Consider the following 144179-nt stretch of genomic DNA (forward strand, 5'->3'; position numbering starts at 1 on the left):
CATTTTGTGGCTAAATGGGCAATGGGCGTTATACGTCATTTCAGTGTAAAATGGACCTTAAGTGGGCGTTAAGCATGCAAAAATCGAGGAAAGTCTATCCCTAGAAAATTTGTTAAACATGATTTCCCTTTCATAAAACCATGCTGACTCTGCTTGACTGTAGTATGATTTTCTAAATGTCCTATTACTTCCTTAATAATGGACTCCAGCATTTTTCCAAAGACAGATGTTAAGCTAACTGGTTTATACTTTCCTGCTTTCTGTCTCCCTCCTTTCTTGAATAGGGGTGTTACCTTTGCGGTTTTCCAATCCACTGGGACCCCTCCAGAATCCAGGGAATTTTGGTAGATTACAACCAATCCAGTCACTATCTCTGAAGCCACTTCTTCTAAGTCCCTAGGATGCAGGCCATCGGGTCCAGGGAACTAGTCCCCCTTAAGTCCCATTATTTTGCCATTACTTTTTCTCTAGTGATAGTGATTGTTTTAAGTTCCCCTGTCCCTATAGGCCCTTGATTATCTATCATTGTGATGTTTTTAGTCTTCTATTCTGATACAAAATATTTGTTCAAAGTCTCTGCCATTTCCCTGTTTCCCATTATTAATTCCCCAGTCTCATCCTCTAAGGGACCAATGTTTACTGTAGCTACTCTCTTCCTTTTTATATACCTGTAGAAGCTCTTACTGTCTGGTTTTATATTTCTTGATAGTTTACTCTCATAATCTATCTTCATTCTCTTTATTTTTTTAGTCGTCCTTTGCTGGTTTCTAAAAATTTCCGAATTCTCTGGCCTACCACTAATCTTCGCACCATTGTATGTTTTTGTTTTCAATTTGATACCATCCTTAACTTCCTTAGCCGTGGATGGTTCATCCTTCTCTTAGACTCTTTCTTTCTCACTGGACTATGTCTTTGCTGAGAGTTATGAAATATCTCCTTAAATGTCTGCCACTGCTTTTCTACCATCTTAACTTTTAATCTATTCTCCCAGTCCACTTTAGCCAACTTTGTCTTCATACCTGTGTAATTGCCTTTATTTTAGTTCAGGACACTAGTTTGAGGCCCAAGTTTCTTACCCTGAAACTGAATTTGAAATTCTAACATGCTATGATCACTCTTCCCTAGAAGATCCTTTACTATAAGATCATTAATTAATCCTATCTCATTACACATTACCAGATCTAAAATAGCCTGCTCCCTGATTGGTTCCACTATGTATTGTTCGAAGAAACCATCCCGAATACACTCTATGATCTCGCCCTCAAGGCTACCTTTACTAATTTGATTTGTCCAATCTATATGAAGATTATAATTGCCCATGATTATTGGAGTACCTTTCTTACAATGCTCCATTATTTCTTGATTTATACGCCGTCCTACAGTGTAGCTACTGTTAGATGGGCTATAGACTACTCCCACCAGTGACTTCTTTCCCTTATTATTTCTTATCTCCACCCAAACTGATTCTACATCTTGATCTTCTGAGCCAATATCATTTCTCACTACTGCACTGATCTCATCCTTTATTAACAGAGCTACCCCACTTCCTTTTCCTTTCTGCCTATCCTTCCAAAATGTCAAATACCCCTGAATATTCAGTTCCCAGCCTTGGTCACCTTGCAACCACGTCTCTGTAATCGCTAACAGATCATACCCATTTATTTCTGTTTGTGCCGTCAACTCATCTATCTTGTTACAAATGCTGTGTGCATTCAGATAAAGAGTTTTGTCTTTTTACTATTTTTGTCTTTTTAATATTTTTCCCGTCTTTCTGGTTGATAAGCATGGTGTAATTTGCTTCATCGACAATAAATTAAAGTTATTTTAAAGAGTACGGTATGCTATGTCTGTATTTACCACATCCAGCTACATTAGCATTCCCCAAATTAATTGCTATTTTGGCATTTTATTCTTCCCTCCCTGTAGTGGTGGATACTTTAGAATACATTATAGATGGTCCTTTGAAATTTCTATTCACTAATCCTAATAACAATAGGGCTAAAATACTGGTACTATGGCTAGTGGAACAGGTATGTGCTGGGCACAGAGGGGACAAAAAACAGGATTTTTCACCTAGTTCCCAATTGTGCTCATCTGAATTAGCCTCTGGTTTTACAATGGGGCTAAGCACAAGCACAAGCCTCATTGGTGTATTAATTTTGGGGTGGGGGTGGTGGTGATAGAGCGTTTCCTTGTTACCCTGGGAATTCCAATGTCTTGCCCCATTGGCAGGAGTTGGAGCAAATCACAGTCCAGCAGGCACATAATCACCAGAAGTAGTTTTAAGACAGTTTATCTTAACCTTTTGGATAGATTAGTCCTAATTTTCGGGCGATTTTTGGTTTCTTTACATCTCACTGTTGCTTGTTCCTTTGGATTGGATCAATTCCTTCCCTTTTGTTTCATTTCAACTTTACTGCTGCTCTACTCCCCTTTAAAACACTTCTCCACACATAGAGGCTAGATTTTTCTCAAAGGCAGATTTACCACCACAAGTGCATTAGAGCTGTTCGTAAACCCACCAACGTTATAATTTTCCTCAGTGGACCTTCATTACATATTCATTAGAAAAACACTCTCTGCTTCTGGGAGGGGAGGAGAACAATCCAGTTCCACTGCAGCAACTGAAAAGATCAACACAGCCATTGTATGTTTGTAATTATGTGGCTCGGTGCAATGTCTTAAGTTGGTACTTCTACAGGAGACTGAGCCCATAATTTTAAAGACTCTTTGTTTGAGGAAGTACTGTGTGTGTAATGTATGCACCTGTGAGTATGCTCACAGGTTTGTACAGTTGTTGCATTGTGAGTGGCTTAGCCAGCCATATGATGTCCACAAGATTCAATAAAACCCCAGTCAGTTGTGTCTAGGTCATCCATAATGAGGTATGCAGTTGTGAGCCTAGTGGATGAACTGATAACGTGTAGTTTGATTGTTAACCCTTTGTGAATAAACCAACTAGTTCTTAATAGCAATGTGTTGCTATGAATTCTTAAGCAAGAACCCATGAAGCAGATACATTACAGTAAGTAAAACAGCAAAGCAGGACCCAGCTTTTAGAATCTCAAGGAAGGCATGATCCACTGCCTTGGAAGTAAGTATCACCTCACCCCCATTAATGAAACCTGTGCTGCATTCTAGAAAAAGGAAGTATCACCTCAATCCTTCAAGGCTTCAGTTGCAACCATCAAGCAACCACCTCAACCTCCTATCACTGGAGGAGAAGCAGGTGGCCCAAGATTGAAAGTGTGCACAACTGTAGGCACCAAAGGGAGCCATGGTGGTCTTAAACAGTAAGAAGATGGTCTTAAACAGGAAAAAGGTTGTCAAATTTGTTGTCAGTGAGATGTTATTGTAAGATGTTATTGCCGCTAATGGGATACATTTAGAATGATTTGGGGTATGGTGGCAGAATGTCTGCATGAAGGAGTAGCATAATGATCTCCAAATGGGAGCTTTGGTAATTGTCCAGGAGAGCTATATGTCAGTCAGCGACTGAGTTGAATATATTGCCAAAAGGGGATTGTGATGACAGGACTCATTTGGCAGGGGCCTCGGATCTTAGTCAGCTAAAGGTCTCCCTTATGAGCTGTGCCCACAGGTGTCTGGCAGCTGGAACAATTCAGTTATTGCTTTGTGATGGAGGCCATGCCTTCTAAAGGCTCTCTGGGGATTATGGTGAAGTAGTCCTCGTGTATCTGCTGACAGGGAGGTGCGAGTACCAGCGAGCGGAGACTTCAGGCCATCTACAGTGCCTGTTTAGCTTGGCATCCCTGCAGTTAGTCCCCTGATCCTCTGCCTCTTTCTCCTCAAAGCCAAGGAATGGGATAGGTCCAAGGGAGACCCCACTGGTTTCCAAAGCCCAGTCCACATATAAAAGTCTGGCAAAAAAAAATCTTCATGGATACATTAAAAATGTTTAAAAAATATATATGTCTGCTATTTCCATGGTGGTTCATCCAGTGCAACTTTGGCAAAAGATTGGTGGGATCTTTGGAGAAGTGGTGTAAACAAGGTTTCCGGTAATCTTTCACCAAAGTTGTGGTGGGAGATCGAGAGAACCCCCATGGAAAATCTATTCCATTAAATTTTAAAAACTTAAGAAAACTTCTAAAAATGTAACAAAAAATTACAAAAACTTTAAAAAAAGAAAGACTTGGATTTATATAGCGCCTTTCACGACCACTGGACGTCTCAAAGTGCTTTACAGCCAATTAAATACTTTTGGAGTGTAGTCACAGTTGTAATGTAGGAAACGCGGCAGCCAATTTGCGCACAGCAAGCTCCCATAAACAGAAGTGTGATAATGATCAGATAATCTGTTTTTGTTATGTTGATTGAGGATAATTAAAATATTCTTTAAGTAACACAAGTAAAAGCTTACTTACCTGGTCCCTATGGCCTTCAGTGATACAGCACCTCTAACTTGCTTCAAGCATGCCTATCACCTCCTCCCTTCAGGCAATCTCTGGCAGGTTCAGAACAGAAAATCAGGAAAATGTGGCTCTACAGCAAACCTCACCTACCTGCCCCCTTTTACATGCAGATGGGGTGGGAGTGCCACAGTCAAAGAGATATGCCCCTTATGGGAGCAGAGAAAAATCCGTCAGCATGTTTTTGTGGCAGTAGCCCTTAAATTCCCAATTTTCCTCCGTTGGCTGCACAAGGTGCACCCAAAAACAGGTGGCCAAACTCCAGCCCAGGCCTCCCTGTCCTCAGGCAATAACAGACTCTTGCCTCATCACAGCACAATATATAGCAGAAAATGGCCATTTTTGAACAATACAGCCAATAACAAGTACAGGTGCCACTTTAAGGAGCTGTGCCTGAACATTTATGCTGCTGCCCAGGGAATCCCATTCATTCCCCTCCCTCTGCACTTCCAGCGCAAAACACAAATTGCATTGGGTGCACCCTAGCACTGTGTAAATGAGGGAGCAGTCAAACACTCAGGGAAATCCCTTCACTCTACCAACAGCACAAAATGTTCTGGCATAAATGCATTAGAACCGCCAACACATCCATAGTGGAATTTCAGTCCCGATATTGATTAGGCTGCAGATTGAATATTGTTGCATTGCTGGTTACCCCATTATATGAAGCATATTAAAGCCATTGAAAAGGCACAGCAGATTCACTAGAATTATATCAGGAATAAGAGTTGTCTTTAATAAAGTATATATGCAGAAATGTGTGAAAAGGCATATTTGTGTACAAAGATTGAGATGTACCATAATCAAAATGCATATCATCAAGTGAATAAGCGATATACATTTACTGTATGCACATTTTACACTGCTTTGCTCTTCTGGGGCAAGTGCTCCTTCTCTAACCTATGACTTCTAATCTATCTCAATGTTTTTTTTAATTCTCTGGCAAGACCACATTCATTGCCCATCCTTAGTTGCTCTGAGAAGGTGATGGTGTGTTATCTCCTTGAACCACTGCAGTTCATGTTCTGATGGTTCCTTCACAATGATCTCAGATTTTATATTACAAGTTTTGACCCACTGATGACAAAGCCACAGCGATATGTATCCAAGTCAGGATGGTGTGTAACTTAGAGGGCAACTTGGAGGTGAAAATTTTCGTATGAAGGGCTGGTGGCTGTGAAGTACCTTTATCTACATTTTTGGAGAAGCAGAAAGGCCTATGCATCTGCATCAATGCCAGAAGCTTCCCGAGATGTTATCACAGTTGCATTCAAGGGAACAGAGGTAGGTTCCACTGACATGTTATTGTGGCACCACTACTACATATAGCTGATGTAGATGGAGAGCAACAACTGTAATTTTACATTTAGATGGTTAAGCCAGATAATTGTGTCAGGAGTAGCAGAATGTATCGCTGGGATACCTCTTTCATATTTGTGAATTGGGCATCGAGTTTTATATGTTCTGGGTAACCACAGTCGCACACTGGAAAGTTTTAAATTTTCCATTTGTGCATCCAGTATCCACATCTGGCATTGTTTGTGCAGATGCAGATTAGCCCAAAAGCTACACGGAAGATTGAAGCCAGGGAGCTTCCGAGTTGCGTCTTTCATGAGGTGTTTGTTTGTGACTTAATGTGAGCTCCATTCGGCTTTCCAAGCATCATCAGGGTTGAAGTCGCACTGCTGAAGGTTAAGCACGTGGGTCCAAAAAGGCTTATGCAACTTCAAGCGGTGGTGAGGGACGTTGTTGAGATCCTGGTGTAGAGGTGCTGTTTTCCACATTTCACTGGACTTCCCAGAGAGTTCCAGCATTGTAACAAATGGATAAGAGAGTGATGTGCAACAGCACAAGCAGCCAGGGTATTGGGGTCGACTTGAGGGTTCCAGTGATGCACTGCATTGCAGTGTTCAGTTGGATATCAACAAGTTAAGTGTGGCTACCTCTGGTCTATACACAGTACTCGGCTACAGAGTAGACAAGGGCCATCGCTGATGTCCGTGGCACTGGTGCTGATGTTCCCCAGGTTGTACTTGCCAATTTCTGGACCAGGTTGACCCTTGTCTTCGTCTTGGCGCTACCTTCTTCAGGTGGTCGTGGAAGGTTAGCGTGCGGTCCAGTTTCACCCTGAGATAGGTGGGAGTGAGGTCATATCACAGAGTGTTGCCGCAGAAGGCCACTTTCAGGCTATGCTTAGAGTTCCCGTTATCAAGATGGAATGTAGTGACTGTTGTTTTGTGGGGGTTTGACTGGAGCCTTCATTTCCAGAATTATTTCCTCCATGGTGTTTAGATCCCCGTTCAAGGTGAACTAGGTGTTATTGAAGTTGGCTGCTTCCGTTGCCAGGACAAGGTCATCCGCATATGCAAATTTGTGTGACTTCGTTGGCGGCTTGTCGTTCGTGCAGACTTTGAAGAACAGTCTGTGCTGCTGTGTTATTGAAGAATGTCGGCACGAGTCCTGAGCCTTGTGGCAATCAGTTTCTGAGGAACCAGGGCGAGCTGACGTTGTCGTCCAAATGGACACGTAGCCACCTATTGCCCCACACCGGCCATGGCAGGCATAGTGTTTTGAGGCAGGGAATGATCCTTGTAAGCTTCTGTGTCATGTCTTTAATCAAGACCAGTTTGGAGGTCAATGACAGATCTACAAATGGCTGTGCCAGTCTTAGATTTCTTCTGGAATCCGGCCTCGATGTGCGTTGCAAGGGCCAAAACTTGGTTGCAGCAATTGCGTTTAGGCCGGAATCCCACTTGTTCTTTGGGGATCACTGACTCGGCAAGAGGGCTGATTCTCCGGAGGATTATATGTTCCAGGAGTTTGTAGGTCACGCACAGGAGTGATATCGGCTTATAACTACTCAGGTCGTTGGTGGGTTTGCCCGATTTGAGTATGGCAACAACTATGCTTTTGAGATGCATCCGGTATCCATGGTTTTGGTGTACAGTTTCACCAGCCAATGAAGTTATTTTGATGTTCATACAGCACTATGCCACCCTAAAAGCCAGCCAGAGAACACGGTATGTCATCTCGCTTTGCACCACAGGGGGCATGTTCTTCTGAGTGACATGATGTGATGGAGCAGAGAATGATGCACCTGCAGGAGCTGCTGCAATCCCTCCTGCTGTCTTGCTCCTAATTAGCTGAAGTTGGCGTTCACATTTTGTCATCCAATGTTGCCATAGCTACAGTCTGAGCATTTGAGATTTGCATACCATGTTTATAGTCTCACTTACTGAGGCTGTTCTCGCACGTACCACAGTGTCTGTCAATTGCTGTACTCCAGACCATTTGGACCATCTCTTTCAGGTTGCTCAAGACGTTGGACATAGACTTTTCAGAGCACCTAGACCTTTTGATGCAAATCTCCCCATGGAGCCAAGTGAAGCAGATGTTCCATTCTCCAAAGAAGTCTGCTAAGGAGCTTATGTTCTCAGTCATATTTAGAGTGGGTTTGGAGTGGCTCAATTTTGGAGCCTCTCTCAAGGCACCTCTGGTACCTTACCAATAGTGCAACTATCTTCACTGAGGGGATTGTGCTATATCTCCCTGTCCTGTGAATTAAGTGATTTTATGTTGGTAAAATGTATGAAATGCTCCTCCTGTTGTTACTTTTGCAGACTGCTTCCAGCATAAAATATCGAATTTCACACAAAAGAACATTAGAGCTGATAAACTTAAAAAGCAAGAATACTAAAGCTCTGACAACCAAAAATGAAATACATACTGTACGGGGTGGATTTTAACTCCGAGCTTGTTTCTGGCAGGAATTCGCTCCAGCTCGTTAATTTCCTGCTTGCTAGAGGCAGCAGGAGGGCACAGCGATTTTAATGACGAACCTTGCTTAAATGCCTTCGGTGCACTTCCCATCTGTTCCAGGTGGGAAGAAGGTGCAGAACAGCTGACGGCGGGGGAAGATCGGGTAGCACATAGCTGCCCACCAGCATCCAAATAATATAGTGGGTAGGGGGAGGGGGCAGTGTTTTGGGAGGGTTTTGCTGGGGAAGGGCTGAATCCGGGGTAGGGGAGGCTTCGGCTTTCCATGTGGTGCCTAGAGGAGCACTCCTGCTTCTCCGAGCTCCGTAAAGGAAACTTCTTGACTTACCTGGAGGGCCCCTTCCTCCTTCTGACCAAATGCCGACCTGCTAAGGCCCGGCGACTTCCCCGCTCACGTCCTGACTAAGATGATATTGGGGTCCTAGTGACCTAATGGGGCCCCATAAATTCATGAGGCTCATGTCTGCTTTAGTCGGGTTCCTCATCCGCCTGCAGAACCCTACATATTATTATCGGAAATGGTCAGGTTCTGAGGGGGTAGGTAGCCCGCTCCTTTTAACTGCCCACCTGCCTGATTTTCACCAGCTGGGTAGCGTTAAAATTGACCTCAATGTGTTTGTATCATAACAATTTTGAAAACCAAGTTTCAATTTTTTTTAAGTGGCTCTCCTCTTTCAGTGACCTATTTAGCAAGAATCTATTCTCAATCTCCTTTCAGACGCCCCTGGCGGGAGTGTCAGGTATTTATGTTTTTCGCTGATTTGACCAAACAGATTATACTAAACATAAATCTTTTAATGGACAGAATTGAGGTGCTTTCACCAGTCAGAGATGCCTTGAATAAACTCCTTGGCTAAACTCTGGTCAACAGATCTCCAAAGTGGAAAAATCTGGGATAGATGATTTCCTCAGGTCTCTCCGGAGATACAATTCCATGTGGATTCTGCATTTTGTGTTCTAGTGACCCAACATTTTAAGATATAAAAATAATTTAATGCTAGGGAACTTTCAAGTGGAAAGTGTGTGTTATGGATTTAGAAGGACACCAATAAACCTCAATTATTAAAATGGTTGAGCGAAATCATTAGACCCAGCAAAATACAATTCTAAGCGAATTGGGGAATTGATTTGTAAGAGATACACTCCTTATATCCAGATTCGGGTTGTGTGCTTAATTTTTTGAAATGTCAGTATTCTTTTTTGCAGGGCTTTTCATTTTTTTTAAGTAAGAGCTAGGATTGCTAGGCTCAGGTTGGTAATTCAATTTGGTAGGTGTGATGTTACAAACTCGATTCCATACACCCAATGAGAACCTCTAAAAGATTTCTAATATTAATTAGGTTTTACTTCAATCAAGATAAACACTTCTTACATTACAGATTTGTGAAAACCCCAAGGAAATAAATTATCCTTTTGTGTAATTGAATGATTAATGATATCAAGGAAAGAAACTCTGGAGAACTTTGAGTTTATCCGCAGGGATGTTATTGCTGAGAATGCTGGCCTTGCCAGTGAGGCTCACATCCGTGAATGAAATAATAAAATCCTGCCATAAGTCCCGTCTGCCTCCAACTCATTGGCTGACGCAACAGTGTCGATAGACATTCCGCACAATACATACACTTTCCACCTTATCCAAAACCATCTCATGAGAGAGGTAAAAAAATAACATATAAAAACCCAAGCACGTTTGGAGGGAAAAAGTCTGGGAAATTCCACCTTAGGTGATCGAAACTAGTCCAGGAGATCATTCTGGCCCTAATAATTCTATGCAGTGTCTACCTTTTGTATGAGCTGATTTTCGCCCCAGCCAGAAACAGATCCAGCTCTCGCTTGAAGGAATTCAGCGAATTGGCGTCCACTGCACGAGCCAAGAGCCTGTTCCAGTTGTCCACTGTTCTCTGGAAAATGCTCTCCCTGCGTGCGAATGGAGTAATCTTTCAGTACAGCTCTCTCATCCAATCCTTCCCAGCGAAAAGGTCACATTATTCTGCAAATAGCCGTCAGCATACAATTCTTGGCCAGGTGGTAAAGTTATGGCAGAGGAAGAAATACTGATGAGGAATTTACTGTAGTACTAACAACAAGGAAGACTGATACGCCAGGTATTCCAAACATTTTTCAAGGAGTGCCATTTCGTAAAAAGCATATCAGCATAGTAGCTATGCGTAAAATATTTTCTCCTCCAATGCCATTCTCAATTCTTCAAATAATATCCATTGCTAGTTTATGCTGAGCTGCTATATACCAACAAATGGTAAATAAATGCTCACCACGATGTTCAAATCAATTGCAAAGAAAGAAAGATTTAGATTTATATCGCGGCTTCACGACCACTGGACCTCTTTAAGCACTTTATAGCCAGTGAAATACTTTTGGAATGTAGTCATTGTTGTAATGTGGGAAATGCGGCAGCCAATTTGCACAAAGCAAGCTCCCACAAACAGCAATGTGATAGTGTAGTGCATTTGTTTCCTCTATTATGTAGTGTGTGACTTTTGGCAGCTTTAATTGGTATGGTGTTGCTCTGTGGTGCTTGTGCTTTCTTTCACTGAAAGCCTATCTGTCACCTTGAGTGGCTTTAGGCTGTACATTCCAAGGACCCTGCATGTGAGTCTGCGATAGCCAGTACTGTAAAGGCTGACTCATTCTGCCTGTTTCCAGCCACCTCTCCCATGCCTGGCGCACCTGGTAACCTTCAGATCCCTAAATTGTATCTCCCCTCTCCCTAACTCCTTAAAGTAGGACTGGAACTGCCTTACCTGTAAAACTGGCTTTTCTTTTATCTGTATTGCCTAATTCTATGGCAATTTTTGCTCAGAAAATATCTCCCTTTGCAAAGCTAATAAAATTGCTTAACTGTCTCCTAATTGTGGTTAACAGCTGATTAAGAGGAATAGTACATCTCCTTCTAAAATGTTCGGCCCCAACATTTCTGCCCTGACTGAAAACAGCAAAATTAATTGTGGTGAATGGCCGTTGTTGATCAGAGTAGACTTCAAGGGATGGAGATAGCCTCAAACTTCTGCTGGTAAGGTCAGGAGATGGAGCTCTGTTTAAAAGGGCGGGGACTGACAGCACTTACCCAGTAACCGACACTTCTTCATTCCTTTGAAGGGCAGGCTAGTTTGGCACGTGTGTGGTACTCTATGAGGAAGCTGTCCGATCTGTCTATTTCTCTTTTCATGCCTCGGATGCTGGGAACTCCAATAGGAGAATCTGCTTGAGAACAGATCATAGAATGTCACTGAGGAGTGTGAAACCCCCAATCATGGTTATCGAACGCTGATTCCCCCACCCTATCAAATCTGGCACCGACACTATTGTCGTTTGGAGTACAAGCTCTTGGTAGCCGCAGTCACAGCATTGGTGAGAGAAACTGTGTCTGGGTTTGGTTACTCTATCCTCAATTGCTCCCCTGCAGATCTCCAAGAAGTTGCCAGCTGCTCCAGTGTACACTGTAGTTGTGTAAATCCATGATGCATCGCAGCTGAGAAGTTGAAGTACTCTCCTGCACATTACCCAACAACATTTTCATCATAGTCTTAAAAGATATTATAAAGGCCTTTTGATCATTAATCAGCTCTCTTCTGAAGACAGACCCAGTAGGGCACCAGACCCAGTAGGGGCTTCTCAGCTTCCACATCTACTTCTGCTCTTCAGCTGTAATTGTGTCTCACTCAGAGTTCCTTTCCTTCTCAAACTCACCGTCTAATTGGCCCAGTACGCTGAGATATAAAATGGTGCCAGTACCAGGTATATTGTTTGATATGATTTGCTATAAAACATATGGGCTTGGGCTGACACCAGCTGATGTCTCTTCATTTATATAGCACCTGTAACATCGTAAAATATCCCAAGGCACTTCACAAGAGCGTTATCAAACAAAATTTGACACCGAGCCACATAAGGAAATATTAGGGTAAATACAAAAACCTTGGTCAAAAAAGTAGGTTGAAGGAGCATCTTAAAGGAAGAATGAGAGATGGAGAGGTTTGTGGAGAGAATTTCAAAGCTTATGACCTTGGCAGCTGAAGGCACGGCTGCCAGTGGTAGAGTGATTAAAATCAGGGATGCTCAAGAGGCCAGAATTGGAGGAGCGCAGATATCTCAGAGGGTTGTAGAGCTTGAGGAGATTAAAGACATTTCTAAGGGTAAGCCATTTAGGACCGAGATGAGGAGAAACTGCTTCACTCAGAGAGTTGTGAGCATGTGGAATTCTCGATCACAGAAAGTTGTTGAGGCTAGTTTGTTAGATATATTCAAAAGGGAGTTAGATGTGGCCCTTACGACTAAAGGGATCAAGGGGTATGGAGAGAAAGCAAGAATGGGGTACTGAAGTGCATGATTAGTCATGATCTTATTGAATGGTAGTGCAGGCTTGAAGGGCCGAATGGCCTATTCCTGCACCTATTTTCTATGTTTCTATGTTTCAATTTTTCAGACATAGGGCCATGATGGGATTTGAAAACAATGATGAGAATTTTAAAATCGAGGCTTTGCTTAAGCAGGAGCCAATGTAACCAGCGAGCACAGGGATGATGGGTTAATGGGACTCAGTGCGAGTTAGGACACGGACAGCAGAGTTTTAGATGACCTCAAGTTTACGGAGGGTAGAAGGTGAGTGGTTGATCAGGGGTGTGTTGGAATAGTCAAGTCTAGGGGTAACAAAGGCATGGATGAGGGTTTCAGCAGCAGATGAGCTGAGGCAGGGGTGGGGTCGGGCGATGTTACAGAGATGCAAATAGGCGGTCTTAGTGATGGCGCAGATATGTGGTCATATTGCGAAGCTCATATTGCGAAGACCCTATAGGGAGAGAAAAGTATGGTGCGTTACAAGATTTTCATGGTGGAATATTTTCCCTTAAAGACAAGATGCCAATATAAAAACAGCAGTAGGCCATTCAACCACTCGAGCCTGTTCCGCCATTCAATTAGATTGTAGCTGATCTGTCCCAAAGCCCTTCACAGCCAATGAAATACTTTGAAGTGCGCTCACTGTTGTAGTGTGGGAAATGCAGCAGCCAATTTGCGCATAACAAGCTCCCACAAAGAGCAATGTGATAATGATCCAGATCATCTGTTTTTGTTATGTTGATTGAGGGATCAATATTGGCCCCAGGACACCAGGAGAACCCCTCCCTGCTTTTCTTCAAAATAGTGGCCGTGGGATCTTTTACATCCACCTGAAAGAGGGCAGACTCAATCGCAGCTTTCAAAAGGGGATTCGATAAGTGCCTGAAGGAAAACATAATTTGCAGGCCTACGGGAAAAGGGTAGGGGAATGGGACTGGCTGAAGTGCTCTTGCAGAGAGCCGGCATGGATTTGAGGGGCTGAATGGCCTCCTTCTGTGCTGGAACGGTTCCGTGATGTTCCGGATGGCGGCCTGGTGACGATGAACCTCAAGGTGGGGCGGGGGGGGGGGGGGGGGGGAAGAAGGTGGCAGCTTCAGAAAAGAGATTAAAATTGCGGGGGGGAGGCAGGTTTTGCAAGTGTGGGAATCGGGGTGGGGGAGGGGGCAGCAGCACCTGTAGTTCCTCCTCCCCTCAGCTAGATGGGGGTGTGTGGGGTGTACCAACTGCAGTTTCTCCGCCCAGCCGCTAGATGGGCGTGTGCGTGAGGCACCAGCTACAGTCCTGAGGTGGTGAAAGTTGCTATAGAAATGCAAGTCTTTCTTTTTACTACACCCTTCTATTCCTTTCTTGCTCATGTACATATCTAGCTTCCCCTTAAATGCATGTTTACCACAGCATGGCGGCCCCAACCTGCGAGTGACCATCAGCGGCAGGTTGGGGCGATAAAAGGAGCGGCGAGTGGCGGCCCCTGGACAGCGTGGTGGGCACAGGGTACAGCGCAAGCTGGTACAGGAGGACAACGGCAGCAAAGAGGGACGTCATCAAGGTCCAGGTCGGTGATTGGAGCGTGGGCAGATACATCAGGAGCGGTGAGGTCGGGGCGAAGGAGCGGCGAGAGAATGTAGAGGGACGTGATCGGGACCCGGGAGAGGCGTGAGTTCGGGGCCCAGAAGAGGTGAGGTCCCAGGGGCAGCACGGGCCCAGCCCACACTGCGATATGTGCGCACACTGGGCCCATGCAGCAGAGCTGGTCTCCAGTCGTCTTGTGTAATCCTTGCCACTGGACCAAGATCCAGCTCTGTCAAGCCCGTGTGGTGGCTGGAGTGCAACGGTCACCCCACGTTAAAAAAATCCACGCACAGGCATCTTCCACCCTTCAAGATGTAGTTCAGGACCTGGAATATCGGATCCTTCATTGAAACACCTGTGAACTCATCCCTTTTTGGCCTGGAAGCAAGTCATCCTCGTTTCGAGGGACCACCTATGATGATGAGCTGATCTGTACCTCAACTCCAGTTATCCACCTTTGCTCCATATCTCTTGATCTCAGTCTTGAAAATTTCAATTGACCCAGCAGCCTTAGCATTTCGGGGGAGTGGCTGACTCCTGCTTCCGTGTTCCTATGTTTGCACTTTTGATGCTGAATACTACTATTCAGTAATTGCAGGTCAGCGACAGAATGAATTAAATGCAGAATAAAATACCCTCTACTCTGGCCCAACAATTCGCTTCAATTCTAACATCAGAAAAGATCTTTTACTACATCAGTACAGGCATGCCATTGGTGTGACTGGAGTGACTGATAAGGAAAATGGAAATGCCACATTAGCACAGTCGAAGCACTTGTGATGCTGGGATTAATGCATCTTATTAAGACACGGTAGAGGGAGCTTTATCTTGCACATAATCTATGCAATATCTAAGCTAGGAATAGTAGCTGATGTAGAATGATGATGCATTCAATCCATTATATATCTGATATGGAAATACTTGACATTTATACTCAATGGGAAAATGGTCCATTCCTTGAGCTGGACTTTCCTCTTCAGTGTTCGAATTGAAGTGCTTATCACAAGATCAGACAGAAGAAATAAAAGATGACTAAAGCTTGGATAAAGGTTTTTGGTGGTGGTGGGATGAGGTAGGATGATTTTGCAGAGGTAGAAGTACGTAGTCAAGGTGATGCTTAGGACATGGGGTTTTTAGCTCAGCTCTCAAGCAAAATAACAAGGATTTATCGGCAAAAGAAGTTCCTGAAGAACCAGTGGGCAAATGCATGGCAGATGCAGTATAATGCGGATAAATGTGAGATTATCCACTTTGGGGGCAAAAACGCGAAGACAGAATATTATCTGAATGGCGGCAGATTAGGAAAAGGGGAGGTGCAACGAGACCTGGGTGTCATGGTTCATCAGTCATTAAAAGTTGGTATACAGGTACAGCAGGTGGTGAAGAAGGCAAATGGTATGTTGGCCTTCATAGCTAGGTGGTTTGAGTATAAGAGCAGGGAGGTCTTACTGCAGTTGTACAAGGCCTTAGTGAGGCCTCACCTGGAATATTGTGTTCAGTTTTGGTCTACTAATCTGAGGAAGGACGTTCTTGCTATTGAGGGAGTGCAGCGAAGGTTCACCAGACTGATTCCTGGGATGGCAGGACTGACATATGAGGAGAGACTGGATCAACTGGGCCTTTATACATTGGAGTTTAGAAGGATGAGAGGGGATCTCATAGAAACATATAAGATTCTGACGGGACGGGACAGGTTAGATGCGGGTAGAATGTTCCCGATGTTGGGGAAGTCCAGAACCAGGGAACACAGCTATTAGGATAAGGGGTTGGCCATTTAGGACTGTGATGAGGAGAAACTTCTTCACTCAGAGAGTTGTTAACCTGTGGAATTCCCTGCCGCAGAGAGTTGTTGATGCCAGTTCATTTGATATATTCAAGGGGAAGTTAGATATGGCCCTTACGGCTAAAGGGATCAAGGGGTATGGAGAGAAAGCAGGAAAAGGGTACTGATGGAATGATCAGCCATGATCTTATAGAATGGTGGTACAGGCTCGAAGTGCCGAATGGCCTACTCCTGCAACTATTTTCTATGTTTCTATCTGCCGACCACATAATCAGATTTCCATGCATCTCAACTGTCAACAATGAAAAATTATAAATGAAAGAAAGAAAGACTTGCATTTATATTGCACCTTTCACGACCACTAGACATCTCAAAGCGCTTTACAGCCAATGAAGTACTTTTGGAATGTAGTCACTATTGTAAAGCGGGGGGAAATGGTAACAAAATGGTGAGCATCTCTCCAAAGCAGTTGACAGCTTCATTGGGTAAAGTGTAAAATCTTTTGATGTGGACTCATTGTTGTTATGTAGGCAAATGCTGCAACCAATGCTGCACACAGCAAGGTCCCACAGACAGCAATGAGATAAAAGACCACTTAACTTTTTTTTTGGGAGATGTCGATCGAGAAATATGTGTAGGCCAGCACATCAGAACTCCTCTAATCTTCTTCAAATAACGTTATGGGATCATTTACATCCTGAGCATGTAGATGGAGTCTTGGTTTAATGTCTCATCCGAAAAATGGCACCTCTGACAATGTCGTACCCCCTCAGTACTACAATAAAATATCAGCTTAGATTATGTGCTTAAGTCCCTGGAGTGAGACTTGAAGATTTTCATTCCAGTGGACGGAAAATTGTGAGCAGTTTTTGCCTGATTTTACAATAAGGGCTTTTGCCCGCCAAGCTCTTACAACCCTGACATTGAAGAGCAAAATCTGGATCCTTATCGTGAACATCTCCTTATCTTCTGATCATAAAGTGCACCAAAGAGTAGATGTTTATAAAAATTGCACAAAGATGAGAATTCCACATGTAAACCAGCATGACAGTACAATGTTTTGAAATTCCTACATACTGTGTCATAGTCCCCAGTTACCTGCATGAAGAGTCTCCAATCTTGGTTGTTTTGTCAAAGAAGGGTGGTAAGTGTAAGCTAGGCACTTTCTCACAGATGGGAGCGATATTGAGCGATATTGAGGCAGACACCTGTTCCTCCCCGCAGCCTGGATCACTCTTACTGCTGGCAGATGTATAGAGTGGTACTAACAAAAGCCTAATAGAATAATGAAATATTTTACAAGTAATGTTGCTGTTAGGCTGTGCGGCCGTGCAGCGGACTGGGGGTCTCGCATAGGCCACTCACAGGCTTTTAGATGGGGGAAACCGCGCATGCGCAAAAATTTGAATGAGCCACACAGCCAGTTAAAGGGGCCAAAAAAAATTATGGAACATTGCTTATAAAGTTAAGGACAATGCAGTGTGAATTAAAAATAGACAGCTATTTACAATATACATTCATGATTTAGATGAAGGAATTGAATGTAATATCTCCAAGTTTGCAGATGCCACTAAGCTGGGTGGCAGTGTGAGCTGTGAGACGAATGCTAAGAGGCTGCAGGATGACTTGGACAGGTTAGGTGAGTGGGCAAATGCATGGCAGATGCAGTATAATGTGGATAAATGTGAGGTTATCCACTTTGGGGGCAAAAACACGAAGGCAGAATATTATCTGAATGGTGACAGATTAGGAAAAGGGGGAGGTGCAACGAGACCTGGGTGTCATAGTACATCAGTCATTAAAAGTTGGCATGCAGGTGGTGAAGAAGGCAAATGGCATATTGGCCTTCGTAGCGAGAGGAATTGAGTATAGGACCAGGGAGGTCTTACTGCAGTTGTACAGGGCCTTGATGAGGCCACACTTGAATATTGTGTACAGTTTTGGTCTCCTAATCTGAGAAAGAACATTCTTGCTGTGGAGGGAGTGCAGTGAAGGTTCACCAGACTGATTCCCGGGATGGCAGGACTGACATATGAAGAAAGACTGGATCAACTAGGCTTATATTCACTGGAATTTAGAAGAATGAGAGGGGACCTCATAGAAACATATAAAATTCTGACGGGATTGAACAGGTTAGATGCAAGAAGAATGTTCCCGATGTTGGGGAAGTCCCAAACCAGGGGTCACAGTCTAAGGATAAGGGAACATTATGAGACTGAATAGGTCATGTGAGCTGCCTCTCAACCCTCACCAAAAATAAGTGGGACACCATGTTTAAAATATTTAGGACCGAGATGAGAAACTTCTTCATTCAGAGAATTGTGAACCTGTGGAATTGTCTACCACAGAAAGTTGTTGAGGCCAGTTCGTTAGATATATTCAAAAGGGAGTTAGATGTGGCCCTTGCGGCTAAAAGGATCAAGGGGTATGGAGAGAAAGCAGGAACGAGGTACTGAAGTTGCATGATCAGCCATGATCATATTGAATGGTGGTGCAGGCTCGAAGAGCTGAATGGCCTACTCCTGTACCTACTTTCTATGTTTCTATGAGAACATAAGAACATAAGAAATAGGAACAGGAGTAGGCCATACGGCCTCTCGAGCCTGCTCCGCCCTTCAATAAGATCATGGCTGATCTGATCATGGACTCAGCTCCACTTCCCCGCCCACTCCTCATAACCCCATATCCCCTTACCGTTTAAGAAACTGTCTATTTCGGTCTTAAATTTATTCAATGTCCCAACTTCCACAGCTCTCTAAGGCAGCTAATTCCACGGATTTACAACCCTCTGAGAGAAGAAATTTCTCCTCATCTCTGTTTTAAATGGGTGGCCTGTTATTCTAAGATTGTGTCTTCCAGTTCTAGTCTCCCCCATCAGTGGAAATATCCTCTCTGCATCCACCTTGTCAAGCCCCCTCATAATCTTATACGTTTCAATAAGATCACCTCTCATTCACCAATGAGTAGAGGCCCAACCTATTCAACCTTTCCTCATAATCAAACCCCCTCATCCCTGGAATCAACCTAGTGAACCTTTTGTGAACTGCCTCCAAGGCAAGTATATCCTTTCGTAAATATGGAAACCAAAACTGCACGCACTATTCCAGGTTTGGCCTCACCAATACCTTATATAGCTGTAGTAAGACTTCCCTGCTTTTATACTCATCCCCTTTGCAATAAAGGCCAAGATACCATTGGCCTTCCTGATCACTTGCTGTACCTGAATACTATCCTTTTGTTTCATGCACAAGTACCCCCAGGTCCCACTGTACTGTGGCACTTTGCAATCTTTCTCCATTTAAATAATAACTTGCTCTTTGATTTTTTTCTGCCGAAGTGCATGACCTCACACTTTCCAACATTATACTCCAAACTTGAGCAGGTTGGGCCTGTACTCTTTGGAGTTTAGAAGAATTATACTCCATCTGCCAAATTTTTGCCCACTCACTTAGCGTGTCAATGTCCTTTTGCAGATTTTTTTGTGTCCTCCTCACACATTGCTTTTCCTCCCATCTTTGTATCATCAGCAAACTTGGCTACGTTACACTCAGTCCCTTCTTCCAAGTCGTTAATATAGACTGTAAATAGTTGGGGTCCCAGCACTGACCCCTGCGGCACCCCAATAGTTACTGGTTGCCAACCAGAGAATGAACCATTTATCCCGACTCTCTGTTCTCTGTTAGTTAGCCAATCTTCTATCCATGCTAATATATTACCCCCAACCCCGTGAACTTTTATCTTGTGCAGTAACCTTTTATGTGGCACCTTGTCAAATGCCTTCTGGAAGTCCAAATATACCACATCCACTGGTTCCCCTTTATCCACCCTGTTCGTTACATTCTCAAAGAACTCTAGCAAATTTGTCAAACATGACTTCCCCTTCATAAATCCATGCTGACTCTGCCTGACCGAATTTTGCTTTTCCAAGTGTCCTGCTACTGCTGATGTGATGCATTAGGCTGATGTGCATTAGATACTCAGGGAGCTTTAATTGTGGACTGATGTGAGATGAGGAGGGGTGGAATTTTATTAATCAGCTTTCTTGTGCTGTTTTGACTTCTCTCGCTGCTTTTATGCTGTAACTTGAACTTTTTCTGAGTAGTGAACCTTTACTGGAACTCTATCATCTGCCAGCACCCCAACTTAAAACAATGGAACCCTGTGCTGTTTTTATTTCTGGTCACTGCTTTTTTATCAGAGTCGAAGCAGCACTGAGTAATATCTCACAAACTTGTGCAATTAAAGTAAAATACAACAGCAAGACACATAATTGTGTAAGAAGAAACAAACATAGAAACAAAGACTTACATTTATGTAGCACCTTTCATAACTTCAGAATGTCCCAAAGTGCTTGACAGCCAATGGAGTACTTAAGGAAGTGGCCCTAGAAATAGTGGATGCATTGGTGATCATTTTCCAACAGTCTATCAACTCTGGATCGGTTCCTAAAGACTGGAGGGTAGCTAATATAAAAAGTAGGGAGAGAGAAAATGGGGAATTATAGACCGGTTAGCCTGACATCAGTAGTGGGGAAAATGTTGGAATCAATTATTATGATGAAATAGCAGCGCATTTGGAAAGCAGTGACAGGATCGGTCCAAGTCAGCATGGATTTATGAAAGGGAAATCATGCTTGACAAATCTTCTGGAATTTTTTGAGGATGTAACTAGTAGAGTGGACAAGGGAGAACCAGTGGATGTGGTGTATTTGGACTTTCAAAAGGCTTCTGACAAGGTCCCACACAAGAGATTGGTGTGCAAAATCAAAGCACATGGTATTGGGGATAATGTACTGACATGGATAGCGAACTGGTTGACAGACAGGAAGCAGAGAGTCAGGATAAATGGGTCCTTTTCAGAATGGCAAGCAGTGACTAGTGGAGTGCCGCAGGGCTTAGTGCTGGGACCCCAGCTATTTACAATATACATTAATGATTTAGATGAAGGAATTGAGTGTAATATCTCCAAGTTTGCAGATGACACTAAGCTGGGTAGCAGTGGTGTGAGCTGTGAGGAGGACGTTAAGAGGCTGCAGGGTGACTTGGACAGGTTAGGTGAGTGGGCAAATGCATGGCAGATGCAGTTTAATGTGGATAAATGTGAGGTTATCCACTTTGGGGGCAAAAACATGAAGGTAGAATATTATCTGAATGGTAGCAGATTAGGAAAAGGGGAGGTGCAACGTGACCTGGGTGTCATGGTACATCAGTCATTGAAAGTTGGCATGCAGGTACAGTAGGCGGTGAAGAAGCCAAATGGTATAGAAACATAGAAAATAGGTGCAGGAGTAGGACATTCGGCCCTTCGAGCCTGCACCGCCATTCAATGAGTTCATGGCTGAACATGCAACCTCAGTACCCCATTCCTGCTTTTTTGCCATACCCCTTGATCCCCCTAGTAGTAAGGACTAAGTATGTTGGTCTTCATAGCTAGGGAATTTGAGTATAGGAGCAGGGAGGTCTTACTGCAATTGTACAGGGCCTTGGTGAGGCCTCACCTGGAATATTGTGTTCAGTTTTGGTCTCCTAATCTGAGGAAGGACGTTCTTGCTATTGAGGGAGTGCAGCGAAGGTTCACCAGACTGATTCCCGGAATAGCAGGACTGACACATGAGGAGAGACTGGATCGACTGGACCTGTATTCACTGGAGTTTAGAAGGTTGAGAGGGGATCTCATAGAAACATATAAAATTCTGATGGGACTGGACAGGTTAGATGCAAGAAGAATGATCCCGGTGTTGGGGAAGTCCAGAACCAAGGGACACAGTCTAAGGATAACGGGTAAGCCATTTAGGACTGAGCTGAGGAGAGATTTCTTCACTCAGAGAGTTGTTAACCTGTGGAATTCCCTGCCGCAGAGCGTTGTTGATGTCAGTTCATTGGATATATTCAAGAGGGAGTTAGATATGGCCCTTGCGGCTAAAGGGATCAAGGGGTATGGAGAGAAAGCAGGAAAGGGGTACTGAGGTGAATGATCAGCCATGATCTTATTGAATGGTGGTGTAGGCTCGAAGGGCTGAATGGCCTACTCCTGCACCTATTTTCTATGTTTCTATGTCACTGTTGCAACATAGGAAACGTAGCAGCCAATTTGCCCACAGCAATCTCCCACAGATAGCAATATGATACTGACCAGATCATCTGTTTTAATGATGTAGGTTGAGGGATAAATTTTGACCAGGACACCGGGGAGAACTCCTCTGCTCTTTTTCAAAAAAACTGCCATGAAATCTTTTACGTCTACATGAGCAGGCAGACAGGGCTTCGATTTAACGTCTCATCCGAAAGACGGTAGCAGATAGACACATTCTGTTTTATTCCCTCTCAAGCTGCTAGAAGCTGGAAGTCAACTCCCTGTACACATTGGTCATGTTAGTGCCTGTATATCACATATTTCCTCAAAAAGGAATGAATTGTTAATAAACTCAGAAGCAGTTTGTTGCCAAGACATGTCAACTTGTCCTACAAGAAAAAGAAATACTATCAAATGATGAACTGGTTCATATAGTTGTAATATACGATAGACAAAAACTATATGGGTAGGAATTTTAACCCTCCCATGCCTTGTAGAAACCCAGTTAAAATGGCCTATGCAGCCTATCCCTCCTATCCCTGTTGCTTTCCTGCGGGTCCCGATATTAACCCGCTCGTTTTTGCAGGCCAAAGGGACCCTGCTTGAAGGTAGTGGGGTCCTTCTTTAAGTATATGGATCAGACTCTAATGCCATCCGGGTGAGACTGAAATATTAACCCCAGCCTGCATAAAGAGGCTCTTGTGTCTTCCCCACCAGGCCAATCCTGCTGAGAACAGGAGCCAACGCCAAAGTTGTGGTTTCCCCACCAGGCCAATCCTGCTGAGAACAGGAGCCAACGCCAAAGTTGTGGCTTCCCCACCAGGCCAATCCTGCTGAGAACAGGAGCCAACGCCAAAGTTGTGGCTTCCCCACCAGGCCAATCCTGCTGAGAACAGGAGCCAACGCCAAAGAGCCCCAGGTAAATTTAAATTTTAGATTTTTATTTAAGGTTTCCTTGTTGTCCAGGAGGAACATTAGTTCTGCTCTGGATCCCACAAGGACACATTTGGTCTCTCCTGCAATGAGCTTCCCTCCTCCCAGACATTCCCAAAATGACTGCTGAGTGCTGAGGCCCCATCCGTTGGGTCCCCAGCGGCAGCCTCTCCTCGTCCACAATTCCACTTTCACCTGGCGGCCGGGTAATGATTCCTGACAGGATCGTGCGGAAGTCTGACCACTGATATAAAAATGAGAGCAGGAGCTAAACCCTTTCCGGGCTTCCAGGTGCCGGCATGCGAGCTTGCTATTGGCCCCATGCATTGCCCTTCCCCCCACACACCATTCCTGCTACCTGTTAAAATCAACCCCAGGCTGCAGTCCTTCAAGGAAGAAGTTGCAAAGCCCTAAGTAAGACCACATTATTTTTTTCTTGACATAGTAGAAGATTGTAATTGTTTTCTATCATAGTTAGATAATACTATGTTCATTAACTCCTTTCAGAAGGTATTGAACAAACATCCAGATATAATTGGGATTGAAGATTGAAGGGATAAATATAGGCATCGATGATCAAATATTATGTGCAGGCCTGTTCAGACCATAAGAACGCCTTATGTGAAATACTGTAGTTTGGGTTTAATAATATTAGATTGATATGGTGAAGATTTTTCCTTAATTATGGGAGGATTTCAGAATTTCCTCTTTTCTCAAGTGTTGCCCGTGGTTATTCAACCCCTTAAAATAGTTGAAAATAACTTATGAAGGTCTATTTTTTGCATGAACCTTCGTACGGCAAAGCTTGAGGGACTCACTATTCTTTTCTTATTTCATACTTACTTTCTAATGTATTTGACATAATTTTTATAGTGCTATTCTAACTATTCCCCTTCCAGCCTAAGATCATACCAAATGCAATATGTGGCATTTGTCTAAAGAGTAGAGAATCCAACAAGAAAGGCAAACCTGAGGCACACATACACTGCTCTCAATGTGGCAACAGTGATAAGTTGGTCTAAATCAACTGGTGAAGACCATTCAACCTTATGTGCAACATCTGCCCTGAAAATGACTGGGACACAGAACTGGATAGGATTATAGTAAGATAGCAATGCGACAACAGAAACGTGGCACTATTGTATGATGAATTATTCAGTTATGCGCAATGCAAATATGTACATGCTAAATATCTTCTTGCCTGTAGAATACAGGGTGAATTATGTGTTATGCTAAGGATTAAACTGCTTTCATTTTTTTTATATACATTAGAAAATTGTATTATGCTAAAAATGATTGTAATGTTCTAAAACAAAAATTCTTCAGCAATCTGATGCAAATTAGTTAGACCACACGGAGTACTGTGCATAGTTCTGGTCTCCATATTACAAAACCAATATAGAAGCACTGTAGAAGTTGCAAAAAAGATTTATAAGAATAATACCAGAACTAAAAGGGTACAACAACAACTTGTATTTATATAGCGCCTTTAACATAGTGAAACATCCCAAGGTGCTTCACAGGAGTATTATAAGAGAGAAAATTTGACACCGAGCCGCATAAGTAAAAATTAGCGCAGGTGACTAAAAGCTTGATCAAAGAGGTAGGTTTTAAGGAGCATCTTGAAGGAGGAAAGAGAGGTCGGGAGGCGGAGAGGTTTAGGCAGGGAGTTCCAAAGCTTGGGGCCTAGGCAACGGAAGGCACGGCCACCAATGGTTGAGCGATTATAATCAGGGATGCTCAAGAGGGCAGAATTAGAGGTGTGCAGACATCTCCGGGGGAGCGGGGAGAGGGGGGGGCGGGTGGAAGGGGGAGAGGGGCTGGAGGAGATTACAGAAATAGGGAGGGACTTGGAGGGATTTGAAAATAAGGATGAGAATTTTGAAATTGAGGCGTTGCTTACCGGAAGCCAATGTAGGTCAGCGAGCACAGGGGTGATGGGTGAGTGGGACTGGGTGCGAGTTAGGACACGGGCAGCTGAGTTTTGGATCACCTCTAGTTTACCTAGGGTAGAATATGGGAGGCCAGCCCAGAGTGCATTGGAATAGTCAGGTCTAGAGTTCACAAAGGCATAGATGAGGGCTTCAGCAGCGGATGAGCTGAGGCAAGGACAGAGAAGGGTGATGTTACAGAGGTGGAAAAAGGCGGTCTTAGTTATGCTGTGAATATGTGGTTAATTTCAGGGTCAAATATGACACCAAGATTGCAAACAGTCTGGTTCAGCCTCAGACAGATGTTGGGGTGAGGGATGGAGTCAGTGGCTAGGGAACAGAGTTTGTGGCGAGGACCGAAAACAATGGCTTCGGTCTTCCCGATATTCAATTGGAGAAAATTTCTGCTCCTCCAGAACTGGATGTCGGACAAGCAGTCTGAAAATTTAGAGACTGTGGAGGGGTCGAGAGAAGTGGGACTGAGGTAGAGCTGGGTGTCATCAGCGTACATGTGGAAACTGATGCTGTGTTTTTGGATGATGTCGCCAAGGGGCAACATGTAGATGAGAAATAGGAGGGGACCAAGGATAAATCCCTTGGGGATACCAGAGGTGTAGTAGTGAAAAACTTAATCAAGGGAAAGTAATTTAGTAAAGTTAAAATCTGAAAGCAAGAAAGGCTGAGAGAAAGACTTAATGTGTTCATGGAGGAATAGCTGAGTCCCACATTCCAGCAATTAGGCTGAAATAAAGAACAACGAGTCTCACAAGGGGCTAGGACTAAGGTCAGAGAAATTCTCTGAGGAGATAACACTCCTGAGAGCACACACAAGACAAATGTAGACAGCTCACAGAGATAATAAGCTGAGGCAGCCATTTTCGAGTCACATGAGATAGCAGAAAACAAAGCCCCTTTGAAATGAGGATAGCCAGATGTACTTGTCAAGGACACAGTCTAAGAGTTAGAGCCTTTGAACAAGTTCACAGAAATGTAACACGTAACCCATAGGAGGCCTCCTCAGCCACAGTGGCCATAACTGTAGTAACCAATGAAATTACTGTAACTGTAGTTACCAATGAAATTACTGTAACTGTATTAACCAATGTATTAGTAGCAGGTGGGTGGGGACTGGTGGCAAATAACCAATGGAACACTTCCCCACATAGTTTCATTATTTTGACTGTATTTTGAATGTATAAAATGTAACCGTACAGGCTGTTCCACGATACGGGTGATTATAGCATCCAATATCGGTACTGATGCAACCGGTTCTCCCTTGATATATCAGGTTTTAATAAACAACTCTTTTCTCTCTATACGGACCTTGTGCGAGTGTTATATTTTTAATATCCACAACAAGAGGTAACGATGTGGGGGCGGGAAAAGAAGCCGTTGATGCTCTGGCTATGATTAGATAGGTAAGAATGGAACCAGGCAAGTGCAGTCCCACCCAGCTGGACGATGGTGGAGAGGCATTGGAGAAGGATAGAGTGGTCAACCGTGTCAAAGGCTGCAGACAAATCATGAAGGACGAGGAGGGATAGTTTGCCTTTGTCACAGTCACAAAGGATGTCACCTTATGCATTTGATTATAATCTATAGTAGATTTTGAAATTGAACGCATTGGCAACAAAGCCCCCAAATGTCTCTCAGCAAACTTGGTGTGGATACTTAACAAATACTTCACACCAGTGCTCACAATGGGGGTAAGAAAAAAGAAAGACTGCATTTATATAGCGCCGTTCATGATCAACGGATGTCCTAAGCGCTTTACAGCCAATAAAGTACTTTATAAAGTGTAGTCACTGTTGTAATGTTTACAGCCAATGATGTACTTTATAAAGTGTAGTCACTGTTGTAATGTAGGAAACGCAGCAGCCAATTTGCCTACAGCAAGCTCCCACAAACAACAATGTGATAATGACCAGATAATCTGTTTTTTTTAAGTGATGTTGGTTGAGGTATAATATTTTGGAGAGAACACCGGGGATAATTCCCCAGCTCTTCTTTGAAATAATGTCATGGGATCTTTTATGTCCACATAAGAACATAAGAACATAAGAATTAGGAACAGGAGTAGGCCATCTAGCCCCTCGCGTCTGCTCCGCCATTCAACAAGATCATGGCTGATCTGGCCGTGGACTCAGCTCCACTTACCCGCCCGCTCCCCGTAACCCTTAATTCCCTTATTGGTTAAAAATCTATCTATCTGTGACTTGAATATATTCAATGAGCTAGCCTCAACTGCTTCCTTGGGCAGATAATTCCGCAGATTCACAACCCTCTGGGAGAAGAAATTCCTTCTCAACTCGGTTTTAAACTGGCTCCCCGTATTTTGAGGTTGTGCCCCCTAGTTCTAGTCTCCCCGACCAGTGGAAACAACCTCTCTGCCTCTATCTTGTCTATCCCTTTCATTATTTTAAATGTTTCTATAAGATCACCCCTCATCCTTCTGAACTCCAACGAGTAAAGACCCAGTCTACTCAATCTATCATCATAAGGTAACCCCCTCATCTCCAGAATCAGCCTCGTGAATCATCTCTGTACCCCCTCCAAAGCTAGTATATCCTTCCTTAAGTAAGGTGACCAAAACTGCACGCAGTACTCCAGGTGCGGCCTCACCAATACCCTATACAGTTGCAGCAGGACCTCCCTGCTTTTGTACTCCATCCCTCTCGCAATGAAGGCCAACATTCCATTCGCCTTCCTGATTATCTGCTGCACCTGTAAACTAACTTTTTGGATCCAGGGTGTCCTTGGAGATGGAGCACGCGGTGTCCACCGGTACGCTCGCGGCCTTCCGCGAGAGGTGGGCACCGGAGGGACTGGAGTGCATCATCACGCCCGGCAACCAAATTTTAATTTGATTTTACGTTTTAAAGTTTAATTTGTTTTAATTGCCGGTGCTTTTAGTGTCCCCCTCCCCTTTTATAGGGGGCACTTGGAAAAATGTGATTTTAGCGCCCAAAAAAAAACCAAAAAAAAAAGAAAAGAAAAAAAAACACAAAAAAAGGGGAAAAAAAGGGGCCTTGAAAATGTCTGCTGTGTCACCCAGGCGGGTGGCACGGTTTAATGTTTATGTTTTTTTTCAGGTAAACTCAAAAGAGTTTCATGCACAAGGACCCCCAGGTCCCTCTGCACCGCAGCATGTTGTAATTTCTCCCCATTCAAATAATATTCCCTTTTACTGTTTTTTTTCCCAAAGTGGATGACCTCACACTTTCCGACATTGTATTCCATCTGCCAAACCTTAGCCCATTCGCTTAACCTATCTAAATCTCTTTGCAGCCTTTCTGTGTTCTCTACACAACCCGCTTTCCCACTAATCTTTGTGTCATCTGCAAATTTTGTTACACTACACTCTGTCCCCTCTTCCAGGTCATCTATGTATATTGTAAACAGTTGTGGTCCCAGCACCGATCCCTGTGGCACACCACTAACCACCGATTTCCAATCCGAAAAGGACCCATTTATCCCGACGCTCTGCTTTCTGTTCTCCAGCCAATTCTTGATCCATGTTAATACATTTCCTCTGACTCCGCGTACCCTTATCTTCTGCAGTAACCTTTTGTGTGGCACCTTTTGAAAATCTAAATACACCACATTCATCGGTACACCTCTATCCACCATGCTCGTTATATCCTCAAAGAATTCCAGTAAATTAGTTAAACATGATTTCCCCTTCATGAATCCATGCTGCATCTGCTTGATTGCACTATTCCTATCTCGATGTCCCGCTATTTCTTCCTTAATGATAGTTTCAAGCATTTCCCCCACTACAGATGTTAAACTAACTGGCCTATAGTTACCTGCCTTTTGTCTGCCCCCTTTTTTTAAACAGAGGCATTACATTAGCTGCTTTCCAATCCGCTGGTACCTCCCCAGAGTCCAGAGAATTTTGGTAGATTATAACGAATGCACCTGCTATAACTTCCGCCATCTCTTTTAATACCCTGGGATGCATTTCATCAGGACCAGGGGACTATTCTACCTTGAGTCCCATTTGCCTGTCCAGCACTACCCCACTAGTGATAGTGATTGTCTCAAGGTCCTCCCTTCCCACATTCCTGTGACCAGCAATTTTTGGCATGGTTTTTGTGTCTTTCCCTGTGAAGACCGAAGCAAAATAATTGTTTAAGGTCTCAGCCATTTCCACATTTCCCATTATTAAATCCCCCTTCTCATCTTCTAAGGGACCAACATTTACTTTAGTCACTCTTTTCCGTTTTATATATCTGTAAAAGCTTTTACAATCTGTTTTTATGTTTTGCGCAAGTTTACCTTCGTAATCTATCTTTCCTTTCTTTATTGCTTTCTTAGTCATTCTTTGCTGTCGTTTAAAATTTTCCCAATCTTCTATTTTCCCACTAACCTTGGCCACCTTATACGCATTGGTTTTTAATTTGATACTCTCCTTTATTTCCTTGGTTATCCACGGCTGGTTATCCCTTCTCTTACCGCCCTTCTTTTTCACTGGAATATATTTTTGTTGAGCACTATGAAAGAGCTTCTTAAAAGTCCTCCACTGTTCCTCAATTGTGCCACCGTTTAGTCTGTGTTTCCAGTCTACTTTAGCCAACTCTGCCCTCATCCCACTGTAGTCCCCTTTGTTTAAGCATAGTACGCTCGTTTGAGACACTACTTCCTCATCCTCAATCTGTATTACAAATTCAACCACACTGTGATCACTCTAGGAGATCGTTTATTTTTCCTGTCTCATTACACAGGACCAGATCTAAGATGGCTTGCTCCCTTGTAGGTTCTGTAACATACTGTTCTAAGAAACAATCCCGGATGCATTCTATGAATTCCTCCTCTAGGCTACCCCGTGCGATTTAATTTGACCAATCGATATGTAGGTTAAAATCCCCCATGATTACTGCCGTTCCTTTTTCACATGCCTCCATTATTCCCTTGATTATTCCACCTGAGAGAGCAGACGAAATGTAATGGGCATGGTGTACATAGACTTTGAGAAAACCTTTGACAAGGTACCACATAAGAGACAGTTTGAGAAGATTAAGGGATATGCAATTAAGATAAAGTAGCAAATTGAGAGATTAATAACTAGACAATCTGTTTTTTAGTGATGTTGGTTGATGGATAAATATTTAGGTGACAAAAGTATGGATAAATATTGATCAGGACACTGGGGAGATCTCCCCCGCACTTTTTCAAATTGTGCCATGAGATCTTTTAGGTCCACCTGAAAGAGCAGGCGGGGCCTTGGTTTAATGTCTCATCTGAAAGATGGCACCTCCGACAGTGCAGCACCCCCTCAGTACTGCACCAAGGATAACCTATACACCTTGTTGGTTGTGTAATGTGTGTGGTACAATGACAACAAGTTGCATTCACATAGCACCTTTAACAAAGAAAAGCATCACCAAGTGCTTTATAATGGGGGGAAAAAAGTAAAGGAATGGATGCTCAACCTTGGTGGGAGAGTTAGGAGAGACACTTGAAAGCTTGATTGCAAGAATAAAGGGTGCTAGAGGGCACACAAGGCTGGAGGGGTTTGCAGAAGCAATGTGGAGCAAGACCATGGAGGAATTTGAAGATGATTTTAAATTCAATGCACTGGGGGTCTAGGAGTCAGTGCAGGTCAGTGGGAATGCAATAATGGGCTATGGTATTTGATGCAGGAAAGGATATGAGTGGATGAGTTTTAAATAAGTTGGAGTTTATTGGGTGTAAGAAGTGGCAAATTGCCTGTTAGAGAAATAAAATTGAGTGGTGATAAAAGTATGGATAAATGTTTTGATGGCAGTGGGAGGTGAGGTAAAGTAAAGGCACAGGTGGATGATATTGTGGAGGTGGAAGTAAGTAGTCTTGGTGATAAAAGGGAGATGGCGTTATAACACAGGCAGAATGCCAAGGTTTTGCTGGGACAAGATGTTCTTGAAGAACATGGGAGAAAATAATTTATAAAAGCTTTCCCTGCTACATAATCAGATATGTATTTCATCCATCAACAATGTAATACAATCAATGGTGGCAAAAAACTGCTGACAAAACCCCAAAGCAGTTGACAGCTTCTATCAGATAAGTGGAAAATATCTACTTTAAAGGCAGAGAAAGAACGAAAAGGAAGAGAGAGAGTAAGAAAGAAAACAAACAAACTTGAACTTATATAACACTTTCCATGTCCTTGAGATGTCCCAAAGCACGTCAAAGTCAATAGATTACGTTTTGGAATGCAGTTCCTGTTATTTAGGTAAACCTAGCAGCAAGATCTCACAAGTGGCAATGCGATAAATGACCAGTTAATCTGTTTTTGGTGGTGTTGGTTGAGGGATAAATATTGACCAGGGCATGAGGAGATTTATTTTTATGTCCATCTTAACAGACAGAGCCTTGGGTTAACATCTCATCTAACAATGCAGCACTCCTTCAGTTTTGCACTGAAGTGTCAGCCTAGATTACATACTCAAGTCTTGCAGTGAGACTTGAATCCACAAACTTCTGACTTAGAGGTGAGAGTGCTACAACTGAATCAATCTGAAACCTGTATTGCATTTAGAGTTATATAAAATATACAACATGGAAACAGGCCAGCCTGCTTTGGTCTTTCTCCTCCATATGAGAACTAGTTCTTGAAATGGCTTCCAGTCCTGCTATTATAGAAACCACCTCACTGATATTGCAGGATAGTTTTGACAATAACTGAATTGACTGCACCTATGCAGTTGTTCTAAAAGTCTGAAACAGTTCTAAGATCACAAACTATGACTATTTTATTCAATGTCACTACCTTCCCCAAAGCCTGGGAAGACCTGTGCAGGCCAGTAACAGAGAGACAACTTTTCTGGCCAGTTAGACATTGGGAGCATCTGCTTCAGCCACTCTGCCACCAATAGCAGTAGTTTGTCTGACTTGTATGACAAGTTGTTTGATGTTGGTCATTGGAGGCACTGCTGCCATCAGATGTCCAGTTCAAAAGCACCTATTTTGGTGCTATGCACTGCCTATGATGGTGGAAATGCTGCTTTGTTTACATTTGTAGTTTTGTACCAACTTCAGATAGGCCATTGGTAATAAACTGTACATGTAAATGAGCTATTATTTTTACTGCCTGAGCAGAATGATAACGAGCTGACTGCTGCCAACTGGTCTTATATCATAATGGTGAATGGTTTAGAGTAGCTAGTAGTAGCTGCTGGTAGAATTGTTTCACCTCTAGGCAATTATCTCTAATGGTACATTCCTATACACAGTGCACTTTATCAAAGGTAGACCCAGTGCAACATCTAGAAGAGCAATTACACTAGGAACTATTTCATATATCTTGTTGGACTGCATGATTTTTTTTGTTTTCATACTTTCTGTTTTTTGGCAATCTTTTGTTAGCGATCTAGTTGGTGAAATTGCTGTCAGTGTATATGTAACATTGCCATTATCATATTTGAATTGAAATTTCTCTGTGCATTATGTTGACATATTTGTTAATCAGTAAAAAGAAAAGCTTGCATTTATATAGCGCCTTTCATGACCTCAAGGCATCCCAATGCGCTTTACAGCCAATGAAGTACAGTGTAGTTTAAACAGATAAACAAATGCAATGAAATGAAGTGTCCATTAGCAATACTACTAAGAGCAATGACCGGCTATCTGGTTAATGAAAAATTGCTAAATGAAATTATGAAAAAAATGTCCATTCATCTCAACAAGACTGTTTCCTCCATTAATCGTGTATAATTTGCTCTGTAATATACTCTACCCAAGGCACTCAATCACCTATATGAGATAAACAACGATAGGTAAGCCTCAAAGAAAATGAGGCTTCTACTTAACCCCATGGATAATCAAGCAAAACTCCAGAACATAATCCAAATTTAGAACCCCCACTTTATAGCTCTGACCTTTTGCGTTGCTCAGGTGACTCATTCATGGTCACAGTAGCACATGACCATTGTGCTCCATATTTGATCCTTTGTGCTTATCCTAATCCTTATAAATTTCAATCTCATTCTGAAACCGATATTTGTCTGTCTTTTTTAAAGGAGCTAATCAGCAAAACATAAATTGCTTTTGCTGAAATTCTATTTTGTGTATCTATTACTCGTTAGGAAGTGTTCAGGCTTGGTTGGAATTCAAGGAGGAGGGTTCTTCAGAAAACCAGATTTAGAATTTTAAATCAAATTGACCTGACGTTAAAGTCGCTGCTTCTCAATTCCTTTTATAATCATAAATAAAAATGATAATTATTTGGAACTGGTTTTAAAATGAATTCTGTTGATGAGTTTTTATCTTTAAGATGACTTATGTGAAGCTGATAATGTGATATTAATTGGCTATCATTTGTCTCACAGTTTTGGTTCCCTTTTAGAAATCTCTATAATTCTGTGCAGCATGATTTCCAACAATGGTAGGAGTGACAACTACAAATGTATTCACGTTTTTATCCAAAAAAGATATTGTGCCGGTCATTCAGGTACAAATCCAGTGGAACTAGAGTTCAGAGCAGACCCGATATGGAGTGAAATTCAGCTAGAAAGTTATTTTTAAATTCATTCTCAGGATGCAGACATTTCTGGCAAGGTCCGGCATTTATTGCCCATCCCTAACTGCCCTGAGACATTGGTGGTGGTCCTTCTTCTTGAACCACTGCAGTCCGTGTGCTCAAGGTGCTCCCACAATGCTGCTAGATAGTGATTTGTGCATTTATATGTCGTGTAAACTCCAAATTATTTCCACATTCATTTCATCCTAACGAGCAGAACTCCAATCATTTTAGGAAACTGACAGAATAGGGCAATGGAGTTTTTTAAAAAATCTTTATGATTTAGGATATTTTAATCATAAAATTTGACATTTTGGAAATTGCTACTCAACATTCCAGCATTGAAGCATATATCTGTAATTTCTGTTGTTTCCTTCGGGGCTGGGTCTTTAATGGCTCTCAGTAGGTGGCAGTAGAGTGGTACAGGCATGGTAACATTATACCTCGCTCGCCAAGGACTGCATCACTTTAAAAGCAGCCAAATGGAAACTCGCTTATATTTTATTATTTTCTATTCATTGTTTGCTTGTTGAATCTGGATTCGGTCGTCTTTGGAATGATATGGGGAAGGGGGAGAACTATAACGCGGTGGTATTTTTTTTTTTTGGGGGGGGAAACCCTCTTAATTTAAAATATACAATTTGCATCATTATTTCAGAATGTTTAAATTATCAGTCATGCTTTTTCTGCGTTTCCAGCTTGCTGTAAACAACGTCCCCCTTTCGCTGGCCATCGAACAGAATAATCCAGGGTCTCCTGCCTGTCAGCACAGATGTTATTTACAACGATTCACGGATCGACTAAACATGCTGAGTCTGTGCTTCCTACATCGTTGAGTTTATATGTTTTTTCAATTACAAATCAGTTCTGAATAAATTATTTTATGCAATCCAAGTCCCCCCCCCCCCCCTCCTCCTCCTCCCCCAACCAAGGGAAGAGTGTTGTAATTTAATTACTTGTAAACATTGCCCGCTCGCCTTTTCCATGCGGCTCCGTCAGACAGCAGCTGCATTTACACCTGAGTGTGAAATATGGGATATTTACAGAATAGTTCAAAAATTACGGGGCAACGTGTTGTTTTTTTTCTCTTTGCAAACGGCAAGAACATCGTGATGACACCTGGGGTACGTGCAATGCAGAGAAAAATGCGGAGGCTGGGATTTGAATCCTAAACCCGCAGTTCTGCATCACCAAACTTGCAGCATTGCTTTTCTCAAGAGATTGCAATAGACACATTATTAGTAGTGATATCAATAACGAGCTGAAAGTGCATCGTGTGATTTTAAAAATTCTGCTCTCAGCATTCCCAATGAAAGTTCTTATTTATTTCTTGTACACATGCACATACACGCGTAAAAACCCAATTCCGGGCAGTTAAATTTTGAGCCCAACTCAAATTTGGCGTATTTTATTCCTGATGCACATTTTTGTAAATGATCTTAAATTTGCTACATCTTGCAAGGAAATGCATTTTTGAAACACATTTTAAAGAAATGCAGCATGATTTGAAAGACAGCTAAACTGCAACTGGAGGGGCAATTCTTTTTTTTTTTGGCCGCAGCTTTATAAATAGTAATGAATGGCGGCTACACCTCCCTCTCCTTTACTACGTTTACGCATCCACCGACGAACTTGCTGGGTTTTGAAGCAGGCGGAAAATTGGGGAGGGACATGGGGTGGGTGGGCAAAGTGAGAGGAGTCTGAGCAACCCAGCAGCGGGAGGAGAGAAGGGGGGGGGGGGGGGGAGGGATGATTGACACCTTGTCCGCGTGAAGGAGTGCGGCGCGCGCGCGCACGGTGGATGGGGGGCGGGGCCAGTGGAGGAGGAGGACAACGCAACAACATTCCGAAATAGAACGTAAACAAGAGAGTCGGCGGCCAATGATCGGCGGCTTGAGACAAGGGGGGGGGGCGGGGGGCGGGGTCGGTGCGAAGCGGTTGGCTTGGTGTGTGTGTGTGTGCGCGATGCGCGTACGCGTGTACACGCGGGACTTTCCCCACCTGACCTCCGCGCGCGCCCGACGTCGCCGATTCGAGTGGAAGTGCCTGTCAATCGCCGCGTTGTCGGGAGAGCGAGCGAGGCGGGAGCGCGAGCGCGAGCGAGTGCGCGCGTCACATGTCGGGAGAGAGCGAGCGAGCGAGCGAGGCGCGCTCGGGAGCGCGGGGAAAGGGGGTGGGTGGATGGATGGATGGATGGGAGGGGGGAGTGGTTTTTTTTTTACTCAAATCGGGCTGCGCGCTTGTTGTGGTTCGCGATTGGAGGCGGAAAAAATAATAGGCAGGTTTTTTTTTTAATATAAACTCCGTAAAGTAAGTCCAAGTGCGTCGTGGTGGGGGAAAAAAAAATTATTGTTGAAAGATCAGTTGCTTTATTTCCCCCCCTCACCCTCCCCTTTTCTTTTTTTGTGTGTGTGTGTGGTAATTGTTTTTTTTTAAATTTATTTTATTTTTTATTCTCTGAATCCTGTTAAGTGTGTCCGACCCGGTCTCTCTCTCGCACACACACAGCCGCTGCCGCCGCCCGCCGCTGCCGCACAGTATGGCGAGCCCGCCCGAGCCCAGCTCGCCGAGCGCCGAGAGCTTCTCGGACGTGAAGAAAGTGGGCTACCTGAGGAAACCCAAGAGCATGCACAAGCGCTTCTTCGTGCTGCGGGCTGCGGGCGAGCAAGGGCCGGCGCGGCTGGAGTACTACGAGAACGAGAAGAAATGGAGGCACAAGGCGGGCGCGCCCAAGCGCTCGGTGCACCTGGAGAGCTGCTTCAACATCAACAAGCGGGCCGACTCCAAGAACAAGCACCTGGTGGCCCTCTACACCAGGGACGAGTACTTCGCCGTCGCCGCCGAGTGCGAGGGCGAGCAGGACAGCTGGTACCGGGCGCTGCTGGAGCTGCACAACCAGGGCAAGGTGCCCGGCGAGCGGGACGGAGCCGGGGCCGGAGCCGGGGCTGGGGCCGGGGCCGGGGCCGCCGCTTCTACCGCGGCTTCGGCCGCCGCCGCCCACATGGGAGCGGGAGCGGCAGACGACAACTACGGCGAGGTCAGCCCCGGGCCGGCTTTCAAAGAAGTGTGGCAAGTGGTCCTGAAGCCCAAGGGCTTGGGGCACACCAAGAACCTGGTGGGGATCTACCGGCTGTGCCTGACCACCAAGACCATCAGCTTGGTGAAGCTCAACTCGGACGCGGCGGCCGTGGTGCTGCAGCTGATGAATATCCGGCGCTGCGGGCACTCGGAGAACTTCTTCTTCATCGAGGTGGGCCGCTCGGCGGTGACCGGCCCCGGCGAGTTTTGGATGCAGGTGGACGACTCGGTGGTGGCGCAGAACATGCACGAGACCATCCTGGAGGCCATGAAGGCCATGAGCGAGGAATTCCGACCCCGCAGCAAGAGCCAGTCGTCGTCGTCGTCGTCGTCGTCCAGCTCCAACCCCATCTCGGTGCCCCTCCGCCGGCACCTCAACAACCCGCCGCCCAGCCAGATCGGGCTGAGCCGCAGGTCGCGCACCGAGAGCATCACGGCCACCTCGCCCGCCGGCCGACACGGCTCGTTCCGGGTGCGAGCGTCCAGCGACGGCGAGGGCACCATGTCGCGGCCGGCCTCCGCCGACGGCAGCCCGGCTAGTCCCAGTGCCACCCGGACGCATGCCCACCGCCACCGGGGCGGCTGCAGGCTGCATCCCCCGCTCAACCACAGCAGGTCCATTCCCATGCCATCCACGCATTGTTCCCCGTCAGCCACAAGCCCGGTCAGCTTGTCGTCCAGCAGCACCAGTGGCCACGGGTCCACCTCCGACAGCCTTTTCCCCAGGCGTTCCAGCGCGTCCATCTCTGGATCCCCGAGCGATGGGGGGTTCATCTCTTCAGATGAGTACGGCTCCAGTCCGTGCGACTTCAGGAATTCGTTCAGAAGCGTAACTCCAGATTCCTTGGGACACACTCCTCCTGCCAGGGAGGAGCAGGAGTTGAACAATTACATCTATATGGGGAAACACTCTAACCTGGCTCCAAATTGTCAGACCAGGGGCAGTCAAAGGTGGACTCCTACAAAAGCCGAAGATACCGATTCAGATAAAGGATTTAGGAAGAGGGCTCACTCATCCGGCACTTCACCACCCTCCGTGATGCACCAAAAGACCTCTTCTCAATCTTCCACTGCTTCTTTCGAGGAGTACACTGAGATGACACCATCTTACCCTGGCAGCCGCTTATCATCCTGTAAAAATTCTGCTTTTGTACCTACTCATTCGTACCCTGAGGAGTGTTTAGATCTCCAACTCGGAGAAGGCAGGCGTTTCAGCCAAATGGATGATGGCTATATGCCAATGTCACCTGGAGTAGCTCCTGTGCCCAGTAAAAACGACTACATGCCAATGAGCCCAAAAAGTGTTTCTGCTCCACAGCAGATTATTAATCCACGCCAGCACTCTCGAAAAGATGGTTATATGATGATGTCACCTAGTGGCAGTTGTTCACCAGAAAATGTGAACTATGGAAAAATATGGACCAACGGAGGGAATTCTAAGCTGTCTGTTGAGAGTAATGATGGGAAATTGTCATGTAGCGATTACATAAATATGTCTCCTGCAAGTTGCTCAACAACAAGCACTCCGCCCGACTGCTTCTTCAATCCAGTTGAAGAGCCTCATAAGCCTGTTTGTTCATACTTCTCACTGCCTCGCTCCTTTAAGCATGTGCATAGAAAAAATGACGAGTCCCCTTTACGAATTGCTGTAAATTCAGGCCGTCTTTTGTATGGCGAGGATTCTTCTTCTTCTACAAGCAGTGATAGTTTAGGAGGACAAGATGGCGGGCATCATACCGTTAACCCTGTTAAAAAGGAGTTGTATGTACCTCTGAAAGGTAAACTTGTACGGCCCACTAGGCTGTCACTTGATAATACTAAGGCAAGTACACTGCCCAGAACACGAGAGCATCCCCTTCCTCCAGAGCCAAAAAGCCCAGGCGAGTATGTAAATATTGAATTCAGTGACAAAACCTTTTCTTCTAGTTCATTGTCTCTCGTTGAGTCCTCTTCAGTTGCTGGGAATCATCCTGTTCGACAAAGGCCACCCATGTCAGAATACATGAATATGAATTTAAGAACAGATGCATCCAAGTTCGCTTATGTATCAAAATCTTCAGTGGACATCACCAGCTCTGCAGCTGCCTGCACTTCTAGCACTTGCAGAAAAGATAGAGGGCAGGCAAGCTGTGATTATGTTAGTATGCAGCTAGTTGCCACCTGCCCAGACTTACTGGAATCGTCAGTGAGTAACTATACTGAGATGACAGTTGGTGGAGGTATAACGCCTTCCATATCCGTTCTACCTCAGGCAGAAGAGAGCTCATTGAACATTGTTTCTGATGTAGTGCCTGGTCCTCTGATGGACCAGATTTCAGGGAGGAGTGCCTTTACAGTGCTTAATCTTGTCCCCAATCGGAACCAAGGTGCCAAAGTTATCCGTGTTGATCCCCAAGGAAGAAGAAGACATAGTTCGGAGACTTTCACTTCCACAGCCAGTGTGACTGGCATGACCCTACCTTATGTCGATCACATTAAACGGCATAGTTCGGTATCCTTTGAGAATGTGTGGCTTAACAAACCAGGAGATTCTCTGGCTTCAGGTGCCAAAGACCAGCCAATTGATGCCACAGTGCAGAATGATTGTGAAAATGGTATGAATTACATCGATTTGGACTTGGCAAACGATTTTAGCAACCGAGAATGGACCTCCTCTCAACATGTAACCCCTCATCAACCTCATGGAAGTACCTCTGGTGGTGATGATGATCTGAATTCGTATGCAAGCATCACCTTCCAGAAGCCAGATGAAATACGTAAGCCTGCAGAAAGGGAAGGTAAGGGCACAGAACTAACTGCTAACTGTCATTTTGCCAATTGCTAGAATTTTGCTTCAAGAACAATTTTTTGTACTTTTTCCAGCATTCAAAATACAATGCTTTGCCATTGTCTGCATTTCTTCATTATCATGTATACGAGCGCTCAAAAAAAAAAGTTTACAGTGGAATTTTAGCTGCTGGAGTTTTTTAAAACAAATTTACAATGGTATAGGATTTCTTGTAGAAAATGTCAGTATTTTGAATCTAGATTGAATAATTTATGAAATTATGATTCTTGAAAATAGACATTTTCAGTCATATTGGGGATATATGTATCTAAATTTAAAACTTAAACAGTTTTAGTAAGCACACCCCTTGGGTATCATACCTTATCCAACCTGTGTGAAAATTTGCATGTCAGCAGTTCCACTAAATGGAATAGCTGGATTATTTGCTTAATCTCGTATTCTGTCAATAACTGTTGAGCCCCATCTAATTTTTGTATGGGAATAATAAAACAGTTCTCTCAATATTAAATGTGGTAGAATACATTTCTTCCACAAGCTGAGATTTCTATTTTTGTGTGTGAAGATCTTGTCTCCAGAATTGAGGAGGAGAAACTTGAGCCTCCAGAATTAGTTGCTTTGGTTGCAGGAATTGTTTTGCAGTTGAGAAGAATTTGGATTTTCCCAGTTAGGCCTGTTTATGGAATTTTTAGTGCCCTCCAAGAGCTGGTTTTGAATGAGTCAATTCCAATGAGAGTTGCTATTTTGGAGCCCGTGGCCTGAAAGGGGAACAGCATCATATGAGAGGCCAGTGTGCGTGGCTCATCAGTTTAGCTACATGATCAGCACTACAGAGTTTATATGAGGAGCTGTAAAGGATTTTGATAATTAGAAAGCAAGACCTGGTGGTTCCAATCGTCACTCCCCGCGACTTGGCAGGAACACAGTAGAGCCTTGTAGCTTTCCTTATATCATGCTTATAAAAATAGTGAAATGGCTGCAACATTTATTGAATATTTTGGAGAAATCTGTGGAGCCACTGAGCTGCCTTCATGGTTTGGCAGACTGTTATTTCACCACATGCACACGTCACTTAATCCTTTTGACAACTGAAGCAACAGTACTATAGCAAAATAAGTCTGCTTGTTTAGCAAATGTGAATTAAGAAAAGTTTCCTGAATCCATGTGTTTCTCTGATGCAGTGGTTGAAAGGGGGAGGAGAGCCTTCAAGAATGTATCGTTGAAAACATGAATCAGGGTCACAGTTGAAGTTCTTCTAGAGTAAATCATATCTTTTGGAGAGTTTCCAAAGGATATTTTTGTAATCTGAAGAAGACAGGTATAAGTGTGTGTGGCTTGTAGACTACGATTAATGAGGAAGATTGCTATTTGTGAAAAAGAAACTCAGAAGTATGTTAAAATTTCCAGCACCGCGTGATGCAGATAGTGTTCTACAGTAGTATTGGAGGTGGCGGGGGGGGTGAAGGGGGAAGGAAAGAGAGTGAGTCAACTTATGCAAGTTTAGTGGATACAGATACTTATCGAATGGCATTGACAGAAGATTGACTGAAGGTCTCATGCCAAGGAATTATGATGGTGTTGGTGGAAATCTAAAGAGGGGGAGGGCAGAAAGAAGAAACAAATCCGCAAATATCCAATCCATTGGTGTACTTGTAATATAAATCTTTTAATATAAATGTTTCCTGTGAAAGGTAATAATCGGAGAATGCTCGCATGCAAATGTAATATTACTACTCTCCTGATTGAGTTAATCTCCCACAAGTGTATCTCGAAGTTGGAAAGGGCTGCAGTATGTGGATAGTTAATGTAATTCAATCATTTGCTTCAGCTTTTTGTTTGTCAAGGACACAGACTATGGATTTTTTTCTGGTCACACTGCACAGCTAGATAATGCACTCAAACTGCATTGTCACCTGAAAGAAGAATAGATCTGAGATATGATTGTGATGTCCCATAATTGTCATTTCCACAGGCAGGTATGAGTTAAAGAAGCTTTTTTGGGGGTGGTGAGAAGGCGCATAATGCATACAACATGTGGCATGTGCATTTAATGGTCTGACCTCTGCTCTGCCCCTGTTTGTGACTGGTAAGAACCCAATGCATGTGAAACAGAGGTCAGTACCATAAAATGCACACATTGTACATTGCATTGCATCAGAGAAAGATATTGATTGTTTTTCTACGGCCTCATTATTTAGCCTTGCAAAGAAAGTATTTCATTCTTGGAATTTTGAAGGTGTTAAGAATAAACAGAAGATTAAATGACTTTTGGAATGGGGCAAGTATGGAAGGCATTTTAAATAGATGTAAGGTTTAATTAAAATAATGTTCTGTTTTCTGACTGAGAAATAGTGCATGCAAAAGCATTCTGCAAACTAACCCAATTTGGATGCGAAGCAATAGAACCAGATCTGTATAGTCAGAAGTTAAGTAACTGTACAAAAGCAAAATACTGCAGATGCTGGAAATCTGAAATAAAAGCAGAAAATGGTGGAAATACTCAGCAGGCCAGGCAGCATCTGTGGAGAGAGAAACAGTTAATGTTTCAGGTCAATGACCCTTCATCAGAACTCAGTGCTGTCAAAGGTCATCAACCTCTGTTTTTCTCTCGCCACAGATGCTGCCTGACCGACTTAGAATTTCCAGTATTTTCTGTTTAGTAGCTGTAGCTGGGCACCACACATTTTGTTTTTGTGGCATTACTTCATTATCAGATGTGTGACTATGGTCTAGTTTTGTTTTCAGTAAATGTTCTAGGTTAAAGACCATGGGTATTGAATAAATTAAGTAATGACGCGAGGATTGCCTGTAGATAAAAAGAATATAAAGCCTTTATAACTGATCATTTTTGGCAAAAACAGCCATGATACCAATGGTGAGTTTTGCATATTTTTAAATGTTTGTGGACTTGGCAGCCTTCTCAGAGAAGCAATTATATTTTATAGTAGAGCATAGCTTCAGTTTTGAAGAGGGATTGCACCATTCCATAAGTGTAACTCATTGATAGCTTGTTTAAAACAGCAAGGAGTTTGATCGGAATGGGAAATATTGCTGGAAAATTTGCAAGAAAATGATCTCCATTTAGTCTTTTTTGATTTCACCCTGAAAATTAGTTGTTTAAGGGACATTTATTTGTGTCTATTAGATGTATTTATTGGAATCACTATATGATATACTGTTATGCACTATAACAATCCAAAGAGCTACTTTTCCCCAATGTTCGCTGTGCCCTGCTAGTCAGTGATTCCTTTTATTTGTGTGGATTTTCTTTGATAACATCATTCTGGAGAAATTGCAGACCTTAATTGCAAATGCAGCATGCTCTGCCATTTTGTTACTAAAGGAACTTCATGTTTCTATGTGTGTGTATGCTTGTTTGTTAATGCAAGCTTGCTAACATCGATCTAATCAAATCTTCAATTACATCTTCAGGAAGGACGAGGATATAATTATGCTTTGTCAACAAAATGGTTTTACATGCGAAAACTCCTGTTCGTTAAGATCTTTTGCACTGACTTGCTGGTTGGGCATTTTATCCAAGCAAACCAAAGTATGCTATTTGATAGTCAAATCTGCATTCCTAGAATTATCTAAATTCTTTGAGGACATGACTTTAATTTGAAGGAGGGGGTTGAAGTTAAGGAGTGGATACTGCATGTAACAGGAGTATTCTTTGTGTGATTACACAGTAGTTGTCTCTCTCTCTCTCTCTCTCTCTCTCTCTCTCTCTCTTTTCCTCCTCTTACACACCACATACAATAAGTGTGAATTAATTGTTTTTAAGTCAATGAGAGTGCTTGAATATAACATTTAGTTGTTGAAATCTCAATGGAAGCACAAATACCTAACCTTCCAATGATTTTAACTTCTCAAGACTAAGATAGCTGGATATTGTGAGAGGTGTTGGCAACTGCCACGTGATCAGCACTCACTCCCTTCATTAGTACTATGCTTATTTATCTTCTGTTGATGTTCTTACGGATACCAAAGTGCTTTCTGTTTGAGGGAGTATCCACCATAACACAGGGCCTGAAGTTTTGTCCAAAAATTGTGCAGAGCATGAACTGAATAATTTAAATTGAGACTCCAGCAGTAGTCAGGTCATCACCTAAATAGTAAAGCCATCAGTGTGGGAAGTTGTGAAGTAAAAACGGATGGAGGAAATCCTAAATATATGTGACGACTCTTGAAGAAATCTAGGAGGGGTGTGAAATGCAGCTGTCAGAGAAATTGTAAGATATATTCTGCTCTCAAAACAGTGAAGCCTGTCTTTGACCGGTATTTCCTTTTGTAGGAAAATGTTTCCAGCTGTGTTACATCAGCCTATTTTTTCTTTGTTCCACAATAAATGAACATTGTGGGGGTCAGGGATTAATTAGACATTTTTGTCAGGGGAGGGAGATGAATCTGCTTCCAGATGCTCTTTCACAAGAGATTCAGACATTTACTTCTGTTTCCCATTTAGGCCCTTACTTAAATAAAGTCTGAAAAATTGTTTCTAAAAGCAATAAATATTGTATAAACAAATATATTTTTAGAAGTTCTAAAAGTGAAAAAAGGCTTCTAAATTGGTCAGACACAAGAATAAAAAAGCATACAGCTGGGTGATAAAACATACCCGAGAATGGAAATAGGATGGAGGAGAAAGGAATATCTGAGGATGAGTTACAGCAAGAAAGATATTCTGTTGGGGGGTGGAAAGGGCTACGAGACTGTTATTGTAATACTGCATTAGCTGGAAACTGGTATCTGCAGGGAGTGGTTTTGAGCTGGCAATGCCCTGTTGCACAGTATACTTCTTCAGCTCTAAGGCCCCAAGTTTCCACCCGATTTGCTCCCGGTTTTTAGGAGCAACTGGTGGAGAACGGAGTATCTTAGAAATCGGAATTCTCCACATTTAAGTTTTCTGCAGTTCTAGTCAGGTAGAACAGTTTCACTTTTGAACAGAATTTTTTTTTTCAAAAGGGGGCGTGTCCGGCCACTGACGCCTGATTTGAAAGTTTCCACAGTGAAAACGTACTCCAAACTAACTTAGAATGGAGCAAGTGAAGATTTTTGTAGGCTTGAAAAAACCTTGTCTACACATTAAAAAATCAGGCACAGGTTACAAATTAGGCGTCGGGAACGGGGAGGGGGGGGGGAGAAGGGAAGTCATTAAATTCTACAATAAATCCTTAGTTATACTTACACAAATATTATACAAATAAATCCAACCTGAAGAAAAATTTATAAGCAAAGAAAAGATTAAATAAACCATGTTCCTACCTGTGTGAAAGTGCTTCAGGCAGGCCTTTCAGGCAGCGGTTTGCCGTCTGGACCGACCGACGGCAGGGGGAGGGAGGGAGAAAGCTGCAAGAAGCCTCAGTGCTTCAGGCAGCCGTTTGCCGTCGGGCCCGCCGGATGGCAGGGGGAGAAAGCTAGAAGCCGCCTCATTGCTGATCATGGAAGGGCAATGTGGTTTTATTAAAAAAATGTTAAAAATTGAACAGCTACAAAGAATTTGAATAGTCTCAAACAAGTGCATGTGTCCCGTTTATCACAGTCTATCTTTAATTACAGAATGCACTCCCTCACAAACAGAAATATCAAGAAAATTAAATGCAAGCCTTTGCAAGGGTTCAATAAACAAATTTTCACTTTTTCTGCAGCACTTTTTAAAATGGCCGAGTGCCAATGTTTACTTCAGACTGTGCGAACGCTCCGACGCGCACGCGCAGGGTTGCCGGCACGAAAAAAACTCATTTAAATTGTACCCGCCCCATCCTACTTACAAAATCGGCGCGAGTGGTAGGCTCCGCCCCCTGTGCGCCGCGCCAAGCAGACATCGAGCTGCAAGGCGCTCGAGAATAGCGCGTTTTTTTTTCAGGCGCCGTTTTCGGCGCGATAAACGGCCGCCCAGCTCGGAGGGGCGCCTGTTTTGCCGCGTGTGGAAACTTGGGGCCCATATGTCTATACTTTCTCACGGCTCAGCTCCTGACTGGTAAAATTTGACGGTCTTAAAGTGTGGGCAAGAACATCTCTGCTTTGAAGGCATTTTTGAAAAGCCTCTGTTTTAAGTTGTTAAAGGCCAAGAGTTCTTGAGCACTTTTTAAACTCACTTTGACAATGAAGTAGAGTTATACACTCCATACACAAGACCACTTGGGATGCGACTGCATCATGGTGGGGGGGTCTGGCACCACTGCATTTTGTTTACCAATTAGGACCCTAGAGTTCTTTTGATGCCTTTATATTGGCACTTAATTAATTCAAAGCGTAGGAGAAAAGTATCCATGTGCCATTCCCCTGAATTTACGCTTCCTTATTTTGCCTATACTGTCAGTTATACATTGCTGTGAAATGCAAACTTTGTTACAGCAGCCCCAAAGTGATTGTATAACAGCAACCTGTCAAGAAAAGAACATTGTTTGAGGGGTGTGCGATCGAAGGGTAAACCGTATAGTTGGTGAAGGGAGATGTAGGAAAATGAACAACCTTTCAAACTGAGCTGTGCAAGGAAAAGTCTTGATCTCATCCACCTCCCCTGTACATACAATGCAGTCCTGGCAAGTGAGTCACTTTTTTATTCTGTAAAACCTTATCCTGTGCCTCATTCAAAAAAATCTGTTTTCATTAATATCCATCATTTTTTTTTTTTAAATCTCAAAGCCTATTTCCAGCAGTTTGACCATGGTAATACTTGGGGTGGGAAGTGGTTAGATTGTAAAGTGTGAGAATGGTGTAAGAGAGGTTTGCTGATAATGATGGGATTTTTTTTTCGCAGTTTGGTTGGTTTCAAACATTTTTTCAACATCAAAATCTTGACAGCAAGCATGTCTCTGCAGGAAGGTCTTTTTCTCGAAGCAGGTGCTTAGTTGTATGTGGTGGGGGAAGTGACTCATGGAGCCTTTGAACTGGATAAGGAATGTGTCTGGGGAGAAGAGACTGAATGATTGTTTGCTGCTTCAAGCCTCAGGCCTGAAACTGGCGGGGAGGAATGTTATTGTGTCTTTTAAAGCAGGTTTCTCACATGTCTTTGAGGCAGGGCCCCTGTGGAGTACCCTTCATTACCCAACATAACAGTGGCTGCCTGCCCATCCTGATCTGATTGGATAGTAATTGTTTGGCCAGCCTAGAGGTGAGGGGCCACTGGAAGGTTCCATATTGCATCTACTGTGACCACCACGTTGTGTTCACATGACTGTGTTTGAGAGGAGTGTCGACTAAAGAACAGTTTCTAAATGTTGATGGATTCTCCACTAGGAATTAGGCCACACAGTATGACCAGGATGCAAGAAACTCTTCTGATTGCTAGGTAGCATTAACACCATTTCTCTAATGAACAAGCATCATAATTTAATGTTTATGCTAATTTTTTAAAATATGAAATGAGTAAAGCTTAATAAATTGTGAGTCCGATCAGTTACTTCTCAAAAAATATCTATTTACCTCGGTGATAGCATTTCCATATGTGTACCAATGACCACATTAATATTGTGGAGAATAAATAAATATGTACTGCCCCTTTCTTCATTATGTAAAGCATGAAGAAAAAGTTTTCAATGCTATAGTTCATGAGCACTCTGGAAATGTTATTTTATTTGGGGGAGGGGGAGAATGGTATTTTACACACGTTTTTGATCTGAAGGCTGCCGTTATTGACTCATTGTTGGGCGGGCCACGTTGTCCGCATGCCCGATACGAGACTCCCAAAACAAGTGCACTACTCGGAGCTCCGCATGGCAAGTGAACCCCAGGTGGGCAGAGGAAATGTTTCAAGAACACCCTCAAAGCCTCCTGGAAAAAGTGCAACATCCCCACTGACATCTGGGAATCCCTGTCCCAAGACCGCACAAAGTGGAGGAAAAGTATCCGGGTCGGTGCCGAACACCTTGAGTCTCTCTGCCGAGAGCAAGCTGAAGCCAAGCATAAACAACGCGTGGCAACCCAAGTACCCCACCCATCCGTTTCTTCAACCACTGTCTGCCCCACTTGTGACACAGACTGTAGATCCCTCATAGGACTCATCAGCTATATGAGAACTCATTTATAGTGTGGAAGCAAGTCATCCTCTACTCCGAGGGACTGCCTAAGAGAGAGTGAGAGACTGTTACTATACCTGACCCATGGACTGTGCAGGTCAACAGAACTAACTAATTTGAGGGTACACTTACTTTTATTTTATGGGTAAAATATAACATTTTATTTTAAATGTCTTGGATACATTTTATATATTTGAAAGCTAATGTTACCATCTTATGACTTTTATTTATAACAAAATGTAAAAGTAAGGTGGTTAAAGCAGTTATACAGCGAGGCATTTTGTATTTATGCTTGACATCGCATCCTCTTCCAGGAGAGTGATATCAGTGCGCTGCTGTCGAATTGGGCTCCATTTTTGTAAGGGGACCCACAGGCAGAAAATGTGGTGACTGATTGTTTTATCTTGCCAACAAAAATCTGATATACAATTTCATAGAATAACAATGCAGTTGGAATAGTGCTTGTTTACATTTCAGATGCAGGTGATGGGGAGGACCACACATCAATTGTCAGTTATACTCCTATGTGTTAAAGCACCTTTAGAACTAAAAGTGCCAAAAGTTATTGATCAAAATTAGATGGTGGTAGTCTGTTAACAGAATAAACATTCATTTATTCTACTTTAATATATTATGTTTTGGAGTTTTTTTTTACACTTTTTCCATAGAAATTATCCTGTAATTATAACATAGAAAATATATTCCTCCAGCTCTACAACCATCTGAGATAGCTGCACCCTAAAGGCACTATATATAAATACAAGTTATTTAGTTGCTGTAAGAGTTACTTTTAAATGAGTTTTAAAAGCAAAGCATAACAACTTGGATCTAAGACAATAGGTAATTAAAATTATAATGAGCTAGCTTTGATGTTTCCCTATAGACTGAATAATATAGTTGGTCTGTTTTAGCCATTGATAAATACCCCATGCTCATTGTGTTGCAATGTTTCTGTTCGTTCCTCAGCTTCTGCAGTGTGCAATTCATCATTCTCTGTGATTTCAGTTGACATCATTGTCTCCCTTGCTCCCCCCTGAATTCACTGCCCTCCTGTTCTTCCTAAACTTATCCCTCCTTATAAATTCATGGCCAGCCCGCTCAATCTTACCAACTCCCATGGTCTCAATTACTGACGAGGCCATCTCTGATCATTCTATATCAGTCCCCACCCACAATCCCCTTCCATTCCCAGTTCTTTCTGTGACTGTTCTTGAGGGGCAGGGGGCAGAGACTCTTTCCTCCCAAGTCACGTACAACCACACTGTTAAACTCCCAACTACCTGGTCTTTGGCCCTACCATTTACCATGATACTTCGGTAGTTATAGATTTACTCAATCACTAAGACATCTCTACCTTTGATGCTCTTGTCCCCAGCAAATCCTTTGCTTTCCCCCATCGCGATCATTCCAGCAATACGGCTCTCATCTTCACCAAGTGTAAGTGGCGCAGACTTGAGAGTGTCTGGCACACAACTAGTTTAGCCATCTATCACCAGATTTGACTGGACCACATCAAGCGCTAATGGTCCTCACTTGCCTCTGACAAAACCATGACTACTCCAGGATCTTTTTGTAGAGCAAAGATGATCCCCAGCTTCTTTGCCCCACTACCATCCATCTTCTCAAATCCCTCTCTCCACCTCCTCCATCCTCGCCTCCCAACAAGTGTGAGGAGATCATGGACGACTTTGTCACTAAGATTAAGACTATCCGTTAAACACTCTTTGCTGATTTGCCCCCTTATTCTTTCCCACCAAGACAAACCTCACCCCAGGCTCCTCCCTGTCCTTTCCAAGCTTATCTCATCCATAAGACCTATCTCTCATTCCCTTGACCCCATTCCCACTAAACCGATTACCATCCAACATCCCCATGCTTGCTGATAATTGTAAATGGCTGTCTCCTCAAGTACTATCTGCCTCCCATTCAAAATTGCTGACGTCATCCTCAAAAAAAAAAAAAAAGCGCCTTGGCTCCTCTGTCCTTGCAAAATCCCTTTTCTGTCCAAAACCTTGAACGTGTTTTTGTCTCCCAACTCCATGCCCATCTTTCCGGCAACTCCCTGTTTGAACAGGTTTCTGCCTCTACCATAACGCTGAAACAGCCCATACCGAATAACAAATTAATTCCCTGACTGTAACCATCGTTCATTATCTCTCATCTTCCTCTCTGCAGCATTTTGACACACTCTCCATTGTCCAGCTCAATAGGATTGCCCTCATATTTGATTCCACTCATACCTCTGATTGTAGCCAGAGCATCTCCAGCAATGACTTTTCTTCCCCTGCCCAAACCCCACCAGCATAATATATATGTTGCTGCTTGGTGACATCCTCCACAAACATGAGATCAGCTTCCACATTTATGCTGACAACACTTGGCTCTACCTCCACCACATTTCTCAACCCCTGAACTACTTCTGTTGTGGTTAAAATTGCTTGTCTGACATCCAGTTTTGGATGAACCACAATTTCCTCCAGTTAAATATCATCTTCAGCCATTCACCATGACCTCCTGTACGCTTGCTACCCTTCTCCTCGGCCAATGTCTCCGGCTGTCCTAGATTATTTGCAGCCTTGGTGATCTATTTTACCTCAAGATGAGGTTCTAACCCTAATATCCTATCCATCACAAATATAGCTACTTCCACCTTCATCGCATCACCCACTGCCACCCCGGTTCTGCCCATCTGCTGCTGAAACTGTATCCATGCCTTTGTCACCTCCAGACTCAACTATTCCAATGCCTTCCTAGACCACCTTCCATTCTTCAACTTCAGCTTCATCTCATCCAGAACTCTGTTGCCTGTATCCTATCCAGTACCAAAACCTGCTTACCCATGTCCTTGCTGATCTGTGTTGCCTTCGAGTCCCCAATGCCTTAGATTTAAAATTCTCATCCTTGTGTTTAAATTACATCATCGCTTCACCCGTCTCTATCTCTCTAACCTTCTCCAGCTTGTAATTTCCCCATAATTCTTCACTCCTCTGACTCTGGTCTCCTATGCATCCCTCTCCTCCCTTTGCTTCACCATTGGCGGGAATGTCCCAGCTCTGGAAACCGCTCACTTTTACCCTCTGCATCTCCCTTTTTTCCTTTGGCCCCCCTTAAAGCCCACTTCTTTAACCAAGCTTTTTGGTCACCCCTAATAATATCTCCTCCTTTGGTTCAGCATCTATATTTTTTTAATTGCTCCTCTATGCAGTACTTAGGGACATATTTGTACATTAAAGGCACTATATAAATGCAAATTGTTGTTGTAAAATGCTCAGACTACTTGCAGGAGTTGGAATGTCTAAGGCAAGGCTCTAAACTTTCAAGAATGTACACAGGTGTTTGATTGAGGCAGTTTCTGCAGAAGAAACTGTCCAAACGTGCAGACTGGCAGAGTGCACGGTTTAGTTCTAGAATGCAATTGTGAGTCCACTAACCAGTCATACACTCAGGATCAATGTTAACATTTGTTGGTGTTCATTTGAAGTTCTGCTAAAGGATGTTTGCTTTTTAACACACAATGACTGAACGAAGGCAAGCAGATGTGTGGCTTACCCGGGCTTTCTGCGTAAAAGCTTGTTAGCAAATCAGTGCAGCTGTTTGCTAGAAAAGCAACTGCTTCACTGATAGGTTGATATCGGTTGGCAGCCTGAATTTTGGTGACAGTAACATTATGAATGTGACCCATAACATTAGAATTGATTGTAAAACAAATTGCTTCATCAGTAAATGGCAAATTCTTCAGGGGTCTCGACAGTTACATTTCTTAATATTTCAAGTTAATGTCACTTTTACTAAATTTGTTTCCTTGTATGCCTGACACTATTATTTATGTACATCAAAACCTATTCAGGATCTAGAGCAGTATACAATGATAGACTAATTACTTTTTGTAGCCCAAAGTAATTTTTTATATTGCACATATCAATATTAAAAATACATTTTTAAGTTTGCTTAATTCTGATGCAAATTTGTTTATTTCCACATTTGTTGATGCATAATTTTCTTTGTCAGCTGATATGATGGTAATTGTTTCTTACATATTTGGGTCAGATTCCTGCCTTTCTAATCGGGTCTCTGAGATGGCAGCATTTTTAAGGAGAGAGAAGGGAAATACAGGAAACAAAATGAATGATGGTATTTGAGAGAAATTGGAACTATTTTAATTCCTTCAGACACACCTTGGTGAATGTATTAGGGTAAAAAAAAACTGCTGCTTTTTGTAATCGTATATAAAGTACAAATATGAATTTACTTGCACTTGGAGCTAGGCAGATGTATTTGTAGGCTCTAATGTGTGGTCTCTCTAATGTTAAAATAGTATTGATAGTTTCTCTGTTTCCCATACAAGGATTCCCCGCTCTTCATTCCAGTGCTTGCATATTTGATCAATAGCCAGACCCAGGTGTGATGCTCTCATAAGGATTTGGGAGATTGTTCTGCACTGTGGTAGAGGCTGTTCAGTCACCAAAGAACTCACTTCAGGAATGAAAATAAGTCTTCCTCGATTCCAAGGGACTGCCTATGATGATGATGGTAGTGGAGAAGAAAGATGAGAGTTACCCAACTAAAATGACAGCAATTTTTAAATAAACTTGTCTAGTTATACAAATGTTGGATAGCATCAGAACTATTTAAATACTTTGGCGTAATGTTAATTAGAGTGAAAAGAAACAAAAGGAAGGTAATGGATAATATTTAAGTGGGATTTCTGCACTTAAAGTGGAGTGAAATTAAGACATATTGCCACTAGCAGTCTGTCTCCCTGCCTGGCTGCATTGCCCAGCTGTTATGATGGTTCACTGTCATATTAGCTTGGATTTTCTAATGGTCTGGCATTCTTGCTTTTGTGTGGCAGCTTGCTGTCGCTCACTCTCTGGGATTGATTGTAACCCTACCCGCCCGGTGGAAACCAGGCAAGTGAACAGTTTAAAAACAAGGAGGTTATTTACCTGCTCCAATCCCAACCATTTCTGACATTAACTTGCAAGACAGGAGCCACCAATCTATGCAAATCTGAGTCCTATAATGGAAATAAGACTTAAACGTTTTAACCAGGGTCTGAGCAGGGAAGTCACCAGGGACAAGTGAGGTAGCCACCAGGGGTTATTGCTTGGAAGGAGCAGGTCTGCAGCGGTGTTCTGAAGACCGAGGAGGCCCTTCAACTAGATCTAAAATGTTTCTTTGTGGGGCTAGGAGGAACAGGAGTGTTCTTCGGGGCTCCACAAGAAGAATTGCGACCTTCCCTACCCTGAAATCCCCCACCCCCAAAAATATCGCGAAACCTCCTCTCCACCATTGACCTGGAAGCTGGCAGGCGGTCAAGATTCACCTGCCAGAGCCGTGCTGCGCCCTCTTCACATGCATTCCGGTGATGTGCGCCGATGGCATTTAATTGAGGCCCAGCGGTTAAAATCGCTGCGGCCTCCTGCTGCTTCTCCTGGGCAGGAAATCAACTGTGTACTTGTCTCTTTCTGTTCTGTTTTCTCTCCACCACCCCAGAATTCAAAACCGATCAGAGTGCTGTACGTGAGAGTTTCTCAAATTCTACGAGTGTAAGATTCTGGAGTCAAAGAGGCCTTGTGTAGAAACAAATTACATCTCATTAATTCAAACCACATTTTCTAGATTTTTTTTTTTGTTTGTTGCACCAGCCATTGATTTGAAACCCTTCTAACACAGGATCTGCTGATTTCACAGAGCTCTTGGAGTCAGTTGCTGCTATCCTTGTTTCAACTTGATTCCCAGCCTTCCTTGGCACTGAGTTGAGTGCTGGTTACAGGCCAGCACAAACACACTAGGGACTTGGGGGCGGGTTAGCGTGTGATGCACTAAAAGTTAGTATGCGATGCAGTTTTTTTTTAAGTAAAAGGTTAGAGGATAAGGATGGCTTTTGAGGCAAGGGGCAAGAAATAGGATCCTAGTACCATTAGTTGAAAGGGAGTGGAAATTTGACTGTTGAAAAGTCTGAAATAAGACCTCTTATTTGATTGAAAGTGAAGCAGAAAACTTAACTTCCATGACAACAAACTGGAATCTACAGTCTACAGGCATTCTGAGTAGCTATAGAAAGAGGTTTCAATGATAAGAATGGTGTATAATGATTTTTGCTCGTTAAATTTGCATCTTGGGACTTAAGTTTGACCCCTGAATATTTACTTAGTGAAGGTGATACTGACATCAATCAGTGGCATTTTACCAATATTCAGTAACTGCTGATGCTTTCTAGCCTGGAAAGTATGTCTTTTTAACTGTCCAGAGTATTTATTTCATTTGAAAAAAGACTACACTTTCTGCATACTTGCTAGAAATTTACTCAACGGTTTCAAGAGGCTCCATAGAAATATGTGGGCATTTATATTATCGTACTTGACCTTCCGCCACACCCAATTTAAAAAAAATTCACTGGGAGCTTAAAAGGTGAGGGTGAAAAGCTCAACATTCTATATCCTCAAATGTTCTTTCTGGATGCAAAAATAGCAATGTGCTGATCGAGCACTGCTTGTATAAGATGGCAATCCTGTTCCTCTTTTCTGCCCCTTCCAAAAAGCATGGATGGGGTACAAATTGATCAGTTACCACTTGTACTAATAGCTGGTGAAATAGAGGTGCTCTTCCATGCTTGGAGTTGAGACGTGTTACGGAAGCATCTTGTGCATTTCCTTTGCTGCTGAGGGAATTCTGAAGTCGGTAGCAAACTAAGCAGAATGATGTGGACCATCAAAAGAGATGATTTTGTTCTGTGTTCCCAAAGGCATTTGGAACATAAAGCAGCTTTTAAAAAGTCTCTGGGTTGAGCAGCTGAAGTACTTTTGTACAATGCTCAATAACAAAGCAAATTTCCTCTTTTTTAAATTGGATTAAAAATGAGAACCAATGGGAAAATTTGTTATTTGGTTGTTCCAATTGGTTAGTAACCAAGGGCTGCAGTTAGATAAATTGAATAGAGTTCCCTCAATTTGTGAAATTATATGGAGTAGCATATACAGAATTGAAATATGAACTTTAAAAAAAAATGTTGTTTTTTAAAAAAAAAAAGCAACAGTAATTCTAAATGATTTGAGCTTTATTCTTCGAAGACTTGCCCTAGTCAACCATAATCTGTTTCAGTCCTTGCACTTTATCTGTAAATAACCTTCTGGATTGCACATGTTTGGCTTGTTGCATAGGTACGGTAGCTGGAGGCCATTATGGTTAGAATTTAATGTCCTTAAAATCGAGGTCATGGATTTATAACAGCTGGGCTTTATTTTAAAAAAACACCTACACTTATTTCCATTTTTAGTCTGTGTGCAGTATTGTAACAGTACTAAATGAAGGGATTTCAGAGTATTAAAATACCGAGAGCTATTCAGGGGGTGGGAAAAGCCGTACACAAATAATCTATTTATGTTGGAGAACTAAAATCCTAGCAAAAGCATTGCTTGTATAGGCAGACTAACTGCTTACATCATAATGGCAGTTTACAGCATGCTATGCCCGTTCTCACTTGATTGCCTTTTTGTTGGACCTCAGCGGTACATGAACAGACCACCTGCTGAATTGTCTTCCATGCTGCTGAAGACGCTGGTGCCTCCTAAATAATATTACAGGGCTGTCTCTTGTGGTAGCAATATAATATAAATGCAGCTGCAGAGTCTCTGGGTAACCCCAGCAGTTCTTGGTGAGGCACAAAATCCTTCCCGTTTCAGTTCTCCATGGGATGAATAAACCTTTTATATTGCTATAAAACCCTTTTCAGTAATCCAGGACTCGTAGCAAAGTGTGGTCGTTTCTGTTTAGAATTTTTTTCAAGGTTTTCTGCAGCAAAAGAAGGCTGTGCAATTCAGATATTTCTATTGAGACCTCACAGTAGTCACCCACTGTTCTTGAACTTGAGCCCCTTTTAAGGGAGGACTGGGAACTCGTATGTCGATGTAGTGGAATAGTGTCATCTACAGGTGGCTCCAACCACTCAAGTCTTAAAGTAGAAGTTTTACATTTTCAGATGATTTGTGCAGTTTGTATCTGTCTTGGCAAATGAGATGTTAATCATTTGACAGCAGAAAGTGCTGTTTTTCAGTGGTGTTGATAAACTGTAGAAGCTGGTTGCTGAGCTAAACAGCAATGTATGCCATTCATTTTTAGGTTTCCTGGCTTTATGTATACAACAGAATCCGAGAATGTGTTGATTTTCTGAAGTTTGATGAACCTTTTGCTGCCACAGAGTTAGCTAACGAAACTTCAGATAGACTTGAATTGGTTAAGATATGTTTTAATGGTGCTTTTCGTCACCTTATCAACAATATCAAAGAATTTGAAGCTATTAAATTAATATAACGAGGCTGTATCTCTCTCCTTTTAACTTTCTGGTAGAAAATCTCCAGCAGGGGAAACTATTGCAGAGCATACCATGCAAGGGATGCTTAAGTGTGTGAACTGCAGATGTTTATGCAAAAATGCTTTCGGCAGAATATGAGAATGCAGGTATTTAATTGGTCTTTCAAAATTATTTGCTGTACAACCATATGTACTTGCATGGACCTCTCCATGAACAACCATGTGCAGGCACAAACTCAGCTTTGTGTATGCAAGTGCATGTAACTGTGCATATGTGTTTTTTTGGGGGGGGTGGTGAGGTGGGGGGGGGAAATAGATAATTTTGGGCTGGATTTTCCATGGCATCTCTGCCCGGTTTCTCGGCGGTAGTGGTCGGTTTGGGTGGAAAACCACCCGGCGGAAATGACAGAAAACCGTTCTGCCGGCGGTTTCGAAATACCGCGGAAGCAGACTGCCGGCGTGCACCATCCAAAAACTGCGACCCCCCCCCCCCCGAGTTTTGTAGGTAAGTTTTTAAAAAAACGCCCATGAGAAACCAGCCGGAGCTGGGTGGTAGGTATGAAGCCCTACAATAAAAGATAAGTTAAAGTTTTCTTTTACTTTCTTTTACAGCAATTTATGTGTAAAAGGGTCCTGAGAATGTACTGATTTTTTTTTTTTGTATTTTGAAAAAATTATTTTGTGTTTTCTCTCCTCCCATGGCCCAACCTGTAGCCTCAGTCCAAATTTTAGTAAGTACTGCCCAATTGGCCCAGGGTGCAAGGGATTTTTTTCCGCCGGGCAGAGTTTTTCCCTTATTTTTTTGTGGAATTTTTCGCTTGCGGTAACTTTAAAATCTTAGCAGTATCTTTGGCAGCAATCTGGCGGTGGCCGATTTTTTTGGAAACTCTAGCCCATAAACTTAACGCGCCCAGTAGGAACGGAATGGGATGGGTTTGGATCTGACGCCCATTTTTCACCCCGCCAATGTTAGAAGATTTACATGCACAGAATAATTGCAGTGACCCTTTTTTTGATGATGCAATGTTCTATATGTGACATGAAAACAAAGTCATGTTGGCCAAGGCTGTCTTATTACTAGTCATAGTCATCATAAACAGTTGGTAATAAATATTTGAGGGAAAATCTGTCTTCGAAAATTAACAAAAGTTAAATATTCTTAGGGTAATGGCAGTGTGATGTCGATGTTTTCCTGTTGACTGGGATTAATTTTGATCATAACGGCTTTCTTTGATTTTGTATAATGCATATGTGAGAATGGGGAAGACAGGAACACTTTTGTGATAAAGGGAATGCTGTTTGCTACCTGTGGGGTCTCCTATTCTTAGCAGTTGACGAGACTCGAGTCCGGTGGTAGTATCAGGCAAACTTTTAGCTCCATTACAGCTTGCAGTTACTAAGAATAAAGCGCGCTCTACCGCGTGTTACAGCTTCAGTTATAGTCGTGAACGTGGGGTCTTCCCATTCCGATTGTCCCCCCCTGCTGTTACTGGGGTCAGTTTGTCGACTCCGGACTGGCCGCTGGTTATAGACATAGAAACATAGAAAATAGGTGCAGGAGTAGGCCATTCGGCCCTTTGAGCCTGCACCGCCATTCAATAAGATCATGGCTGATCATTCCCTCAGTACCCCTTTCCTGCTTTCTCTCCATACCCCTTGCTTCCCTTAGCCGTAAGGGCCATATCTCACTCCCTCTTGAATATATCCAATGAACTGGCATCAACAACTCTCTGCGGCAGGGAATTCCACAGGTTAACAACTCAGTGAAGAAGTTTCTCCTCATCTCAGTCCTAAATGGCCTACCCCTTATCCTAAGACTATGTCCCCTGGTTCTGGACTTCCGCAACATCAGAAACATTCTTCCCGCATCTAACCTGTCCAACCCCGTCAGAATCTTGTACGTTTCTATGAGATCCCCTCTCATCCTTCTAAACTCCAGTGAATAAAGGTCCAGTTAATCCAGTCTCTCCTCATATGACAGTGTAACCATCCCTGGAATCAGTCTGGTGAACCTTCGCTGCACTCCCTCAATAGCAAGAACGTCCTTCCTCAGATTAGGAGACCAAAACTGAACACAATATTCCAGGTGAGGCCTCACTAAGGCTCTGTACAACTGCAGTAAGACCTCCCTGCTCCTATACTCTCATCCTGTAGCTATGAAGGCCAACATACCATTTGCTGCCTTCACCGCCTGCTGTACCTGCATGCCAACTTTCAATGACTGATGAACCATGACACCCAGATCTCGTTGCACCTCCCCTTTTCCTAATCTGCTGCCATTCAGATAATACTCTGCCTTTGTGTTTTTGCTCCCAAAATGGATAACCTCACATTTATCCACATTATACTGCATCTGCCATGCATTTGCTCACTCACCTAACCTGTCCAAGTCACCCTGCAGCCGCTTAGCATCCTCCTCACAGCTCACACCGCCATCCAGTTTAGTGTCATCTGCAAACTTGGAGATATTACACTCAATTCCTTCATCTAAATCGTTAATGTATATTGTAAAGAGCTGGGGTTCCAGCACTGAACACTGCGGCACTCCACTAGTCACTGCCTAACATTCTGAAAAGGACCAGTTTATCCCGACTCTCTGCTTCCTGTCTGCCAATCAGTTCTCTAGCCACGTCAGTACATTACCCCCAATACCATGCGCTTTGATTTTGCACACCAATCTCTTGTGTGGGACCTTATCAAAAGCCTTTTGAAAGTCCAAATACACTACATCCACTGGTTTCCCCCTTATCCACTCTGCTAGTTACATCCTCAAAAAATTCCAGAAGATTCATCAAACATGATTTCCCTTTCATAAATCCATGCTGACTTGGACTGATCCTGTCACTGCTTTCCGAATGCGCTGTTATTTCATCCTTAATGATTGATTCCAACATTTTCCCCACTACTGATTTCAGGCTAACTGGTCTATAATTACCCGTTTTCTCTCCCTCCTTTTTTTTAAAAAATGGTGTTACATTAGCTACCCTCCAGTCCATAGGAACTGATCCTGAGTCGATAGACTGTTGGAAAATGATCACCATTGCATCCACTATTTCTAGGGCCACTTCCTTAAGTACTCTAGGATGCAGACTATCAGGCCCCGGGGATTTATCGGCCTGTAATCCCATCAATTTCCCGCCTAATAAGGATATCCTTCAGTTCCTCCATCTCAATAGACCCATTGTCCCCGAGTACATTCGGAAGGTTATTTGTGTCTTTCTTCGTGAAGACACAACCGAAGTATTTGTTCAGTTGGTCTGCTATTTCTTTGTTCCCCATTATAAATTCACCTGAATCCGACTGCAAGGGACCTACGTTTGTCTTCACTAATCTTTTTCTCTTCACATTTATAGAAGCTTTTGCAGTCAGTTTTTATGTTCCCGGCAAGCTTCCTCTCTTGCTCTATTTTCCCCCTCTTAATTAAACCCTTAGTCCTCCTCTGTTGAATTCAAAATTTCTCCCAGTCCTCAGGTTTGTTGCTTTTTCTAGCCAATTTATATGCCTCTCCCTTGGTTTTAACACTATCCTTAATTTCCCTTGTTAGCCACAGTTGAGCCATCTTCCCTGTTTTATTTTTACTCCAGACAGGACAGGGATATACAATTGCTGAAGTTCATCCATGTGATCTTTAAATGTTTGCCATTGCTTATCCACCGTCAACCCTTTAAGTATCCTTTGCCAGTCTATTCTAGCCAATTCACGCCTCATGCTGTCGAAGTTACCTTTCCTTAACTTCAGGACCCTCGTTTCTGAATTAACTGTGTCATTCTCCATCTTAATAAAGAATTTTACCATATTATGGTCACTCTTCCCCAAGGGGTCTCGCACAACAAGATTGCTAACTAATCCCTTCTCATTGCACATCACCCAGTCTAGGATGACCAGCTCTCGAGTTGGTTCCTCGAAATATTGGTCAAGAAAACCATCCCTAATACACTCCAGGAAATCCTCCTCCACCGCATTGCTACCAGTTTGGTTAGCCCAATCAATATGTAGATTAAAGTCACCCATGATAACTTCTGTACCTTTATTGCACACATCCCTTATTTCTTGTTTGATGCTGTCCCCAACCTCACTACTCACTACTACTGTTTGGTGGTCTGTGCACAACTTCTACTACCGTTTTCTGCCCATTGGTATTCTGCAGCTCCACCCATACCGATTCCACATCATCCAGGCTAATGTCCCTCCTTACTATTGCATTAATTTCCTCTTTAACCAGCAACGCCACTCCATCTCCTTTTCTTCTCTGCCTATCCTTCCTAAATGTTGAATACCACTGGATGTTGAGTTCCCAGCCTTGGTCACCTGGAGCCATGTCTCCCTGATGCCAATTACATCATATCCGTTAACTGCTGTCTGCGCAGTTAATTCGTCCACCTTATTCCGAATACTCCTCGCATTGAGGCACAGAGCCTTCAGACTTGTCTTTTTAACACACTTTGCCCCTTTAGAATTTTGCTGTAATGTGGCCCTTTTGATTTTTGTCTTGGGTTTCTCTGCCCTCCACTTTTAGTATTCTCCTTTCTATCTTTTGTTTCTGCCTCCATTTTATTTCCCTCTCTCCCTGCATAGGTTCCCATCCCCCTGCCATATTAGTTTAACTCCTCTCCAACAGCACTAGCAAACATCCCCCCTGGGACATTGGTTCCGGTCCTGCCCAGGTGCAGAGCGTCCGGTTTGTACTGGTCCCACCTCCCCCAGAACCGGTTCCAGTGTCCCAGGAATTTGAATCCCTCCCTTGTGCACCACTCCTCAATGGCAGATAGCAATCGCCTTTGTCATGATGTGATTACCACATCATGCCCCTTCCTCCTGCTGTTCACTTTCGCAGCATGTTCCTGTTATCTGGTCGGAACAACGCTTAACCCGGTGTCTGTACTTTGGCCCCAACCACGCTGCAACCTTTTCCATTGTTAGTGAGCATGTACACAGCACATCGCTACTCTATAATTATAAATTAATCAGGTCCCACACTACCCGAGAAGTTGTATTCCAGTTTATAGTAGCACTTGCGTTGGCCTTGGGAGGAGTGCAGTGTAGATTTACCAGAATGGTACTTAGATTCCCAGGGTTAAATTACAAGGAGAGATTACACAAATTAGGGTTGCATTCGCTGGGATTTAGACTGTTAATGAGTGATTGGATCGGAGTTTTTCAGATGTTAAGGGAAACAGATAGGATAGCTGGAGAGAAACTACTTTCGCTGGTTGGGGAGTCTAGGACTAGGGGGCATAGCAGGGCCAGGCCTTTCAGGAATGAAGTTAGGAAACACTTCTACACAACGAATGATAGAAATTTGGAACTCTCTTCCACAAATGACAATTAATACTAGGTCAATTGTTAATTTAAAATCTGAGATTGAATTATTTTTTTTTGCTAACCAAAGATATTAAGAAATATGGGACAACGGCGGAGTTGAGTCACAGATCAACCATGGTCTAATTGAATGGTGGAACAGGCTCGAGGGGCTAAATGGGCTACTCGGGTTCTTATGTTCCTGGTTTACAAGAGTTTCGAACAGTGAAAGGGAAATGTGATTCATAAGTGTCCGCTGTGGCTCAGTTTGTTGCACGCGCGCCTCTGAGTTAGATGGTTATGCGTTCAAGTCCCACTCCAGAGACTTGAGCACACAAATCTAGGCTGACATTCCAGTGCAGTTCTGAGGGAATGCTGCACTGTTGGAGGTGCCGTCTTTCGGATGCGACATTGAACCGAGGAAAGACCCCGTGACATTATTTCGAAGAGCAGGGGAGTGATCCCTGGTGCCCCTGGCCAATATTTATCCCTCTATCAACATCACTAAAACAGTTTATCGGGTCATTATCACATTGCTGTTTGATTGCGGTGTGTTTTTCCTACATTACAACAGTGACTAACTTAAAAAGAAAAGTGTTTAATTGGCTGTAAAGCGCTCTGAGATATCCAGTGGTCATGAAAGGCGCTATATAAATCCAAGTCTTTCTTTTTTCTTCTCTTATTTTCCTTTCCCCCTCGTCCGTCTTTCCCCTCCTTCCCTCTGCACACCACAGAAAAGTAAAGATCTTTGGTAATGGCTTTACATCTGAAAAGGCTAGAAATGCTTTTATCTTGTCTTCATTTCAGTTAAATTAAAAAGAACATTGCATGTGTTACATGTTCCAAAAATGGACGTGGACTGCAACCTACAGTGAGTTGTCCATGTAATGAAAACAAACTTGCAGTACAAATGGGGTTGGTTGCTAAGAGAAGGGAGAGTATGTTGTTGAGTAAGTAATCCTAAGAGTTGTTCTTACCTGTCCTTTGTAGCTCGGTCAGGAGCATCATTGGCTGAAACCTCAACTGGTCAAGTGATCACCATTTCAGCCAGGGTTTGGTGGAGGTGGCATAAAATACTCTCTAAATGGTCACATCCAAATCCTAGGTTTCCCAATTTATTTATTAAAAAATCATGTTCCGAAAGATAACAAATTACACATGTGGAGGGTGTGGGTAGTCATCAAATTGAGGCCATCCTTCTTTGTGAACCTTGGTCCTCTATCACCACTTGAATGATTCCAGTGTTTTAAATCATACTTGGAGGATCATTCCAGGTTTTGTAATAACACTTTATTTGAGTCAGTTTAATTGTAAGTGCTGTATTTTGCTAATGTTTGGAATGTTATTGTGGAAGGTGACTAACATCAGTAGTTCTACAGATGATCTTTTTGGGTACAGATTATTCCCATAACATCAAAGCACAAAGGCATTAATGACTTTCGTAGATATCAATGGGAGAGCAAAACGTGTATTATAAAGCACAGCAAGAAGACAAGAGGAATTTTCAGTAATTTCCCTCCCCTCTACCTTAATAAGGCTTAAAATTCAGAACTGTTCAATGAATTAAAATTTCTCCCTTTTATATACTTAAGACCCTGCCACAACCACTCTTTGTTGTCGGCAAATAAGTAGAACATGGTGAGTTGTGGCTTTCTTCGTAACAGTATTTACACACTGCATCTGAGGCTATTGGGTAAGGAATAGAAATTAAAGCCTGCAGGCAAAACTAAAGAATGGTGTCAGATCTGTTTTGTCACACAGGCCCTTGCTGAACAACATCAGGTGTTTGAGATCCAGGGCAGCTGAACATCATCTTCCTAGACATTGATGGTAATTAGAAACCTTGTTGAGGTTGGTTTGGGTGCCTAAATCTTGAGCACAGTGCTTCCCATCTGTCATAAATTGCAGTTTTCAGATGTATCTATATTTGTTTAGAGAACATTTGAATTCCCCACTGATTTGCTGGTGTCTCCAAGAACATAAATGTTTGCCGTTGTAAGTGACCATGTTTATTGGCTGAAGCGAGCTGAGTGGATGAAGCGATCACACCAGTCCCCTGCAAGGCAGCAAAGCAATTTCACTCCCAAGTGGTTTGTTTGGCACATTCCCAACCATTCGGGAAGTTTGTGGCCACCAATCAGAACGTTGTTTGTGTTGTTTAAATGTAGATCTCGTGCTGTGAAAAATGGCAGCACCTAAAATTCAAAAGATGCCCTCTGAAAGTTTTCTGCAACATTACATCATTGGAGTGCACTGGTTTTAAAAGGAAATAGTTTCTTTCAGACAAGATGTAATGCTGTAAACACAAATAAATGGTTAAAAAAATTGAGCTGAAATGGTCTTATCTGGAGCTTGGTCATACTGATTTGGACTCCGTTTGAGTAGTCTGGTCTGTGATGAAAGGTAATATATACTGTTACAGAGGGGTACATATGTTTGTGAGTGCACCCGTTCCTGACACAAATGTTTAAGATTATTTCTCCTTCCTCAATCACTCGAAGTTGTGAATACTTCAGCAAGAGATGGTTTTTGTTGCTGAGAGTAGCTATTTCTGTTTGACCTGAAATAAGCACTTTGAGAAGTCATGAGGATATGATGAGGTGCTTTATTAAAAACCAGTTTGTTAATTATTTTCAAATTTTTCATTTTAGTATTTCTGTGCATCCCTCAATTTGTAGTTTTTTTTTGTGTGGGGGTGGGTGCAGAAAATGGTTATTATACTCTGACTTGTGGTATATTCAGAAGACTAACAATCCAAGTTGTAGGTATTCTGTTTGCATCAAAAATATTACCCATTTTGTGTCTTTTATTTTGCTTTTGTAATCTCCATGGCATAATTTAAAATTGACACTACAGTGGGAATCAGCTACATAAGGCAGGAGTTGAGCTAAAGCATTCTTGTATTTAAGTCCATGAAATGTGTCTTTTAAATTTCAAATTCATGTTCTTAGAATTGATTGGTTACTGACAGCAGCAGCCAGTGTTCCCATCAAGCCGTGTGTGTGTGTCATAAGTGTAATGACTCCCTAAGGTATTTCTTAGTGCATTCTTTCCCAGAGACCCCATGCATACCATTAATGCCCGCTCGGTCAAAAGTGAAACCAAATGTCAGTTATATAATCCTACCACCACTGTTGCCCCAATAGATGGATATGCCTGTAACACAGAGCTGTGGCTTGGATTGGTACATACACACCAAACTTGCCTTTTGCTTTAACTATGTGTGTCCAGAAAGAAAGTGGTAAGGAAAAACTGCTTGTGAATTAATATACAGAATCTATTTGAAGCATGTTTTTTTCTTATTTATTCTCGAGATGTGGGCGACGCTGGCAAGGCCAACATTTATTGCCCGTCCCTAATCGCCCTTGAGAAGGCGGTGGTGAGCCGCCGCCTTGAACCGTTGCAATCCGTATGGTTAAGGTACTCCCGCATTGTTGTTAGGTAGGGAGTTCCAGGATTTTGACCCAACAACGATGAAGGAACGGTGATATATTTCCAAATCGGGCTCGTATGTGACTTGGAGGGCAATTTGTAGGTGGCGGTGCTCCCATGCGCCTGCTACCCTTGTCCTTCAAGCTGGTAGAGGTCACGGGTTTGGTGGTGCTGTCGAAGAAACCTTGGTGAGTTGCTGCTGTGCATCTTGTAGTTGGTATACATTGCAGCCATGTTGCATGGTGGTGAAGGGAGTGAATGCTTAAGGTGGTGGATGGGTGTGTCAATCAAGTGGGCGGCTTTGACCTGGATGGTGTCGAGCTTCTTGAGTGTTGGAACTGTACTCCTCCAGGCAAGTGGAGAGTATTCCGTCACACTCTTGACTTGTGCCTTGTAGGTGATGCAGGGTAAGAGATATCTCACGACGGCTGGAAAGGAACTTGGAAATGGAGCGGGTAAATCCAGTTGGCGTGGTTCATGTTGGAACAAACGACCTGGGTAGGCACAGGGAGGATGTCCTGCTGAAAGAGTAAGAGGAGTTAGGCTCTAAATTAAAAGACAAGACCTTGAGGGTAATAATCTCAGGATTATTGCCCGAGTCACGTGCAAATTGATTAAAAATAAGGAGACTGGAGAATTAACACATGGCTAAAGGGCTGGTGTGAGAAAGAGGGATTCCTTTTCATGGGATACTGGCACCAGTTCTGGGACAAGAAGGAGCTGTACCAATGGAACAGGCTCCACCTGAACCGGGATGGAACCAGTGTCCTAGTGGAAAGGATATATATGGTGGTGGCAAAGGCTTTAAACTAGTAAGCGGAGGGATTTACAGGAAACATAACCAGCCTAAATATAAACCAGACCGGAAAAGAGAGCATTGGAAAGAATAAAGGGAGGACATTGATGGCAAGGAAATAAATAGAGTTATAGAACAGGAGTCTAAAGATGGTTAAACAGAAAGTGAGAGGAAATCCTACTAAAAATGAGTTAAACTGTCTGTACAGCAACGCACACAGTATCCGTAATAAAACAGGGGAGCTGGAGGCAATCGTGCATTGCGAGGAACCAGATATAATAGGGATTATTGAGACATGACTACAGAAAAATCGGGACTGGGAATTAAACATTGCTGTGTATAACATATTTAGAAAAGATAGATGGGGGGGAGGGGGAGTGTCTGTACTTATTAGAGATAACCTAATGGCAGTAGAAAAAAGTGATGTAGCTATCAGCAAGACAAAAATAGAATCCATATGGATAGAGATAAAATCTAATAAAGGATCAATCCCACTAATAGGTGTAGTCTATAGATGGATATGTAGCCTATAATAGAGGAAGACATATGCAGACAAATTAGTGAAATGACTAAAAAAAACAATAATAATCATGGGAGATTTCAATTACCCCAATATTAATTGGACAGACAAGGTAGGTAAAGGGGATAAGGGAATGGAGTTCCTAGAATGTGTACAGGTCTCCTTTCTAACCCAATATGTAAAAAGTTCAACAAGGGAGGATTCACTATTGGATCTAATAATGGGGAATGAACCAGAGCAGATAAGAGAAGTAAAAGTAGGGGAACATCTAGGCAATAGTGACCATAATATAATCTGCTTTAAGATGATAATTGAGAAGGACATAAGTATAAATGAAAGCCAGGGTAATAGGTTGGAGAAGAGCTGATTTTGAGGGGCTGAGAATAGAACTTGGGGAAAATAAAATGGGCAGCACTATTGGCAAAAAGTAATGTAGAACAGCATTGGGAAACCTTTAAAATGGTATTCAACAAAGTACAGGAACAATATATTCTGCTGGAAGGAAAGAACAAACTAAACACTGAGACTCCATGGATGAATAAGGCCATAAGGAAACAATTGAAGGTAAGGAAAGAGGCATACATTAAGTACATAGACAGCAGGGGAGTGCATGATAAGGGAGAATATGAAAAGATTAGAAGTAAAAAAAAAACAATTAGGAAGGCAAAGAGGAGCTATGAAATTAAATTATCAAGGAACATAAAACAAATTAGTAAAATATTTTACAGGCACATCAATTTAAAAAAAAAACAATGGTTGGGATGAGAATAGGGCCATTAAGGGGTAGGATAATACCTGAAGGTAACGATAGAGAGATGGCAGAAATGTTATAATTATTTTGCTTTAGTATTTACTATGGAGATAGAACAGGTGGGCATGACATTGGATGATGAGATAAGTGCATTTAAAATAAAAAAGAGAGGCTATATTAAATAAACTAATCAAACTCAGAAGATAAAACCTATTGATTGCATCCATGCATTTTAAAAGAATCAAGGGAAGAGGTAGCAGAGGCATTACTACACATTTAATAATTTGTTAGAAAAAAGGTGTCATGCCAGAGGATTGGCAGATAGTTGACGTAATATCTAAATTTAAGAAGCGAGATAGAACATGTCCAGGGAATTATAGACCAGTCAGCAGAACATCTTAACAGGGATGAGAATAAGAACATAAGAAATAGGAGTAGGCCATACGGCCCCTTGAGCCTGCTCCGCCATTCAATAAAATCATGGTTGATCTGATCATGGGCTCTGCTCCACTTCCCCGCCCGCTCCCCATAACCCCTTATCTCCTTATCGTTTAAGAAACTGTCTATTTCTGTCTTAAATTTATTCCATGTCCCAGCTTCCACAGCTCTCTTGAGGCAGCAACTTCCATGGATTTACAACCCTCTGAGAGAAGAAATTTCTCCTCATCTCTGTTTTAAATGGGCGGCCCCTTATTCTAAGATCATGCCCTCTAGTTCTAGTCTCCCCCATCAGTGGAAACATCCTCTCTGCATCCACCTTGTCAGGCCCCCTCATAATCTTATACGTTTCGATAAGATCACCTCTCATTCTTCTGAATTCCAATGAGTAGAGGCCCAACCTACTCAACCTTTCCTCATAAGCCAAACCCCTCATCTCTGGAATCAACTTGGTGAACCTTCTCTGAACGGCCTCCAAAGCAAGTATATCCTTTCGTAAATATGGAAACCAAAACTGCACGCAGTATTCCAGGTGTGGCCTCACCAAAACCTTGTATAGCTGTAACAAGACTTCCCTACTTTTATACTCTATCCCCTTTGCAATAAAGGCCAAGATACCATTGGCCTTCCTAATCACTTGATGTACCTGCATACTATCCTTTTGTGTTTCATGCACAAGTACCCCAGGTCCCACTGTACTGCAGCACTTTGCAATCTTTCTCCATTTAAATAATAACTTGCTCTTTGATTTTTTTTCTACCAAAGTGCATGACCTCACACTTGCCAACATTATACTCCATCTGCCAAATTTTTGCCCACTCTTGTAGCCTGTCTATCCTTTTGCAGATTTTGTATCCTCCTTACACATTGCTTTTCCTTCCATCTTTGTATCGTCAGCAAATTTGGCTACGTTACACTCAGTCCCCTCTTCCAAGTCGTTAATGTAGGTTGTAAATAGTTGGGGTCCCAGCTCCAGTGGAGCATAAACGCTAGCCTGAGCTGGTTGGGCCGAATGGCCTGTTTCTGTGCTGTGTACCCTATGTAAAATGTAATCGGTGATAGGAAAAATAATGGAATCCCTACTAAAGGAGAAAATAGAGCATCCAGAAGCCAAAAATATAATAATGAATCGTCAGCATGGATTTCAAGAGGGAAACTCTTGCTTGACCAACCTCATTGACCAAGATAGTAGACAATGGTAATGCAGTAGATGTAATTTATCTGGATTTTCAAAAGGCCTTTGATAAGATATGCCATAATAGACTGATGAACAAGATCAGAGAATGCAGAGTCAGGACAAGGAGCAGAATGGATAGCTAGCTGGCTTCAAGACAGAAAGCAGAGAGTTGGGTAAAAGGTAGCCATTCACAGTGGCAGAAGGTGGATAGTGGTCCACAAGGATCAGTGCTGGGACCACTGTTGTTCACAATTTATATTAACGATTTAGACTTTGGAAGCAAAAACACAATTTCAAAATTTGTGGATGACACCAAATTTGGGGGGGGTGACAGTCAATACAAGGATCAGTGCTAGGACCACTTAACGATTTATATTAACGAGTTAGACTTTGAAAAAGATTTCCATTTATATAGCGTCTTTCACGACCACTGGATGACTCAAAGGGTTGAGTCAGTGAAGTACTTTTGGAGTGTAGTTACTGTTGTAACGTGGAAAAAGTTTGAAATCGAAAATACAATTTCTCAATTTGCGGATGACGTTTAAATTGGGAGGTGATGGTCAATACCTAGGAGGACTGCAACAAATTACAGGAGGACATTAATGAACTCGCATAATGAGCATATAATTAGAAAATAAGTTCAACACAGATAAATGTGAGGTATTAAATTTAGATAGGAAGAATAGGGAGGTCACATATTACTTGGAGGGTGTGAGTTTAGGTGGGGTAGAGGGACAAAGGGATCTTGGAGTACAAATACACAAATCACTAAGTTGCGACACAGGTTAGCAAGGCCATTATAAAAAGCAAACCAAGCATTAGGGTTTATTTCGAGAGGGTATAGAATTAAAAAGTAGGGAAGTTATGCTAAACCTGTAATGAACCTTGGTTAGACCACACTTTTGTACTGTGTGCAGTTCTAGTCGCCATATTATAAAAAGGATATAGAGGCTTTGGAGAGGGTGCAGAGAAGATTTACAATGATACCAGAAATGCAGTGATCTAATAGAGGTCTTTAAAATTAAGAAAGGTTTTGAAAGAGTGGATACAGAGAGAATGTTTCCACTTGTGGGGAAGAGCATAACTAGAGGCCATCAATCTACGCTAGTTACCAAGAAATCCTAAAGGGAATTCAGAAGAAACTTCTTTACCCAAAGGGTGGTGAGAATGTGGAACTCGCTACCACAGGGAGTGGTTGAAGCGAATACTATCGATGCATTTAGGGGGAGGCTAGACAAGCATAGGAGGGAGAAAGCAATAGAGGGTCATGCTGATAGATTTAGATGTAGAAAGATGGGAGGAAGCTTGAGTGGAGCATAAATGCCAGCATGGACTGGTTGGGTCGAATGTCCTGTTTCTGTGTCATATATCCTATATGATGGAAAGGCGTTGGAGAGTCAGAATTGAGTCATTCGTTGCAGAGTACACAGCCTCTGACCTGCTCTTGTAGCCACAGTATTTATGCAGCTGGTCCAGTTAAATTTCTGGTCAATGGGTTCCCCAGGATGTTGATGGGGGATTTGACGATAGTAATACCATCGAATGTCAAGAGGAGGTGGTAATTATTGCCTGGCTCTTGTGTGAACATAAGAACATAAGAACATAAGAATTAGGAACAGGAGTAGGCCATCTAGCCCCTCGAGCCTGCTCCGCCATTCAATAAGATCATGGCTGATCTGGTCATGGACTCGGCTCCACTTACCTGCCCTCTCCCCGTAACCCTTAATTCCCTTATTGCTTAAAAATCTATCTATCTTTGACTTGAAAACATTCAATAAGCCAGCCTCAACTGCTTCCTTGGCAGAGAATTCCACAGATTCACAACCCTCTGGGAGAAGAAATTCTTTCTCAACTCGGTTTTAAATTGGCTCCCCCGTATTTTGAGGCTGTGCCCCCTAGTTCTAGTCTCCCCCACCAATGGAAACAACCTCTCTGCCTCTATCGTGTCTATCCCTTTCATGATTTTAAATGTTTCTATTAGATCACCCCTCATCCTTCTGAACTCCAAGGAGTAAAGACCCAGTCTACTCAATCTATCATCATAAGTTAACCCCCTCATTTCTCGAATCAGCCTAGTGAATCGTCTCTGTACCCCTTCCAAAGCTAGTATATCCTTAAGTAAGGTGACCAAAACTGCACGCAGTACTCCAGGTGCGGCCTTACCAATACCTTATACAGTTGCAGCAACACCTCCCTGCTTTTGTACTCCATCCCTCTCGCAATGAAGGCCAACATTCCATTTGCCTTCCTGATTACCTGCTGCACCTGCAAAGTAACCTTTTGGGATTAAGGAGGGACTGGAGTGCATCATCACGCCCGGCAACCAAATTTTAATTTGATTTTACGTTTTAAAGTTTAATTTGTTTTAATTGCCGGTGCTTTTAGTGTCCCCTTCCCTTTTATAGGGGGCACTGGAAAAAATTTGATTTTAGCGCCCCAAAAAAAAAACCAAAAAAAAGAAAAAAAAGGGGCCTTGTAAATGTCTGCTGTGTCATCCAGGGCGGGTGGCACGGTTTAATGTTTTATGTTTTACAGATAAACTCTCAGAGTTTCATGCACAAGGACCCCCAGGTCCCTCTGCACCACAGCATGTTGTAATTTCTCCCCATTCAAATAATATTCCCTTTTACTTTTTTTTTCCCCAAGGTGGATGACCTCACACTTTCTGACATTGTATTCCATCTGCCAAACCTTAGCCCATTCGCTTAACCTATCCAAATCTCCTTGCAGCCTCTCTGAGTCCTCTACACAACCCGTTTTCCCACTAATCTTAGAGTCATCTGCAAATTTTGTTGCACTACACTCTGTCCCCTCTTCTAGGTCATCTATGTATATTGTAAACAGTTGTGGTCCCAGTACTGATCCCTGTGGCACACCACTAACCACTGATTTCCAACCGGAAAAGGACCCATTTATCCCGACTCTGCTTTCTGTTCGCCAGCCAATTCCCTATCCATGCTAATACATTTTCTCTGACTCCACGTACCTTTATCTTCTGCAGTAACCTTTTGTGTGGCACCTTATCGAATGCCTTTTGGAAATCTAAATACACCACATCCATCGGTACACCTCCATCCACCATGCTCATTATATCCTCAAAGAATTCCAGTAAGTTAGTTAAACATGATTTCCCTTTCATGAATCCATGCTGTGTCTGCTCGATCGCACTATTCCTATCCAGATGTCTCGCTATTTCTTCCTTAATAGTTTCAAGCATTTTCCCCACTACAGATGTTAAACTAACCGGCCTATAGTTACCTGCCTTTTGCCTGCCCCCCTTTTTAAACAGAGGCGTTACATTAGCTCCTCTCCAATCCGCTGGTACCTCCCCAGAGTCCAGAGAATTTTGGTAGATTATAACAAATGCATCTGCTATAACTTCCGCCATCTCTTTTAATACCCTGGGATGCATTTCATCAGGACCAGGGGACTTGTCTACCTTCAGTCCCATTAGTCTGTCCAGCATTACCTTCCTAGTGATGGTGCTCATCTCAAGGTCCTCCCTTCCCACATTCCTATGACCAGCAATTTTTGGCATGGTTTTTGTGTCTTCCACTGTGAAGACGGAAGCAAAATAATTGTTTAAGGTCTCAGCCATTTCCACATTTCCCATTATTAAATCCCCCTTTTCATCTTCTAAGGGACCAACATTTACTTTAGTCACTCTTTTCCGTTTTATATATCTGTAAAAGCTTTTATTATCTCTTTTTATGTTTTGCGCAAGTTTACCTTCGTAATCTATCTTCCCTTTCTTTATTGCTTTTTTAGTCATTCTTCGCTGTTGCTTAACATTTTCCCAATCCTCTAGTTTCCCACTAACCTTGGCCACTTTTTACGCATTGGTCTTTGATTTGATACTTTCCTTTATTTCCTTGGTTATCCACGGCTGGTTATCTCTTCTCTTGCCGCCCTTCTTTTTCACTGGAATATATTTTTGTTGAGCATTATGAAAGAGCTCCTTAAAAGTCCTCCACTGTTCCTCAATTATGCCACCGTTTAGTCCTTGTTTCCAGTCTACTTTAGCCAACCCTGCCCTCATCCCACTGTAGTCCCCTTTGTTTAAGCATAGTACGCTCGTTTCTGACACAACTTCCTCATCCTCAATCTGTATTACAAATGTGTGGCATGAATGTTACTTGCCACTTATCAGTCTAAGCCAGTCTAAGGTGTTGTCCAGGTCTTGTTGCATGGGGCCACGGAATGCTTCATTATCTGAAGAAATGTGAACTGAACGCTGTTCAATCATCAGGGAATATCCCCACTTCTAACCTTATGACGGAGGGAAGGTCATTGATGAAGCAGCTGAAGATGGTTGGGCCTAGGACACTGGCCTGAGGAACTCCTGCAGCGATTTCCTAAGGTAGAGATGATTGGCCTCCAACAACTACAATCACCTTCCTTTGTGCTAGGTATGACTCCACCCAATAGTGTTTTCCCCCTGATTCCCCTTGACTTCAATTTTACTAGGGCTCCTTGGTGCCACACTCTGTCAAATGCTGCTTTCTGTCAAGGGCAATATCTCTTGCCTCACCTCTTGAATTCCACTCTTTTTTTTTTAATCCATGTTTGGACCAAGGCTGTAATGAGGTCTGGAGCCAAGTGATCCATGTCGAACCCAAATTGAGCATCGGTGAGCAGGTTACTGGTGACTAAGTGCTGCTTGATAGCAATGTCTGAGACCTTCCATCACTTTGCTGATGATTGAGAGTGGGACAGTAATTGGCCGGATTTGATTTTTCCTGCTTTTTGCGGACAAGACATACCTGGCCAGTTTTCCACTTTGTCGGGAAGATGCCAGTGTTGTAGCTGTACTGGAACAGCTTGGCTGAAGGCGCGACTCGTTCTGGAGCACAAGTCTTCTGCATTACAGCCAGGATGTTGTCAGAGCCCACAGCCTGTGCTATATCCAGTGCACTCAGCTGTTTCTTGATTTGATATATGGAGTCAATCAAATTGGCATAAGACTGACGTGTGATGGTGTGGATCTCGGGAAGAGGCCGATATGGATCATCCACTCGGCACTTCTGGCTGAAGGTGGTTGCGAATGATTCAGCCTTGCCTTATGCACTCGCGTGCTAGGTGCTGCCGTCATTGAGGATGGGGATGTTCATAGAGCCAACTCAATCCTGTTCGTTACTTAATAGTCCACAAGCATTCACAACTGGATGTGGCAAGACTGCAGTGTTTTGATCTGATCTGTTGGTTGTGAGACTGCTTTTAGCTCTGTCTATAACATGGAGCTTCTGCTATTTAGCATACATGTGTTGTAACTTCACCAGGTTGGCACCTCATTTTTCACATACATCTGGTGCTACTCCTGGCATGCTTGTTGGCAGTAAGTTGAAAATCTACCTCAATATGTCTCTTCCTCTGAAATTTAACTTGTCGAATTGATAGTCAGTAACTAATTAACTGACATTTATTTACAGGTAAGTATTTGCAATTCCTAGTATTTACTCCAAAACTCGTTTTCCTTTAAGTCTGAAAGTTTATTGCCGTGTGCTAACTTTTTATAGTGAAACTATTTGTTGCATTACCCAAACCTATAATTTTGGTGTTGGAGCTAGAAATTTCCCAGATTGTACTTCAGATCTTACCAGCAGTGTCTGTGTGTTTTTTTGTACTGCCAATTTAAATATCTTTGTTTTACTGATCTTTCAGTGCAAATAATCTAGAGAAGGTGATTGTGTAACATTACTTCGGGGGACATTTCTTTCATGCACTGTCGTAGTGGTTGCTTACTGTATCTGACCCTTCAATCTGGCACAGAACATAGACTCTGACCTCTTAGTACTACTGTTCATTGAACTTTATGCCTATGATTATAAACTGCTTCAAAGTTTACAGTAGTGGGTGAAGTGTAACACAATTGAGTCTGAACACAGTTCTAAGATTCTATCAAACAAATTCAAAACATCATTTTGACCTAGTTACATTTTTCTTGGTGCAGCCTTTCAATACTTTGCCATCTATGCAGGTGCTTTTCCTTCCTGGACTGCTAACGACCATCAGAAAAGGGTCTTTTATAGTTTCCTGTGCTACAGCAAGGAAGCTTTGAAGTTGAAAACATCTCCACCTCCTTCTACTTAAAATCCAAAATCGTTTTTATTCTGTACAGATAACGCATGCGAGTTGCACTCATGCCCGTGGGATCCCCATACCGGGTTTAGGTATGCGAAGCCTAAACACGGAACTTGCGATCGGACATACGTTGGGCATCCGAAACTAAAGGGCCTCCGCGGGCGACGAGTTAGGCTCTTAGCCCAACTTCCTGCCCAACGTATGTCCTTTAAATTCTTCCGACTGAAAAAAGGCCTGCTTTTATCAGTGCAAGACTTTTAAAGTACAGAAAAATAATTTTTTTTTAAAACACTTTAAACATTTAAAATCCTGTTAAGTAAGGTAAGTTTATTTTTAGACTTTGTTTTAAAATAATTAATTAAATCAAATTTTTATTGATTTGAAATATGTGATCTTTTTAAATGTTATTTTCAGTGTTTGTGTTTTTGGAGGTACATTGGGCATTTAGGATTAGGGCCAGCCCACGTGAACCCATTGATACGTATGAAACCCTTACGCCCCTACGAAGGCCTTCATGTATAGGCTCAGGAAGGCAAGCCTCCGAACATCCGGGACCACCAGGTACTTTCGTAGAAATGTTTGTGGTCGGAGGCATTTTCCCGCGGGAAGCCTCCGACCGCAATTTTTGGGCCATTGTCGAGTTTATAAATGGCCGATTTAATATCCATCACACATCAGAATACAAAGCTTAGCTGACTGACAACAAACATTTCAGAGTCCATACAACATCGTCTAAAGCAAGAGATATGGTATATTAAGAAGGGACATGGTATTTTTGAACTGACATTGTTCGTTTTTATTGCATAATACTCCTGTGAAGCACCTGGGAACTTTTCACTATGTTAAAGGCACTATATAAATACAAGTTGTTGTTTAAAGGACACCATTTCATTTCCACTGGGTTTAACATAGTTAACAGTCTCTCAGCTGTTCTCTGGAGTAGGTCAAATGTTGCATTGATAACCGCACTACACCTGCAGAGGGGCTGCTGAGAAGATGCTCTAGGTAGGGCTGTGGTAGGTTCCTGATTTAGAAAATTATATTGTTCATGTATAACCTACCAATGTTTCTTTGCCAGTTAGCAGGGGGAATAGGGGAGAAGGAGACGGTATGCTGGCAGTTGCACGGAGTGTCCCCGTGAAATAGGGTTATTGGGCCCAAGTTTCCACATGATTTGCACCTGATTTTTAGGAGCAACTGGTGGAGAACGGACTATCTTAGAAATCGCAATTCTCCACACTTTTTTTTTCTGCAGTTCTAGTCAGGTAGAACAGTTCTACTTTGGAACAGAATTTTTTCTTCAAAAGGGGGCATGTCCGGCCACTGACGCCTGATTTCAAAGTTTCCACAGTGAAAACGCACTCCAAACTAAGTTAGAATGGAGCATTTGGAAAGAGGTGACATGATAGGTCCAAGTCAGCATGGATTTGTGAAAGGGAAATCATGCTTGACAAATCTTCTGGAATTTTTTGAGGATGTTTCCAGTAGAGTGGACAAGGGAGAACCAGTTGATGTGGTATATTTGGACTTTCAGAAGGCGTTTGACAAGGTCCCACACAAGAGATTGATGTGCAAAGTTAGAGCACATGGGATTGGGGGTAGTGTGCTGACATGGATTGAGAACTGGTTGTCAGACAGGAAGCAAAGAGTAGGAGTAAATGGGGACTTTTCAGAATGGCAGGCAGTGACTAGTGGGGTACCGCAAGGTTCTGTGCTGGGGCCCCAGCTGTTTACACTGTACATTAATGATTTAGATGAGGGGATTAAATGTAGTATCTCCAAATTTGCGGATGACACTAAGTTGGGTGGCAGTGTGAGCTGCGAGGAGGATGCTGTGAGGCTGCAGAGCGACTTGGATAGGTTAGGTGAGTGGGCAAATGCATGGCAGATGAAGTATAATGTGGATAAATGTGAGGTTATCCACTTTGGTGGTAAAAACAGAGAGACAGACTATTATCTGAATGGTGACAGATTAGGAAAAGGGGAGGTGCAAAGAGACCTGGGTGTCGTGGTACATCAGTCATTGAAGGTTGGCATGCAGGTGCAGCAGGCGGTTAAGAAAGAAAATGGCATGTTGGCCTTCATAGCAAGGGGATTTGAGTACAGGGGCAGGGAGGTGTTGCTGCAGTTGTACAGGGCATTGGTGAGGCCACACCTGGAGTATTGTGTACAGTTTTGGTCTCCTAACCTGAGGAAGGACATTCTTGCTATTGAGGGAGTGCAGCGAAGGTTCACCAGACTGATTCCCGGGATGGCGGGACTGACCTATCAAGAAAGACTGGATCAACTGGGCTTGTATTCACTGGAGTTCAGAAGAATGAGAGGGGACCTCATAGAAACATTTAAAATTCTGACGGGGTTAGACAGGTTAGATGCAGGAAGAATGTTCCCAATGTTGGGGAAGTCCAGAACCAGAGGTCACAGTCTAAGGATAAGGGGTAAGCCATTTAGGACCGAGATGTGGAGGAACTTCTTCACCCAGAGAGTGGTGAACCTGTGGAATTCTCTACCACAGAAAGTTGTTGAGGCCAATTCACTAAATATATTCAAAAAGGAGTTAGAAGAGGTCCTTACTACTAGGGGGATCAAGGGGTATGGCGAGAAGGCAGGAATGGGGTACTGAAGTTGAATGTTCAGCCATGAACTCATTGAATGGCGGTGCAGGCTAGAAGGGCCGAATGGCCTACTCCTGCACCTATTTTCTATGTTTCTATGTTTCTAAGTGAAGATTTTTGTAGAACTGAAAAAACTTGTTCTACACATTAAAAAATCAGGCACGGGTTACAAATTAGGCGTCCAGAATGAGGTTGGGGGGGAGGGGGGGGTGAAGGGAAGTCATTAAATTCTACAATAAATCCTTATTTATACTTCTACAAATAAATCCAACCTGAATAAACATTGAAAAGATTAAATAAACCATCTTCCTACCTGTGTGAAAGTGCTTCAGGCACGGAGAATTCTGCAATCCGCCTGAGGCGCCCGTTCTTCCCACGGGGGTGGGGGGAGGAGGAGGCGCCCGTTCTTCCGGGGGGCGGGGGGAGGAGGCGCCCGTTCTTCCCGCGCGGGGGGGGAGGCGCCCGTTCTTCCCGCGGGGGAGGGGGAAAGAGAGGAGGCGCCCGTTCTTTCCCGCGGGGGGGGGGGAGGCGCCCGTTCTTCCCGCGGGGGGGGGGGGGGAAGAGAGGCGCCCGTTCTTCCCGCGGGGGGGGAGGTAGGAGGCACCCGTTCTTTCCCGCGGGTGGGGGGGGAAGTGCCCGTTCTTCCCGCGGGGGGGGGGGGGAAGGAGACAGTGAGAAGGCTGCAAGTGCTGATGTGCTGATGGCAATGTGCTTTTATTAAAAAAATGTTCAAAAATTAAATGGCTACAAAGAACTACAAAAATGGCCGAGCGCCAATGTTTTTTTCACACTGCGCGAACGCTCTAACGTGCACGCGCAGCGTTGCCGGCAGGAAAAAACTAATTTAAATAGTACCCTCCCACTTACAAAATCGGCGCGAGTGTAGGCTCCGCCCCTCTGGGCGCCGCGCCAGGCAGACAAGGAGCTGCAGGGCACTCCAGAATCGCGATTTTTTTTTTAGGCGCCCGTTTTTTATCGTGTGGAAACTTGGGCCCATTATACTGAGTTAATGTAGAAAAATGTTTGCATGATAGGTCAACTTAATAGTTTTCAAAAATGTAATCAAGTACTGAACATCTCTTGGACTTTTCATGTTCTTTAGTTTTGTTTCTCAACTTCATTACCACTAAAACAAAATCTAATTATTTCTTAATACAGTGAGGATAGCTAATGGGACCAGTGATGCTTCGAGACACTGTCACTGTAAAAAAAAAAGTGAACATAAGAATTAAGAACAGGAGTAGGCCATCTAGCCCCTTGAGCCTGCTCCGCCATTCAACAAGATCATGGCTGATCTGGCCGTGGACTCAGCTCCACTTACCCACCCGCTCCCCGTAACCCTTAATTCCCTTATTGGTTAAAAATCTATCTATCTGTGACTTGAATACATTCAATGAGCTAGCCTCAACTGCTTCCTTGGGCAGAGAATTCCACAGATTCACAACCCTCTGGGAGAAGAAATTCCTTCTCAACTCGGTTTTAAATTGGCTCCCCCATATTTTGAGGCTGTGCCCCCTAGTTCTAGTCTCCCTGACCAGTGGAAACAACCTCTCTGCCTCTATCTTGTCTATCCCTTTCATTATTTTAAATGTTTCTATAAGATCACCCCTCATCCTTCTGAACTCCAACGAGTAAAGACCCAGTCTACTCAATCTATCATCATAAGGTAACCCCCTCATCTCCGGAATCAGCCTCGTGAATCGTCTCTGTACCCCCTCCAAAGCTTGTATATCCTTCCTTAAGTAAGGCGACCAAAACTGCACACAGTACTCCAGGTGCGGCCTCACCAATACCCTATACAGTTGCAGCAGGACCTCCCTGCTTTTGTACTCCATCCCTCTCGCAATGAAGGCCAACATTCCATTCGCCTTCCTGATTACCTGCTGCACCTGCAAACGAACTTTTTGGGATTCATGCACAAGGACCCCCAGGTCCCTCTGCACCGCAGCATGTTGTAATTTCTCCCCATTCAAATAGTATTCCCTTTTATTTTTTTTTCCAAGGTGGATGACCTCACACTTTCCGACATTGTATTCCATCTGCCAAACCTTAGCCCATTTGCTTAACCTATCTAAATATCTTTGCAGCGCCTCTGTGTCCTCTACACAACCCGCTTTCCCACTAATCTTTGTGTCATCTGCAAATTTTGTTACACTACACTCTGTCCCCTCTTCCAGGTCATCGATGTATATTATAAACAGTTGTGGTCCCAGCATCGATCCCTGTGGCACACCACTAACCACCGATTTCCAACCTGAAAAGGACCCATTTATCCCGACTCTCTGCTTCCTGTTAGCCAGCCAATTCTCTATCCATGCTAATACATTTCCTCTGACTCCGTGAACCTTTATCTTCTGCAGTAACCTTTTGTGTGGCACCTTATCGAATGCCTTTTGGAAATTTAAATACACCACATCCATCGGTACACCTCTATCCACCTTGCTCGTTATATCCTCAAAGAATTCCAGTAAATTAGTGAAACATGATTTCCCATTCATGAATCCATGTTGCGTCTGTTTGATTGCACTAATCCTATCTAGATGTCCCGCTATTTCTTCCTTAATGATAGTTTCAAGCATTTTCCCCACTACAGATGTTAAACTAACTGGCCTATAGTTACCTGCCTTTTGTCTGCCCCCTTTTTTTAAACAGAGACGTTACATTAGCTGCTTTCCAATCCGCTGGTACCTCCCCAGAGTCCAGAGAATTTTGGTAGATTATAACGAATGCATCTGCTATAACTTCCGCCATCTCTTTTAATACCCTGGGATGCATTTCATCAGGATCAGGGGACTTGTCTACCTTGAGTCCCATTAGCCTGTCCAGCACTACCCCTTAGTGATAGTGATTGTCTCAAGGTCCTCCCTTCCCACATTCCTGTGACCAGCAATTTTTGGCATGGTTTTTGTGTCTTCCACTGTGAAGACCGAAGCAAAATAATTATTTAAGGTCTCAGCTATTTCCACATTTCCCATTATTAAATCTCCCTTCTCACCTTCTAAGGGACCAACATTTACTTTAGTCACTCTTTTCCGTTTTATATATCTGTAAAAGCTTTTACAATCTGTTTTTATGTTTTGTGCAAGTTTACCCTCGTAATCTATCTGCTTTCTTAGTCATCATTATCATCATAGGCAGTCCCTCGGAATCGAGAAAGTCTTCTACTTTTGGCATGAGTTTTTAGGTGGCTGTACAGTCCAATACGAGAACCGCAGTCTCTGTCACAGGTGGGACAGACAGTGGTTGAAGGAAAGGGTGGGTGGGGAGTCTGGTTTGCCGCACGCTCCTTCTGCTGCCTGCGCTTGATTTCTGCATGCTCTCAGCGACAAGACTCTAGGAGCTCAGCGCCCTCCCGGATGCATTTCCTGCACTTAGGGCAGTCTTTGGCCAGGGACTCCCAGGTGTCAGTGGGGATGTCGCACTTTATCAGGGAGGCTTTGAGGGTGTCCTTGTAACGTTTCTGCTGTCCAGATTTAGCTCGTTTGCCATGGACACCAGCGTAACACAACTTAATTAAGGTGCACTGTACAAAGCACTCTGGTTAATTTCATGAAACTTCAACTTGTGTATTCCGTGCACATCAGGCAAATACCTGGTACATTTGCTGGGAAAATGTTTGATTTCTGTCAGTTTAGTTACTTTCACACTAAGCTGTTTTAGTTCAGATTCTGGGAGGCCATCCTCTGTGATTTCTTTGAAATCCAGTTACCTTATCCTGTTGGCAGACTTTTCGACCTACAAAGAAAACCTGAATCTACAAGCATGTTAGTGGAGTAAGGAGGAATTTGTAGTGTATACAGCTGGAGCCAGTTTCTTGCAGACTCCTAGAATCTGAATTAAAACAGCATCTGTATAAAAGCAATGTAAATCGCAGTTTACCTTCAAAAAAAAATCTGGTGAGTTTGCAGACAGATCAAGTATCTGACAGCCAAGAGTCTGAAGTAAAGCTACGCACAATGTTGAATTATGTGCTTCAGACCCATTTCCTGTTTACATATGAATCTGGAAACAATGCTTGATTGAAATTTAGATTCCTGACATGTTGCTTGACTTTGTTCAGTAACCTATATATTGTTTAAATGCAACCTGATTGTACATCACTGAGCTTCTCCTAACAGCTTCTCAGTGAAATCATTCAGAAAGCATTTCAGATTCATTTTTTTTCGCTGTTCGTGATACTCATCAATGATCCTTTTGGAAAATTAAATAGGTACAAAAATAGCAATTTAAATTCTTTATTTTGCTTAATTCACTTCTCCCTGTGAGTGATGGCTTGAAGGAGTAACTGAGCCCGACAGCGTGACAGTCATTAAATTAAAGGTGCTTAAGCATCAACTATGTTAATTCTGCTCTCTAAGGTTGTTGGCTTCGTATCCCGACAAAGGCAGAAATTTTTGACAGATATTTTCAAAAAGAAATAGAATGCTGAACAGCACACTGAGGAGAGGAATTGATGATGGTTGTAACTGTCCTCGAGTAACCGAGTTAGATTGACGTTTGATTCCCAGAGAGGTATTGCATGCACAACTATCACCATTTTCTCTAACCATACCAAGAGCTTCAAGTTTTACTTTCGACTTCCACGTCTCGTAATATTATAATTAATTACACTAAATCCATGCTGTCTATTTGATGGGAGAGACTTGAAATATTTAACCCATAAAGAATTCCTGGCAGCAACTGCCTTCTTCAGAGTAACTAAAATTACGGAGATTAAACCTGCCGCTGAAGTGGACTTGTGTTTTATTGAGCTAATAAATGTCAGCTTTCATGTTTTATTTTTAGTTTGTGTTTGTTTTTGTCACTTCATACATTGCACTGTAAAGAAGAGAGATTATGCTGTATGCATGGAATTATTTTAAGAGAGGCATTTGCACTTTGAATTGATATGAAATTTATGAATGGAATAAACTTCAAGGTGTGATGGTGGAAGAATGCTTTTCATTGGAGTTGAGGTAAACAAAAGATATGCTAGATGATCTCTGCTGATAATACAGCTCTCTACATTGTCTGGCATAGTTACTTCCATGTGACTCGGGGCACTGCTAATGCTAAATTGGGTTATCCTGTCCTAGATCAAAACTGCCTAATTTATATTTTTTTTAAATCACCCATTACATATGTTACTTAAAGTAGATGCAATTTGTCCTGATCAGTTAAACCAGACAAACTGCTTGACCAAACCCAATGTGTTAAAAGTAATGCACATTGGTTACTTCAGACAGGATTATCAGTTGGCATACTTGAGATAAAGGCATTACTTTTCTCACATATGGAAAGGAACTCTCTGATTCTTGGTTCCCCAACACCACCTGATTAGCTTAGCAGTGCATCTCAACTCTACATTTGGCATAAAGCTTTGTTCCTTGCACTGCAACAAGTGGAAAACATCACTGCACCAAATAATCTATTATGAATAGCTTAAAGTGCTTGTTATATCATAAACTATTGCAGCGAGCAGAACAATGCAGTATGCTCTATTGCATGTAAATGACTAGGGAAATTGTATCTTACAGTGGCTGGTTGGAATTTCAGTATTGATCCATATGTGAACTGGTCTGTTATATTTTAACAAAAGGAGCCTCATTGCTTACCTGATGCAAGTGGCATTCAAGATGCTGGTAGTTCATTTGGCAGATGCTCTGTTAGTGGAGTTTGAAAATGTGCTAATGACACCAAATGGCATTGAATAGAAACTTTTGAAATTACTGCCTTTTTTTTCTACACTTGGTTTAACAAAAAAAAAGTAATCTACCAATTCTTTGTCTAGGGTGATTTTCTGCAGCAGGTTGCAGTTGCTGTAAGGAAGGATGGGTTTACATCCAGCCATTTGAATGCATGTATTGATCTGTCACTCTCCAGGCCACAAATGATCTTTTTTAAAAAAAAATCATATTTCATCTTAGCTGATTTAATTTGCCAGTCTATGAGCTCTACTATTTCAGTTGATCTTTCACAGAGTTATTACTGTGGCTGACCGACATTCCCTGTTAAAAGCAATTATATTAATAATGCCTTTTTCAATGATGCAAGAACAATAACGCTGTTGTTATGTTGTGTGTTAGCTGGATATCATTTAGATGTTATAGTAGTAGTATCTTTAAGGGTTGTTTTGGTGTGGGTGAATCATATTTGCCAACCTGGCAGAGAGCATTACCTTCGAGTTGAGGGTTGGTGAATTGATGCATTTTTCCAGTCAACGACAAGAACCTTTTGGGTTCGCACTGGCTTCAGTTGGGTTTTAACAACGTCCATCACTTTTATTTTTCTATTTATATTGAGAATGGTGTACTTCATGACCAAAATAATATCCCCATGTTTATGGAAAGTGGAATGAAGTCAGAGGTTATACTTTTAAATAAATGTATTATGGGTCACAAACGGGATGGCGGGACTGACCTATCAAGAAAGACTGGATCAACTGGGCTTGTATTCACTGGAGTTCAGAAGAATGAGAGGGGATCTCATAGAAACGTTTAAAATTCTGATGGGTTTAGGCAGGTTAGATGCAGGAAGAATGTTTCCAATGTTGGGGAAGTCCAGAACCAGGGGTCACAGTTTAAGGATAAGGGGTAAGCCATTTAAGACCAAGATGAGGAGAAACTTCTTCACCCAGAGAGTGGTGAACCTGTGGAATTCTCTACCACAGAAAGTTGTTGAGGCCAAGTCACTAAATATATTCAAAAAGGAGTTAGATGTAGTCCTTACTACTAGGGGGATCAAGGGGTATGGCGAGAAAGCAGGAATGGGGTACTGAAGTTGCATGTTCAGGCATGAACTCATTGAATGGCGGTGCAGGCTTGAAGGGCCGAATGGCCTACTACTGCACCTATTTTCTATGTAACACCCAGAACCAAGAACACTTATTCTAGCTGTATTGTGTTGGGGAATGTACTTGTTGGAAGAAGGATTTATCTTGAGTTTCTAGCTAAAATTGAGAATCAAAGTCTTGTGAACTATGATTGAGACTAGAATTGAGCTATTTGATACTGTTACTGTGGTTTTAATGAGATTTAATTATGGTCTCCAGGGAAGACTCTTTGCCTGCAGGGAGGGTGCCAGTGATTGTGATTAGTAGGAAAACTTGAATATGTAGTATGCCTCCTTGTCCAGGTGTGCAGATGCAATTGCTTCAGTCAATGGTGTATTTCCAACAGTTTATCTCTGCTGCATTGACTGATCTCTGTAATAGGGGATACTTTTTGGCAGATTTAATCTTCTGTAACATTAAAATCATAAGTGGTGGATGAAAATTACTAATCAGCAATAATGAACATAAGATATTTGACTTGGATACCACTATGCTTTTTATTCTGCAAAACCATTCATTTGAAAAGACGACTTTGAGGACAAAATGGTGACCTATTCAAATACTGTGTAACAATGAATATTTGATGATTTGGCATTGCAGCATGTTTTTAGTAGAACTACTTAGTCACATCATGCAAAGCCATGTGACAAACTGCACAACCCAAAATGTTGACTGTAGCAAGAAGCAAATTCATAATTTACAAGTGATTTATTTTTGACTGAAGACACTAATCAGTCAACAAATGTCTTAAACTCAGGAATGTACAGCTAAAAGTCTAATGTTACAGGATTGAATACAGTGGGCACAGATGGAAGATAGATTAGTCTTTCTATTCACTTAACAAACATCTGATATTTGTGGCGATGGAATAGACTATTTAACCCTGTTCTCAGTAAGAGATGATGAGTGTGTTAGAGTATCGACAGTTACAGCATCGAACTCCATTTTTCAATTTCCTCCCTTCCTGTCTTAGACAGAATTTTTGCTGGAATACTGTTTTCATAGGCATCAGATGTCCTCTAGTACCTTGTCCAAGTGACCGATTCATGTGTGGATTGTGGTGTTGATTGTCAACTGGCTATTGTGCCACATGTGAATCATGATTAGGCTTGATACAATCCTCAATATCTGCAGATGTCCACTTCCAGTCAGAGTCACTGGATGGTGATCGAAATCAGGACCTCTGGCTAATTTTCTTAATCTAAGGATATCAATACTGTTGCTCTAACTGCGACCTAATTTGGCATAGATTGGCACCTGTGTTTCTGGTACAGTTCTGAGCTCCTTTTGCTGAAGTTGAAAAGGACTCGAATGTAGCTGTAAACAAACTGCATGGAAGTTATTGGGTTGATGCAACCTCTATTTATTTTAAGTATTCTGCAATGTACCTCTCGTGTGTTTGCTTCTTCTCTCACATGCCCTTTTTCTCTTTCTCTTTCTCTATTTATCTCTCATTCTGTCATTCTTTCTGTCTGGTTTGCTCCTGCTCTCTGCTGCTGACTTACACCTTCTATTTGTGTCTCGCATTTGCTCTGCCGCTTTCCACCCCCAACTGTGAAATCACTAGAAATATCTACAGTGCCAACCGAAAAAAGTGGGATTGAATCCACTCTGTGCTGCATGTTCCTGCAATCATACAGCAAGCTGTAGGGTCATTTGGGACTGTGGTAATATGAAAATTGAAGGAGTCTACGTATAATTTTATAGTCTTGGATTGTGGGGGTGGGGGGATAGAAATGTGTGTTTTTCATATCTCCAGTATTCTTTATCCGATTTAGTTTCTTTTTATTAAATGAAGTCCTTCAAGAGAGCTATCAGTCAGTGTTTATGGTGTTGATGCTCTATTGAAAAAAGGAAGAACAACATTTTTCACAGCAGTCATTACAGATTAATCCACTAACCTCATTGCACCGTTGGGAAATAAACCACTCACTGTCGCGAATCCAGTGTGCCAGACAGTAATAAAAAGACCTGCAGCGCAGACTGTTTATCTGATCAATAGAAGGTAATAGCTGATATTAACTGAAGTCCACCTACCCATTTCTGTCTTTTCTAAGTGCTGTATGGTTCTTGGGTGAGAGATGAAGATGTATTACATAACCATTTAAAACTGTCGTGTTTTATATCTGGTTACAGATAGCTATTTGTCATATAGTCTGGTATTTTGTCAAACTATCGATGAAGAGGTTTGCATTTTTTTTAACCTTTTTTTATATAGTGAAAGAGATCTTGTTTTAATGGTTGAACACAATGCAAAATCACAAAGCCACTAGGTATGTTTTCTCTTCCATTCCAATTTCTGCAACAGATTCTGGTATCATTAAATTTGATGAAATCTTGGCCCAAGTAATAAATGTTTTATCCTTGGGTTCAGGCTTTTTATAAGTGATACGACATTGTGCAATAATTCCCATTTCCATTTGTGAACTTTGTGCTCCGATAGTTGAGGAGAGCAGAGATGTAATACTTTGCATTATTTAAAGGGAGAAACATATCTAATATTGCGCAATCATTTTTTTAAACTGGGAAAGGATTGTGCTATAGCAGAGAATTTTTTACTTCAATGTGTAATCCATTTGCTAGACTGCATAAATGTGACTTTTCAAGACTGCCATGACCTTTCTGCAAAACTCTCAATATACTGATTGGTACCAACTGAAAATGTATTTTAACTCAAACTGCTGCAGTTTCACTAGGGTGGTTACAATGACTTGTATTGTGCAAATTTGTAAATTACTAAAAACCAAGTATGTTACACAATCACCCTTGGGTTCTTTGTCACACATCTTTTTCATTTTAGGGATCCTGGATAAAATGGGTTTGTCTGCACACTGTGTAGTCTTCAGTATAAAAGTGCTGATAATTTGGCACAACTGTAAATCAGTGATAGACCTAGATTAGTATTTAATTGTTGTCGGGACAGTCGGTCACACAATACTGTTTTATAGGATGTTTTAGCTCCGGAACATTGCATTCAGTCCCATCTTTGATTAGCAGTGCCTATCACAGCAAACTGGAGTAAATTGACACCTGGGTGCAGTATAGTTTGCTCTTCTGAGTTTGGGTAATTTATTTTGTTCACAGGATGTGGGAGATGTTGACGAAGCCACCTTTATTGTCCATCTCTAACTGCCTTGAATCACATCTATATACCTGGTTCAAGTTGCAGGTTCAACCTCCATCTGACTCCATCCCTCTCCCAACTTCTGTCTGAGGCTGAACCACACTGTTTGCAATTTTAATGTCATATTTGACCCTGAAATTAGCTTTCGACCACACATCCGCGGCATAAGTAAGCACGCCTATTTCCTCCTCTCTAACATCGCCCGTCTCTGCCCCTGCCTCAGCTCATGCATGCCTTTGTTACCTCTAGACTTGACTATTCCAACGTACTCCTGGCTGACTCTCACATTCTACTCTCCGTAAATTTGAGATGATCCAAAACTCGGCTGCCCGTATCCTAACTTACACTAAGTACCTCTCGCCCATCACCCTGTGGTTGCTGTTTTGCAATGCCTCGATTTCAAAATTCTCACCCTCATTTTCAAATCCCTCCATGGCCTCGCTCCTACCTATCTCTGTAATCTCCTTCAGCCTCACAACCCCCGAGATATCTACGCTCCTCAAATTCTGCCCTCTCGAGCATCCCTGATAATTGCTCATCCATTGGTGGCCGTGCCTTCTGTTGCCTAGGTCCTAAGCTCTGGAATTCCCTGCCTGAACCTCTCAACCTCTCTTTCCTCCTTAAAACCTATCCCTTTGAGCAAGCTTTTGGTCACCGGCCCTCATTTCTGCTTAAGTAATATAACCCCACTTTTTAAAAAAGGAGGGAGAGAGAAAACGGGGAATTATAGACCGGTCAGCCTGACCTCAGTAGTGGGTAAAATGATGGAATCAATTATTAAGGATGTCACAGCAGCGCATTTGGAAAAAGGTGACATGATAGGTCCAAGTCAGCATGGATTTGTGAAAGGGAAATCGTGCTTGACAAATCTTCTGGAATTTTTTGAGGATGTTTCCAGTAAAGTGGACAAGGGAGAACCAGTTGATGTGGTATATTTGGACTTTCAGAAGGCGTTCGACAAGGTCCCACACAAGAGATTAATATGCAAAGTTAAAGCACATGGGATTGGGGGTAGTGTGCTGACGTGGATTGAGAACTGGTTGTCAGACAGGAAGCAAAGAGTAGGAGTAAATGGGTACTTTTCAGAATGGCAGGCAGTGACTAGTGGGGTACCGCAAGGTTCTGTGCTGGGGCCCCAGCTGTTTACATTGTACATTAATGATTTAGACGAGGGGATTAAATGTAGTATCTCCAAATTTGCGGATGACACTAAGTTGGGTGGCAGTGTGAGCTGCGAGGAAGATGCTATGAGGCTGCAGAGTGACTTGGATAGGTTAGGTGAGTGGGCAAATGCATGGCAGATGAAGTATAATGTGGATAAATGTGAGGTTATCCACTTTGGTGGTAAAAACAGAGAAACAGACTATTATCTGAATGGTGACAGATTAGGAAAAGGGGAGGTGCAACAAGACCTGGGTGTCATGGTACATCAGTCATTGAAGGTTGGCATGCAGGTACAGCAGGCGGTTAAGAAAGCAAATGGCATGTTGGCCTTTATACAGGAGTTGAGTACAGGAGCAGGGAGGTGTTGCTACAGTTGTACAGGGCCTTGGTGAGGCCACACCTGGAGTATTGTGTACAGTTTTGGTCTCCTAACATGAGGAAGGACATTCTTGCTATTGAGGGAGTGCAGCGAAGATTCACCAGACTGATTCCCGGGATGGTGGGACTGACCTATCAAGAAAGACTGGATCAATTGGGCTTGTATTCACTGGAGTTCAGAAGAATGAGAGGGGACCTCATAGAAACGTTTAAAATTCTGACGGGTTTAGACAGGTTAGATGCAGGAAGAATGTTCCCAATGTTGGGGAAGTCCAGAACCAGGGGTCACAGTCTAAGGATAAGGGGTAAGCCATTTAGGACCGAGATGAGGAGAAACTTCTTCACCCAGAGAGTGGTGAACCTGTGGAATTCTCTACCACAGAAAGTAGTTGAGGCCAATTCACTAAATATATTCAAAAGGGAGTTAGATGAAGTCCCTACTACTAGGGGGATCAAGGGGTATGGCGAGAAAGCAGGAATGGGGTACTGAAGTTGCATGTTCAGCCATGAACTCATTGAATGCAGGCTAGAAGGGCTGAATGGCCTACTCCTGCACCTATTTTCTATGTTTCTAAGTAGCTCAGTGTTAAATTGTTTGTCTCATAACACTCTTGTGAAGTGCCTTGGGACATTTTACTACGTTAAATGCGTTATATAAATACAAGTTGTTCCCACCCCAAAGTACGTTAGTGACTAAATGAGTTCTTGCGACAATCTGGTGTTAGCCTATAAAATACCTGTTTCACAAATTGCCATGATACGATTTGAATCGTAACCATTGCTCCATTGCACCCCCTCAAATGATTTGGAGGAGCGGAACTCTGAATTACATATCACCTGTGCCATGTTGCTTGCGAGAGATCCTGAAGATCCGTTCAGTTTTGATTTGGAAGAAATTCTATATTTTATCTTCTGTTGCAAATCTGTAGCTTGTCCCTGGCACTAGAAAGGTTGAAATGAAGGCTGTTATTCTCTTGAGACCACCAACTGAGAACAGGATCTGGCAGTCTGTAAGAAAGTAGGCCACATTGTTTGATTTGATAATTGATCAGATAAGGAGGTACTATGTTTATATGATAGGCAGTTGCACACTGTGTCAGCATTAGCATTTGCTAGATATCACAGGCACAAAGTGTCACTGCATATTAACATGATATGCTACAATCATGTCTGGTTCTGATTTTGATTAACTGTTCTATAACCAGCAGCTGCCTGAACATATAGAGTAAATATGACCAATTTTATTGGTTCGTTACTTCAGTTTATGCAGTTTCATGTGTATAGGTTACTGAAGTGAAGGAGGACACAGTGAACATAATGATATGCACTTGCATAAAAGGATTTTTTTGGGGGGGTATTATAAAGTAGTTTTAAAAAGTAAATTAAAAATGAGAAATTGTGTTAATTTAATCAAATAATATTTCTTGCTATTGTGTAATTTTACTTCATGATAAATTGAATAGTAGTTTTTGCCTGAATCATATGATCTATATAAGCATGGTGTTTCCTGACGATTTGGAGAGTGTTGTGGAGCACACTGGTAGAATGTACTATTTCTGATGCGTATCCCAATACTAGAAAAGTTCGCTCTATGGCCTACTGTCCAAGATATTTCACACACAAGGTCTGTTTCAGTTCATTAGTGCAGGATTGTTTTTAGAAGTTGACTTTTGCGGTAAGCACACACACATAGTATTGGGAAGCATTCCGAATCGGAACACTGTACACAGTTGGAATGCTTGATGCTGGCACATATGTACTCTCAATTTACATGGGGTTTAATTTTAACCTAACCAGCCAATAGAAACTAAAATTGGGCTTGGTGTAAAACAGTCAGCTAATCTGATTCCATCAGATTTCTGCCATGCAAGTTGCATTAAAATAGCCTCTATACAGTAAGGTGAAGATATGAGCTCTGATTTTAACTCATCAATGTGGCCATTTTAACCCCCAGCATAGTGACTAGGTTATAAGTGGGTGCGAAGGCGACAGCAGCTGTAACTCACTAACAGCTAATGCAAGTTTGTATTTTTGCCTTTGGTGACCCTCAACTCTCTGTGGCTGTTTCCTGACTGCTCTCCAAAATTCAGGCCTCCCCTGTAAAAAAAAATTTTGGGGACCGAAATTCGGTACCATCCCATCTGGGGGCAATAGGTGAGGTGGGACTTCCCGCACCAGGCTCGAAAGTCCCGCCCTGGCAGCAAAATTGGGGTTACCGCCCCCGAGAGGAAGTGGAGCACAATGCCGCGCATTCCATTACCTCGTGGGGGTGGGACTAGGACGCTATCAGGTTTGTGATCCGCGAAGCTGGCGCGGGCATCGTTCACGGGGCCTTACTGAAGTTTCACCCGATGACTGAGGAGCGGGGCACTACAGGCTTGTGTCTTCGCTAACTCTCACTGGAGACAGTAGCAGCCCCGCACCCCAGGCGAGCCCCTAGGGGCGCTAACTGGAGGCACAAACAACGCAATTTCTTCCCCTTGGAGTTTATACACATTTAAAGTTGTTTCCCTTATACCTCTGTGTAACATAACGGAGTTTCTGCCACACTCCCAACAAAGTAATGACAGCAATGTGGTAACAGATCTGAAGAATCTGAGAGTTAGTGAATTCTGCTTATATGATTGGACGTCATATTAAAACCCCAAAATATATACTCTCAATATACGTGGGGTTTAATTTTAACCTAACCAGCCAATAGAAACTAAAATTGGGCTTGGTGTAAAACAGTCAGCTAATCTGATTCCATCAGATTTCTGCCATGCAAGCTGCTTTAAAATAACCCCCATACAGTAAGATAAAGATATGAACCCTGATTTTAACTCTCCAATGTGGCCATTTTAACTCCCAGCATAGCGACTAGGTTATTAGCGAGTGCGAGGGTGACAGCAGCTGTGTCTGCACCACCAACAACGACGACAACTTGTATTTATATAGTGCCTTTAACGTTGTAAAACATTCCAAGGCACTTCACAGGAGTGTTACAAGACAAAAAATAAATTTGACACCAAGCCAGATAAGGAAGGTTTTAAAGGGGGGTTGTGAGGCTATAGGAGATTAGAGATAGGGAGGGGTAAGGCCATAACATTAATTATGAAAAGATACTGTTTCTTAGAAAGAAGAGGGTGAGCATGGGAAGGGGGTCTCGGCCAAAGAATTTTCCGAACCTCTGTTCTTGAGGAAATATTAGAGTATTAGAAGAGGCTTATAATGTTGTGAAGAATAGTAGCAAGACTGAGGATTGGGAGAGCTTTAGAAACCAGCAAAGATTGACCAGAAAATTGATAAAAAAGGAGAAAGTAGAATGAGGGAGTAAACTAGCAAGAAATATAAACAGATTGTAGGAGCTTCTACAAGTATGTAAAAAGGAAGGGAGTAGTAAAAGTAAGCGTTGGTCATTTAGAGGCTGAGACAGGAGAAATTATAATGGGGAATAAGGCTATGGCAGAGTCTTTAAACAAATATTTTGTGTCTGTCTTCACAGTAGAAGACCTAAAAAGCATATGAAAAATAGTAAGGAACTAGGGGGCTAATGAAAGTGAAGACCTTAAAGTAATTCATATTAGTAGAAATAAAGTATTTGGGAAACTTAAGGGATTAAAAGCCAACAAATCCCCTGGGCCTGGTGGCTCACTTTCTAGGGTTCTAAATGAGGTGGCTGCAGAACTAGTGGATGCATTGGTTGTGATCTTCCAAAATTCCCTAGATTCTAGAATGAACCCAGCAGATTGGAAGATAGCAAATGTAACCCCGCTTTTCAAGAAAGGAGGGAGAGAAAACCAGGAGCTACAGGCCAGTTAGCACAACATCACGATCTTCCTCGCTGCAATGCTCCATCTCACGCTCAACAAGCTCCCCGCTGGCGTGGAACTGAACTATAGAACCAGTGGGAACCTGTTCAACCTTCGTCGCCTCCAGGCCTGATCCAAGACCATCCCATCCTCGGTCATCGAGCTACAATACGCAGACTACGCTTGCGTCTGCGCACGTTCAGAGGCTGAACTCCACACCATCGTCAATATCTTCACTGAGGCGTAAGAAAGCATGGGCCTTGCACTAAACATCCATAAGACAAAGGTCCTCCACCAACCTGGCCCCACCACACAGCACTGCCCCCGGTCATCAAAATCCAGGGCGCTGCCTTGGACAACGTGGACCACTTTCCATACCTCGGGAACCTACTATCAGCAAGGGAAGACTTCTGCGACGAGGTCCAACATCGCCACCAGCGCAGTCTTCGGTCGCCTGAGGAAGTGTTCGAAGACCAGGACATCAAATCTGGCACCAAGCTTATGGTCTATAGGGCTGTAGTGATACCCGCCCTCCTGTATGGCTCAGAAATGTGGACCATATACAGTAGACACCTCAAATTGCTGGAGAAATATCACCAACGCTGTCTCCGCAAGATCTTACAAATCCCCTGGGAGGATAGATGCACCAACGTCTGTGTTCTCGATCAGGCTAACATCCCCAGCATCGAAGCACTGACCACCCTCTAACAACTCTGTTGGGCGGGCCACATCGTCCGCATGCCCGACACGAGACTCCCAAAGCAAGTGCTCTACTTGGAACTTCTACACGGCAAGCGATCCTCAGGTGGGCAGAGGAAACATTTCAAGACACCCTTAAAACCTCCTTGATAAAGTGCAATGTCCCCACCGACGCCTGGGAATCCCTGGCCAAAGATCGCCCTAAGTGGAGGAAGAGCATCCGGGAGTACGCTGAGCACCTCGAATCTCGTCCCCGAGAGCATGCAGAAAACAAGAGCAGGCAGCAGAAGGAGCGTGCAGCAAACCAGACTCCCCACCCATTCTTTCCTTCAACGACTGTAATTCCCGTATTGGACTGTACAGTCACCTGAGAACTCGCTTTCAGAGTGGAAGCAAGTCTTGCTCGATTTCGAGGGACTGCCTATGAATGAAATGAATGAGTGTCGGGAAAGTGCTGGAATCCATTATTTAAGGAAGTGGTAACTTTCCGATTTGTCTAGTTCTGGCTCGACAGATCCAAAGCATCTCGACAGCAAGGACATTCGCGCGGGCAAGATTGGGCTATTTGCCCATTGCTTGCCCAGCAAAATGTCCTTCAAACTCTTGCGCCTGGTAAAAGCAGGCACATAGCCTACTTTTACCAGCGTGAGACTTTTAAAACATAATAAAAATTGTAATATGTTTTTTATAACATTGTTTAAAAACGCTGGTAAGTTTATTTTAAACCCTAATTACAAAACTTTTTTAAAAAAAATTTCCACATTTATTAACTTAATTTAAATTAAATTTTAATGAGGTGTTTTTTATTTTTAATGTGTTTAGTGTGTGTGTGTTTTTTTTGCTCATTAATAGCAATGAGAACTCGTAGGTGCAGAGTTCTCGTTGCTATTAATGAGAATACTGTACCTGATTGGTTATGCAGTCTGCACCTTCTGCGTCCGAACGTTGAGGACGGGAGCGCACTCCGATGCACGGGAAGAGAAGGCCTCCTCACCGGAATCGCAGGGCCTCCTGGACCACCAGGTAAATTCGTTAAAAATTCTCAGGTTGGAGGCGTTCGGCCGAAAGAAGCCTCCAACCGGAATTTCAGGCCCATTGTCTTTTTAATGCTTGTGCATATGGGCAAGCTGGAAACTTGTAGTGAAAAAGGTATGGCATTACCTGATCCACTGGTATATGGAAACAATAGATCAAATTCTGTTCTTAGTACATGGGATTCTGGGATTTTTGCTAGGGTTTTTATGAAAATAGAAAAGCAATGCTGGCCAACCAAACATTAGCAAAATTATTTTTTGCAATTACATGTGAATTGCATCCCAATAGCAGAGGTGTAATAAAATAGAAAGGCAGTGGAACGTGTACATGCACTTTGTCCTCCCTGTGAACCCTGACCAACTTTCCCTTTAACACCATTTTAATCTTACTTTAGGCTCAATTTTCCCCAGTGATTTGCGCCGTTTTTTTGGAGCAGGCTGCTTTTTTGGCTTTTTTTTTTAAATTTTCCCCAATCAATTTGCACCAGCATAACTCAGCTATGATTTTTTAAGTAAATTTTTTTTCCCAGCCAAACGGGGCGTAAGCTGCCACCCGCGCCAATTCTGGACATTTAGGTAAGTTTGGCCAGCTGGGAGTTACTCCACTTCTGCTTAAGCCAGCGTATGTGGCCTCTGCAGGAAACCTTCTGGAGAGTTAAGGAAATTGGTGCAGGTAAGTGCAGCAGATGCTTAGACAGCAGCAGCTGGAGAGAGGGGAGAGGGATGATGGGGGGGGGGGGGGGGGGGGGAGGAAAGAGGGGTGGAATGGGGGGCGAGGGAGGAGAGAGAGGGGTGGAGGGAGAGAGGGTGGAGGGGGGTAGCCTTTCGGGTGTAGTTAGGTGCGGGAACTGGGAGGGAGGAGGCCATTCGGCCTGGGATAGGGGCGGGGGAGCGGACCAGCAAGGCACTCTGGGCCAAGGCTGGGTGCAGGAGACTCTGGCCTGTGGGGGGGGGGGGGGGGGAGGAGGGGTAACGGGACTGACAAGGTGCTGGGGGAGAGGGTGGGGTGGGGGTGCTGGAGCTAGAGCGGCAAGGGACTCTGGGCAGACTAGGCAAGCAGACCGGCAAGCCCTTCGACCAGGGCTAGGGGTGGGCAGCGGGACCGGCTTTAATAATTGGAGGTAAGTTACTGCAATATATTTTAATGTGTTTTTAAGTTGATGCAATGTGTTTTAATGTGTTGCGAGCTGGCTGTATGTTTCACTTTGCAGCCTCAGCCCACATTGTGTCCCTGATTACTGTGGCATCCCGACCTTTTTGGCGCAGATAAAGGCTCCACACCCAAACTAAAGGACAGGTTAGGCCACGCCAAAATGAAGAAATCCAATGGGGAAACTTAGAACATTTTTTTTTTGGCCCCAAAAAAACGGGCGTAACTCTTCAAGTACGTCAAAAAAAAGCTTTTGGGAAAACTATGAGCCCTTTATCTTGTACATTTGCCAACTCCTATGGTATAATCTCCACTGCACCATGATCCACTGGATAATATGATGTCTTCAAAATTTGTTCATTTAATTTAACATTTGGAACCAATTGTGTGTATTTGCTGACTTATGTTGTCTGAAGGAGTTCACTAATTCATAGGATTGTTCATTGTCCTGCCATGAATCCTGTGGTTCAATAAATGCTGTTGCAAGCATATTGGGCCAAAATTTGCAGTTGGAGTTGTACCTTGAGAGTGCGCCTCCGACCTGAGAAAAGAAATCCGAAAGGACCTGCTGGCTCACGAGCTTCTGCGTCTTCGGATCCTGGGCCTCCAGGCGTATGACTCCATGGATCTCGGACGCAGGCGGTTCGGAAGCGTCCCTGGGATCATGTGGGCCAGGCCAACCAATTAGAATGGGGAATTCCTCATAAGCTTATGAGGATTCCATTTACGAACAGAATCTCCAAAAGCTTATGAGAAATCCCCAAATAAATGAATAATTAACACAATTCTAATAAAAATAAAAACTCATTCATAATTAATTAAAAGTCCCTTTTGATTAAGCATTTAAAATAAGTGATTTAAAAAAAAAAAAAAATTATTCTGGCCCAAAATTTATATGAACTAGTTTGAAATGTTAAATTTAAATTTTTAAAATGATTAAAACATAACATTTATTTTAACCCATACACTACCAGGCGTAAGGGTTTTGTGGGCATTTGCTGGGCAGTCTCTGCGCCAACAAGCACGTGTGGACGATCTGTCAAAGCAAACCTTGACAGATCGCAAGTTCCCGGTTTTCGTGCATGCGCAGCTCATGCAGAAACTCAGAACTTGCGGAGCCATTGCCGTCATCGGCCCCGCAAAATCCGAGCCATAGAGTTGATTGGCTGTGCTTCTGGGAAACGTACATTACAATTGAAAGATTAATAGCATGCATGATGGACTAATATGACCAATATCTCTCTCTCTCATGTTTTTTTTGGTATTCTGGTCAATCAATACACCTGCCATAGAAGCATAGATGTTCTGATCCACAATATTATAATCCATGTTTCACATCTATGTGTCAAAATAATAAGTACAAAAACTTTGGTTATTAGATTTTGAGACCCTGACTGAACAATGTGCTCAACTTTATTTCGGCATCTGTTGAGATTTTGAAATCAGGGTACCAAACAGAAACAATTATGAAATACAAAGTTTTGAAAACTATGCATTCTACTGGTGAGAAACCACTAAGAATCAGGATTCTAGCAATTCTCTTATTCCAAAATTAAAGAATATACTTCTTTTTAAACTGTTGTCAGAGGATTATAGATTTCGGAGAGGATACAAGGCTGGAGGAGACTGGGAAGATATAATGTGGGGTGAGGCTATGAAGAGATTTAAAGATAAAGACAAAGATTTTAAACTTGAGGTGTTGGGGGACAGAAAGCCAATGTATGTCCGTGTAGCAGGTTGGAGTTTGTGGAGTCCAGCAAGGAGAGTGTTGGAGCAATCGAGTCTGGAGAGGAAGAAAGCCTATGAAGTGACTGGTAGGATCACTTCAGTCTCGACTTTAAAAATTGTGGAAGCAGGAAAATGTGCTTGTGTAAAAAATGAAATTATCTCGTGGGACCCAGGATGTGAGGTCGATCTAGTTTTGTTCTGAATCTTCAAATTCTCTTGTTTTGCCCTGTGATGCAGCAATTACCAGGCTGACTTCACTAAATACACAGGACTGAGTCGACCACAGCAGCTAGCATTGTGCAAATGTTTGTTCTTCCAGGATCCATGGTGACTGGGCACTACATATTGTGGAATATTTAGCACTAATGAGTCATGAAGAAACACAGGAACATTCCAACAAGCTCCTGTACCCAACATCCCAGTCTCGCAACCTATGATCAAACTGTGCTGGTTAATTTGAAGAATTTGCTTTCATTTTTGACTCTTGCATAAAAGATCTTGATCTTTAGTTGTGCTTTACCCTAATTGTCAAGTTCCATCTCTCCTCAAGATAGAGTATCATTCTCCTTGAACAGTCTTTCCTTCATATAATAGTTCTAAAAATTTCCCAGTGCCAACACTTTTTATAGGAAGTTTATATGTTTTGAATAAAATTATTTCGGAATCCTGTACAGGTAGACCGTCTGAAATCCGGAAACCTTGGGATTGAGGCCGTTCCGGATTTCGGAACGTCTTTCCGACGTCCCAAATCCGGAAACGCCTGGGCCGAGGTTTAGGGTGCTGTGGTGGAGGGTTCGTGGGGTAGGGGGGTGGTGGCAGCAGAGGGCCCAGTGTGGCGGGGCATGGCGGGCGTCTCTGGCCGGGGAAAAACCTGCGTTGAGGACCTGCAAAAAAGGTATGATTGAAGTTTTTCTTTCTTCTTTTTCAGTGATTTAGTAGGTAAGGGATTTTGTGAATTTTCATTTTTTGTTTTTTGGTGTTTTTCCCCCCTCCCTCGGCCCAACTCTCAGCGGTAATCGGTTTTTTAAAAATGTCTGGATTTCGGAACATTTTCCGGATTCCGGACAACCCCTCCACGGATCGGGGCAATGTCTGGATTTCGGAACATTCTGAATTTTGGAACTTTGGATTTCGGGTGCTCAACCTGTATTCATTCTAGTGAGCTGTACTGACTTTTATATAGACCTGACCCTTAAATGTAGTCCTTGGTGTTTTGAAGTAAAGCTTACAAAGGGGACCTAACCATAAGAAAAGTAGCTCATCATTCAGTATTAGCAGAATATATGATTTATTCTTATTTATGATTCAGCTTCTAGCGCCAAAATAGTACTGCTGTCCTCAAAGGATCAATCGGCATCATGACTCACTGGATATTCTCTTTCAATGTCTATTGTATAGACCAGTCCAACCCATCCCTTCCACCATCTCTTTTTATGTCCTTAGCTATTTTAAAGCTGTTGTAAAGTTGCTTTGGTGGAAAAAGGAGCATTTCTTCAACATTAGCAGAGACTAGCATGTTTGTTGTTTGGCCTAATGGAGATGTCCATGTATGTTTTCCCCTCATTTTTAATGCATTTGACAATTTGTATATTGAAAAAAAAATAGTTGATAGTGAAACGTAATGGTTATCAGGTGCCCATGTAAACTGGTAAATACCGCTGCCTTGGCTCGTTCTGAGAAATTGCATCTGACTGCCATTTAATTTGCTTTCCTTCCTGAGTACTGTAATTATATGTAATTGGGTAGATTATTGAAATGACACAACCTGATTTTGGCTGCTAAAAGACTATTGACCCTGGTTAAACTCTTTCTTTCTACAGACTTATTTATACTATAGAGCAACCTTTGAAAGCTGCTCTGCACTTTGAGTTTCATCGCCTGCTGATAAAACCAGCCCAATAGCAACAGTAATGAAATAGAAAAACAGGATGGAGAAAGTGGCAGGCAAAGATCATGGCTGTCTCTAGTCTCAATGCTTTCTGACATCCTCAAGCCTTCTCATTACTTCTTGTGAAGCAGCTTTAGGACTATTTACCAACCCTGTAGTTTCTGTACCCAACAAAGCAAAGTAAGATAAAAAAGGTGCGCACATGTGCAATTATTATTGGCCAGTTTTAGTCTGTTAGCTACAAGAGCTACAGCTCGGTAAGTGATCTTGAAGTTGCAATCAAAGAGGTTATCACTGAAATTTATAGTGACAGGAATGTATGACTTGTGTTGCTGAATACTGGAAAATTATCAACATTTGGGGGTCTATTTAAATTGGTTGAGAATCGAACTGGTTTTTAGTGGAAAATGGGAGCTGAATCATGCATTGATTTGACTCCCATGTTATAACAAAGGAGGTATTAGTGTCTTAACAGCATCTGCGTGAGCTGTTACCACATCCAAATGCTAACTAATGGCAATTAGCTATGGAAAATGAAGCTTGATAGTTACATGGAGCAAATACTCTTCCTTACATTCCAAAATAGGATCAAAATATGGGGGTGAATTTCCTCTGGGCTTCTCCTGTTGTGCTGCCATCATTTTGGTGGAAGCCACGTTTATGCGTGTTCTGCCAAGGTTAGAGCGGCAGAGTGGAAGATGCCTGAAGAAATTGACTCCCATGGAGGTTAATAGGACCTGCGCACCCTTTCAAGCTAGGATAAAAGTTGCGAGTTAAAGAATACCGCTTTACTTGTGCTGGCCAAGGTCTAATGTTTTCAGACTGTGGTGCTGCAGTTTCCTCAAATTTGGGAGTGTAACTGCATGCTGCATTGTGTGTGAACCTATATTATGAAGAATGCAGTTGTGTATTGTATAGTAGTTTACAAAGTCTTATAAAAACAAAACTAAATTAGTGAGATTCATTTGCTAATAATACAGGGTTTTTAAAAAGTAAGATTGAAAAGATTCCACCTTATTCTATATTTTTTTTTGTGCTTGCTTTATGTAAATAGTAGACATGCACAACTTTGTTTATATATGACTAGGCTCTGTTGCATATTTTCAGTTTGATCTTGCACAGTGAGAATGGCCGAATAATTTGATTTGTTCTTCTGTTTCTATTTCAGAATGACATCTCCCTAACCCTCGGCGAGCCTTGCATGGACTTAATGAGTACCTAGGCTTCGAATAATTTGTACAGTACAACTAGGACCTCGCTCTTTCTCACACACAAATGATGGTACGACACATCAAAATCACTCCGGTTTGCTGCAAGAAACCTCAGGACATAGTTTTCTGTCTGGATTGCATGTTCGCCAATGTGTGTGTCTTTGCACATGTGTCTGTGGGGTGCACAGTGTGCACTGTGACACATGCACGACAGCGAATCTGCCTCTCTTCCCTCATCAGCACATTCTACTTCAACAATCTCAGTAAACAAAAATGGAAATACTGTCAGCAATGCAACTCTGATGTCTAACCTGGACTGTAACACACATACATTAACCTTGACTTTCACGTGCTGCTGAAAAACATTAAGGTTTTCACTGTAAATTATTAAGTATAGAAGTATTGATTTTTAAAAAGTTGCTAATGTTTGGAAAATACAGAATAATATTTAACATTTTTGCTTCCTTTATATTGATACTTTTTTGAACTGAAAATGTAACTTTTTTTCTGATGCACATCCATTATTGATGTGTCTGGAGGTAAATTTCCAGTTCTGTTATAAACAGGGAAATTTTGTTTAAAACTTGTGAATATATGCAGTAAGAATGGATTATGTTTCTATTCTTGAATAAAAGCTGTTGTTTATACATAGCGTAATCCTGAAGTGCAAGCTTTGATGTACAGTCCCATTCACTGATACGGTTAAAGTACCAGTAATGCAGCCCTGCTGTCTTGAGTTGATTTCACAATTTTATACTCTTCCATTTTATGTGAGATATATTGCAGTCAGGGGATGTCGACATTACTGTACATGGTACTTGATGAATATCAATGGAATTTGAAACCGTAGTCAAAACAATCAAATTTAGTCTTCCTTTTCTTTGTGTATATATAATGTACCTGGGCAATGTATACATACATGACCTGCCCTGGAATGGACAATGTTGTGTTTGTAATTTCTGGAGGCTGATCCCTCCTCCCTGTAAGTAATAAATTAGAAAATGATTACACTTTTTTTTCTCTGGTGACTTGATTAAATGGTAGACTTTATCCTGAGTCCTGCTCTCAAAATGCATTCACAAGAAGTTTCATTCATAAATTTGTTGGAAGATATAGAAAATGGTTACTTCCAGTAACACAAAGGGAAGAGTACTTAAACATTGTTGACTTTTATGTTTGAATCAATATTCAGATGAGTTCCTAAAAAGTTACAGTAGTCTGGGGGAATTGAAATGTGTGAAAGTGGATTTGCAGCAGGAGGGTAAAGAATCCGAGCATGGCAAAAATGAGGTTGGAAGAGGACGGGAAGCATTTGCTATATTAATGGTAATGTGGAGTTGTGCAAATAAGGCTCTGAATGGAAAAAGTTTCTAATTTATGCATCAGGATCTGCAGAAGGTTAGCCATATAGATCTATTTAGATGCAGGGCAAAGTTCCCTTTAATCTGCCCAAACAATGGGGTTAATTTTCTAACTTGCTGCCTGGGCATAAAGCTGGCATTGCAGATTGGCTACCCATTATAGAAACTGCCTGATTTTTTTTTAAATTTACATTGAAATCAATGAAGATGGAAATCGGGCAATTACTATAACAAGCAGCCGATCTGCAGTGCCAGTTTAATACCTGGGTGGCAAGTTAAAGATCTACCCCATGCATCATAATCCCAACATCGGATCAACACCCTCCTATTGTACTGGTGTGAATAATTCCATTTCTGGTGGCCTCCAGATTGACCTCTGAGACCTGACAACCAATGCTGCATTTTTGGTAGCTATGTGCTGTGAAATTACAGCCAGTAGGAACGAACTGAAATAAAAACACACAATGCTGGAAATACTCAGCAGGTCAGGCAGCATCTGTGAAGAGAGAAACCGAGTTAACATTTCAGGTTGATGTCCTTTCATCGGTGTTAAAGTGCAAAAGGGAAGGTCTGTAATGGGGTGGAAGGCAAGGAGTGATTAAATGGCGAAACGGAATGGTGGTGCAAGACGAAAGGAGATGGTAATGGAACAAGTGAAGAAACAAAAGATGGGACTAGAGGTGTAAATGGGAATGCTGAATCCTCAACAGCTGCTGTTTGAAAGCATGAGAGCAGAGGTTATGATCTGAAATTCACTGCCACCTCTTATAGAAATGCCCACCTTGACGTTCTGCTCTTCTCTGACAGGATTTCTGTTAGCCAGCTGCTGTTTCTGCCATTCCCATTTACACCCCTTCTAGGCTCATCTTTTGTTTCTTTTACTTGTCCCATTACCATCTCCTTTTGCCTTGCACGATCATCCCTTTTGTCTTTTAATCTCTTCTGCCTTCCACCCTATCACAGACCTTCCCTTTTGGTTCTTTCCTCTCCTCCCCTTTCTCTGCCTTACACTGGCATAAAATCTGTTACATCTCTAACTTTTTCCAGTTCTGATTGACTGGTCATCAACATAAAACATTAACTCTGTTTCTCTCTCCACAGATGCTGCTTGACTTGCTGAGTATTTCCAGCATTTCCTGTTTTTATTTATGATCTCAAATTGTTGATTTCAGTGTTGGGTCCGGAAGGCTGTAAAGTGCCAAATCAAAAGATGACCTGCTGAGTATTTCCAGCATTTTGTTTTTATTTCAGATTTGCAGCATCTGCAGTATTTTGATTTTGTATTTGGCATAGACTGAACCTGTCTGAAATTCTGTTTACTTACGGGTTGCAGTGAGAGAACTTTTTATCCCATCAGTTTGAATTGGATTTGAGCACAAGACCAAGAGGCAACATTAGTATATAGTATGCATCTTTGTCTGCATAACATAGAAGTTTTATAATAAGGAAGCTTTCAGTTCAAATATTTACTAACAGTAGCAATTGCCTTCAAAGATTACAAAAATGCTGTTTACAAACAGTTCTGAAAAGCTGTCTCAAGAGGACTAGGCCCAATTCTAACCCTTGTTTTACCAGATTGCTAGAGGCATATATTCTTGATCTTGGGCATTGTAGGATTTTAAATATGTATCTATATCCCCATTGCATAATGGATTATTATGGTTGTACTTTTGGCCACCATGGCAATGCAATACTACCGGTTCATCTGTGGTTATCTCACACCCAGTCATTTGACTGCATTCCTTATAAATTTGATGCCAGGCCCCTGAATTCCATATTTATAGGAGTTATTATAGCTGTCAGATTTAAGTGATTTACAGTAAGTGCTGAAACCAAAACATCTCTATGTAAAAAATTTGGACTCGCACTCCAGATGTGTCCTTGTATAAAACACCAACTAATCACAGCTGAGCAATCTCTTTAAAAAGTAGACTAAAAGAGAAAGTGTTTGCTCATTTTATGACCCTAAGATAACCTAGAGATGGTAGTAAACTGATGAAGAGAAGCCAATGAGTGAACCTTAAGGCAACAATAATTATTAGCTTCTAATTGACCTTATAGCTGTTCAGATACTTCCTGTGGCAGGTGATCTAAACGGTGGTATTAAAATAACAGGCTGCTAAACATCACCATGCTCCAGACTATCAGCAAGCAATGCATTGGATTTCAGCTAGTGTACATTAAAATCATTTTTTTCTCTTTTTTTTTCCCCCAGTGAATACAGAGGTCAGATTATGGGAAGCTGAATTGCTGGTTTTTGAGTGGTTCATAAGCTTCACGTCTGTAAAATAGAAAAGTAAAGTTCTTGTCAGTGCTTGAAGTATCGCTGTGATGACCTGATATCTTACTAGGAGAATAAACCTCAGATTCATTTCTGTCTGCTAAATATCAGTCATACCATTTTTATTTTGGCAATTGAATTACATGTCACTAAACAAAATAGTGAGAACACATTTGGTGCACTATTTTTCTAGCTACCAAAAAGGGACTGAACTATAAAAATGTCTCTAATTTGTTTAAGTTGTAAAGCACACACAATGCTTGTGCACCAAACTTAGCTTCATAATACTGAATATAAAAATCATGCATTCTTTGAATCTGTTAAATTTTCAGTGAAAAGATTTTGAATTGACATTTCTATTTAATAAAGAATTGTCAGGATCAACTGGGCCCAACGCTCTCGGCTGCTATCAAGCAAAGTGGGGTTTTCCTTCTGGAGTTTGAACTATTTGATTGAATCCAAGGTTACTTGATGATTAGGGTGAAAAATGATATATTAAAATGACCTCTAAATAATTGACATGAATCTTGAAAGCATTTTCTGAGCCAGATTATAAAATATACCAATTGGAAAATTGGGTGAAATGTATTAGCACACTATCTTTCACCCCGGAACCTGGGTATGAATCCGGTTCGGATGGAATGAAAATTTCATCCTTGAGTAAATGCAATTAGTTTTGGTACTTTCCACCATATTCTAGATGGGCGTGTATCCAAAATACAAAACTAAGTCTATTTGGCCCAAAGGATGGCTGCTGGGAATAGGGAATTGCCTAAGATGGATTGTTGTGGCAAATATGAAGCTTTACTCTGCAGATACCTATGCTATAGTTGGGAGTGATTGATGCTAACAATAGTGTCACTCAGCTTGAATACATAAAAGTATACAATTCAGCATCGTTTTTTTCTGTGAATATTTTGTCTCATCTTGGTTTTCATGGGAAATTCATGAAGTTTTTCTTCACAATTTCTGATCAACAAATGGAATGGGCTCTTGCATAGACAAGTGGAGATGAAAACCCTGGCATAATTTAAGAACCAACTGGATGATGTAATGGGGAACCTCAGGATAATTTTGGATCGATGAGCTCAAATGGGCTTCCATATTGGAAATTATTTTGTAATTTGTGTCATGTGAGCCATATTTTGCTTTTATTTCCTCGAGGTTGTCATTACATCTTTGTAGAATAAAACCCTGCTAAACAGAATTAAGAATATTGCTTCAGCCTCAACTAGGAATTGATTTACCAGTGAAACACAGCAAGGATACATTACAGCCAAAATAATAGCTGAAATTCAGTCAGGTCCTGAAGGAAATGTTTGGGAAGGAAATGGTGGAAATCAGAAAAAGGCCTTTGAAGGAAGTTAGGTAACCCTGTAAGATGAAGTTTATAATTTCTTAGGGTCCTGGAGCAAAGTGGGGTAGGAGGGGTGCTGTTTTGAACAGGCCAATGATTGATGGAATTGGGTGGAGTCCAATCACTTTTCTCGTTCACCTTTGGAGCAAGTAAAAGTATCTATATTTTACAGAAAGAATGCTGTAGATGCTATGGGTAGGATAGAGGGGGATTCTGTCCAAACTGGTATTCAAGGGTTAGCAGAAAAACCAATCGAAATTCAGGTAAAGGGTGAGTGCACACTATCAAAGGAATGTATAATTATGCAAAAGGAGAATGTGAATTCTGCAGCTGGGCACATTTTAAAAAGAGCCTGCACTGCCCACTTTAACTGCAAGGCTAGAAATGTTGGCCAATGTTTGGCAAGATTGAAGGATGATGCATATCATGTTTGTCGGGACATGGTGAGTTAGTATAAGCTCAAAGAAAACTTAGTTCGCACATCTGCAGCATTGATAGAAACTCTGATCATTGTAATCAAATCTCTGCGGAGAAAAAAAAACAAAGGCAGTAGCATAGTGGTTACATGTATAGATCAGTACTGCTAACCGGCATTGGTGAAGCTTGAAGCTGAACTATGCATCCATCCTTGTTGCAGATTTGCACAGAACCAACACACACTCTTTCCCAATATGTAACTAAACTACTGCAATAACCATGAAATAGGGTGACACATGAATTTTTGTTTCGAACATGGCTACGCTGCAAGTTAATCGGGACATTCCACACGTTCTGTGCTTCCATCTTTAGAGCTTGAGTTCTTTCTGCCAGCTGGAAGAATCCAAAACCTAATGAGCTTGGGGCTATGAGTGAGCGGGACTTGATATGGGTTATGGCAGTAGTGTTTTGGATGAGCTGAAATTTATGGAGGGTGAAGGATGAGAAGCTGGCCAGCATTGGAATAGTCAAATCTGGAGCTGACAAAGAGCAGGATGAAGGATTCAGCAGCAGATGGGTCTTGGCATGCCAGGAGATGGACGATTTTATGAAGGTGGAATAGGTGATCTTTGTAATGAGGGGGATATGGGATTGTAACTCAGCTCTGGGAAAAATAGGATGTCAAGGATGTGAACAGTTGGCTTAAACCTGAGACTGTGGCTGGGGACAGGGATGGAATGGTGATGCGTGTGCAGAGTTTGTAGCAGTGGCCGATGATGATGGCATTGGTCTTCCTAATGTTTAACTGGAGGAAATTATAACTCATCCAGCACTGCATGTTGGACAAACAAACTCATCAGCTGACATATGGAACCTGACAATATTGCTTCATATGATGTTGCCATGGGGAGCACATAGCTGGGGCATAGGAGGGGCCAATGATAGATCATTGAGGGACTCCAGAGCTAATGTGGGGTGGAAAGACAAATCATGGTTATAGATGGATAAGCAAGCGTGGAACCTAGTGAGAAATTTAAATAGAAAAAAAATTTGTAGTTGCTTATATTGACCATGCTATTTCTTGGTCATTTTAAATTGCCTATCAAATGATGAAGTGAATGACAGTGTATGTACAAATGTTGCAGAAGATAAATAGATTTTGCCACAAACTACATTCATTCCAGAGGAGCTGATGAACATTTCAGATGGTCCCTTTAAAGTTACAACATTGCCGACAAAGTCAAGCTGTAGCAGCATTAAAAAGAATGTAATGGGGACAAAAGTATATTACTTACAAATCCATTAGGCTAATGTAAAAGGAGTCACTCTTATCTGACTGTCTTCACAACTTGCAATGTAACCATGTTTCCTGTAACTAGACATTGATAGGGATATGCAGTGGTGCAATCTCCATAGTAGAAATGGCAATAAAATGTAGGATGGATACGATAACTAGACACTGTCTTTACAACTCTGGGACCTGAACTTGAATCCAGCTAAGATTGATGGGATTAAAGTCTATTTTTCTGTGCCAAGAACACACAGAGCTAGATTTTCCAATTCCCGTTATCCATCAAGGAATATTTGCTCCTACATGTTGTTGAATTCATTACAGCAAATACTGAATTTAGTATCTAACCAAATCTAGGATTATATTCAAATTCCCAGTGCTAATGGTGGCCATCAAAGGCTATGTGTTCCTATCAAAGGGCTGGTAACAGCTAAGCTATTAGCCTCCTTCATATTTAATGTGTTTTGCACGACTAGTGATAACAATTGGAATAAAATATTCAAATTACCCAAGGCTGATTATTCCACCAATATTTACAGTAATTAACTGTCTACAGTGAGGAGAGTGAAGAATATATCTGACCAGTAATTGCGATTCGGGTTGCAAGATGTGAAACATTTTTTCGTTGCCTATGCTGTACACTTTTTTAAGCACATGCACACCTAATTTCAGCCATAACTGATTCAAGAAGCTGTTTAATGGGGAAAATACATTTGATAAATAGCAACTGAGGTTGAAATTCACTCGAGGCAGTAATTGTGTTCTAATGCTATATATGGACATACATTAAACATTTAAAATAAAGCTCCTCATTTGGCAAGACCCTGGGCCTTGAATGGCTATGTAGAAAAGATTTGCTTGTTTACATCTTACAGACTACAAATTGGTATCTTTGTACATTACAACAGTGACTACACTTCAAAAAGTACTTCATTGGCTGTAAAGCGCTTTGAGACGTCTGGTGGTCGTGATAGGCGCTATATAAATGCAGGTCTCTAACCAAAATAAAAAATGTTAAAATATGAAAAAGTTGCACTTTCTTCACGGATGACTAGACACCCAAGGGGCCTTTATTTTTGCTCATTTCTCAGACACTCTTTAATATTCAGAATCAAATGGTACAGCGTGTCCTCATATACATGTTATATGATGGGAAACAGATTTGCATAAAGTTTTTAACACACTGCCTCAGTTAAAGAGTAGGCATATGGAACTGACTTCCATCTTTATTCATGGGAATAATAAAAAAGGATTCTCAAAGGCCTTTTCCATTCGTCTTGTAGCAACTTATTTTTTAAATTGTTAAGTAGGCTGGAGTTTGATGAGTGCCTTTGTGGATTTAAAATGTTGCAATATGAAAATCCAATTAAAAAGGTACAGAACACTAAATTGTTAATTAACTGTATATAATGAGGCAGATTAAAATGCTGAAAAGTGCTAAATATTCCAGGAGAAATTCATAAATGTTCGCATTCTCCAAGCCAGCAGATGTCAAAGTGATAAAATTGACCTAGGATCTAAAGCAACAGTAACTGTAAACATTCACTTTTGTTATGTATGATTCTTATGTACCTTTATTTGCTCTTTTTCTCACTTTCTCAGTACTATTTCCCAGCTGGAAGAGGGTGACCTGGTTATAAGTCCTCTGCCAATACAGCTCTCCCTTCTTTGCTTTGATGAATCTCTTCTGCAGCTACTCTACCCCAGCTCCAACTATTTGGCAGACATTGGTCATTTGAAGGTCAGAGTGTGTCTTAAGGTGATTTTACATTTTGCTTCAGATTTTGGGAGCAACCTTAAAACCAGCTGCTGTACTGCTCTCTGCACTAAAATGACTTGTGTTTTCTTTCTCCAGGCAGATTTGAAAAGCAGACCTGGTCTTCTCAGAATATGCAGAAAAGCAGGTCTGGCAATTTTTAAGCCTACCTCCTCCCAATGGACCTGCAGAACAGAAAAGGCAGAAGTCAGTATCAAAGATCTTTTTTCAAAACTTATCTTAACAAGAAAAAGAGCACGGGCAAACAAACAAATGCGTAGCTGCCCCAGTGCATCGTGCCTGGTTGTAATGTAAGAACAGAGACACACAGGGATTCAACTCGGCGAATTTACAAGGATAGGCTTGAAAGCAACAATATTGGCAGCAGATTTGGAAATCCCTCCGAAGTCGAATAGTTGAAAATCCAAAGACATGGTATGGCCTGTACTCTACACTGCCATCAACGTCGCAGCATTCGTGTTGGGAATTGATGGAACTGCAAGAATATAAAAGTGCCTTTATTGCCAGCATAGCACCAATCAAGCATTATCACTAAGTATCGCCCTTTGACACCCAGAAGAAACTTGAGAAAGCTAAATTTATATGCAAAAGTCAAAACCTTCATGTGTTATTTTAGAACATAAGAAATTTGTTTTAAATTCAACAAAATATAAAAGTGTGGAAAATGAGATGGGAATTTGCCCCCCCAACCCCCTACCTAAAATAAAATTGTTCACACATTATCATTTTAACCCATCGGGTGCTAACTGAAGTTTATTTCTATTTAAAAATATGCCACATCTTAATTTTGTAACTATACTTAAAAAAACAACATTTTCCATCAACAAAAATATCAATATGTGCTTTTCTCCCTCAGCACTGCACTGAAGCATCAACTTACATTGTGCGTTCAAATCCTGGACTGGGGCTTAAACTCTCAGCTTTCTGACTCCGAGGTAAGGGTGCAACAACTGAGCCAAGCTGACAGTAGAAGATTCAGGGAAGATGGCTGAAAGTTTGGTTAAAGAGAAGTCTTTTGAAAGTGCAAACAGATGTAGGAAGGCAGGAAGATTTAAGGAAATGCAAAGGAAGAGTGAAGTACACAGTCTGCCTCATAGGGCTGGAGAAGGTTGGAGAGATAGGGTTGAGCAAGACTGAAGGGATTTGTAAATGAGGACAAAGATTTTGAATTCCGTACTTTGAGAAACAGGAGCTAGTGGAGATCAGTGGGACAGAAGTGGGACTTGATGTCGGTGTCAGAGTTTAGGACGTCGGACTTCATGTAGGACGGGGTGTGAGAGTCTGGTGGGGAGAGCATTGGAGGAGTATAGTAGGATGACAAGATTACAACAATGGGAGAAGGAATAGAGTAGAGTGGGATATTGCCCATCCCTCAACACCATCTAGAATCCTAGATATAGTATACGTTATTTTCAAATAGTTTAGTTGCTTTCTCCAGTGGCTCAATGAGTTTACCCAGTGCATAATTGAGCAATATAACCCAGGAATGACCCAGGTGCAGTGCCTAGTCGGTGTGAGTTAACTGATCTCAACTGGAACAGTAGCTAGGGCAATGCAATTGGCCTCCGCACCCGTGTGTTAGAGAGGGGAAAGATCAGTCAGGGCTCCAGTTCTAGAAAGCTATCCAGTGATCCCCTGCTAGGAATGGTTTGTGTGAACATTGGATAAGTACAAGATATGTCCTGGCTCTGATGCTGCACAAATCAAATAGCCTCACAGTTGAAGCATGGCCCTTTGATGAGGTACTAGATAGCAACCAGTGCCTGTAGAACCATATCCTCGCAATAAGTCAATGTCAATCAGGAAAGGAAAGGAGAGAATATTGGAGAAAAAAATAAAGGAGAGGGATGTGGTAATACATAAAAATCCATAAGAGATATGTATCATCTCTTGGTTATAAAACCCTTGGTGTGGATTCTCACAGAACATGCACAAGAGTTTTGGTTTGGTCTGATGGAATGTGTCATTAAGTTCTGTTGGAATGCACCTTCACATTCTCACTTATCATCGAAGCTGCTGTGTTGCTGTAAATGAGACCGGTCGCCTTGGTATTCTTCAGCAATGAAGAACAAACCAATCAGACTCTATCTGGGCAGTTTTGGATTGGTCCTTTCCAGTTTGCTACTTTAAACACAATTGCTACTTTCAACCCTTCACTATTTTACAAACCTCGATCAAATCACCTCTAAGTCTACACTTCTTATGACCCAGACTTTAAAAGCTGGCAAGTTACTGAAATAGAACTGATTACAGAACTAGACAGCACAATACAAAATTAAGAAATCTGAAGCACACTAGAAATTAAAATAGATGTATTCTGCGTTAGTATCGAAGATATTTGGAATTAACTCCCTTCAATTCCAGCATATCAGTGTAATGTCTGGTAATATATTCCGCATTATCATTTACAAGGAACCTGGGGGAATATCTGATTACGAATGGGGCTGAAGAATAAATGAGGAGAGGTATAGAAAATGCCATCTAAAACAATAAAGTTCCAGTCTGAAATAAAAACAGAAAATGCTGGAAATACTCAGGTCCGGCAACATCTGGAGAGAGAAACAAAGGTTGATGATCTTTTGCACAACTGGAAAAAGTTAGAGATGTACCAGATTTTAAGCAAGTACAGAGGCAGGGACAGGGAGGAGGGGAGGAAAGAACAAAATGGATGGTCTGTGATAGGATGGAAGGCAGGAGAGATTAAAAGACAAAAGGGATGATGGTGCAAGGTAAAAGGAAATGGCAATTGTAGTGTCCTTACACACTACTATAAATTCACACGAGGCACATTCTGCAGACACGGTCACTCTGTGACCTGAACCTTTATTCACAGGACCAAGAAGTGATGACCCTGCGTGGGACCTCCCTTTATATACCTGGATGACCAGGTGAGGAGTGTCTCCCACAAATTCACCCCCTGTGGTCAAGGTGTGCATTTCTTAGGTGTATACAGTATGCAGTGTTGTTATGAAGGTTGCAGTTACATGAAGGTTACATACATGACATCACCTTCCCCCCCCCCCGCCCCCCCAACGTCTTATGGGGTCAAAGATTAAGTCTTTCAGGCAGTCGACGATCTCTCTCTCGAGGAGCGCCGCAGTTGGGGCTCTGGTTGTTGAGCCTTGGCATGTGTTTTTCTCACCTGTGGTGATTCCGGCCTGTCCGGGCTGACCGCAGGGACTGTGCATGTTGCTGAATGTTCTTGTTGCTCGTTCACTGGCAGTGGTGTGGGCAACATCTCATGATCTTCCTCAGGTTCCTCAGTGTCCATGATGGACCTTTTTTTTTACTTGGTCCAGATGCTTGCGGCATATCTGCCCATTGTTAAGTCTGACCACTATGACCCTATTCCCCTCTTTACCAATTACAGTACCCTCAAGCCACTGGGGCCCCAAAGCGTGATTAAGAACAAATACAGGGTCATCGATTTCTATACATCTCCCCTTTGAGTTTCGATCATGGCACTCATTTTGGGGCTGCGCTTGCCCTCAACAATGTCTGACAGGACAGGATGAATGAGGGACAGCCGAGTTTTAAGTGTATGTTTCATGAGGAGTTCGGCGGGCGGGACTCCCATGAGCGAATGCGGTCGGGACCTATAGGCCAGCAGGAGGCGCGATAGGCGTCATTGAAGGGAGGGTCCTTGAATCCGGAGCATGCCCTGTTTTATGATTTGGACCGCACATTCCGCATGGCCATTGGAGGCCGGCTTGAACCGTGCTGTCCTGACGTGTTTGATGCCATTACCTGACATGAACTCCCGGAATTCATAGCTAGTGAAACATGGGCTGTTGTCGCTAACCAGGATGTCTGGCAAGCTGTGGGTCGCAAAGACCGCACGTAGACTCTCCACAGTGGTGGATGTCGTGCACGAATTCAAAATGATGCACTCGATCCATTTTGAGTACGCATCAACAACAATGAGGAACATTTTCCCATGAACGGGCCCGCGTAGTCTACGTGAATACGTGACCATGGCCTGGTGGGCCAGGGCCACGGGCTGAGTGGGGCCTCCCTGGGGGCATTGCCCAGCTGGGCACACGTCGTGCACCTGCGAACACAGTGTTCCAGGTCTGCATCAGTTCCCGGCCACCATACATGTGACCGGGCAATGGCCTTCATTAACACGATGCCTGGGTGCTCGGTGTGGAGTTCCCTGATGAATGCTTCCCTTCCCTTCTGGGGCATGACTACCCGGCTGCCCCATAGTAAGCAGTCATCTTGGATGGAGAGCTCATCCATCCATCTGTGAAACGGTCTGACCTCCTCAGGTCATGCTCCGTGTGTGGGCGCCCAATCCCCAGTCAGGACACATTTCTTAATCAAGGATAGGAGGGGATCTCTGTTGGTCCAGATTTTGATCTGGTGGGCTGTGATGGGGGAGCCTGGGCTGTCATAGGCTTCAACGGCCATGACCATCTCAGCGCTTTGCTCCGCTGCCCCCTCAGTGGTAGCCAGTGGAAGCCTGCTTAGCGTGTCAGCGCAATTTTCGGTGCCTGTCCGGTGCCGTATGGTGTAGTCATACGCAGCCAGCGTGAGCACCCATCGCTGTATGCGAGCTGACGCATTGGCATTGACAGCCTTGCTGTCGGACAACAGGGATGTTAACGGCTTGTGGTCCGTTTCTAACTCGAACCTCTGCCAAAAAGGTACTGGTGCATCTTTTTCACACCGTAGACACATGCGAGTGCTTCCTGTTCAACCATCCCATATCCCCATTCTGCTTAGGGGAGCGACCTGAAGGCATAAGCCACAGGTTGGAGTTGGCCCTCATCATTACTCTGCTGCAACACGCACCCAACCCCATAGGATGATGCATCACATGTCAAAAACAATTTCTTACAGGGGTTGTACAGAGTCAACAGCTTATTAAAACAAAGCAGGTTCCGCGCCCGATTGAAAGCCCGTTCCTGACAACCCCCCCAAAACCAATCGAAACCCTTGCGCAGGAGCACGTTTAGCGGCTCCAACAATGTGCTTAAGTTCGGCAGAAAGTTCCCGAAATAGTTCAATAGTCCAGGAAATGAACGCAACTCCGATGTGTTGCCGGGCCTGGGTGCTCGACGAATCGCCTCCATTTTGGATTCGGTAGGCCGGATCCCGTCTGCGGCAACCCTCCTGCCCAAAAACTCGACCCCTGGGGCCAAAAACACACACTTAGACTTCTTTAGTTGCAGGCCTACCCGGTCCAGTCGGCGTAGCACCTCCTCCAGGTTGTGGAGGTGTTCCTTGGTGTCTCGACCCGTGATAAGGATGTTGTCCTGAAATACGATTGTTCCAGGGATGGATTTGAGCAGGCTTTCCAACTTCCTTTGAAAGATAGCGGCCGCTGATCGAATGCCAAACGGACACCTGTTGTAGACAAACAGCCCCTTGTGCGTGGTGATGGTGGTCAGTAGCTTGGATTCTTCGGCCAGTTCCTGGGTCATGTAGGTCGAAGTGAGGTCCAACTTGGTGAACAGCTTGCCGCCTGCCAGCGTGGCAAAAAGATCCTCCGCTCTTGGAAGCGGGTATTGGTCTTGTAGTGACATTTGGTTGATAGTGGCCTTGTAGTCGCCACAGATCCTGACCGAGCCATCCGTTTTTAGGACAGGGACGATGGGACTTGCCCAGTCGCTGAATTCTATGGGCGAAATTATGCCCTCTCTTAGCAACCTGTCCAACTCACTCTCAATTTTCTCCCGCATCACATACGGCACAGCTCTGGCTTTGTGGTGCACTGGTGTGGCGTCCAGGTGATGCGTATCACTACTTTGGTACCTTTGAAAGCCTCGACGCCAGGTTGAAATAATGACTCGAACTTTTGTAGGACCTGTGAGCATGAACTTCGCTCCACAGATGAAATGGCGTGCACATCCCCCCATTTCCAGTTCATCTCGGCTAGCCAGCTCCTCCCCAAAAGCGCGGGACCATTTCCCGGGACAATCCAGAGTGGCAGCCGGTTCTGAGATCCATTGTGTGTGACCACCAACATTGCACTGCCTAGCACTGGGATGATCTCTTTGGTGTACGTCCGTAATTGTGTGTCAATGCGTTCTAGTTTGGGTCTGCTAGCTCTGAGTGGCCATAGTTTCTCGAATTGTTGGACACTCATCAGTGACTGGCTGGCTCCTGTGTCCAGCTCCCTGCATACCGGGATACCGTTTAACAGTACGCTCATCATCATAGGTGGCGTCTTTGTGTATGTGAGCTGTGGATCTTTGCCACATGAACCTGCTGAACTTCAGCATCCATTGCTTTGTCCCAAGCATCAACCTGCCTTGCAGACCCCTCTTCTGGTTCATCTGCCTCGTAAATTAGCCTCGCTGTGGGCTTCCTGCACATTCTGGCTAAATGTCCACTGAAGTTACAATTTCTACAGATAAATTGTTAAAACCTACAGGTTTTTGCAGCATGTCTGCCCCCGCACCTCCAGCATGAGCTGAGATTGTTGTGAACAAAAGGGCTGTTACCAGGCATTCCTCTCTGATTGTCTCTTTGATTACTCGAGCACTCTGTTAGTGGGTGTCAATGGCCCCATCCCGAGACGCATTGTCCACCGTGATGGCGTAAATGTCCGTTCAACCTGCCATTGTCTCTGTTGAGGACCCACTCTAGTGTCTGTTACTGCCTGGGCGGTGTCGAATTGCCCTTGCCTGCCTGCGGGGTTCTGAGTCGCGTTTACAATGTTAACTCCCTGATCCATTGCCACGTTGGAAGCAGAGTTGCGCGCGTATATTATCTTGGTTTCCTCCTTCCCCGCCATGAAGGTCTGAGCCATCAACGCCGCCGTTTCCAAGGTCAAGTCCTTGGTCTCAATTAGCTTTCTGAAAATCCCGGCATGACCAATGCCCTCAATAAAGAAATCCCTTAACATCTCCCCCCTGCAGGCATCTGTGAACTTACAGAGGCTGGCCAAGCATTGAAGGTCCGCAACGAAGTCCGGTAGGCTCTGTCCTTCCCGACGTCGGTGCGTATAGAATCGGTGTTGGGCCATGATGTTACTGCTCGCCAGTTTGAGGTGCTCACCGATCAGTTTGCTGAACTCTTCAAAGATTTTGTCCGCCGGCTTCTCGGGTGCGAGCAGGTCTTTCATCAGCGCGTACGTCTTAGGTCCACAACTGGTCAGTAGATGAGCCCTTCGCTTGTCGGCCACTGCGTCTCCCAGCCAGTCCTTTGTGACAAAGCTCTGCTGGAGCCTCTCAACGAAATCGTCCCAGTCCTCACCAACACAGTAGCGTTCCTCTGTGCTACCGGTGGTCATTCTCGTGAGTCGTTGATTCCCGTTTCTCGTCGCCAAATGTAGTGTCCTTACTACTATAAATTCACACGAGGCACATTCTGCAGACAAGGTCACTCTGTGACCTGAACCTTTATTCACAGGACCAAGAAGTGATGACCCTGCGTGGGACCTCCCTTTATATACCTGGATGACCAGGTGAGGAGTGTCTCCCACAAGTTCACCCCCTGTGGTCAAGGTGTGCATTTCTTAGGTGTATACAGTGTGCAGTGTTGTTATGAAGGTTACAGTTACATGAAGGTTACATGACAGTAATGGGACAAGTAAAGTAACAAAAGTGGGTCGAGAAGAGGTGTAAATGGGAATGGCAGGATCATCAACAGCTGCCATATGAAAACATAGGGACAGAAATTATAGTCTGAAATTGTTGAACTCAAATATTGAGTCCAGAAGGCTGTAAAGTGCCGAATTGAAAGATGAGGTGCTGCTCCTTGAGCTTAAGTTGACCAGATTTCCAGCATCCGCAGTATTTTTTCTTTTGTATTAAAGTTCCAGTCTACACAGACCATGAGAGTATCATTTTTCGATTGCAATTATTCATGGTTGGATAATATGGTTTGCAATGGTTGATTGATATGTTGAAATTTTAGCTTTGAAACTTAATGGAGAGTTTTATTTTTATGGGGCTAGACTTTCCTCTCATTTTCGGTGGATTCGCGGCGATTTTCTCGGTGGTACAGCTGTTTTTCCGCCCGGCGAAAGTTTCCCCCTTAGTTTTTTTAATGGTATCGCCCAAATCTGAAAACGCCCGCTGGGACCAAACCGCCGACATGCAATGCCGAGAAAATCGGCAGGTCATAAATTTGGCCTCAACGGAAGCCTGAGCAGATCGCCGGGGAAACTGCCCTGTGAAAGCTGCTTAAACAGGGTGGTAGGTGAGTTCTCTGCAAAGAAAGGTAAGTTAAAGCTTCTTTATTTATTTCTTTTTAATTTTTAAAATGGCGATTAGGTGTAAAAGTGTTGGGAATGCTTTTTACATTTGTATTTATTTTTTAATTCAAATTTCTTTTTAAATATCCCCCCTCCCTCGGCCCAACCGCAGCCTCGGACTAAATTTTTTAAAAATTGCCCGTTTTACTTAGTTTCCCCTTAACCGCCAAGTAAACCGCCGAGAATAAAGATGCAATGCCCTTTTTCTCGCCGGGCGATTAGTTTTAATTAGTTTTAACATAAAAGTGGAAATTCTCGCCAGCGTTACTTACCAAACGTTAGCGGTTTTTCTGAGTGGGCAGTCGGGCGTTGAGGGGCTCATAGGAAAGTCTAGCCCATGAAGTTTTACCTGAAGTTATTGGCCACCATCAGGCAGAGTCCATGAGAGTCTACTTTGTACATGTTCTCTTGGAAGGGATGAATTTGATGGGTCGAACTACCTTTTTCTGTTGGAAAGAAGAGATTGGCTGTATTTTGGTACAACTTCAAATAAATCATGGAGATCTGTGCAGAAACACTGCGGTCAAGACTACTGAAGCCCTGCAGAAGTGTGGCAGAATGGGACTTCAGCCCGGTCTTTGTCCTTCTCTTATTCTCTTCCCTAAACCCGGGGATGGCATCATTTGAATATTGGAGTTGGACACCTGCACCTTCAATGGTGCTGCAGTGGTGCCTGTAGAATTAGTGGCACCTTGCCACTCCGTTGGGTGGTCACGGGCCAGTCGGGCCCACCTATCCACAGGTACAATATTTAATTGATTGTTTCTCGCTTAATATGTTGCCAATATTGATCTCTCTAGGACCAATTGCTGTCTTGATACAGCATGGCAGGGCCAATCTACAGTCCCAGTATGGCAGTAAGCCTGCTTCATGCAGACGTACCAACCACTGGCTGTACAATAGGTACAACTGCTGGGATTTCCATTGAAGCCCAGCATTCTGCCAGTCCTGCGCCAAGTGTTATGTTACACATAGTTTGCATGCCAGACACGAGACTCCCAAAGCAAGCGCTCTACTCGGCAATCCTTCACGGCAAACGAGCCAAAGGTGGGCAGCGGAAATGCTACAAGGACACCCTCAAAGCCTCCCTGATAAAGTGCAACATCCCCACTGACACCTGGGAGACCCTGGCCAAAGACCGCCCCAAGTGGAGGAAGTGCATCTGGGAGGGCGCTGAGCTCCTCGAGTCTCATCGCCGAGAGCATGCAGAAACAAAGCGCAGGCTGCAGAAAGAGCGTGCGGCAAACCAGTCCCGCCCACCCCTTCCCTCAACGACTATCTGTCCCACCTGTGACAGAGACTGTGGTTCTCGTATTGGACTGTTCAGCCACCTAAGAACTCGTGTTAAGAGTGGAAGCAAGTCTTCCTCGACAGCCTATGATGATGATGATGATGTTATGTTACGACAGGGTTGGCGGGAGTAGATGGGTGAAGTGCCCACCTTACCTCCTTTAGATTTAAGCAATGATTCCAGAAAGGAGCACAAATCTGTTGGAAACAGATTCTGCCCCAAATTCCTGCCCACCACTCCCATTGTGCTAAAATTGTATCCCCTAAAATCCCAGAATTTTGCGGCTACTAAGTTTAATTAAATATTTAAAAAACATCTATTGGTTAAATGGACTGTGTCATTTAGTACCAAGAGGAAGCACAAAGGGGAAATGAGCTGTGAGAGTTAGTGTTGAATAAATCATTAACATTGTGTAAATAGATGCTTTAGGACGAGCTTTTGATGTTCTTCCTATCTCTACACAGTAATGTAAAACCTAATCCTAACAAGCTATCTACAACCCTTAGGGTGCCATTCAAAGAGTGGAATCTGAAGTTTCACTTGAGATAGAAGAGAAACAAATACATGTTTTAAAAGAAGATTCTTAGTTTAACATTAGCTTTGGTCAAACTTGGATAGATAAAAATATACTGATTGCAAAGCAAATACGAACTTATATGCAGAAAACAGATTGTATGGCAGTCTTTAGAAAATGCTGGTTGCAAGTCTCATTCTTAAACAAATAGTAGTTCAAATAGAATGTATATTTAACTTTGAAAAGGACAAAGAAGATTGGCAACTCTGATAGGCACATCTTATTAACCCTTTGAGTGACAAATTCACAGGATTTTGCATAAAAATCTCGCAAGACAATTTGTAATTTATTGGCCTGGATTTTGCACTCAGCGCGAAGGATTAGTACTTGACGTTCACTACGCTAACAGCAGCCCACAGAGTTTTTGCAGGCTTTACAGCAGAGACTTGCACTCATCGGGCATCTGATCCAGCGCGGCACCCTCTATACAGGATCTACGAGTATGTAAGCAGGTAAAAAAACACCGAGGCTCTACAACCAAACAGATTGAAGAATCCTCACTGAGACTCGCAGAGTCTAAACCAGGAAGAACAAAACAGGAAATATAAGAACATAAGCAACAGGAGTAGTCCGTACGGCCCCTCGAGCCTGCACCGCCATTCAATAAGATAATGGCTGATCAGATCATGGACTCAGCTCCACTTCCCCGCCCGCTCCCCATAACCCCTTATCCACTTATCGTTTAAGAAACTGTCTATTTCTGTCCTAAATTTATTCAATGTCCCAGCTTCCACAGCTCTCTGAGGCAGCGAATTCCACAGATTTGCAAGCCTCTGAGAGAAGAAATTTCTCCTCATCTCCATCTTAAATGGGTGGCCCCTTATTCTAAGATCATGCCCTCTAGTTCTAGTCTCCCCCATCAGTGGAAACATCCTCTCTGCATCCACCTTGTCAAACCCCTTCATAATCTTATACGTTGCTGTCCGATTTATTCCGTAACAACGATGAGTGCTGTTAGCCTCACTGCTATTATCAATGCAAAATCCGGGGCAAAGTATACAATAATATATATTATAATAAACCATTTTTTAAAAATCAATTCAATTTTGAAATAAGTGTTGAAGTTTGGAAACCACATTAATCCGCTCCAATGACTCATAAGAAAATCAGAAATAGGAGCAGGAGTAGGTCATTTGGCCCCTTGAGCCTGCTCCACCATTCAATAAGATCATGGCTGATCTGACCGTAGACTCAGCTCCACTTCCCTGCCCACTCCCCATAACCCTTTACTCCCTTATCGCTCAAAAATCTGTCTATCTCTGCCTTAAATATATTCAATGACCCAGCCTCCACAGCTCTCTGGGAAGAGAATTCCATAGATTTACACCCTCTGAGAGAAGAAATTTCTCCTCATCTCAGCTTTAAATGGGCAGCCCCTTATTCTAAGACCATGCCCCCTAGTTTTAATTTCTCCTATGAGTGGAAATATCCTCTCTGCATCCACCTTGTCGAGCCCCCTCATTATCTTATAAGTTTCAATAAGATCACTTCTCATTCTTCGGACCTCCAATGAGTATAGTCCAAACCTACTCAACCTATCTTCATAAGTCAACCCCCTCATCTCTGGAATCAATCTAGTGAACCTTCTCTGAACAGTCTCCAATGCAAGTATATCCTTCCTTGAATACGGAGACCAAAACTGTACACAGTACTCCAGGTGTGGCCTCACTAATACCCTGACCAGTTGTAGCAGGTCTTCTCTGCTTTTATACTCTATCCCCCTTGCAATAAAGGCCAACATTCCATTTGCCTTCCTGATTACTTGCTGTACCTGCATACTAATTTTTTGTGTTTCATGCACAAGGACCCCCAGGTCTCTCTGTACTGCAGCACTTTGCCATATTTCTCCATTTAAATTATAATTTGCTTTTCTATTATTTCTGCCAAAGTGGATAACCTCACATTTTTGCACATTATACTCCATCTGCCAAATGTTTGCCCACTCACTTAGCCTGTCTATATCCCTTTGCAGATTTTTTGTGTCCTCCTCACAATTTGCTTTCCCACCCATTTTTGTATCATCAGCAAACTTGGCTACATTGCATAAGAACATAAACATAAGAACATAAGAAATAGGAGCAGGAGTAGGCCATACGGCCCCTTGAGCCTGCTCCACCATTCAATAAGATCATGGCTGATCTGATCATGGACTCAGCTCCACTTCCCCGCCCGCTCCCCATAATCCCTTATCGTTTAAGAAACTATCTATTTCTGTCTTAAATTTATTCAGTGTCCCAGCTTCCACAGCTCTTTGAGGCAGCAAATTCCACAGATTTACAACCCTCTGAGAGAAGAAATTGCTCCTCAGCTCTGTTTTAAATGGGCGGCCCCTTAATCTAAGATCGTGCCCTCTAGTTCTAGTCTCCCCCATCAGTGAAAACATCCTCTCTGCATCCACCTTGTCAAGCCCCCTCTTAATCTTTTACGTTTCAATAAGATCACCTCTCATTCTTGTGAATTCCAATGAGTAGAGGCCCAACCTACTCAACCTTTCCTCATATGTCAACCCCCTCATCCCCAGAATCAACCTAGTGAACCTTCTCTGAACTGCCTCCAAAGCAAGTATATCCTTTCGTAAATATGGAAACCAAAACTGCACGCAGTATTCCAGGTGTAGCCTCGCCAATACCTTATATAACTATAGCAAAACCTCCCAGCTTTTATACTCCATCCCCTTTGCAATAAAGGCCAAGATATCATTGGCCTTCCTGATCACTTGCTGTATCTGCATACTATCCTTTTGTGTTTCATGCACAAGTACCCCCAGGTCCCGCTGTACTGCAGCACTTTGCAATCTTTCTCCATTTAAATAATAACTTGCTCTTTGATTTTTTTCTACCAAAGTACATGACCTCACACTTTCCGACATTATATTCCATCTGCCAAATTTTTGCCCACTCACTTAGCCTGTCTATGTCCTTTTGCAGATTTTGTGTGTCCTCCTCACACATTACTTTCCCTCCCATCTTTGTATCGTCAGCAAACTTGGCTACGTTACACTTGGTCCCTTCACCAAGTCATTAATATATATTGTAAATAGTTGAGGACCCAGCACTGATCCCTGTGGCACCTCACTAGTCACTGTTTGCCAATCGCAAAATGACCCATTTATCCCGACTCTCTGTTTTGTGTTAATTCGCCAGTCCTCTCTCCATGCTCATATATTATTCCAATCCCCGTGAGCTTTTATCTTGTGCAGTAACCTTTATGTGGCACCTTATCGAATGCCTTGGGAAATCCAAATACACCACATCCACTGGTTCCCCCTTATCCACCCTGCTCATGATATTCTCAAAGAACTCCAGCAAATTTGTCAAACATGATTTCCCTTTCATAAAACCATGCTGACTCTGCTTGATTAAATCATGCTTTTCCAAATGTCCCGCTACTGCTTCCTTAAGAATGGATTCCACCATTTTCCCAACGACAGATGTTAGGCTAACTGGTCTATAGTTTCCTGCTTTTTGTCTGCCGCCTTTTTTAAATAGAGGCATTACATTTGTGGTTTCCAATTTGCTGGGACTGCCCCAGAATCCAGGGAATTTTGGTAGATTACAACCAATGCATCATCTATCTCTGCAGCCACTTCTCTTAAGACCCGAGGATGTAAGGCATCAGGTCCAGGGGACTTGTCTGCCATTAGTCCCATTATTTTACCTAGTACTACTTCAGTGATTGTATTAAATTCCTCCTTACCTATATAGCCCCTTGATTATCCACTGTTGGATAATGTATTGGTTAATTTTGGCTCCTGAATTCCCAAGAACTGAATCTAGCCAAAAAGAAAAATCCTGAAAGATAGGTGCATTCCCATTACTTTCTAAGATGGAACACATACATTTCATAGGATTGCAGAATTAAGTTTGTTATTCTAATTTTTCTCCTTATAGCTGCTGACTGATTTCTGGCATTTTCTATTTTTATTTCAGATTTTCAGCCATTTAACATGTTTTCACTGGAGAAAATCCCTTTTTATTATTTTGCCATTGCAGGCAATGCCATACTTTTCACTAACCAGCATAGATCATACAGTAATTGTCTATTTTCAGGGCGCAGTGCCATTGCAAAGATAGCGATTGTGTGTGCTTGGAAGTCGCTCACAGACACATAGAGATGTCATTAATACAGCGACATTTTTTATCTCTTCACTTGATAAAAGAACTCCTCAACATAGCACCAACTAGATTTACTACATACTCGATTCACCTGCAATAACTGGTGTGTTTAATCTAGAGTGAATATTGAGTTGGGATCTCCTAGATTTCTTGCTGGAACTCCACCAACCCTCCCCAAGCCTCACGTCCACTGTTCCACTTCTCTCCCGACTGCCCCTCTTAGCACCATTGCCATGGATTACCTGGTGGAAGGTGGCAAAAGGACCTCTTTTCGTAACTTCTACAAGTTCCAGATTAAAGTCCTGGAGGGCAAACTTCTCCCAAATTTTCACTCGATGTTTTAATAATGTTTATCAGGCAAGATTTGAATGCGGAATCCAGTTCTAATGAAGGACATATACCCAAGATTCACAACCTGCCTTTTCTCTTTGTAGGTGACCTGCTGTACATTTCCAGCATTATGTATTTTATTTACTGATAGCATGAAACTGTTTATGTAGTTATGCAGTTGGAATTTTTTTATATGAAGTAACATGTGTTTAAAGAACTTTACAATATCTATCAGTTAAGAACATAAATACCCTGTAATCTGACAACAAATATTCCACATTTATGGCTGTTGTATAAACATTGAGGAATGTGGGCATGTAAACTCCAGATTTCCTTCACAGTGAATATCTGTAGCAGTGCCTGTGAAGTGTGTTTGTATTAATGCCCAGGCTGTGTGGATGTAGCAACTGTAGCAAAGTCTCTGCTGGGTGACTGGTGTCCTTAATGTGTAGCTATACAGATGTCTGCACTTGTGTCTGTAGCTTTGATTGCGTTGTGTGACTTTAGTAAGTCTCAGGCCTGGCAGAGTCAATCTGCGACCAGACTGGGAAACATGCCAGAATAAACCCGGGAGTGATTTCTTCCTCCAACTCGATTAGCCCTCCCTCCTTCTGAAGATAGCAAGAAAGACTTCCATTTATATAGCACCTTTCACGACCACCAGACGTCTCAAACCGCTTTACAGCAAATGAAGTACTTTTGGAGTGTAGTCACTGTTGTAATGTGGGAAACACGGCAGCCAATTTGCGCAGAGCAAGCTCCCACAAATAGCAATGTGATAGTGATCAGATAATCTGTATTCTTTTGTTATGTTGATTGAGGGATAAATATTAGCCGGGACACCAGGGATAAATCCACTGCTCCTCTTTGAAATAGTGCCATGGGATCTTTGATGTCCACATGAGAGAGCAGATGTGGCCTCGGTTTAACGACTCATCCAAAAGATGGCACCTCCAAAAGTGCAGCACTCCCTCAGCTCTGCACTGGAGCCAAGATTTTTGTTCTCAGTCTCTGGAGTGGGACTTGACCCCACAACCTTCTGACTCAGAGGCAAGAGTGCCACCCACTGAGCCAGAGCTGACACTGTGCCTGGCATCCACGGTGTCTATCAGGTGGTAGCTGTATTTCAAGAATGAAGAAACTATGCTCATGATATGTCCCCACCTTTGCTATAATAATCGCACAATGTAACAAGACAGTGCAGTATATCACTGTTATGAGCTATCATGAGAACTCATGAGTCCTTGAGTTTCAACCCAGTTAAAAGTATGTCTTTGTTGATCCCTCCTTGTTTCTATGCTGCTGACCTAGTTAAATGAGTGTCTCCCTTAAGTTGTTCGTTCAGTTCTATTGACATCTTGCCGAGGGCATGGGGAATATAAAGAACTGGAGAAAAGTTAAATATAATATATGACTTTGTTCCAACACCAAACGTTTTCATGGATGTGAAATTTATTATTCTTATTTGAAAATAGTGAATCAGGGCACTGGGTACTACTTTGTACACTGGTCTTTCGCCTCTGGGACCTGTATTTCAATGCAACCCAAGCTAATGGGAAGAAAGATTTCCTCTTTCTAAGTAAAATGAGTTCTGGCAGTCTGAACTGAGATCCTAGTGCACATGGGCCTTTATTTGGCAATCCGAGAAACTGCACCACTAGCAGAGGAGGGTTAGTAACCAGAGGATACAGATTTAAGTTAATGGTATAAACAACCAGAGGGAGGATGAGGGGAATTTTTTTTTAATGCAGCAATTTGTTATGATGTGGAATGTGCTGCCTGAAAGGGTGGTTGAATCATAGTCAATACTAACCATCAACACAACAACAACTTGTATTTATATAGCACCTTTAATGGAGTAAAACGTCCCAAGGCGTATCACAAGAATGTTATAAGACAAAAAATAAATTTGACACCGAGCCAGATAAGAAGACATTACTGCAGATGACCAAAAGCTTGGTCAAAGAGGTAGGTTTTAAGGAACGTTTTGAAGGAGGAAAAAGAGGTAGAGAGGTGGAGAGGTTTAGGGAGGGAGTTCCAGAGCTTAGGGCCCAGGCAGTTGAGCAGTTATAATCAGGGTTGCTCAAGAGGGCAGAATTTGAGGAGTGCAGATATCTTGGGGGGAGCCGGGGGGGGTGGGGGCAGGGAGGAGGAAGGGGAGGTTATGAGGCTGAAGATTACAGAGATAGGGAGGGACGAGGTCAGGGAGGGACTTGTAAAAAAGGATGAGAATTTTGAAATTGAGGCGTTGCTTAACCAGGAGCCAATGTAGGACAGCAAGCAAAAGGGAATTGGATATATACTTGAAAAGGAAAAAAAATGTAGGGCTATGGGATAAAAACAGAGGTGTAGGACAAATTGGATAGCTCTATCAAAGAGTCTGCACAGACACCCCTTGCCTTTATTGGCCGAGGCATAGAATATAAGAGCAGAGAGGTTATGCTTAAATTGTATAATACTTTGGTTAGGCCACAGCTGGAGTACTGCGTGCAGTTCTGGTCACCGTATTATAGGAAGGACGTGATTGCACTAGAGAGGGTGCAGAGGAGATTTACTAGGATGCTGCCTGGAATGGAGAATCTTAGTTATGAGGACAGATTGGATAGGCTGGGTTTGTTCTCATTGGAACAGAGGAGGTTGAGAGGAGACCTCAGTGAGGTGTACAAAATATTGAGGGGCCTGGACATAGTGGATTGCAAGGGCCTATTTCTATTGGTGGAGAGGTCTATTAAGAGGGGGCATAGTTTTAAGGTGGTTGGTGGAAGATTTAGAAGGGATTTGAGGGGGGGGCTTCTTTATGCAGAGGGTTGTGGGGATCTGGAATTCACTGCCTGGAAGAGTGGTGGATGCAGAAACCCTCACCACATTTAAGAGATGGTTGGATGGGCACTTAAAGTGCAGTAACCTGCAGGGTTACAGACCTAGAGCTAGTAATTGGGATTAAACTGGATAACCTCTTGTTGGCCAGCACAGATACGATGGTAAGTGCTGCAGGAAATTGAATACGGCCAGGGTGATCTCCTGGACTAGTTTCGATCGCCTGGAGAGGAATTTTCCCAGATTTTTTTCCCTCCAAATTGGCCTGAGTTTTTATCTGTTTTTTGCCTCTTCCAGGAGATTACATGGCTCCAGTTGGGGTGGGAGGTTTCAGTATAAGGGATGTTGCAGTTGTGTGGGGCGGACTGGTTGGACTGGGTGCTCTTTACCTTTCCACAATTGTTCATAGGTTTATATGTATCCTTTAGGGCTGCTGACCAAGGGCCGTGCAGCTCTTTGTCGGCCGGTGTGGACACGATGAGCCAAAATGGCCTCCTTCGGCGCTATAAATTTCTATGTTTCTATGTTTCTAATGGCTTCCATCTGTGCTGTATGATTTTATGATTCATTGGTCTGGATTTTGCAGTCAGTGGCGAATGAACGACACTAGCCGTTCATTGCACTTAAACTTGCCCACAGACGTTCTATCAGATTTTGCACTGAAACGTGCTGTGATTAGAAAGCCATTTTGACGCAGCGCCCTCTACAGGGGCTCTGGGACCTGTGTGAACAGGACAAACAACAACGTGTCTCTTCAACCAATCAGGTTGAAGACTGGTTATTAAGCAGCACAGAGTCTGAACCAGGAAGTCTAAGTTAGAATAGTTAATTCAATGCCAAATCATGTACAAAAACGAACTAAAGAGAGGGAAAGAAAGATGGGATTAAGTGAGAGAGTGATAAGAGACAGAAATAAAAAGTTAAAATAATATATTTTTAATAAATCTCCAACACGAATTAAAACCTGATGGAATGAGACTCCACACTTGTAAAAGTTAATTTTCCGTGTCAGAGAGATTGTTTAGCAGTAATTAAGAATTATTACGCCATTAGATGTTACTTACACCGGAATGCCCAAGCTCTAACCTTTTCTGGCGCGTTTACTAGATATATATTAGGCAAGTACAACAGCGTCATACTGTTCCACGTGTTTCAATGCTGAGTCTCTCAGCGAGGTGCCCATATATCGCAGCTTCGGCAGGAGCAGAACATCTCTGACAGCAACTTCCTGATTTCCGTGTTTAACTGTGTGTGTGCGGTGGCTGAAAGTTGCTGTCCGATTTACACTTGAAGAACAGTGAGCACCGATCACCTCACTGTTATTTCATCATGCAATGGTGGAGCTCCAAATCAGACCGTGCAGCACTTCATTGAGCACTGCACTCAGAGGAAATTTGCTGGCAGCCTACACAATATTCAAGCTTTGGCCTGGATTTCCAACTTAGATATCGACATTTGATTTGCTTTGCGACTACTATACGAAAGAAGACTATTATTAATCTCGCAAAATCCGGGCCTGTGATTCACAGAGCCACAGCAGGTATCTGGTGTGAGAAAATAAAATGGGAGACTACTGTAATAAAGTTATTTTTCTGAGATTGCAGCTAAGACACATTTTGGGGCATAGTAGAGGGGTCTTAACGCTGTACCTAAGTATGCTACACTTGAACATTACTAGGGAGTGCTTGATGCTGAAAGAAGCAAATCACATTTAAGAACACACATGTTTGAGCCACATTAGCAACATAAAAAAAGAAAGACTTGCATTTATATAGCGCCTTTCAGGACATCCCAAAGAGCTTTACAGCCAAGGAAGTAATTTTGAAGAGTAGTCACTGTTATAATGTAGGAAATGCATAGTTGAGACGTGCCGAATTTGTCTAATGCTATTACATTACAACAGTGACTACACTCTAAAAGCACTTCATTGGTTATAAAGCACTTTGAGCCGTCCGGTGGTCGTGAAAGGTGCTATATAAATGCAAGTCTTTCTTTCTTCTTTCTACTAGAATATTAAAGATCTAGATCATTTTCACCTACCTCTCATTAAATCAGCCTGGATGGATGAAGTATTTGAAATATTTGCTGTTGGTGTGAGCTGCGCTGCAAAGGCAGTTTGTATTATTTGTGGCCAGATTGGGGAGTTGGACAATTGTCAACATAAAAAGAAAACATAATGAGGTTAAAAAACATTTTTTTTTTTTTTTTAAACATTTCAGTCCAGTTTAAAAGGGCAATAACCTGAGTCTTTAAATTTTTTCTCCTGACAATCCATCACCATGCAAAAGGCACTTGTTCCCCGCTCAGTATCGTTCACCTTATTTTCAAAAGATGCTCAAATCTGTGAAGCAAAGCATGAGTAACTCAAAGGCCTTGCAGAATTCACTGACTTTAACCTAATGCACATAAGAAAAAGGCATTTTGTTACAAATTTTTATTTACACTGCTGCTCTCTGAATCATGAAACTGACTCTTTTTTAAATTCCAGGGAAACGGGCAATCAGGTTAGTCTAAACCAGCCGAAACTGATGTGATGAAAGTTTACGTCAAAGCTCCCAGATAGCGCAAGGATTCCTGTGCGATGGGAAACCCTGTCCAAAATTTGATGCATTTTCCCATCTCCCGCCAGTCCAGGGAGCCGAAATTCACCCCCGCCCGAAATGGGTCACACTTTCCGCTCCTGTGGTGTGTTTTCTGCCCCGTTGGATGAGGTTGCCTCTTTCAGCAAATTCAGCTCTTTGTCATTTTTTTCAAGCGGACCAGAAGTCATAGAAACATAGAAAATAGGTGCAGGAGTAGGCCATTCGGCCCTTCGAGCCTGCACCGCCATTCAATGAGTTCATGGCTGAACATGCAACCTCAGTACCCCATTCCTGCTTTCTCGCCATGCCCCTTGATCCCCCTAGTAGTAAGGACTACATCTAACTCCTTTTTGAATATATTTAGCGAATTGGCCTCAACAACTTTCTGTGGTAGAGAATTCCACAGGTTCACCACTCTCTGGGTGAAGAAGTTTCTCCTCATCTCGGTCCTAAATGGCTTACCCCTTATCCTTAGACTGTGACCCCTGGTTCTGGACTTCCCCAACATTGGAAACATTCTTACTGCATCTAACCTGTCTTAGCCCATCAGAATTTTAAACGTTTCTATGAGGTCCCCTCTCATTCTTCTGAACTCCAGTGAATACAAGCCCAGTTGATCCAGTCTTTCTTGATATGTCAGTCCCGCCATCCTGGGAATCAGTCTGGTGAACCTTCGCTGCACTCCCTCAATAGCAAGAATGTCCTTCCTCAAGTTAGGAGATCAAAACTGTACACAATACTCCAGGTATGGCCTCACCAAGGCCCTGTACAACTGTAGCAACACCTCCCTGCCCCTGTACACAAATCCCCTCGCTATGAAGGCCAACATGCCATTTGCTTTCTTAACCGCCTGCTGTACCTGCATGCCAACCTTCAATGACTGATGTACATGACACCAAGGTCTCGTTGCACCTCCCCTTTTCCTAATCTGTCACCATTCAGATAATAGTCTGTCTCTCTGTTTTTACCACCAAAGTGGATAACCTCACATTTATCCACATTATACTTCATCTGCCATGCATTTGCCCACTCACCTAACCTATCCAAGTCACTCTGCAGCCTCATAGCATCCTCCTCGCAGCTCACACTGCCACCAAACTTAGTGTCATCCGCAAATTTGGAGGTACTACATTTAATCCCCTCGTCTAAATCATTAATGTACAATGTAAACAGCTGGGGCCCCAGCACAGAACCTTGCGGTACCCCACTAGTCACTGCCTGCCATTCTGAAAAGTCCCCATTTACTCCTACTCTTTGCTTCCTGTCTGACAACCAGTTCTCAATCCACGTCAGCACACGACCCCCAATCCCATGTGCTTTAACTTTGCACATTAGTCTCTTGTGTGGGACCTTGTCGAAAGCCTTCTGAAACTCCAAATATACCACATCAACTGGTTCTCCCTTGTCCACTTTACTGGAAACATCCTCAAAAAATTCCAGAAGATTTGTCAAGCATGATTTCCCTTTCACAAATCCATGCTGACTTGGACCTATCATATCACCTCTTTCCAAATGCGCTGCTATGACATCCTTAATAATTGATTCCATCATTTTACCCACTACTGATGTCAGGCTGACCGGTTTATAATTCCCTGTTTTCTCTCTCCCTCCTTTTTTAAAAAAGTGGGGTTACATTGGCTACCCTCCACTCCATAGGAACTGATCCAGAGTCAATGGAATGTCGGTCATAATGGGGGCGGAAGTAGGGCGGTAAGTTCTCGAGAGGGGCGGAAGTGGAGGTGTGATGAAGTCACCACCGCTGTCAGTCAGCAGCGGAACGGTGGTGATGTCACTGCGCGCGTGCGTGACCACGTCTCTCCCCGTCACTCAAAGGGGAGAGAAGCAGTGATTCTTTAGGTTCGTTCCACTGGGCCACCAGGGAGGGTTTAGAACATAGAAACATAGAAAAATAGGTGCAGGAGCAGGCCATTCAGCCCTTCTAGCCTGCACCGCCATTCAATGAGTTCATGGCTGAACATGAAACTTCAGTACCCCATTCCTGCTTTCTCGCCATACCCCTTGATCCCCCGAGTAGTAAGGACTTCATCTAACTCCCTTTTGAATATATTTAGTGAATTGGCCTCAACTACTTTCTGTGGTAGAGAATTCCACAGGTTCACCACTCTCTGGGTGAAGAAGTTTCTCCTCATCTCGGTCCTAAATGGCTTACCCCTTATCCTCAGACTGTGTCCCCTGGTTCTGGACTTCCCCAACATTGGGAACATTCTTCCTGCATCTAACCTGTCTGAACCCGTCAGAATTTTAAACGTTTCTATGAGGTCCCCTCTCATTCTTCTGAACTCCAGTGAATACAAGCCCAGTTGATCCAGTCTTTCTTGATAGGTCAGTCCCGCCGGGCCAGCGGCCTGGCACCCAAGAGGGGGCAAAAAAAAAAAAAAAATGGCAGCCGTGGAAATGGGTCCACACACAGACAATAAAGTGCACCGACAGAAAAAGCTGTTGGGGGCACCGCTCGGCAGATTGTGGATTTTTTGCAGGTGAATTTGGCTGGAGGTGCGGGAGATCGGCATGCACCCTTTGATGACGCACATAGGCAGCACCGGGGTGGAAGTGGGGACCACCGGAAAAATCCCCGAGCTAAATTTTGCCGGCGGCCACTCAACTCCGCCACCTGGCCGCCACTTTCTGGCGGTAAGAGATCTTTTTGGGGAGCTGAATTTTGGCCCCCCATATCTCTCTCTTCACAGATGTGAGCACTTTACATTAAAGACACTGACTGTGCATCGTCCAGAAAGGTGGTGGTTTTTCAAGATAAACTATCGGTGACTACGAACCAGCTGTGAAGCAATTTTTATTTATTATTTAGCACAATAGCAGCATGAGTGCAGTTTTCCCCCTACTTTTTCAGACTGCGTTTAGTTTTTGATAATTTACGGGGAAATGTTTGAAGCTACACAGGTGGGTCCCTGATGGCTCAGTGGGTAAGTGCACTGCACATGTGGTACTGAATGGTCAAAGCAGAAATGTTCAATCTGTGTTCTACACTGCATTGCCAGCGTGATAGTGTTGCTACTACAACTGATCTTGCTGTGGTCCAGACAGACCTGGTATTGGATGGCTAAACCAGTTGTGCACGAGGTACATTCAAGTCCGCATCTCTTGAACTTGAAGGAGTGAAGACAGTGGCTGAACCAGGGGGCGATTACCAGGATGGGAGAGAATAAGGAGGCTATTTTGATGAAAGGGTGAAAACAGGCACTAAATGGGTGCTGTGCTAATAAGACACGCCTGTTTGAAAGTCTGGTTTTAGCATGTGATTTTGGTCCTAATTGCTGATTGCCATAATTTGAACAAGGTTGGTGGTACTAAAACAGACACGCTGCAGGTTTAGCACTCGAGTGCTGATTAGAAGCAATTTTCGTGGGTGTATGTGGGCTCCACGCACCCACTTCCACTGAAGGTCTGGAGTATGCTGGCTGACACACAGCGGCACGATTCCGGAATGCTCAGGGACCAAGGGAGAGGGCTCATGGGTTCTCAGATGTGGCACTGGAGGTCCTGGTGGAGGAGGTCCAGAGGAGAGGGGAGAAACCCAGTTGATCCAGTCTTTCTTGATATGTCAGTCCCGCCATCACTGCACTCCCTCAATAGCAAGAATGTCCTTCCTCAAGTTAGGAGACCAAAACTGTACACAATACTCCGGGTGTGGCCTCACTAAGGCCCTATACAACTGTAGTAACACCTCCCTGCCCCTGTACTCAAATCCCCTCGCTATGAAGGCCAACATGCCATTTGCTTTCTTAACCGCCTGCTGTACCTGCATGCCAATCTTCAACCTGAAGGGGGAAAGGACACAGGATATCTTGGAAAGAAACGTAGGATCAGGCTGCAGGAGACAATGGAGAATGAGGATTTTAAAAGTGAGGCAAGAGGGATGGAACAAGGCGATATGCGTAAAGGAGAGGATACTAGAGGAATAGTGGGAGAGGCAATGATGTGACTTGGTGATAGGAACTAAGCTAGTTTTGTTCAGGCAGATAGTGAAAGTAGGCTTTGGTAAAAGAAAAGAAAGACTTACATTTATATAGCGCCTTTCACGACCTCAGGATGCCCCAAAGCGCTTTACAGCCAATGAAGTACTTTTGAAGTGTGATCAGTGTTGCAATGTAGGAAATGGTTGAAGCCAAGGTGTCATCATTTATGAGCCGAGTTTCTTTCAAAGCCAGAATGTCAATGCAATTTCACACTGCTCCTCTGCAGTGCAAGAGTGGAAGCGATAGAGGCCTGGGTACTACCTATGTGATGCAGACCCTCAGGAGTCGGGTGAAAATAACTTACAAAATGAGGAATAAATCAAATTTTAAATAAAGCCTGATCGCTGTGAGAGCTCTTCCTTCTTAGTGTTCTAAATACACTCCAGCCCCAGGCTCCTGGACAAAGGCCAAACTATAATATTTCCTTTGCTACTCAGTTATAATGGCATTCAGGAAAACAATTGGCTCTAATAACTGCCTTCCTGTTCCTACACAAGTGTGAACCACCCAACGACCTCTTCAATCAGTCATGTGAATAATCTCTGCGTTTCCTTTCAAGAGTAAATGTGACCTCTCGATGGTTGCCACTGTTGTTCACCAAAAAAAATTGCAACCACAGAAACTCTGCCATGGGCCCTGCTGACAATATCAAAACCTTTTCCAAGACTGTTTTCTATTGACTGAAGTCTGGTGCCTGATCACAAAGCTGATTATGTTTTATTTTGGCCACCAACATTCTTTAGAAAATCACAAAAGCTCCAAACAGTAACAGGCTCGCTTCCTGTACATTCCAATCCAGTATTGAGCTGATTTTCTTTAATTATTTATACTTTTATCAGATATAAAGCACGTTGTAGCACACAAACTAATAGAAAAGGAATGTGCTAATTTTTATTTTTACAGTAATAAATCTGCATTAAGAGCTCATAGCGGTAGATTTATAGAGTCTGGGCCAGAAAGGAAATATGAACCATTAGAGGTTACAAATAGAAGACTTGGGGATGTAGATATAAGATATCTAGAGCGAAAATGAAGACCTTTCTGTTGAATTCACCCCCGCCCTCGTCTCCCTCCATTTTGTCGTATCCTCTCATGAAGAGGTTGCTGGTCATGATCTGGAGTGAGAACCATGGATAATTTCCCGTTCTCTAACTCAAGGATATTCAGTGGAGTAGCGGAGGTTAATATTCAGAAGCTCTCATGGTCATTTTCTAAGTATTAGAGCACAATGTATCAGGTTTATTGCAATGGAATTTAACCACTTGCCATGTAATACTATGTAAAACTTGCAACCTCTGGGTTATTAGTCCAATAACATAACCAGTTACCTTTTTAAGGTTATTTGTATTACTTTTTCTTCTGTCTTCCATTATCAGAAGCTTATCTGCTGCTGAAACCCTCATCCATGCCTTTGTTACCGCTAGACTCCTGGCTGACCTCCCACTTTGCATCCTCCGTAAACTTGAACTCATTCAAAACTACAGCTACAACACTGGCATCTACCCAACAAAGTGGAAAATTGCCCAGGTATGTCCTGTCCCCAAAAAGCGGAACAAATCCAATCCGGCCAGCTACCGCCCCATCGGTCCACTCTCAATCACCAGCAAAATGATGGAAGGTTTCATCAACAGTGCTATCAAGTGTCACTTACTCACATAGATCCAGCTCACTGATGCTCAGTTTGGGTTCCACTAGGACCACCCGGCTCCAGACCTCATTACAGCCTTGGTCCAAACATGGACAAAAGAGCTGAAATTCAGAGATGAGGTGAGAGTGACTGCTTTTGACATCAAGGCAACATTTATCCAGGTGTGGCATCAAGGGGCCCTCGTAAAACTGAAGTCAGTGGGAATCAGGGGGAAAAACTCTCTACTGGCTAGAATCATACCTAGCAAAAAGGAAGGTGATTGTGGTGGTTGGAGGTCAATCATCTCAGCCCTCGGACATCGCTGCAGAAGTTCCTCAGGGCAGTGTCCTAGGCCCAACCATCTTCAGCTGCTTCACCAATGACCTTCCCTCCATCATAAGGTCAGATAGGGGACGTTCGCTGATGAGGCCTTAAGAGAAGGGGAGGGAAGTTGCGAAGCTGTGCTGACATGCGGAGCTCGGCACTGAGCGTCACGTGCCATGAGCGCCGCACAAGGGCTGCAACAACGCATGCTTACCACAAGCATTTTTTTTTTAAAGAGCCCAAATCGGCACCAGTGCCTGCGCTTCCTGTGCCAGCGCTAAAAAAACACCTAATTCAAATGATGGACTCCATATCCAGCACAGGGCAAATTCAGCCCCCTAGTGTTGCAAAACTGCATACTGCAAACAAGCAGAATTATACATGGCCAAGGATCATACACAAAACTGGAATATGTATTGAACAGGAGTATATACTAAACAGAAATATTATGTACACACAGTGGTTGCTTTCATTTGTGAATGGGGCCCATTTTAAACACCTGCTGCAACAAGATTTTTCCAGTTATTTCTGTAACACTCCAACTCCATTTTGGGATGTTCAACCAGCTCCAAACATGAACCATATAACCCTGTGGCATGTGAAAGCCAGCACTAACTTGGAGTGTGACATTTACAACCTCCAGAGGTTCAGTTCATAAGCTCAGTCTCTGGAGGATTGAATGTTCCTTTAATGACATCATTGGAATTCTGCTTTGCTGCAATCAGATCCAGGCTAGTGGGATCTGGGTCAAGGGTCCAGCACAAGCAGTCAGCACTGTTTAATTAGAGAAGGTAGAAAGAAGCATTAGGGGCCTCAGTCTCAAAATAAATGGTGCATTAAAAATATTAAACACAATGGATGTTATACATTGCAAGGATTTGAGATGGCAATATTCAAATACAATTCAGCAAACAATATACATAAAACGAGGGTGATTTTCCACGGAGGTTCTCCTGCACATCTGCCATGACTTCGGCAGAAAAGCTGTGGAAACTTTGGGAAAATGGGCCAATCGGGAAAACGCCCCTGGAAACTTACCCCAAAATTGTCTGGTTTGACTGGTCGATTGGGGGAGGTCCTGGTTTTCTTTCATTTTGTACCCACTTCTCTCCTAAAGTCACTGACTTGCACTGGAGTACAGTTTCATGGGAGCTGGAAAATTCCAGTGTCTTTTGAAACCTAGGGGTCCCATTGCAGAGCTATGGGGCAAGAGCGGGGTAGTAGGTCTGATTGGATCATTCTTTCAATGGGGCGGCACAGGCACGATGGGCCGAATGGCTTCCTTCTGTGCTGTAAGATTCTATGAAATGCCAATTCTTTATGTCAAATCAAGACAGGAAGTATCAGCACAATGAGCAGCATGTCATCATCATCATCATCATCATAGGCAGTCCCTCGGAATCGAGGAAGACTTGCTTCCACTCTAAAAATGAGTCCAAAGGTGGCTGAACAGTCCAATATGATAACCACAGTCCCTGTCACAGGTGGGACAGATAGTCGTTGAGGGAAAGGGTGGGTGGGACTGGTTTGCCGCACGCTCTTTCCGCTGCCTGCGCTTGGTTTCTGCACGCTCTCGGCGATGAGACTCGAGGTGCTTAGCGCCCTCCCGGATGCACTTCCTCCACTTAGGGCGATCTTTGGCCAAGGACTCCCAGGTGTCAGAGGGATGTTGCACTTTATCAGGGAGGCTTTGAGGGTGTCCTTGTAACGCTTCCTCTGCCCACCTTTGGCTCATTTGCCGTGAAGGAGTTCCGAGTAGAGCGCTTGCTTTGGGAGTCCCATGTCTGGCATGTGAACAATGTGACCTGCCCAGCGGAGCTGATCAAAATGTGGTCAGTGCTTCAATGTAGTGCAGTAGGGACTATTTTTTTCTGAGACTTAAATTGAGCTAAGACTCTTTGTTGTGTCATTCTTGCTCAAGGAGCAGGAAGTGGAAATAGTCAAGCCCAGGCCATCAAATCATTATTAGATTACAATCAGGGAATGGGAACCCTGACTTATTTTTTCCTTTTCTGGCAATACGACATTGAAGCCAATTATAGCTCCGCCCACTGCCCTAGCTGAGATCAAATAACTCCGCACAGACCAAAGGTCAAATTTAGAACCTTCTGTTCTATCTGGCTCAGCCGTGGCCCAGTCAGTGCATTTACCCTCTGAGCCACTGGGCAGCACTATGTTGTGGAAATAATCATGATTCTACTTTGTAGCCCTAGTCTTGGGTGCGGTGCAGTAGAGTTGCAGAGTTAGGTTCTCTCCGCTGCCAAAGCACCATGTTTTAAACTCAGAAAAGTAGCCCAAATGGAATGTCACAGAACTGAACACTTAATGCTAACATTTGTAAATATGAGGACCTAGAAATTAATCTCGGGGAGCGGTACTGGATTGGCTGCCAGTTAGTCACAGCGCCTCAATGGAACTGAATATCAGGCGCTGCGTATAACGGACAGACAATCCAATACTGCTTGTTTTGTGTCACCCCTGAGACAATTTTCTCGGCTGAAATCTTGCATCTTGGCAAATTTGTCATACTTCAAGTGTTAAAAGTATAAAGAAGTACAAGGTAGGAGTTATTTTCTGCTGTTATTTTTTGACCTGGATAATTTGGCCTTTTCACAAGGCAGGAGCCAGGACGTACAATCATCTACCAATCTACAGAAACTTCACACAATAATTAGCATCTATTTGACTTCACAATATGCTTATTTAGACCACTTCCTCACAGGGAATACCTGAGCAGCAACTTTTAAAGGACAGGACAAGTCAAAAGCCAGCAGCTGAACATCCAAATCGTTCTCGAGAGTCCAGATTGCCCAGAAAGCAATAACACGAGAGATTAGCTAGTAATAAACAAAAATAGCATGTAGGAAGAAAGATTGGAGATGAAGCAGGAACGTGTACTAAACATGAGTATATACTAATTAGAACTAAAAGTATACAATAAATGTATATTTACCATGTACACAATGCTGTTCCATTTGTAAGTGATGCATGTTTTAGGATGCATTAATAGTGCAACCTAAAGTTACAGCATAACTCTCTGGAGGGGAACGATGTGACCTTCTCCAGAGCAAGCATTCTCACATCACTTGGATTTGACAATTCCAGTGGAATATATTTCCACTATGGTGTCTGTTGTGTCCTTGGATGCTCTAATAATGACTCCACAAAGCAATGTGCTGTACTTGAACTGTAGTGACCTTAGTCCTTTATTTGTTAACTCCAGAGTGAGGATCACACCTGGTGGCCTGCCTTTTATACTAGGCCAGGCACACCTGTACAGGTAACCTACAAGTCTCCCACTGCTGTGCCCTCTGGTGGCACACCTTGTGATAGTACCAACAGTAGCCAAGTAGGATACATGACATCACTCTCCCCCAAGCCTTTAGTGCAAATCACCTCTGCATTGACTGTGCTCTGGGCTTAGCTCTATCTGGGCTCTATCTGGTTCACCCTTGGCGAGTCGTTTCAACCTTGGGTGAGTGGTTGGTGCAGTAGAGTGGTTGCTGTTTGTGTGTGTCCCTGACCACTCCATTCTCCCTCCCCTCCCTGCCTCCCCCCCCACCCCCCCACATATGCATTATGCCAGAGGCTAATTGCATTCATATACATTCAAGTTCAGAAAAACAAATTTGCATTACATTTGTGGTTCCGGTGTGAGACAAGTACATTAGACTGGTGAGATACATTATCGATGCGGTGACTGGTGCGTGAGGACAAACTAGTTCCAGAACTGCTGGATGGTGTCCCTGCAGTCTGGTGGCGGCCTGGTGCCCAGTACTGGCAGTGGGAACCCGGTTGGCTCAAGTTGCCTGCTCTTGGGGTTGTTGCCGGGGTTCCTCGTGTTGGGCAGGTTCACAGATGCCTGTGACCTCCCTGTCCTTTCTTTGTGCCCTGGGTCGCTGCTGCTCGCTGAGGAGCTATCGTCGAGCAGTGCGCAGGGAACTGCTGACTCGCTGGCCTGGGCGTTGTTTGGTTTGGGATCCTGGCTGGTCCCGGTCCCCTTTGGGGGGACTGTAGTGGGTGACCCTTCGTTCACGGGTATGGCCTTGGTGGCGATGGGGTCTGGGGGCTGTGCCTTAACACAGTTTGTTCTTTCAGGCTCGTGGCCGTTGGTGCCATTGGGTGCCTGAGAGGTGGAGCCGATCAGGGGCAAGGTATCGATACTAGTGCCTTTGCCCTCCTGAGATCGCTTGCTACGCAGCTCGTGTGTGTTGGCTGCTTGTGGCCACACTCCATGGTGCATCACTCTGGTCCCTGGGATGCAGGCTACTGCATTGGGTAGCTCGCTGGACTTGTGTGCTCCCGATGGGTGTCTGCCCACTGCATTGGCTGCGTACAGTAGAAATCCTACATCACACAACTTTTCATTACTTGTTGTGGATACTCTGTAGCTCCGATCGCGACGCGCGACTTTTCCTTGCTTATTGCATGTACACAATTCTGATCATCAATTACACATTTTGTCTCTAACTTACAGTGGCTATTACATTGCTTGAGTGTGTGGAACTGTCCCTTTAATTGTAGTGGGTTGCAGACTCCTTTAAGAGAGCCTTGCTTTCTTTACCCCAATCCTCTTCTCCGTTTGGTGCCACGTGTTGCTCCATCAGCGCTGCACCTCGTGGTCTGGCCGCCGCCATCTTTTTCTTCAACGCCTCACCTCGTGGTTTGGGCGCCATCTTTCCTCCATCCACGATGTCAAGTGTGATGATCCTCTGCCCCCTGGGTTCTGCCACCGAAGCTGGGAAGTCGCCTTTGGATCCGATTTTCTTCCTCCGGAGTCCTGCCACTGGAGCCTGGAAGGTGCATTCGGGGCTCAGCTGCATCATCTCCACGCAGTCATGCTGAGCGGTCTGTGCCTCGGGTGCTGTGCTGGTCTGCTCTCAGGTGCCGGGTCCACCCTCAAGTGAGGGCTTGCTGTGCCTCCGAATGCGGAGGACGTCAAACGCTGGAGGGGTAAAGTCTTCCCACTTCCAATGGGACTTCTCCATCCATCTTCTGCCGAGCAGCATCGGTCCATCACCTGCAACAATCCACAGAGGTAACTTGTGCACCGCGCCATAATGGAGCACTACCAATGACTAGGATCCCATCCTCGTTGCCAATTGTTGTGTCCTTGGATGCTCTAATAATGACTCCACGAGGCAATGTGTTGTACTTAAACTGTAGTGACCTTAGTCCTTTATTTGTTAACTCCAGAGTGAGGATCACACCTGGTGGCCTGCCTTTTATACTAGGCCAGGCACACCTGTACAGGTAACCTACAAGTCTCCCACTACTGTGCCCTCTGGTGGCACACCTTGTGATAGTACCAACAATAGCCATGTAGGATACATGACAGTGTCAAACTGGGTTTACCAAAGTATTCAGTGAGTCTCTTGGACCTACTGGACATAGTATAGATTCACTGAGAGTTTATCATAAGTAACTAAGAGTGCAAGCATTCACACCTGCACTCTCAATGCATTTAAATTTGAACAATGCGAACAGAGTTCTCCTATTTCCACCTCTGTAACATTGCCAATCTCCGCCCTGCCTTAGCTCATCTATGCCTCTTATCTCCAGACTTGACTATTCCAACGCCCTCCTGGCCGGCCTTCCACATTGTAACCTACGTAAACTTGAAGTCATCCAAAACTTGGCAGCCTGTATCTTAACTTGCACCAAATCCCGTTCACCCATCACCCCTGTGCTCGCTGACCTATTGTACTTGTATTGGACTGCTCAATCACCTAAGAACTCATTTTTAGAGTGGAAGCAAGTCTTCCTTGATTTCGAGGGACTGCCTATGATGATGATGACATTAGCTCCCGGTTAAGCAATGCCTCGATTACAAAATTCTCCTTTTTTTCAAATCCTTCCATGGCCTCGCCCTTCCCTATGTCTGTATGAGAAAATGTAACCCGCCAAAGAGCCAACACCTTCTGGAGAGGACAAAGGAAAGAAAATGACTGAAGAAATTAGAAAGCAATACATTTGGTTTAGTTAACAAATTGTCCTGTTCCTGTCCCAAACAGAATGAGTTTTCCTATCTTGGCTGAATGATTTCAGAGATGGAGACAATACTGGATGGGGAATGGTAGCTGGGGGGGGGGGGGAGAGGAATAACTTGATATTGCACTCAAGTGTACTTTATGGTAGGTTGGTAAAGAAAGCAGCATTGAGGAGATGTTATCACTGGAGTTTCCAACACACCTGACTGACAAGGACCACACAGACACTGTGTGGCATACCTGGTATAATAATTATTGTCAGGGTACAGCACAATTCTAATTACGGGTATGTACAACAGAATAATTACAGGGAGACTGCAATATAATATTTGTTATAGCCAAGATATCGTGTTATACTAATTACAGTCATAGGGGGTGAAATTCGTTCATGCCTCTGTTGCAGCGTTAATCCAGACAGAGTGATACTTTTAGTGCCTTGAAAAAGTTTGCGCCTCCTGCCCAGAAATTCGTCAGAATCGGTCGAAGATCTGACAGGGGCGCCAACTCAGCTGTTGCACACCATACCTGGAGGGGTGATAACGAAATTTGCGCATGCGTTGAACTCCGATTCAGATCCTGGAAAAATCCAAGTCTTAAAGGCGCGGCAAGGTAAATTAACACATGAGCAGCTCCACAGTGTCTTCAAAGCGCGAAAATGAAGAAGCAATGAAGACGCCAGCTATCTCCCCGCTTCTCGCCCACCACTCTTGATGCCTGGGTGGAGGCAATGGAGAGTTGCTGGAATGAGAGGGACGAAGGCCACTGCCTAGGGTTCTGACAAGGCTGTGGAGAGAGATGACACAGCATTTTTCAGCCCGGAACCCGGTGGCCACAACAGCGACGCAATGTTGCAATAAATTCAACGATCTTACTCGGATCATCAGGGTGAGTACCCTTTCCGTTCACCTTCCAATGCCTTCATGTGACCCTCACTGTCTCATACAAGGTAAAGACTTTGCACTGCCGATCACTTCTCTATGTCTACCAGGCCTTGATAAAGCCAGCCTGAGACCTCTCCATCGCCTGACCAGACATGCCCTGCCCATCCAAGCGTCTCTCACCCTCCAGCTCCTTACGCAGCCTGAGCCCACCTAGCTCTTCACATGCGGTCACAGGCCTAAGCTTCATACTTACTGGTAGTTGCTTGTGCCCCAGACACGTGGATGAAATGCATATATGCACACTTTGTCATCTTACTTGCGAGTCCCCTACTGCAGACACATGTGGCACCTACATTGCCGCTAACAACTTTCTGCTTTTGTCATTGCAGGTCAAACTTGCGCACAATCTGCGCGAATTGCATCGTTGGGGAGAGGGCCAGCCCTACCTCCAGGACCTCACCGAGGTGGAGGAGTGAGTGTCCGCCCTCATGGGCGCTGCAGTCGTGGCGGTGTAGGGCAGGGTGCCAGAGCTCCCTGTTTGGCAGTGACGGTATGTGAATGAGATGGGCGTTTTGTGTGAGTACCCTTAGCCTTGAGGCCACATGCATTACAACACGTTGCAACCAAAATAACGATACACCCCCTACTTCTTGCCTTCCTGCCCCCTCCCCCCCAGCTGATAATCTCAATTCTGTTGCTTTGTGCTTACAGATGATGAGCCAGGAGAGCGGCAGCCTGCCCAGCAGCCTACGTCTTCAGACGACGGGGAAGATGAGGAGGAGGAGGAGGAGGTGGAGAGCAGTGTGCCGACACACCCTCCTTAGGAGCGAGTGGGGAGCCCACCTCGGTGGAAGAGACCGTTTTCCCGGGGTTGGCTGAACCTGAGGCTCCTGTCCTGCAACGCCCAGCTCGAGGGGCAGCTCGGGGGCCAGCTCTCCGGAGGGTAAGTCGGCCCATGAGTCCTGCTCACAGACCAGCAGAGGAGCACCTGGACTTGGAGGCTATGTCCAGGGAGTCAATTCAGATGCACCGCGAGCTAATGGGTGCATTGGCGACGATCACGCCGTGCGTGGATGCACTTGCTTTGAGCGTGGTGGATGCCACCTCAACGTTTGCATTCGCACCTCGGAAGCCCTTGTTAGATTCCAACGGATGATGGAGGCCAGAAGTGACCATGGGGTCCCAGATATGATGGCACGGGCCACGGCTGACGTGGCAGTAGCCATTGAACGGCAGGCCGAGACCACGCTACAGCTGCATTCTGCCATGTCGTCAGTGCGTGGTGGCATCAATGCGCTGTGTGCTCTGACACAGAGTCAAATTGATGCCACGCAATCACTGACTGCTGCCATCGTGTCTGTGGCCCCATCAGTCCAACGGGGAGGTAACGGTGCCGAAGTAGGCCAGCTATCTGCGCACCAACAGATTGCTCCGGACGCTGAGGTTGTGCCCCGGGGGGAGTAGCAGCCGGCCAGTTGAGATGGAACCTGATGTCCTCTCTCAGAAAGACATAATTCCTGCTCCCACAACTGCCATTCCGCCTTTGCACCTGCCACGGTCTGCACCCCAGACACCCAAGACTGGTGCCACCCATTCTCAGGAGGTGCTGTCAGCAGCCGGGCCTTCCAGGCCCAGAGCTGGTCCAAGGCATCGTGCTGGGCCATTTGTCCTGTCCCCCTCAGACACACAGCAGCCCTCAAGCAGCCTTGCTGCAGGCACTGAGGATCCACTGAGGTGGAGTAGTAGGCGACGGAGGGGGTGAGGCAGAGGGTGTGAAGTGTCAGCGGAAGACACACCGAATAAATGTGTCCCCATGGGATCTGTGTATATATGTTGGGAAGTTTCAGCATTTGTTGTGTTTTTTGAAGGGGCGAGTGCTCCATTTGGTTTTATTGGAAGGTGTGGGGTTTTTGGGGTTGTTTGAGGCATGTTTGCCAAATAAAATATGTGAGTTGAGCCATTTCCTTCAGCCTCTGGTGTCTGATTGTTCAACTGTGCCGGAGATATGGCATTGTTGTGACACAGTGCGTGGTTATTATTAGCTTTTTTCCAGCAGGAAAAATGCAAGGAGCAGTGCCAGCCCTTATACATGGCCTTTTTCGATCTTACAAAGGCCTTTGACACTGTCAACCGTGAGGGTCTATGGAGCGTCCTCCTCCGTTTCGGATGCCCCCAAAAGTTTGTCAACATCCTTCGCCTGCTTCACGACAACATGCAGGCCGTGATGCTTACCAGCGGATCCATCACAGACCCAATCCACGTCCGGACCGGGGTCGAACAGGGCTGAGTCATCGCTCCAACCCTCTTCTCAATCTTCCTCGCCGCCATGCTCCACCTCACAACCAACAAGCTCCCCGCTGGAGTGGAACTAAACTACAGAACCAGTGGGAAGCTGTTTAACCCACGCCGCCTCCAGGCCAGGTCTAAGATCACCCCGACCTCTGTCGTTGAGCTGCAGTACGCGGACGACGCCTGCGTCTGCGCACATTCTGAGGCTGAACTCCAGGATATAGTCGATGTATTCACTGAGGCGTATGAAAGCATAGGCCTTACGCTTAACATCCGTAAGACAAAGGTCCTCCACCAGTTCGGCGATGACGCAAACTGGGCAATAATGAATCAGCAGTCCAATTTTTTTTCCATTAACTTCAATGGGTGTAAATTGGACTCGAATTCACTATTGTCTATTTTGCGCTCCTGCCGAAGATCAATTTCACCCCAACTGTTTCTCATTGAAACCCCACCCTATACGTGCCTGAGGCCTCCACTCTCACTGTACTTAAATGAAATACTCCCATCAAAAGCAGTGAATGCTTTTTTGATTGACTTTTTTATTGGGAGTGTAGACAGAGATGATAAGAATCCCTAAGGAACACCTCAGCTTCAGTCTTGGGAACATGAAAATATCACCTGCAGCGTTAAACTAGCCCAGGTGAATATTATCAACTGATACCTGGGGGCAGAATTTCTGCAGGGTTTCTCACGGTCTCCCACCATAACTTTGGCGGCAGATCGGTGAAAACTGGGGAGAAACGGCAGAGATTTAGCTCAGTTACCTTTGGGTTTAGACAAATTGGACAGTTTTATCTTCACGGAAGTTTTCCTTGTGATAGTTCACGTCTATCAGACGTTGAACTGAAGTGAAACGGCTCATGACAGTGCCAACTACCCACAGTCTGTTGGCAGTAGCGATGTTGGGTGGGGCAGATCTTAAATGGGCCTTTCACTTTCTAATACAAAAGAAAATACTTCCTAAACTCTCTTGTTCTTAAATCATTCCCTGTGCATCTGACATCCATCACTCTCTCCAGTTCAAGTAG

General features: G+C 43.3%; 1 protein-coding gene across 2 annotated transcripts; it reads left to right on the forward strand.

Annotated features, from left to right (window-relative positions):
* The first annotated feature begins 35600 nt into the window (after nucleotides 1-35600).
* Nucleotides 35601-108827, forward strand: irs1 (insulin receptor substrate 1). 2 transcript variants are annotated; one of them, XR_011593678.1, is made up of 4 exons: nucleotides 35601-39212; nucleotides 99598-99710; nucleotides 107950-108106; nucleotides 108203-108827. XR_011593678.1 is itself a non-coding variant. In XM_070883896.1 (2 exons), the coding sequence occupies exons 1-2, from the start codon at nucleotides 35897-35899 to the stop codon at nucleotides 99600-99602; spliced, it is 3321 nt and encodes a 1106-aa protein (XP_070739997.1). In that variant the 5' UTR covers nucleotides 35601-35896; the 3' UTR covers nucleotides 99603-100650. The 2 variants fall into 2 exon arrangements, 1 of the variants encoding a protein (XP_070739997.1); XM_070883896.1 differs by lacking the exons at nucleotides 107950-108106; nucleotides 108203-108827 and having other exon boundaries at nucleotides 99598-100650.
* The last annotated feature ends 35352 nt before the right edge of the window (nucleotides 108828-144179 follow it).

Source organism: Pristiophorus japonicus, chromosome 6 (assembly GCF_044704955.1).
Source record: "Pristiophorus japonicus isolate sPriJap1 chromosome 6, sPriJap1.hap1, whole genome shotgun sequence".
In the NCBI taxonomy this organism is placed as follows: domain Eukaryota; kingdom Metazoa; phylum Chordata; class Chondrichthyes; family Pristiophoridae; genus Pristiophorus; species Pristiophorus japonicus.

Bases quoted from the DNA above. Each gene is read 5' to 3' on its own strand.
- irs1 (XM_070883896.1), top strand. From the start codon at position 35,897: ATGGCGAGCCCGCCCGAGCCCAGCTCGCCGAGCGCCGAGAGCTTCTCG.